The 130,678-nt window shown below is 35.2% G+C and overlaps 4 protein-coding genes across 4 annotated transcripts; 1 reads left to right on the top strand and 3 right to left on the bottom strand.

The window, feature by feature from the left end:
- Positions 1-9,331: 9,331 nt before the first annotated feature.
- On the bottom strand, positions 9,332-11,162 carry LOC133322417 (protein croquemort). Its single transcript, XM_061531413.1, has 5 exons — positions 11,034-11,162; positions 10,663-10,965; positions 9,793-10,592; positions 9,638-9,728; positions 9,332-9,492 (listed from the first exon to the last, which is right to left on the bottom strand). Exons 1-5 carry the CDS (start codon positions 11,160-11,162, stop codon positions 9,343-9,345), a joined length of 1,473 nt encoding a protein of 490 aa, XP_061387397.1. The 3' UTR covers positions 9,332-9,342.
- A 19,336-nt stretch (positions 11,163-30,498) lies between these two features.
- LOC133322414 (dnaJ homolog shv) lies at positions 30,499-33,332 on the bottom strand. The gene is made up of 3 exons (XM_061531411.1): positions 32,506-33,332; positions 30,680-30,890; positions 30,499-30,561 (listed from the first exon to the last, which is right to left on the bottom strand). Exons 1-3 carry the CDS (start codon positions 33,304-33,306, stop codon positions 30,506-30,508), a joined length of 1,068 nt encoding a protein of 355 aa, XP_061387395.1. The 5' UTR covers positions 33,307-33,332; the 3' UTR covers positions 30,499-30,505.
- A 2,687-nt stretch (positions 33,333-36,019) lies between these two features.
- LOC133322416 (uncharacterized) lies at positions 36,020-47,008 on the top strand. Its single transcript, XM_061531412.1, has 9 exons — positions 36,020-36,062; positions 42,020-42,157; positions 42,218-42,397; positions 42,459-42,652; positions 42,717-42,808; positions 42,882-43,514; positions 45,725-45,887; positions 45,995-46,163; positions 46,359-47,008. The coding sequence occupies exons 1-9, from the start codon at positions 36,036-36,038 to the stop codon at positions 46,989-46,991; spliced, it is 2,229 nt and encodes a 742-aa protein (XP_061387396.1). The 5' UTR covers positions 36,020-36,035; the 3' UTR covers positions 46,992-47,008.
- A 20,541-nt stretch (positions 47,009-67,549) lies between these two features.
- Positions 67,550-81,860, bottom strand: LOC133322420 (serine-rich adhesin for platelets). The gene is made up of 2 exons (XM_061531417.1): positions 74,570-81,860; positions 67,550-74,424 (listed from the first exon to the last, which is right to left on the bottom strand). Exons 1-2 carry the CDS (start codon positions 81,858-81,860, stop codon positions 67,550-67,552), a joined length of 14,166 nt encoding a protein of 4,721 aa, XP_061387401.1.
- Between the last annotated feature and the right edge of the window lie 48,818 nt (positions 81,861-130,678).

Raw genomic sequence — 130,678 nt, 5'->3', positions numbered from 1 at the left:
CATCGTGATAAGAACAAGAAATAGAACAGAACAGTATATGCAACAACGTGACAGTATTATTAGTTGCATACATATATATATATATATATATATGCTAGAATGTTCAATGAATTTTTATTAAAGCATACATTTAGGCATAAGACCCTAAAATAGGTATGGCAACCATAAAAAATACAGGGAAAAATATTATTATATTTTTGTTAATGTCATCTATACTAGGTGACAAACTTAAACCCGAACATCATCATTATATGATGGTAAATTAGATTTACACCTGAAAAAAATTCTATGAATATTTGTGTAAAAAAAATTAAAAATAATTTTAATTAATTGTAAAAAGCAACAACAATCATACATTCCTAAAGATAACTATATATAGTCATGGCGTCAAGCGTTCTACAACTTTATTAACTGACTTTTCTTTAAGCCATTTTATATAGACTTAGCTCTTAAAAAAAAGAAAAAACCCACTCTATACAAATCCGTGTAATATATATTAAAAAATACAAATTGTGACAGACAAGCAGAGTTATATATAAATTATATTTTTATATATAAATATTAATTTATATATATGAATAATTTACAACAAAAAATACAACAAGAAGTAAACTACACAATAACAACGTTTAACCTCAAATAAAAGCCGAATATAAATATACTACACATATATATTTTTTTAACAAACTGCAACCACAACAACAACAATAACTAACAAAACTAAATCTAGTCACTTTTAGGAAGAAACAAAACAAAACAAACAACAAAATGCCAACAACAACTACCAACATAAAGTAACAAAAACAAAAAATTTAAAAACTAAACTATATTCCATTGGGAAAAAAATTTAATCATGCAATAATACTCAAGTATAAAATACGGATTATTTCAAATAATTTAAAAAAAATACAATTTTTATTAATTTGTTTTTTCTTTATAAGGAAACCGGTAACACGAAAACTTGTGTCATACACACGACAAATTTTCTTTATAAAAGAAAGAAAAACACAAACATCTGTTTTTTAAATATTTTTTTATTCTTTTTTTCCAAATCGCAACGATTTTAAAACCAACCTTGTCATACACACACACAAACAACAACATTTGTTTTATATATATATATATATTAAATATATATACTCATACATACATACATTTTTTTTTAAATCTTTTTAATTCCGCCCAAAACAACTGTGATTGAAATTTATTTTTATAGATTTTTTATTATTTATCGAATATATAATTATGTATTTATATTTTTGTAAAACATCTACTTTTTTATATATTTTTCTTAAGCAGCAATTGCTTAAAAAGTCAACTTATTTTTTAATTCAAAAAACTACAACAATACTCTTTAGTTATTAGAAATATTTTTTATAAAGAATTATTTGTTTTAGAAATGTTTGAAAAGCCCATTAGAATTATTAAAACAGAAAGAAAGAAAATAATTGAGAGAAGAATATAAGCATACTTTTAGGCATCAAAAAAACTAACTAGAAACTGGAAGGATAACATTTCCAAAAAAAAAACATATTTATATATGATGCAATTAAAAAAACTTAAAGCATACTTTTAGGCGTTCAAAAATTAACGAGCCAATTTTTGAGAAGTATGAATTAAAATCCAAAGCAGACTTTTTGGCGTTCAAAAATAAAAATAATATTTTTCGTTTTTTTAGTTTCGATTTTTTTTTTATTAAAAAATTTGAAATCACAAAAATATTCAAAAAAATTTCAAACTTGAGAAGTATGAATTAAAATCCAAAGCAGACTTTTTGGCGTTCAGAAATAAAAATAATATTTTTCGTTTCTTTAGTTTCGATTTCTTTTATTAAAAAATTTAAAATCACAAAAAAAATTTTAAAAATCCAGAATTTCAAACTTGAAAATTAAATTTTATTTGGAAATTTAAACAAAAAGTTATCATAAAGTTAATGAATGAACATTTGAATGACAACATAATTTTAGGTGAATATCTGGATTTTTTCAAAAAAAATAATAATGAAAATTAAAAAATTGTATTTTTTGAAAAATATAACAAAATTAAAATTTTTCGAAAATGTAAAAAAAAAAAAATATTTTTTTTTTTTAAAAAAATAATGAAAATAAAATGTTTTTTTTTTAATTTTCAAAAAGAAATATTTTGTAATAAAAAAATGTTTTTTTATATTTTTCAAAAAATTCAAATTAAAAAAATAAAATTATTTTTTTTAATTAGAAAAAAATTATGAAAATGGCTGAAAAATAAAATATTTTTTTTTTTTTTTGAATTTTCCAAATAATTTTAATTTTGTTATATTTATTAATAATTTTTAATAAAAAAATAATTGTTTTTTTTATATTTTTCCAAAAAAAATTCTAATTAAAAATTCAATTTTTAAACAATTTCTGTTAAAGAAAAAATTTTATTTTTTAAAAAAATTTGTTTTTTCAAAAAATGTTATTTTTTTAAAAAATTTGCTTTTTCAAAAAATTTTATTTTTTTATTTTTTTTTATAAAAATATTTTACAAAATTCTAATTTAAAAAAATTAACTTTGTTATTTTTATTTATTTTTTTAATATATGCGCTTGTATTTCCTTTAAAATATATTTTAATTATTCATTTTTAAAATTTTTTTTCAAAATAATTCAAATTTTCATCACGTTTTTTAAAGTATGCTTCAAAAATAAAAAAAAAAATCCTACAAAATTTTTAAGAAAAAAATATATTAAAAAAATAATTAAATTAAAATATCGACCTTCTGAAAATTAAAAAAATCTATTTTTTATTTTGTTTTGATAAAATTAACAAATTCTGGAGGATTCTTTTAATTTCCTCAAAAATATATTTTAATTATTTTTTTATTATTTAAAAAAATCGAAATTTTTTGTTATTTTTTCTACCCATTTTATTTTCTAAAATCTTTAATTTTATAATTCTAAAGGGCTTTTTGATAAAAAACAAATATTATTTTTATAAAAAAAGTTTGAAACCTAGTTTCTCTTATTATACAAGAATTTTCTTTAAGGAAATCATTAAATATATATACATGACCTTTTTTACCCAACAAAAAAAATCTTTAAGAAATTTATATTGAAAACGAATATTCCATTTCAAAACAAATATGTTAATATAAATTATAAAAATAAATTATAAAATATATAAAAATAATAATAATACAAAAAAAACGATATGAAACTTGTAAAGGAAATAAACTTGCATACAAACTTGCCCCACCGTTAAAGAAAAAAAAAATACATTCAATGTATTGATACTGAATATTTAATCAGAAAAAATAAAAAAAAAACAACAACAAAAGCAAATATTATATTTTATCCTAGATATTAAGCAAACAACAAAAAATTATAGCAACATTTCAATTATATATATAAAAATTTAAATATTACTTTAAAAGTAGACAAAAAGTGTAATACGCACACACACACACAACACACATTTAATTTGCATAGATTTTATTTATGAAAATCTATGTCTAAATTACCATAAAAATGTGTTATCAATAAAAAAAATAATAAAAAGAAAATAAAATATAATACTAATTATTAAATAATAATAATAATAAAAAATTTGCCATATTTTTCTATTTATTATTTTCTTTTTTTTATTAATTTTTGTGTAAAACTAAACAAAAAATGTTGCATTTATATATTAAATTAAAAAATATTGAAAAAAAAACAAATATTATTATATAAATTACTAATTCAAAAAGAAAAATAAAAAAATATGAAATATATTTTGTATACGAGATAAGTTTATATATATTAAAAAAATTAAAGATAATTAAAAATTAAAATTTATTAAAGAAATACAGGGGCTGAAAAAAAGGATGAAGGTTACACAGAGAAAATAATGTTTTATTTCAGATTTTTTATTTAATTATTTTTTTTTTTATTTTTATATATTTTATAATTTTTATATTTTTTTTTATTTTTTTTTTAATTTTTTTCTTAAAAATTATGTAAAATATTCCGATTTTTTGTTAATTTTTTTATTAAATTTATTGTTAAAATTTGTATTACTTTCAATTTAATAATTATTTTCTTTTATTTTTTACTTTTTTTAATATTTCTGTAATTAACATTTTTAATTATTTTAAATTTTTTAATTTTTCTGTAATTTAATTTTTTATTATTTTTTTTTAATATATAATTTATTAATAAAAATTGAATTACTTTCCAATTTTAATTATTTTTTTTTTTTTAATTTTTACCTTTTTTAATTTTTTTTTTAATTTAAATTTTTTATTTTTTTTTAATTTTTTTGTTAAAAAAAAATGTATTACTTTCCAATTTTAATTATTATTTTTTTTTATTTTTTAATTTTTTCTGTAATTAAAATTTTTTATTTGTTTTTTTTTTTTTATGGTTTTTTTTTTTTTTTTTAATTTTTTCCCTCTTTTCTAATTTTTTCCTTTTTTTAATTCTGCTAAAAAAAATTAAGCCTAAAAATTTTTAACTTTTTTTAATTTTTCTGTAATTTATTTTTTTCTTTATTTTTAATCTTTTTTATTTTTTTTTAATTTATGGTTACCTTTTTATTTAATTTTTTCACTCTTTTCTATTATTTATTTTTTTAATTCTGTTAACAAATTAAACCTTAAAATATGTCTTGATTTAATTAATAATTTCATACGAAATTATTTTTTTAAATTTTAGGTTTTATATTTTTCAACACCACCCTAAATTTTTTTTTTTCAAGCAACCCTAAAAATAGGCATTAATTTTCTTTAACTTTTTACAATTTAAAGCAAATTAATTTTCAATTTTTTTCAATCCAAGATATTATTTTTCCTAATATATTAGGATATTAGTGCATCCTGCTTGTGGGTCTTACATAGCCACAATTTTTTCAGCCCCTGTGCTTTATGAAAATTAAGAAAAAATATTTTTTTTTATTTTAGAAAAAATAAAAAAACGAAACTTTAAACAACATTCCCATTGAAAACATTTTTATATAGAAAAAACTACTTTGCAAAATTATGTAACAAAAAATTAAAAATATTAAAAAAAAAACAAATTTATTTTTTAGCAATAAGTCACAAAAAACAATTATTTAGTTAAAAAAAAAACAAGTTACTATAAAAATGTTTTAGTTGTGAAAAAAGAAAATAAAAAAATCTATTCGTTAGATATTTTTTCTTCAGAAGGGTTATTTGTTAATTCATTTCAAATGGAAAAAGGTTCTATGCATTATCAAATTTACTTTGTAATAATAAAAAAAAAACAACAAACATAATATTCACAAAGAAAGTAAAATTAAAAAAATAAATTTGTAAACAAATTTATTATAAGTTTTTTTTCGATATTTAAAATAATGGAAACCCCAATTAAAATTAAAAAAACCAACTGTTTTAGGTCATAAAAACAATTTTTGATATAAGTTTTAAATAAAAACAAATTATATATATTTTATAAAAATTTAATATAAAAGTGTTTTATTTCATTATTGTATTTTTTTGATGAGACCCTTAAATTCGTCAAGAAATTATATATACAAAAATTTTACAAAAAATCACCCTATGAGAACCCGTAATACCAAATTATAGCCAATTCGAATGGAAAACATTCTCAAACTCCCCAAAATACAAAATAATGTGAGGTACCGTTATATGGGAGCTACCCTAAAATGTGGACCAATATTAATAATTTTTGGTAGGAAGATTTGTCATCCAATGAGAACCCAAAATACCAAATTACAACCAATTCGGTTGAAAAACATGCTCAAAATCCCCAATATAGCGAAATTCTGGAGGTACTCTTATATATGAGCTACCCTAAAAAGTGAACCAATATTAATAATTTTTAGTAGAAAGATTTGTCATCTTATGAGAACCCATAATACCAAATTACAGCCAATTCGGTTGAAAAACATGCTCAAAATCCCAAAAATACCGAAATTTTAGAGGTACCCTTATATAGGATCTACCCTAAAAATTTGACTAAATTTGATAATTTTTGGTAGGAATATTTGTCATCCCATGAGAACCCAAAATACCCAATTGCAGGCAATTCGGTTGAAAAACATGCTCAAAATCCCCAAAATACCGAAATTTTAGAGATACCCTTATATGGGATCTACCCTGAAAATTTGACCAAATTTGATAATTTTTGGTAGGAAGATTTGTCATCCCATGAGAACCCAAAATACCAAATTATAACCAATTCGATTGAAAAACATGCTCAAAATCCCCAATATAGCGAAATTCTGGAGGTACTCTTATATAGGAGCTACCCTAAAAATTTGGCCAAAATTGATAATTTTTGGTAGGAAGATTTTCCACCCAATGAGAACCCAAAATACCAAATTATAGCCAATTCGATTGAAAAACATGCTCAAAATCTCCAAGATAGCGAAATTTTTGAGGTGCCCTTATATAGGAGCTACCCTAAAAATTGGACCAAAATTCATAATTTTTGGTGAGAAGATTTTCCACACAAGGCGAACCCAAATTACAGCCAACTCGGTAGAAAAACCTGCTCAAACACCCTAAAAGTATCGACATTTAAGAAGAACCCTTATATGGAGGCTATCATAGAAAATGGTCCAATATTGCATCTTGGCTTATCATGCCACACCTTCCTCTATATTATGAACAAAAATCCGATAATTTATCTCAAAAATTGTTTAACAAATTCATTTTTCCCATTGAGGTCAAAATAAACCCGCTCAGATTTATCAATGGCCACCTAAATGCTATACATCAAAAAACTACACAATTTCCCCTAACCGGAAGTGAAAGTTTCATTCAAATACGTCCATTCATTACTCAGTTATACGCATTTGAAATTTACATTGTGTCAAAATATAGCAGCTACACGGTTCTGTTCCCCTAGTACCTCAAATAAAAAAAACTGATGAAATTGCATGTTGTTAAAAAACAGAAAAACTCAGACAGCTGCGTTGCCAACCCGTTTGTTTGGTGGCAATTGATGTGAATTATGGAAATTGTTGAGCATATTTTTAGGCGTTACATTAATCGCACCAATACGTTTGATTTTCCTACTTAAAAGATGTGCCTAAAACTATGCCACTATTTTTTGAAAACTTCCATAGAATGGTACAAAGTAAGTTGGCAACGCGGCTGACTGGATTTTTTCTGGTTTTGACAAATTGCAATTTCTTCAGTTTTCTAATTTGCGGTACTAGGCAAACAGAATCACGTAGCCGCTATATTTTGACACAAGGTAAATTTCAAATGGCTATAACTCCGTAATGAATGGACGTATTGAAATTAAACTTTCACTACGGGTTAGGGAAAATTGTGTAGTTTTTGGAGGTATCACATTTAGGTGGGAGTTAAAAATCGGAGCGGGTTAATTTTGGCATCAAAGGAGAACAACTATTTTGTAAACAAATTTAGAGATAAATGATCGGATTTTTTTGCATAATATAGAGGAAGGTGTGGCATGATAAGTGAAGTAGTAATATTGGACCTATTTTTAGAGTAGCCATGATAATGGGTTTCTTCATAAACTTCAGTACAAGTAGAGCGTTTGAGCATGTTTTTCAAGCGAATTGGCTGAAATTTTATATTTTGGGTTCTCAAAAGTGATTAAAATTGGATGACTTTTTAGGGTAGCTTCCATACAACGGTATCTCCCATTATTCGGTATTTTGGGGATTTTGAGTATGTTTTTCAACCGAATTGGGTATAATTTGGTATTATGGGTTCTCATTGGATGACAAATCTTCCTACCAAAAATTATAGTTATTGGTCCACTTTTAAGGGTAGCTCCTATATAAGGGTACCTCCAAAATTTCGCTATATTGGGGATTTTGAGCATGTTTTTCAACCGAATTGCCTGTAATTTGGTATTTTGGGTTCTCATGGAATGACAAATCTTTCTACAAAACATGAACAGTTTTGGTCAACTTTCTAGGGTAGGGTACCTCTCATTATTCCGTATTTTGGGGATTTTGAGCATATTTTTAAATCGAATTGTCTGTAATTTGGTATTTAAGGTTCTCATTTAATGGCAAATTATAATTATTGGTCCACTTTTCTGGATAGCTGCTATATAAGGGTACCTCCAAAATTTCGCTATATTGGGGATTTTGAGCGTGTTTTTCAACCGAATTGGCTATAATTTGGTATTATGGGTTCTCATGGGATGAAAAATCTTCCTACAAAAAATGATAAATTTTGGTCAACTTTTAAGGGTAGCTCCCATATTACTGTACCTCACATTATTCGGTATATTGGGGATTTTAAGCATGTTTTTCAAACGAATTGTCTGTAATTTGGTATTTAAGGTTCGCATTTGATGACAAAACTTCCTACCGAATATTATCAATATCGGTCCATATTTTCGAATAGCCCCCATATAACGCTACCACAAAATTTCGCTATATTGGGGATTTTGAGCATGTTTTTCAACCGAATTGGCTATAATTTAGTATTTTGGGTTCTCATTGGATAACAAATCTTCCCACCAAAAATTATTAATATCGGTTTACATATTGGTATAGCCTCCATATAACGCTACTCTTAATTTTCGGTATTTTGAGATACGTTTTTAACCGATTTGGCTGCAATTTAGTATTTTGGGTTCTCACTGGGTAGGAAATCTTGCTACTGAAAATTATCAATATCGGTCCACATTTTGATATAGTCCCCATATAACAATGCTCCCAAATGTTCGATATTTTGAGGAGTTCAGACATGTTCATCGACTGAATTGAATGTATTCTTGGTTCTGATTGGTATTCGTGGTTCTGATAGGGTAGAACATCTTTCTATCGAAAATTTTCTATATCGGTCCACATTTTGATATAGCACCTATATAACGCTACCCAAAATTTTCTTTATAAAATAAAATAATAAATTTAAAAATCTTCATATCCCCGAAAAAATATCCTTAATTTGTTATTTAATTTTTTTTTTTAATTTTTATTTATTTTTTGATCGTTTATCTTATTTATTGTTTTGTTATAACTAACTAAATATTTACAAATATTAATTAATAACGACTAAATACTATCACAAACAGTTTGAATGAATACAAAAATAATATGTATTTGTGAATGATTCTGTTTCAATAATAATAATTATAATAATTAAAAAAAGAAAACCTTTTACTTAATATAACTAAAAAATGATTATATGATGTGTAGTAGTATAAGGCATCGATTAAGTGATTCTTTTTTAATTTCACAATTCCATAATTGAGATATTGAACTTAGAAAGCTAAATATTTACAAAAAGGCAATGTTTTTGATATTGACTTATGAGATGCTAACGATGAGAATCTTAAAAATAGGGGGGATAAAAATACTATTATATCAACATTATCATCTTTAAAAATAACAAAAGATGTATTGATATTTAATTTTTTTGTTTTTAATTGGTTAACATATCCTCATCATCGTTGGCCGAACGTTTCCAACGTTTTGTCAATGTCAAAGTAATGCCGGTGATGAAGAAAATACCACCCAAACATGTTAGGGCAATGCCAAGGTAGCGACCATAGGATTCCAAATTGATTAGGAGCTGTAAAAATGGAAACATTTTTTCATTAGTTTTATTTATTTATTTGATTTACTTTAGAAAATCCGCTTTAAAAATATCCTCAAATGATCCTTGTAAAAATGCACACTAAGCTTAGGTGGCCATGATTTAAAATTAAATTCCTTACCTTAGCTTTTTTGGCAAATTCCTCTGTCAATGGAGCGGATTGTTCAAACCAAAATAGGGGCATCAGGAATTCATTGACATTGCGATAAATACTGTAAAATAAAAAAAATGAATTAAAAAACCACCTCACATTCGTTGCACCATGTCCCCACTTACTCATAATCTTTATCACGTGTTATCATTAAATTAATTTGAACACGACCATCAATTTGCAATGGAATACCAGTGGTTGGTTCGACGGCAACACGGAATCTGTGCTTCTCATAATCAGGATTCATACCGGTAATGGCATTTCTATACGATTCATCGGCCAAATAGAAGTGAGGGAATGAGGCATAGATGGGAGCATTTTCACGACATTTCTTACAATCTACCACACCCGTTTTGGGACACACCTCCATTTTGGGATCACAGAAACATTGTTGATTGGGGAAATTCTCTCCCGAATCTAGAGTCTCCTCGGTGCCAACCCATTCAGTGGCCGTTAGACCAAAACGTTCAATTGTACCATTCGGTTTTAGATTCATAAAACGACAAGTGTCCGTAACGAAGAGAGTTAACTCCTCCTTAACATCTAGATGGGGTGGGAAAGAATCTCCGGTCGTGCCATTCACAGTGCCACATGGTGCCGGATACCAGCCAGTTTCATTATTATTATTCCAATGTGTCAGTTCGCCCAATTTCGAAAGGTCTGTTTCACCCGTGTAAATGGTAAATGAACCATCATAATCCAAGGATTGATTACGATCAGCCAACCAGGCAAATTTCGTATAGGGGATATTAATTTTGGAGGTATTGAAAAGATTCAGGAAATCAATAAGTCTATCCTCATAGCCGTGGAATATCCAATCGCCAGCCTTTTTTGTTGTGTACAACATGCCACCCTCACGATTCAACATGAAATTGATGACTTTTTTAATTAATTTGTTAGAGTGGCGCATTTCATCGGCAACGGTCTGGGGGAAAAACGAAATAAAAAGAAAATTATTCGAATTTCTCAAAAATTATAAAAATAAATCATCTTACAGCTGTAATGGGATGCGCTGTGGTAATCAAATCATCCTCACGGCCATTTGACCTCTCCGCATCAAAATACCAGGTACGCCTTTCATAGTAGGTCACCGTGCCATTGTCGTGATGTGTTAAATTCTCCTTGTGATGCTTCTCTAAATAAACATAGGGACCCAATTCAACAAAATTTGGCTTTACATTGGGATTATTGACTTCTTCGGGATTGGTCCAATTGAACATATAGAAACTGAGATAAATGGGTATGGGAGCTTCGATCCAACTGTCATAGCTTTCACTGCCTGGGACCAAGATTAGATTCTAAGGGGGAGAGAGAACAAAAAATAAATAAATAAAAAATCAAATAAAAAAGAAATGCTACTACTTACATTATTGACGAGGGTTTCCGACCAGCTGGGCCACATAACAAGTAGTAAAATGCCCAGGGCAGCTGTTATGGTACCCGAACCATATACCCAGGCCTTGCGTTGGGTGACACTGCAACAATTGCAACACATGTTGATGAAGCAGTACTCAGTTGAAAGAAATACTTAAAAAGCTTTCAGTGAGTTTGAAATTGAATTGCTTGGAATATTGGCAAGGAACTCTTAATTTGACTCGTTCAAATAAAAATTTGATTCTTATTGGGGCATCTGAAAATAAGAAAAAATAAATTTTTGATTATTTAAAGGGAATAAAAAAATATAAATCGAGTTTAAAAAAAATATTTTCAGTTTTTTTTAAACATTTTTCATGGCCTATTTATAGGCGTGGATTTTTAAAAAATAGTATTTTCATGGCCTATTAGTAGGCGTGAATTTTTAAAAATAGATATTTTTCTTTTTAATTTATAGTAAGCCATCTAAAAATTTGCCTCTAACCTCTATCACCTGACCACAATTTAGCCTTGTCCTGTTTTATGGCAAAACACCATAACTACCAGAATTTTAATCTCTCTTCCCCCTCTATACGATACGGTAGGTAATATATAAAGTGAAATGCAACAACAGATTATGCACATAGAAAAACAATACCCAGTGTATGTAGTCTAATCAAAATCAAGATAATATTTTATTGAACCGAACCCCTTGGGATTATTTTTAAACATTGTAGTGTTATGTTCTGCTGCAGCTGCTACCACCCACTTTAAGTACTGATATGTAAATATATTCGGTTGATAACAAAATTCTCAATTGCTTTTATAATTTAAAAATTTCAATGGGGGATAAGATTATAGTTCTGATGTTGACCGATTAGGTTCATTTTCGGTACGCAAATAAAACATTGTCAAGTGTTTGACGTAGAAGATTAGGACAACAAAAATTAAAACGAAGTTATGCCAATAGAAAAAGTGTATAAATCCGAAATATTTTTATGGTTTTGAAAAGTAATAAAATGATAAAAAATTTTATAATTTTTATGAGGCTAATCAGGACAATAAGCGTGGATTTTTTAAATGATTATTTTTGACTACTATCAGAGCCATAGGCGTGGATTTTTTTAAATAATAATTTTCGAGGGATTGTCATGGTCTTAGGCGTGGATTTTTAAAGAATATTTTTCTAAAAATTATCAGGACCTTAGGCGTGGATTTCTAAAAATTATCAGGACCTTAGGCGTGGATTTCTAAAGAATATTTTTCTAAAAATTATCAGGACCTTAGGCGTGGATTTCTAAAGAGTATGTTTTTGAAGATTATCAGGGCCTTAGGCGGGGACTTTTTATGGAATAATTTTCGAAGGATTATCAGAGGCATGGGCGTGGATTTTTAAAGAGGATAATCAGGTCCTAGGGCTTGGATTTTTTTTTTTTTCAATAATAATTTACAATGATTATGAGGACCTTAGGCGAGGATTTCTTAAATATTTTTTAAGAATAATCAGGGCCATAGGCATGGATTTTTTTCAAATATATTTTAAAGGATTATCAGTGCCTTAGGCGTGGATTTTTTTAAATATTTTTCAAGGATTATCAGGGTTTTACGCTTGGATTTTTTCAAATATATTTTAAAGGATTATCAGGGCCTTAGTCGTGGATTTTTAAATAATATTTTTCAAGGATTATCAGGGCCTTAGGCGTGGATTTTTTAAATAATATTTTTCAAGGATTATCAGGGCCTTAGGCGTGGATTTTTTAAATAATATTTTTCAAGGATTATCAGGGCCTTAGGCGTGGATTTTTTAAATAATATTTTTCAAGGATTATCAGGGCCTTAGGCGTGGATTTTTTAAAGAATATTTTCGAGGGATTTTCAGGGCCTTAGGCGTGGATTTTTTAAAGAATATTTTCGAGGGATTTTCAGGGCCTTAGGCGTGGATTTTTTAAAGAATATTTTCGAGGGATTTTCAGGGCCTTAGGCGTGGATTTTTAAATAATATTTTTCAAGGATAATCAGGGCCTTAGGCATGGATTTTTTCAAATATATTTTAAAGGATTATCAGGGCCTTAGGCTTGGATTTTTTCAAATGTATTTTAAAGGGCCATAGGCGTGGATTTTTAAATAATATGTTTCAATGATAATCAGGGCCTTAGGCTTGGATTTTTTCAAATATATTTTAAAGGATTATCAGGGCCTTAGGCTTGGATTTTTTCAAATGTATTTTAAAGGGCCTTAGGCTTGGATTTTTTCAAATATATTTTAAAGGATTATCAGGGCCTTAGGCTTGCATTTTTTCATATATATTTTAAAGGATTATCAAGGCCTTCGGCGTGGATTTTATAAATATTTTTTAAGGATTATCAGGGCCTTAGGCGTGGATTTTTCAATAATATTTTTTTAGATACTCACAATGAATATTATTTATTTCAAATTATGCTCTGATTATATTTTTCTTAATCATTAAAAGAATTTATTTTTTCACATGTCACCATCATTGACCCAAAGACCAGCCTTCTTTTATATACAGAATTCGTTCTTATCTTGGTAACATGTTTACATTTGTTTTTGTTTTACAATAAAATGAATTGAAATTCTGATATGGGAAATATGAGTAACCCGCTTGTTTATCGCTAATAATTTTTTTTATCACATTTCTATTCTGGGGTATTTGTATTTGTTTTTAAAAAACTGCAACATGAATTTTTAGGTCGTACAGTGGTGTTCACGGGGTGGCGTGGGGAATGATAGATACCAAGCAACGGCTCTGATTGGCTTTAACATGGCGAAGTCCAGGCTTATCTTGGCCCCTCTTTCATCTCAATTGTGGACACTGACCTCACCGCGATGTCACCTGGGGTAGCTATTTCCATCACCCGTGAAAATAGTGAACTGATATGTGCCGCGAGTTCACCCATAAGAACTATAAAAAATAGGTTGAGGCGTCGGGTTAGTTGGCCACACTCGGAACACCCCTCCTACTATGAAAAAGCAACGAAAAAGAAAACCAACCTCCCCTTAATGCAGACAACCCGCGCAAACGTATAAAGGTCCACGATCTGCGAATTTGCACTTGGAATGTGCGCACCTTGTACAGAACAATCGCAGTTTTCGCTTTGGTGGATGTACTCACGAAGTACAAAGCCGATATTATTGCCTTGCAGGAAATGCGATGGAAAGTGACAGGCGTAAGTAAATCAGACGATTACACACTGTATTACAGCGTGCTGAGGATCTGGAAGGAGCAGAACCCAGAACCAGAATAATAGATGACGGTATAGAGTGTATACCACCTAGCCAAGATGAGGTCAGAATAGCAATCAATCGGCTGAAGAATAATAAAGCATCAGGTGCCGACGGTTTACCAGCCGAACTATTCAAGACTGGTCAGGAGCATGCACCAGGTGATTAGTACATGTCCAATGATTGGAACCTCAGCATCCTGTGTCCCGTGCACAAAAAAAAGAGGACAAGACGATATGTGCCAACTATAGAGGAATTAGCCTTCTTCCCATCGCATATAAAGTGATATCCAGTGTGCTGTGTGAACGATTGAAGCCAATGGTCAATGACATTATTGGACCACACCAATGCGACTTGAGACCTGGCAAATCCACCATTGACTAGATTTTTAACAAATCCTTGAAAAGACCCAAGAAAAACACACCGACACATACCACCTATTCGTCGACTATAAAGCCGCATTCGACAGCCCTACCCATTTAGAGGTGTATAAAGCTATGTCTGCATTTGGCATTCCTGCAAAATTAATACGGATATGCAGAATAATTTTTACTGGTACAAGATCAGCAGTTTAAGTCGGAAAGGACCTATCAGAGCCATTCAATACCGAACGAGGATTCAGACAAGGTGACAGTTTGTCATGTGATCTTTTTAACATCCTGCTGGAAAAGATCATACGAGAGGCAAAAGTGAACAGAAATGGCAATCTGTACACCAAACAACACATGTTACTCACCTACGCCGATGACATCGACATAATGGGTTGAACACTGAGAGCGGTAAAAGCCACCTTTGAACAAATTAAGAAGGAGTCTGCCAAAGTGGGTCTGGCTGATGGTATCAACGCGCAAGACGTCGGACCAACTGTGGAACTTGAAAACTACAGCTACTACCTCGAAGCTGTAGTTTTCAAGTTCCACAGTAAGTACCGCCATAAACCATACGAATGACATCTGTTTTGAAATTCGGAGAAGGAGTTTGATGGCCAACAGATGCTGCCATGCTCTAAGTAAGCAGTTTAGAAACAAGACCACCTCCCGCCAGACCAAACTCACACTCTACAAGACGCTGATACTACCCGTGCTATTATATGGATCTGCAGCATAGGTACTTGCGCAAGCAGATGAGACAGCTCTTTGGGTGTTTGAAAGAAAAATTCTCCGAAAGATCTACGGGCCGTTCTGCGTCGACGGTGAATATCGGCGTCGAATGAACCACGAGCTCTACAATTTATACGCGGACATCGACATAGTCAGTCGTATTGAGCTGCAGCGACTACGGTGGTTAGGCCATGTTGTGCGGATGAATGAAGATGCCCCAGCTCAAAAGGCATATAAAAATGAGCCTAGCTGATGGTTCACACGAATTAGATGGAAAGACCAAGTAGAAAACAACATCTTGGAACGTCTTTCCAAATTGGAAAACTTGCGCACAAGACCGACGCGCTTGGAAATCTTTTTTAAGCTCGGCTTATGGAACAACCGTTCTGTAACAAGCCAGATAAGTAAGTAAGTAGTTATGGAACGAAAGTTCTGTCACATGCCAGCTAAGTGAGTAATGATACGCCTAATAATAGTTCATCAAACAAGATTTTTTAAAAAACTACGCCTATTATGGGTCTCTCAAAAGATATTTTTAAAAATCTACGCCTATTATGGTCTCTCAAAAGATATTTTTAAAAATCTACGCCTTGTAATAGTCTTCAACAAAAATGATACTTTATAAAAAAAAAACATTTTTTTTAAATCTGCGCCTTGCAAAACACTTTAAAAAAAATATTAAAAAAAACCCTTCAAAAAAAAATATTGAAAAAAATCTACGTCTATTATAACACATTTAAAAAAGTATTCAAAAAAATATAACCATTTTTTTTCAATAACTATTTTTGAAGTTCATTAGCCTCTAAATTTTTAAATGTCTTTAAATATTTTCACTAATTTTATTTCGGCCGTCCGTTATTCAAATTTATTAAAAACAATATCAAGTTTCAATTCTTTAATTTAGTTTTTGTATTGTTTTTTTTTATTATTATTTGTTATTTTTTAATACATACACACTTCCAATATTTTATGCTTTATTGTACAAAATCCATATGATGGATTCAAAAAACGAAAACCCCGCAATGACAACACCACACACGACTCGACGTTATTTGTTGTCGCTTGTCGAAGAGAAAGTTCACCCGCCGTCGTAGCAAAACAAATTTCAACTAAATGTATGCGACAAATAAACGCAATATTTAAATGAAGAATGAAGTAGGGGTAAAAATATTAAAAGAAAAAAAAATAAAACATTGGAACTGATAACACCCTATATAGATTTGCGAATTGGTTCAAGTACCTCTCTACAACAACAACGACAACACCACCAACAACCGATTCGATCCATCGATAATAATCAATGGGTTTCAAAAAGTCGGCTAATCTTAATATCGATTGACGATTGACGATTGTTGTGGTGGTTTATGGGATAACAAACCCCAAGGGGGGATGATGGATTATATAGATTTAAATAAGCAATTGCAACATTAAGTCAAAAAAATATTATGTATATAGATTATTTTTTATAGCAGATGGCATAATTGCACACGAGTATTGAAAAATTCAATATGTGAAGATTTGAAGTCAATAATAGAAGAATATATTGATTAGAGTGAATCTTCAGAAGTACTAGACCCGTGGTCTACGGAATGCCTAATGTAGAAGATTAAACGGATAATAAAATAGACGAACTTGAGGTAATTTTTTATTTATTTTTTATTGATTTTTTTTAATGGACGTATATTTTAAAAGAATTTTGCTTGGTTATTTATGGGACTGTGGACTCTTAATTGGCATAAATCTATTAAAAAAATATTTGTTAAGTACTAAATATATCGGCCGCTTTTTTTGAAATAATATTTTGGAGATAGATAAAATATTTCCTGAAGGATTATTAGTAGGAGAAATTTTTTAAAAAAATTTTAAGAACTTTCAATAAGCGTAATGATTTCAAAAAAAATCTTCTACTCTCCCGTAGAACCTTACATAACCTTATTAGATTGCATTAATTTTAAACTTTAAGAGTACCATAAATGTTTTTATATTTTTAACCAATGACGTTAACAGGTACTGAAAATTAAACGGTGTCTAAAAACAAACAAAATTATGCTAATCTAGACGATAATTTTGCCGATATGCACCTTTTTATTGTCTTTAGATTTTCAAAAAAAATTAGAAATGTTTTCAATATTATCTTTATGGTTAGGTAGAGCTCAAAATACAAAAGGAAAATGTTAAATAACATTTTTGCCAATCTAGGGTTTGCGGAGGCCTACAAAATCACACACAGGTTTTATTATTTTTATTGGGAGATACCAAAGAGAGTGAGACGAGGTTTCCATCTTCGGGCTTGATCTAAGTTTAAAAAAAGTATTACGTATTTCATACTTAGCAGGCTTGTGACAGAAAATTTGTTCCCTAAGACCATTTGGCACAATGTTCTCTTCCACTTGAACTTTCCATTAAATTCGTGGCCGTCCCCTTCTGTGTGAGCCGTCACAACATGACCTAGCCAACGTAGTCGCTGCAGGTCGATACGTCTGACAATGCCGATGTCCGAATTTAGATGGTACAACTCATGGTTCATTCGACGGCGATATTCACCATCAACGCAGTTCGGCCCGTAGATCTTTCAGAGATATTTTCTCTCAAACAAGATGTAGTTCTCAAGTATATAAAATCTTTGGCTATTTCGAAACTGTAGTTCTCAAGTTCCAATTTGTTTAAAGATGACTGTTACCGTTCGCAATGTTCGACCCATTATATCGATGTCATCGGGATAGACGAGTAACATGTGTTGTTTGGTGTACATAGTGCCATTTCTGTTCAATTTTTGCCTCTCGTATGACCTTCTCCAGCAGGATGTTAAAAGGATCACACGACAAACTGTCACTTTGTTTGAATCCTCGTTCGGTATTAAATGGCTCCGAGAGGTTCTTTCTGACTTTAATTGTTGACCTTGTGTCAGTTAATGTTATTCAGCGTAACCGTAATAATTTTGCAGAACGCAGACAGGACTTTAAAAACCTCTTAACTGATAGGGCTGTCGAATACGGCTTTATATTGGACGAATAGGTGAAATGTGTCCATGTGCTCTTCGTGGTTCTTTTCGATGATCTGGGGCCGTTTTGGTGTGGTCTAATAATGCCACTGGCCATTGGCCTCAGTTGTTCACACATTAAAAAACCCCTTATCTTTCAATAGAGTGGATTTAAAAAAATAATCCAAGGCCAGGCGTAGATATTTTGTTCATAGCCTATATATAACCCAGTACCGGCGGCAATCGTTGGAGAGATCACAAGCCGCGAGTCGTCGAGATCTAGCGATTGTGATCCGGCTGCTCTAGATGTGGATGTCTTAGCAACTGCAGCAGTACCTGCTAAAAGCGCATCATGTTTACCCCCAAAAAAAAGATGACGACCCGGCAATTCAAATGGAAAACTAGCAAGTCAAGACTGATGCAAATCAATCTACGACTGAAAGGACTGTATATCTGGGAGGGGACAACATACATGGGACCCTTAGTGCTTTCCGCGATAGTCTAGAAGAACAGAGGAGGGAACTCTTCGACCAACTGGACAGGCTTGTACCGGAATGGCAAAATGTGTATACACTTCCGGAGGAACTGCTACTTAATATTTGCCCTGGCTGATGGTGAACTGGACACTACGGTGATTCCGGCCAAGTCTACACAAGAGGATTGCTGTAGCATCAAAAAAGGACACTGTTGACCGAACGAATTCAAGACTAACTCCAATAGGTCCTGTGTCGACAAATGCCGACAATAAGCTTCAAAGGCAGACTAAAGCGATGTCCGACGGGGAACCTATCGAGACCCCCCAGCATTCGATGCGAAACACTATAAACGTGCCGTATCTTATCTCCGCAAATTCGTAAGGCACGATGCGAAATTGCTTTCGGAGAGGGCAAACTGGATGGAGTGCAGTTTCATCTGTCGCCCGAAGCAAAATACCTTGACACAATCCTCGACTGTCAATTACGATGGAATCGGAACGCTGAGGAACGGGCGAAGAGAGGGAAGATTTCACTCTATGCATGTAAGAACTCCACTGGGAAATGTTGGGGGCTAAAACCATCGACTATACACTGGTTATATAACACATTTGTAGGGCCCATCCTTTCCTATGGTTCTCTTGTTTGGTGGCACTGCTTGCGCCACAATTCGACATCCAGCAATCTAGATATGGTACAAAGAGCCGCCTCGAATCTAATAACTGGAGCTGGGAAAAGCATTCCACAAGCAGCTCTGAACGCAATGCTGAACTTAAGGCTTTTGTGTCTCAGCATAAAGTGTCAGGCAGCGCGTAGTGCCCTAAGGCTGCATGAACAAAATCTATGACGAAATTGTTCCTACGGACATGGATGTATCCTTAACGAAATTGGACCAGCGCGTAAAACTAAGCGACTATATATCACCAGTCCTGAGATTTAGATGTCGTTATCCCTAATAGTGATGACTGAAACCGTAGCAACCCTCCTCTGGACGGTCTGCCTTTTTATACAGACGGTTCTATGATGGAAGAACGTACAGCAGCTGGCGTCTACTGTGAAAGGCTAGGCTGGACAGCAACTGTAGTGTTTTCCAAGCTGAAATTTTCGCTATTTGGAAGGCAGCGGAATTGATAAAAATCCTGAATGCAGAGATCGTTGAACCGGTGACTATATTTGTGGATAGTCAGGCGGCTCTTAGAGCCATCAAATCCTGTAATATCAAATCTGAGGTCGTCGAGTGTGTAAAGAAGTTTTGGAAACACTCACTCACAGCTATCGGCTGTCTTGGATACCAGGACCCCTTGACATTATGGGTAAAGAAAAAGCAGGCGAATAAGCTAGACGAGAATCTCAATCTACAGATCTAGAAATCGATTGTTTAATCAAACCACCCATCTGTCATATTTTTTCGGAACTTTGAGCAGGCGAATAAGCTAGACGAGAATCTCAATCTACAGATCTAGAAATCGATTGTTTAATCAAACCACCCATCTGTCATATTTTAATAGTGATGACTGAAACCGTAGCAACCCTCCTCTGGACGGTCTGCCTTTTTATACAGACGGTTCTAAGATGGAAGAACGTACAGTAGCTGGCGTCTACTGTGAAAGGCTAGGCCTTACCTACAAGCTGGACAGTAACTGTAGTGTTTTCCAAGCTGAAATTTTCGCTATTTGGAAGGCAGCGGAATTTATAAAAATCCTGAATGCAGAGATCGTTGAACCGGTGACTATATTTGTGGATAGTCAGGCGGCTCTTAGAGCCATCAAATCCTGTAATATCAAATCTGAGGTCGTCGAGTGTAAAAAAGTTTTGGAAACACTCACTCACAGCTATCGGCTGTCTTGGATACCAGGACCCCTTACATCATGGGTAAAGAAAAAGCAGGCGAATAAGCTAGACGAGAATCTCAATCTACAGATCTAGAAATCGATTGTTTAATCAAACCACCCATCTGTCATATTTTTCAGAACTTTGAGGAGTTCTTCGACGAACGAGCCAATGAACTGTGGCACAACGAACCTAGGTGCAATGTGTCAAGATCTATTTGACCGACTCTGTCAACCAAGAGAACGAACTCAATGTTGAACCTGGGCAAAGCTGAAATTATAGTTATGACAGGAGTCATTACTGGTCATTGCAATATCAGGGCTTTTACCAATAAATGGGACCATGATGTTACTGATTATTGCAGACTATATACTGACGAGAAGGAGACACAGACAGTTGAACACCTCCTGTGTCGCTGTCCAGTTCTGGCTTACACACGGCACATACTAGTGGGTGCTCACTTTCCACCGTCTCTAAGCTTCTTCAACAACTACGGAACTTGCATTAATCTACAGTATCATTAAAAGTCTATAGCCATGGAAACTATTCCCACCTTTCTCCTAATATTACTTGTTACCTTCTTATCCTGTCTATCTCCCTACAAAAATTTACTAAATTTTTTTTATGGTTTACTTTATATTTTATTTTTAATATAATTTAGAATAATTTTTCCAAAAATAAAAATATTTAAATCGAATCATAAAATCAAGTAGTTGTTGTATCAATTGCAATATTATGTACTATCAATAATAACAACACCCAAAAAAATGTATTAATAATTTTATTTTCTAGCCATAACTACTTTAATTCACAACGCGATTAGATTTCAATACCTGTGCGCGACATGCACTCACTTACCGCTCTTCGACATTCTTTACCAGGTGATTAGATTAAGTGATTATTAATAAACCGGGCAATAAAAACGAATATCAGTAAACTACTAACGTGTGGTCGATGGTGGTGACCACAAGCGTTTACCACCACCACCGACCACACCATACCTCCAGCAAAGATGAGGTACATGAAGATAAGAATTTTGATTATACCAAAACGAATATTTTGTTTGTTTTATTTTATTTTTGTATTTATTTGTTGTTGATACGGATTGTGGAGTGTATTGACGAAAAACAACAACAAATTGCATAAAAGAGTTGTTGTGTTTTGTAGAGTGGCATTGACAAAAAGTGTTATGGCTTTGCCGATGAAAAAATGCCATTGTTTTTGTTTATTTTTCTTTTTTATTCTTTGTGTAATAAAAAACAAAGATTAGCCTGTTTTATGGCATTTTATTTACTTTTGTTTTATTTCTGAGAAAATTCTCAGAGTTCTATTTAGATTGTATTCAGAATTTGTTGATCTTGCTTTCAAGTCCCAACGCGTCAGTTCTCACACATGGGGAACTGAAACGGATTTGAAGAACTGAAACTGATTTGAAATGGTTGGTTTATCATTCTTCAAAAAGCGGTGATTGAAAAATTATTTTATTGCAACAGCCAAAATTGGCTTTTTTGTACCCACCACCAAGAGGTTCACATTAAAAATAACTGAAATTGTTCCAGACCTTAGAGGTATGGCGGACTATGTCATGGTAAAATGTTCGTAGGAAGATTTGAAACACAATGAGATTAATTTAAACATTATGTTGAAAAAATGCTCCCAAAATACCGAATAATGGGAAGTAACGTGATATAGAGCTATTCACAAAATACCAAATATTTAGAGGGGGTACCGTTATACGGGGGCTGTCGTAAGAAGTTGACCAATGTTGATAATTTTTGGTAGGAAGATGTGTCACCTGAAGAAAACTCAACGTACCAAATTACAGGCATTTCGGTTTGAAAACGTGTCGAAAATTCCCAAAATATCAACAAATGAGGGGTACTGGTATATCGGGGCTATCATAAAAAGTTAACCCATGTTGATAATTTTTGGTAAGAACCCGAAGAAAACTCAACATACGAAAGTACAACCAAATATTTCCAAAATACTGAATAGTTGGGGGTACCGTTATAAAAAGTTAATGAAAATTGATGATTCTTGGTAGGAACATGTGTCACCCAATGAATACTCCACATACCAAATTACAGCCAATTCGATTGAAAAACGTGCCCAAACTCCCCAATATATCAAATAATGGGGGTACCGTTATATGGGGGCTATCGTAAGAAGTTAATCAATATTGATGATTCTTGATAGGAAGATATGCCCTTATTTACTATTAATTAGCTGGCTTGTGATAGAGCGGTTGTTCCATAAGCCGAGCAAATAAAAAAAAAAATTCAAGGCGCGTTGATCTTTTGCGCTGTTTTTCCAATTTGAACGATCATGTTCAGCAATTTTTTCTTCCACTTTATCATTCCATCTAATTCGAAGCCTTCCCCTTCTGCCTGAACCATCAGCTGGTAATCCTTTTGAGCTGGGACATCTTCATCCATTCTCACAACATGGCCTAGCCAACGTAATCGAAGCAGCTCGATATGTCTAACTACATCGACGTTGGAGAATATATGGTACAGCTCATGGTTCATTCGACGGCGATAGTCACCTCAACGCAGATAAATCTTCCCGAGAATTTTTCTCTCAAACACTCCATGAGCTGCCTGATCTGTTTGCGTAAGTAACCATGCTTCCGATCCATATAACAGCACGGGCAGTATCAGCGTCTTGTAGAGTGTGAGTTTGGTCTGGAGAGTGGTAGCCTTGCTTTTGAGTTGCTTACTCAGACCATAGTAGCATCTGTTGGCCAACACTATTCTCCACTGAATTTCAAAACGGATGTCATTAATTTTATTAATGGCTAACTCAAATCTGTAGTTCTCAAGTTCCACAGTTGATCTACTGAACGTCTTGCGCGTTGATACCATCAGCTTGGTCTTCTCGCCATTATGTCGATGTCATCGGGGTAGGCGAGTAACATGTATTGTTTGGTGGCATTTGGTGTCAGAGTGCCATTTCTATTCACCTTTACCTCTCGTATGACCTTTCCAGCAGGATGTTAAAAGGTTACGAACGACAAACTGTCACCTTGTCTGAAATCTAGTTCAGTATTAAAGGACTCCGAGAGGTCCTTTCCGACATTAACTGCTGACCAGTGTGCCAGTTAAAGTTTCACATAGCACGATGGGTAGCACTTTATATGCGATGGGTAGGAGACTTATTCCCCTATAGTTGACACATATCGTATTGTTTCCTTTTTTGTGCACGGGACCCACGATGCTGAGATTCCAATCTATCGGCACCTGCTGCTTTATTGTTCTTCAGCCGATTGATTGCTCATCTTGCCTAGGTTGTATATACTCTATACCGTCATCTCTTATTGGTTCTGGGATATCTTCTTCACCGTCACAATTTTTTGATACCAGAAGCTTTACAAAAAGCTCCTTCCAGATCCTCAACACTCTATCTGTATCTATCACCAGGTTTCCTTCTTCATGTCTACAGAAGGATGTTCCTGCACCAAAGCCATCGGTTTGGTGTTTTATACGTAGGTAAAAATTTCCTACGTTCTGACTCCTGTACATCTCGATTTTCTCCCGCTCACGTTTTTTCTTGTTATTTTTCTGAAAATACGTTAATTCTCCTCAATCTTTTCCTAATACCGAATATTTTGGGATACCGTTTTAGGGGGTCTATCCTAAAAACTAGAATCATATCGATCATTTTTGTTATGGAATTTTATTCTGATCAAGAATATATGTATATACTTAATGGGGTCTCAGGTGAATATCTATGATGAAGAGTATAAAAATATATTTTAAAATTCCCTGCTTTCATTGGTCATCGAAAAAAATGCCACAAAATATTGATCCTAGACCCACCTTTATATATATCGATCGTCATATCTCGATTAGCTGCGTCGATCTAGACATGTGTGTCCGTCCGTCTGTCCATTATAATTTGTAAACACGATGCAGGCCACAATTATGGACCAATCTTCACGAATATTTGACAAAGATCGATGTATATTTAGGGGATGAAATGGACCAAATACTTAATATTTGTCCAGCTTCGTGGTGGTTGTGTAGGCAATCCTATGGTCGGCCCAGTCCCCTCACTGCTTGTTTTTAATTTGCAATATGTTTTTCTTTATAATTTTCCAACATTTTTTATTGTTTTGAAAAAAGTGTGTAATTTTACACCATTATAAATAAGTTGAGTCACAATTTGTTATCACCGAATTATGTGTGTGTACATTTATAGGATTTCTTCGGAATACTGCATTGCATGTCGTAAATTTTAACGAGGCACATATAAACGAGGAGAAAATTAAGATATTGTATTAATAGAATAAAGTAGAAACTTTTTTTTTGAACTTTGTTCTTAACGATAAAGCTCTGATTTAAGTTATTTTGAAACATATTTCAAATGAGTCATTAAATGAAATCATTTTTCCAAGCTGAGTATGGGACTATTAACTATTTGTTATGGAAAAGTATTGAAATTATTTGTAATTGAATACTGAGAAAATTACAACACAATATATAATGACATCATCTTAAATTTCAATAATAATAAATATTTTGATTGTGGACGTAAATTCGGATTTAAATTTTTTAAAATAATCTACAAATTATATCTCAATAAAAATATCTGGAATTGAAATGCCAGTAATTAATTGAAATTGACACAATAACCCCTGCATATTATAATGAAATTCTTTAGAATTGGATTTTGAATGAAGATCATCTCCATAATCTATTATATTGTAGCATATTTCTTGCCTTTTCTAAATCCAAGCTTTAAAAATATGTAGATGTCTGTAATTTCATATTTCGATTTCTCAAGGGATAAAATACATTTTCCTACAAGATTCAATACTTACAAAAAAAGGTCGGGGATTGATGAATAATCCCCGGCCTTTATAGTTGTTTCTTATCACTTTCTTTTATTTAATACTTCGAAAACCGTTTAGAAATATTCATTATGAATGATTAATTATATCTGTCTAGTGTGTCTGCTCAAACATCCAAATTATATTTCCGCATAGTTATGAAGTAAAAAACGTGTCAAGCACAGTTCGATGGTTTACTAAAAACTAGAATTATCAAGGCATATATTTTAATTCAATTCTATTTACTTCATAAACGAGAACCAGCCCAAAGGGCCATAAGCGATTCCAAAAACTTATTTACATGGACTACTCCAAAAGCTTAAAATTAACAATATATCACTTAATCATATCATAAACAACAATACATGAATAACTCCAAAAAAAGTAGAAAGAGAGAGTACACTCCCACTTGATGGGTTGATTTTTTATGTTGATATAAATTCGATTTACAGTAACGGATTATGGCGATGATTTTGTGGTACTGACAAGGGGTAAACAATACACAGTATTATTCCAAGAATTATGGTACTTCTTTCTGTCTGTGTTCGGTCACAAATCAATACCAGTTAGCACTTTTCACCAAAAAGCATACAATTTCCTCTACTTCACCTTTATGAAGTGACTCTAAAGTTCTACTAGAAAGCCAATTAGCTTGGTACTTAATTCTCGTATCTCTTGAGACTCGATTTTTTTCGACCGTGGCAGTCTGTGACGACAGAATTGTACCTAAATCTGCTTCACTAATGGCCATTGGATTATTTCGTTCTATTTTATGCCCAAAGACTTAAAGAAACACATGAATTTGGTCGTGTGTAATTCTATGCAGGAACCAGATTAGAGCGTAAACTTCATGTAATCATTTTCAACAAATAATCCTGGAATCAAATCGAATGCCGAACGAAGACTTTAATGACATTAAACACCTCTGAACGGAAGTCCGGATATTTTACCAACGAAAAAAATACCAAACCGAAGGCTTTGGCACAGCACATCCTCCTGTAGAGATGAAGATGGAAACCTTTTGACAAATGCAGATAGCGCGTTAAGGATTTGGAAGGAGCATATTGATAAGTTGCTGGTATCAAAAAATAGTGGCGGTGAAGAAGATACTCCCCCAGTGTATACAACCTAGGCAAGATGAGCAATCAATCGTCTGAAGAACAATAAAGCAGCAGATGCCGATAGATTACCAGAAGAACTATTCAAGACCGGTGCTCAGATTCTGGTCAGGAGCATTCACCAGCTAATTAGTACAATTTTGCTAGAGAAATACATGCCCAATGATTGGAAATCAGCATCCAGTGTCTCGTGCACAAAAAAGGAAAGAAGACGATATGTGACAGCTATAGAGGAATAAGTCTCATTTTTATCGGATATAAAGTGCTATCCAGCGTGCTGCGTCGACGGTGAATATCGTCGTCGTATGAACCATGAGCTGTACCATTTATTCTCGGACATCGACATCGTAGTTAGGCGTATCGAGCTGCAGCGACTACGTTGGCTAGGACTCTTGTTGTGAGAATTGATGAGGATTCCCCCAGCTCAAAATGCATATATAATAGATCCGCAGAAAGTTAGATTTCAGTGATAGTTGAGTAGGGCATTATATTATCGACCCGGTTTAACTATACTGCTCCGCTCACTGGTATATAAAAAATTAAAATATCATAGATGGCCAGCCTTTTTAGCCAAAATCGGTTCCAAAATCAAAACATATTCCTCCTATGTAATGACAAACGGCTGACATTTGACCGGCCAGCATTTTGTTCGGTATTTAAAACTTTATCCTATGGAGAGATGAATTTCCTTTTAACTGAAAATGTATCGAACTTTAGTTGTGCATCACTTGGAAAGGATATGATTCTTCCTAATTATGAGTAGAAACGCGTCAAAAAGTTAGGTAAAAATTATTAAAAAATTCACGCTTAATATAGAGGCTTGAAAAAAATATTAAAAAAAAAAATTATGCCTCATATAGAGGCCTGAAAAATTATTTAAAAAATCCACGCCTCATATAGGGGCTTGAAGACAATTTAAAAAAATAATAATAAAAATTCAAAACGATCTGTAACCGGGCCTTAAGCTAGACCTATGTTGCCATGTGTTTAAGATCTCTTTGTGGTTATAGGGTTTGAAACAAATATTGAAATTTTTAGCAAATCATTTTATAACTTTCTCTTCATTATATAAATGATAAAATTTCCTCTTCTAATGGCTTTGCCCTATAGGTTTCCCTTGTCATTAAACACTTTGCAAATGTGAAAACCATTTGTCATGGCCCTTTCCTACTGCCCAATTTACCATATTTTACACAAAATACTAAGTAAACTGCAAACAAAGATGATAATTTGTTAATAATAAAATAACAATAACAAAACAATTGAAACAACAACTCACACACATACGTATGCACAAAAAAGCGTATACTAAATAACTGGCATGTGTATGAATTTATTAAGGTGATGTTATTGTTGTTGTTCTTTTTTTAATTTTTTAAAGTCAAGTTCATTGTTTGTGACTTACCTTCTTTTTATGTCTCCGTAGTTGTTGTTGTTTTCTGGATATATGGCGAAATTTCACCTCTTCTTAATGGCAAGAAGACCTTGAAGGCGTCAATGCAAACATAGTTAAAATGCGTCACAAGTTCCAGAGCGTCTAACCACTGGTAAATTAATTGTTGTATTGTGTTTTTTTTTTTTTTTTTTTTTTTTTTTTGGAATACACTTTACTCACATCATTAACAAAAACAAAAATTATTTTAATAATTCTAATACTTTAATAAACAAAAAGCAAAAGGCAAAATCATTCAGGCACTTATTGGTTTTTTGTTTTGATTTATTGTGATGTGATTTGTTGTTGTTTTTTTTTTTCTTTTTTGCAATCAAGATTTTTCTAATCTTATCTGGGGCAGTGAGTGGTGCATTTTTCTTGTAGGCTTTGGGGGTTTTTTACATTTATTTTGTTTTTGGTTATTGTAACACCTTTCAATTAAATAAATTTGCAGCAATAGATAGTGGTGACCGCCGCACCAACTTCGAATGAACTGACTGTGATTTGTGGTTGAATGAGTCAAAGTCAACGGTTAACCAAATACACCAATCTCATTTAAAAACGTTCCATATGCTACGAATTTTGTGGGGGGGATGGAGAAAAAGATTGATAAAAATAAAAAAACAAACAATGAAATAAAAGAAATAAAATAAAATAATGTGTGGGACGTTTACGAATGAAAATGTAAAGCATAATGGCTAAATTATCAATATGAAAGAATGTCAATCAGCTGTTGTATTGAATGAATTATAGGGATTCACAAGTCGACTTTTGTCTAATCGAGCGAGCAATAACTTTCGATAACAAGTGTTTATCATTATTATAGGGTGACACACAGCAGATAAATTGAACGTAATGGCAAAGAAAAAGTGATAAAAACCAAACAATAAAATAAAAGAAATAAAATGAACGAATGTGTTGGGATATTTAGGAATGAAAATGTAAAGCATAATGGCTAAATGCTCTATATGGAAGCATGTTAAAACAGCTGTTGTATTGTCAGTGAATGATAGGGATTTATAAGTCGACTTTTGACTGATCGAGTAAGCAATAACTTTCGATAACAGCTGTTTATCATATTATAGGGTGACACACAACAGATAAGTTGAACGTTATTGCATTTGCTGATATAGAGAATAAATAAATTAAATAAATAAATTAAAAGACAGGCAATTAAGGCCTTTTAATATTTAAAAATTAAATTTTCGGTACTATAAGCGTGGATTTTTAAAGCATATTTGTTCGAGTTACAAGCGTGGATTTTAAAGGATATGTTTTCGAGTTATAAGCGTAGATTTTTAAAGCATATTTTTTGAGTTATAAGCGTGGATTTTAAAGCATATTTTTTCGAGTTATAAGCGTGGATTTTAAAGCATATTTTTTGGAGTTATAAGCTTGGATTTTTACAGCCTGTTTTTATAAAATTCCAAACGAACGAATTCGAGTGACTTACGACCAAACATTTATTTATGTTTATAGAGGTTTTCTGATTCAAAACAAAAATAAATGACATATTTTTCAAAACCAAGGAGTTTGGTCGTAAGTCACTCGAATTCGTTCGTTTGGAATTTTACAAAAACAGGCTGTTAAAGTATGTCCTGATTTATATTAGGCGAGTTTACTTGCGGCAATTTTTATCGTTCTCTTTTGAACTTGCTCCATGCGTCTATACAAGGCAATTCGGTTTCCAAAATATTTTTTTATTTGTTGTTTTTTCACATTCAAATATATATAAAATGTCAACAAATACGAAATACACAAAACGAATTGCCAGAAAATTGTCGGTACGAGCAATTTTTTTCATTTCTATACCCCTTGCCCCTCTCTCCTACAAACAAATACTTGCCGCAAGTAAACTCGCCTAATCTAAATCAAGACTATATTTTTCGAGTTATATACGTGGATTTTTAAAGCACATTTTTTTCGAGTTGTCAGCATGGATTTTTAAATCATATTTTTACGAGTTACAAGTGTTGATTTTTAAAGCATATTTTTTCGAGTTATAAGTGTGGATTTTTAAAGCATATTTTTTCGAGTTGTAAGCATGGACTTTTAAAGCATTTTTTTACGAGTTATAAGTGTTAATTTTTCTAGTTATAAATGTGGGTTATAAAATCAAAATTTTGAAGCGAAACATAATAAAAATCGAAAATCGTAATAAATTATTTTTTTAGTTAAAAATTTGTATAGTTTTGTTCTTTTCGTTTATTTTTCAATTTAAATTGTTTTTGTTGTTGTTTTTTGCGGACAATTACTATTTTACAAAATAATTTTCAATTTATATGTATATGTATTTATTTATATTTAAATTAAAATCCAACTAATTTATAAAACTAAATTGTGTTCATTTGTTACTATTTTATTATTATGTTTAAGTCTTTGTTGCTTTCACACGAGTGTTTGAAAAAAGAGAGGACGACGTAGTAAACATGAATGAAATTGATAAAAATAATGTATTCCAACTTAGTCTATTAGTTTTCACAGTCCATTGTAAACGCGATTTATTGATGCTTGTTCCAGTATCTTTTTGAGTTCTGTAAGAAAAATAAACAAAAAAATCAAATTAATTATCAGCAAATTTAAAGAAATCTAATCAGTATTTTTATGTGCATGTATGCATGTGTTTTTTGTGTATGATTTCAAAATACATACCCTCTTTTTCACTATCGTCTAAATCTTTCTTTGGGAATTCAACATCGAAGGTTATATACAAATTGCCATGTAGATTATTGTTCTCATAGTTGGGCATACCCTCACCCTTCTTGCGTATGCGTGCACCAGGCCAAGTGATTTTGTCACGTGTCACGGAGACTTTGTGACCATCCAAATGCAAAATGTCCATGGTGAAGCCAACCAAAGCATCCTGAAATGAGGAAAAAAAATAAAAAGTGAAAATAAAAAAATATATATGTAGAATGTTATAAACAAGATAGACCCATAATTCCTTTTGAAAATATGCATAGAATCACTTTCTGAGTCGAATTTTGCACAGCTCGGTTCAGATGTTAAATTATAGCTCAAAGTACATATTTTAATCCGAATAGTGCATAAAATCCCTTGCACATCTTTATTTCCCAAGGACGAAATTTGGCAAAAATAACGTATAGCTAATATATGAGCCACCAAAGTCCCTATATATCTTTCGATTTGCAAGAAATTTGGCATAACGTACTGAATTGAGCCTAGAATGATGTCTGTCAAGTTTCGTGAAAATCGGTTCAGATCTAGATATAGCTCCCGTAGATATTTTCGTAAAAGGTGCACCAAAGTCCCTATATATTTTTCGATTTGCACAAAATTTGACATAGCGTACTGAATTGAGTCTTGAATGATGTGTACTGAGTTTCGCGAAAATCGGTCGAGACTTAGGTATAGTTCCCTTATATATTATCGATTGATTTTAAGTAATTGACGCACCAAGAAACCAATATAGGAACAAAACTTCTGAAATTAGTATAACATAACCTGTGACAAGTTTCGTTGGAATCGGTTTATATTTGGATATAGCTTCCATATTTATTTTCGTCCGACTTTAAGTAAATGGTGCACCAAACTACCCAGATTTTGCTTTCTTTTTTAATAATTCCAGAAGTCTCCAATTCTTAAAATGAACACCACAATTTTTTTAAAAAATTTTTTTTCTTCCACAAATTTCCCTTTTATGAAATAATTGTTTTCAGGACCACACGCATCCGATTTTAAAAAAATGTTTTCAAGCCGCTATTATTAAATATTTTTGTTAAAGATATACAGCCTCAGATTTAAAAAAAAAATGTTTTGCGGAGGTCCACAAGCCTTTGATTTAAAAAAAATGTTCAGGTCATCAGCAATCCTCCTATTTTAAAAATAGCTTTTTGTGCTGAAGCCTCCTTTTTGAAGACGTCAATAACCATTCAATTTTTTTAAAACGCCTTTTGGTACAAAAGACCTCTAAGAACTCCTCAATACGCAATTTATCTATGTATAGATCTCCAGCAGGCCTTCAATTTATAGATTTCTAGGAGACCTTCAAGTTTTAGAAGGCCTCTAGATGTCTCTCAGGCCTTCAACTTATAGCTTTATAGAAATCCTCTACGAGATATTTTATCTAATCGAGTCATTTTGTGTCAATATAAGACAACTGGATGCTTTCCTTTATAAAAACTTAGCAAGTCAGGTGTAGGGCACGGGCGCAGATCGCTTTGAAATTTTTATCACAAAAAGTTTTAATGGTCTATAGGACACACATCCAGAGATATTAACATACAAATTCAAGGATCACAGCGGTAATTTGGATGTCCATATGTCAGGAAATAAAGCCAGGGCCCATAGAAATATTTATATTAATAATTTCAAAATTATACGCATCCGGACCTTAAGACTTGTGTAGTACTTCTGTAAAAATATTAATTGAATTAAATATTTCATGTGTCCTCCCCTTTTTCAAAATACGCCCCCTTTTTACAAACAAATAAATAAAAACTAAATACTTCACTCACCTGTAAACTAATCGTTACATTGGTATACAAATCATCACCCTTGCGATGGAAACGTTCATGTGGCGCTTGTTTCACCTTAATAATCAAATCACCTGGATCGCCATCCATATGGGGTTCACCCTCGGCCACAAAGCGTGTCTCTTGACCATCAACCATGCCCGGCTCAACTTCAATCTCCAAAGTTCTCTCTTCATTGACCAGTTTAACATTTGGACATTCATCACAAACCAATTGTTGCATCATTTGAAAACGACCAGGTCCCAAATTACGTGTCACCATCTCCTGCCGGCAATTACATTTACGTGTACCGGCTGCTGGTTTCAGCACCGGTTTATTGCGTACAATTTCAACAAAATTTCCTGAATATAATTCCTCGAGGGTTACATACATATCCATGACAATGTTTGCACCCTTAGGGGTATCATGATGATGATGATCGTTACCACCAAAATTGAAACCGAAATCACCAAAGAAACTGGCAAATGGATCACCACCATGATCCATCATACCATCTTTCTTCAGGCACTCTTCGCCACATCGATCATATTTCTTACGTTTATCCGGATCGGAGAGCACTTCATAGGCCGCTCCCAAATCTTGGAATTTTGTCGATGCTTCCGGATCGTCTTTGTTCTTATCCGGATGCAGTTCTTTGGCAAGTTTTCGATAGGCTTTCTTTATTTCATTTGTTGTCGCCGATTTGCGTACATTCAGGATTTTATAGAAATCTCGCCCGGCCAGCACTGAACTGAGCAAGCAGAATGTGATTTGTACAAATAAAACTAAAGCTAGGACTTTCATTATGTTCTACTGTTTTGTATTTTTAATAACTACACGTTTCTATAATTTCTTTACAATAATTTGCACTCTTAATTTCGGTGATTTTCTTTTAATAATTCATATTTTTAATTTAACGCTGTTGTTTGTCTGGCAAAGTTGATGTATTAACAAAAAAACTATTATAAAATTGCGTGCTTGCTCTTGATTGGTTGATTGTAGAAAACAAAGGGGGTAGTTTTGTGTTGTACGCCGTCGTTTGTATTATGATAAACGCCGTTGTGGGGTGATATCAGCTGTTGTCACTTTCATTTTGGGAAACGTCATCACTTTTCTCAGTTAAGGAGGTTCACACGTTATGATTTGTGTATTCACTGCAATAATACAACTCTTTTTTTAGATTTGCCAATGTTTGGGAAATTCTAACAAAAACACGAAAAATGAATGGAATGTCAGGGTTTATTTTGAAAATTGGTTTTGAAATTTGATTGATTTCAAAATTGTGTAATTTGAAGGTTTAGAAGTCCTGGCCACCATCGTCCTAGATATGCTCGGGTAAATCTTACGTCTTCCTGGTCTATCAAGGTAAGTCGTCCCTGAGTTGATTTGGGATGCTCTCGTGACTAAGCCGGTTTCCTCGATAGGTTTGAGGAGGAGGTCCGTCTGCCTGTCCAGGCTTACGTTTACGTCATCGTGAGTAATGAGGTTTGGGGCAAAATAACGGTACGGTGGAATAGGATGGGGTCATTATCATGTGTGTTGGTTAAGTGAATTCCGATCTTGTATTAAAATTCGGCTGCATAGACTAAGGATTTTGTGAGGATTTGAGGTCGGTGTCGAACCATTTCAAGGACTCGGCAACTAAGTCTGAAGAACTTGTTGAGGCGCCCAAGTATCAACAAGGCTCCATTCTAATACAGTCGGTACCCTGAGTGCATACCGTAGAACACTGATGGTAGAACATGGGATCATAGGCACTCGGTTATTTGAGATCTTATTCGAAGGAAGATCTTCCAATTTTTATATCCGTCGATCTTTGAGTATTGCCTTTACAAAAAGATCCAGACTCAATAGGTATTTTGAAGGCCGTAGGCGCATTTTCCAAGAGAAATGACTAAACTTTAGGATTACGAAGTGGATGTACTTTTGAATTTCCGTACCTTGGTGAATAAACTTTATATTGTCTATAAAGACTCCATACAGAGCTCGTCCATAAAGTTTACCTCCAGAGCCCGTCTACATAATTTACCTCCACAGTTCGTCTATAAAGACTGTCTTCTGTGCTAACCTATAAATACTCCTTTTAGAGATCGTCTGTAAAGACTCCCTCCAGAGTTAGTCTATAAATACTTCCTCCCGATCTTTGTATAGCCTTTACATACTTCCCCAGAGCTCGGTATTTTTAAAGTCCTACGCATTTTCCAACAGAAGTGCCCATTAGGACAGCACCATGGATGTAATCTCTCCAATTTCCGCCATAAGGGTGAATATACTTTATGATCTGTAAAGACTCCAGTGCTCATCGTAGGCCTTTTTATTTTGAACGTCGAATTCAAGTAGAAACTATGCACTTTGACAGTTAATCGAATAGTCAGCTGCGCTAAATGGAGTATCTACTTATTGTGTTATAAGCTCGTCTATAAAGAGTCTCCATGTAACTAGTATATATGACATTAAAATATAGAGAATATTTTAATGACTCCCTATTATTTTAATTTTTTGGACTTCTTTTTTTATAGAAATACACTTCTAACTCCTAACAATTAATATAAATTTATATTTATTAAAAGAAAACAGAGCAATTTAATTAAAATAATTCATTTTTTATATTTCTCCCATCATTTTGTAAGAACATTGAGTTATAATTCACAATAATAACATTCCCCTTCATAACAATCACAATAACACACACCAAACACAGTGGTAACCCTTCAGACTATTGTGGCAAATAACACTAATGACATGCAGAAGAGAGCGCTAACGGTCATATGTAAATAAACAGCAAGTTTATTTGTTTTAATAGAAAATATATAATAATGATTAATTTATAATAAAAAATAATTCAATTAATAGAAATAAATGGAAAAATTAACTAATAATTAAATCAAATATTAGTTATTTAAAAATATTTCAATAAAATAGTAATAGTAGTGTTATGTTTGTGTGGAGAGCAAGAGAGTGCGTGAAATAATTCTGTTATCACAAATATGCATGCTTGCTCTCTCTCACCCTATTATTCTCCATTATTACTGTCAACTTAATGTGAAAGGACGACTCTGTCATAGACAAAAAAAAAAAAGAAAACCAGTAGCAGCAGGAATAGAAAGCACAACCGAACAAGAAATTTTCTTAGACAGTTAAGACATTTTCACAGGTGTAGACGTACATGTACATATATATATTAATTATATTTCATAAGTGTTCAACAATTCATCTTTAGTTACTTTTTTATTATTATTACAACAAAATAAAATATAGTTTAAAACAAAAGCAATACAAGGAAAAAAAATAATAAAGTGATGTGAAAATTAAACGAAATAAATAAAAAAGAAAATTTAGAAAAATTCTTATAGTGAAATAACGAATGAAAAACACAAAACGAAATCCTTTCCTATTTTTTCCGGAAGAAAATTCAAGTCAAGTGGTGAAACGAAAACGGGAATACATTTAAATATTTAATCGACAACAAATACCAAAGAAAAAAAATTCTTCTAGGATACATTTTTGTGCGTGCAAAGATCAACGTATTATGTATGGGTTCCAAAATTGTTAATTTAGAGGTGAGTTAATGGCCAAAAAACGTGGATTATATAAATGTTGATGACAGGCCAGCTATCAAAAAAACAAAAAAAAAAAAGGAAACGAAACGAAACGAATTTGTGAACATTTTCATTTCATTTTTTTTCAGTTTTCATAAATCTATATATAAATGTTACTGCTTTTTCTCTTCTTCTTTATCATCATCATCATCGCTGTTCGTCCGTCCACCCGTTCTTTCGGGTTTTCCTCCTCAAAAAAAAGTCCTGTCAAACTATGTTATCGATTTTTTGGAATGAGAAATATGCGTGCGTGTGTGTATGTCTGCTCTCATTTTGTTGTACTCCTTTTTTGTCTTCATTTTCGCCTTGCCACCACTGACTGACTGACTGCTGAATGTCTACTTTTTGTGTTCGCCTCTAACAGGATTCTCTTCTTTCGCCAAAAGGGGAAAAAAGTTTGTTTTGAGTGGAGCTTTGTTTGTGTGTGCGTGTGTGTGAGTGGCTGTGTGGAGAGTGAGTGTAGTACATAAATAACTGTTCATGCGGCATTGTGTGCCTGTTGGGGTCTGTTTGTTTTCTCACCGAAATGACCTAAAAATAACAGTGCATGTGCTAATGGCCGTCGACGTCGTTCGTTATACGTCAACGTTGCCGTTTTATTATGATTATTATTGTGGTGTATGTGTGTGTTTGTGTCTCTATGTGGTATGTAGCGGTATTTGATGGTTATACTAAACGGAAATTGCCTTTTGCGCGTTTTAAGGCCAACCAACCGACCGAACGACCATCCATATGTGTTGGCCACATGCATGTCGGTTATCCGCTATTGCAGAAGCAATCGGCCAACCACCATCACCACCAAAAAGGACAACGATAGCCATTGTGGCCACAACTGAAATTGGCCTATTGCAATCATCAACATCAAACAAACAGTGGTTACAAAGGATAATTTCCCAAAAACATTTTTTAAATACCAAAAGAGCTAAGGATTTTTTTTAAACAATTTTTTCTAGGGTCCACCAGAGGCGTGAATTTTTTAAAGTATATTTTTTTCAAGGATCCACAAGTGGCGTGGATTTTTAAAGAATATTTTTTTCAAAGGGTCCACAAGAGGCGTGGATTTGTTAAAGAATATTTTTTTCAAAGGGTCCACGAGAGGCGTGGATTTGTTAAAGAATATTTTTTTCAATGGGTCCACAAGAGGCGTGGATTTGTTAAAGAATATTTTTTTCAATGGGTCCACAAGAGGCGTGGATTTGTTAAAGAATATTTTTTTCAATGGGTCCACAAGAGGCGTGGATTTGTTAAAGAATATTTTTTTCAAAAAGGCGTGGGTCCACAAGAGGCGTGGATTTGTTAAAGAATATTTTTTTCAATGGGTCCACAAGAGGCGTGGATTTGTTAAAGAATATTTTTTTCAATGGGTCCACAAGAGGCGTGGATTTGTTAAAGAATAATTTTTCAGGGCGTGGATTTTTTAAAGAATATTTTTTCAGGGTTCTCTAAAAGGCGTGGATTTTTTAAAGAATATTTTTCAGGGTTCTATAAAAGGCGTGGATTTTTTAAAGAATATTTTTTCAGGGTTCTCTAAAAGGCGTGGATTTTTTAAAGAATATTTTTTCAAGGGTCTACCACAAGGCGACCCTTCCAAGAGTCTAGGACTTTTTTTTTATTTTTTATCCTTTGAATCCACAGTCCATTTTGTAATCATTTCTCCTTATTATTATGAATGTTCATGTCCTTACTGAAAAAAGGACATATATGAAAACAAAACCTCTACAAATAAAAAGTGAGTTTGTATGGCACAATCCTTTCACATATATTTTGTGTGTTTGGCTTGGCAGCCAGTTGGCGTGTCTTCTAATTGGTATTTGACACACATTTCTATAGACCTGTCCTGCCGTGTGTGCCTGTGTGTTGTAATACCTCTTTTTCCTTGTCTTTACTTTGGTATATAATTTTTGGCATTTCTTAACATTTTGTTTTGTGTTTTTTGTTTTCTGTGCTTCCGCAGGACACAGCCATCCATCTATCCTTTTACATATTAACGAAATTTGCATAAATGTGTCACAGCCCCATCTAATGTCGTCTGGCAAAGGTTCGTTCATTGGTGCATTTAACGTTTAGCACCAGAAGCAAAAAATACCTAACAAGTTCGGCTAAAAAACGGAAGGACTGGAAATAGGGCGTAAAAGAAATGCCAATTGTAGTGAAAGTGTTGTAGATGTGGTTGTCGTTTTTGTTTCGTGTCAATTAAGTAAAGGTTGCGATTAGTTTAGTTTTGTTGACATTTCCGGCATTTTTCACTTTCCATTCTGTGGCGAAAACGGTTCGTTTAAATGGTGCCCAGCCACCATTTTGTTGGCAAACATTTCCGTTTGCCGTTTTTTTATCAATTAAATGGTAATGGCGTTAAAGTGTTTCGTTGGTCCTGCTATGATATTAGTATTGTTGTTGTATGAATTGTTTCAAGGAGTGGTGGATATTAGAGCCTGATAAGACTTGTTTTTTAAAACAAATGTCAACATTTTGATATTAACAGATGGACAAGCATGTGACAACTTTGACCTTTTTTAAAGGTAAAATAAAGAATGATTTAATCTTTAAAGGTTAAATCAAACCCCAATTTTTGGATTTTTAAAACAATATTTTTCAACAATAGCAACGAGTAAATAAACGCCTTTGATAACACTTCAAATATTCAGGCCCTTGAACAAATATTCTTTAAAACTTCCAGGCCTCTGATAATCCTTAAAAATATTCTTTTAAAAAATCCACGCCACTTGTAGACCCCTGAAAATTTTTTCTTTAAAAAAACCACGCCTCTTGTAGACCCCTGAAAAAATATTCTTAAAAAAATCCACGCCTCCTGTAGACACCTGAAAAAATGTTCTTAAAAAAATCCAGGCATCAGTAGACCCCTGAAAAAATATTATTTAAAAAATTCACGCCTACGATACTTACTTACTTAGCTGACGGTTGTTCTATAAGCCGAGCATAAAAAGATTTCCAAGCGCGTCGATCTTGTGCGCATCTCCTCCAATTCCCCTTCTGCGTGAACCATCAGTAGGCTCTCAAACATTCGCTCAACATGGCCTAGCCATTGTAGTCGCTGCAGCTCAATACGTCTGACTATGTCCATGTCCGCGCATAAATAGTAAAGCTTGTGGTTTATTCGACGCTGATATTCACCGTCGATGCAGACCGACCCGTAGATCTTTCGCAGCATTTTTCTTGCAAACACTCCAAGAGCTGTCTCATCTGCTTGCGCAAGTACCCATGCTTCAGATCCATATAACAGCACGGGTAGAATCAGCGTCTGGTAAATTGTGAGTTTGGTCGGGCTGGAGGGGGACTGTTGACTGTTGTCCAACACTATCCTTTTCAGAATTTCAAAACTGATGTCATTCGTTTTATTTATGGCGGTATCAAGATATATAAAATCCTTAACTACCTCTAAGCTGTAGTTCTCAAGTTCCACAGTTGGTCCGAGTCTGCTGGACGTCTTGCGCGTTGATATCATCAGCTTGGTCTTCTCGCCGTTTACTGCCAGACCTACTTTGGCAGACTGCTTCTCAACTTGTTCAAAGGTGGCTGTTAACGCTCTCAGTGTTCGACCCATTATGTCGATGTCATCGGCGTAGGTGAGTAACATCTGTTGTTTGGTGTACAGAGTGCCATTTCTGTTCACCTTTGCGTAAAAAGATCACGCGACAAACTGTGTTACCTTGTCTGAATCCTCGTTCGGTATTGAAGGGCTCTGATAGGCCCTTTCCGACTTTAACTGCTGACCTGCTGACCTTTTGCAGGAATGCCGAACGTAGACATGGAACGGATAGAGCTGTCGAATGCGGCTTTATAGTCGACGAATCGGTGGAATGTGTTTTCCGTAGGTCTTTTCCAGGATTTGGCGCAGAGTGAAAATCTGGTCAATGGTGGTTTTGCCAGGTCTGCAGCCGCATTGGAATGGTCCAATAATGTCATTGACCATTGCCTTCAATCGTTCACACAGCACACTGGATAGCACTTTATATGCGATGGGGAGAAGAAGAAGTTGGCACATATCGGCTTGTCTCCTTTTTTGTGCACGGGACACAGGAAGCTGATGCCAATTATTCGGCAAATTGTTCTTATCAGCTGGTACATGATCCTGACCAGCATCTGACCACCAGTCTTGAATAGTTCGGCTTGTAGCCCATTGGTACCTGATGCTTTATTATTCTTCAGCCGATTGATTGCTATTCTGAATTCATCTTGGCTAGGTGGTATACACTCTATACCGTCATCTATTATTGGTACTGGGGTATCCTCGTCACCGCTACTATTTGATACCAGAAGTTTTTCAAAATGCTCCTTCCAGATCCTCTGTCACTAGGTTTCTTTCCTCACCTCTACAGGAGAATGTGCCTGCACCAAAGCCTTCGGTTTGGTGTTTTACCCGTTGGTAGAATTTTCGGACTTCATTCTGACTCCTATACATCTCTATTTGCTCACGCTTACGTTTTTCTTGTTCTTTCTTCTTTTTTTCTGAAAATACGTTTCTCTCCCTCCTATTATCGGGACAAGAAGTACTTTCGTCAAACAGGTGCGTAAGACGTCGAGTTTCTGTGTTGTGTTAGATCGCACCTTTGCTGCTACATTAACACGGGTGCGTACCTTGGCTGCCACAAGGTAATGGTCCGAATCGATATTCGCTCCTCGGATCGATCGGACGTCTAAAACACTGGATGAATGCCTTCCATCTATCTCAACATGATCGATTTGATTTTTCGTTGCTTGATCAGGAGAAATCCAGGTGCCCTTGTGTAAATCGTGATGCTTGAATCTGGTGCTGCTATCTACCATGTTTTTTTGCTGCAGCGAAGTCAATCAACCTCATGTGGTTGTCTGATGTATCTTCATGAAGGCTGAATTTTCCGACGGTGGGGCCAAAGATATTTTCCGTTCCGATTTTTTCATTAAAATCTTCTAGCAGAATTTTAATGTCATGGCCAGGGCAGCGATCATATGCTGTTTCTAGGCGCTCGTAAAAATGTATTTTGTCTGTTGATCTCCATCTTCTATCGGAGCATGGGCGCAAATAAGACTGTACTATAGCAATTCGCTCATCTACTGGAGTGAATCTGGAGACGTGGTCGTTTATTCTCCTGTTGGCCATAAATCCGCAGCCAAATTTATGTCTCGTTTCATGGCGTAATCGTCTGATTTACTTACGCCTGTCCCTTTCCATCGCATTTCCTGTAAAGCAATAATATCGGCTTTGTACTTCTTGTTCATCCGCCAAGGCGAACACTGCGCCTGTTCTGTACAACGTGCGCACATTCCAAGTACATATTCGCAGATCGTGGCCCTTTATACGTTTGCGGCGGTCGTCAACATTAGGTAGGTTTGGTTCTCTTTTTCTTTCCTTTTTCATAGTAGGTTCGGTTTCCCGAATGTGGGCAACTAACCCGACGCCTTAACCCATTTTTTATAGCTCTTATGGGTGAACTCGCGGCACATATTAGCTCACTATTTCATCGGGTGATGAAAATAGCTACCCTAGGTGGCACCACGGGGAGATCAGTGTCCCTTGAAAAAATATTCTTTAAAAAATCCACGCCTCTTGTGGACCCTTGAAAAAACATTCTTTAAAAATCCACGCCTCTTGTAGACCCTTGAAAAAATATTCTTTAAAAAATCCACGCCTCTTGTAGACCCTTGAAAAAATATTCTTTAAAAAATCCACGCCTCTTGTAGACCCTTGAAAAAATATTCTTTAAAAAATCCACGCCTCTTGTAGACCCTTGAAAAAATATTCTTTAAAAAATCCACGCCTCTTGTAGACCCTTGAAATTTTTTCTTTAAAAATCCGCCTCCTGAAAACCCTTGGAAAATGTTCATTAAAAATTCGTATATTATTTGGACTTTGAAAAAATATTCTTTAAAAATATTTTTTTTTAATTTCCTAATATTTTTTTTCTTATATCTATTTTCAGATTTTTCTAATTTACTTTTTCCTCCTAATACCATGGCCCCACACACATGTCATCAAACGTTTGTGTTCGAAAGATAACAGTCGTCTGGTACGAAAAATCGTGCGTTCAAAATGGACACCGATATTAGATAAATATCAGGTGAGAGTAAATTTTCAATTTTTCCATTAAATTCTAATGATGTACTTTTCCTCCTGGCAGGTGAGACTTCCTCTCGAATGTCCGCTGCATCCATTTCGTGACATTTTTGCACCCCGACAAGATGCCAAAAAACGTGATCGGCCCACACAGTGGACATGCCGGCTGTGTGGCAAAAGTTTCTATCAGGAGAAATTTTTGGATTTACATTTTGAGACAAGACATAAAGCAATTATAAATGAGGTAGGTGGGAGGGTGGTTAGTCGGAAATCGGATTTTTAAATTGTTTTCATTTTTTACCCAGGCTGAAGACGCTGTATGCTTAGCAGACTATTGCGATATCATGCGTTGTGAAGTATTTCAAACGGAGGAATCATCATCGCTGAAAATTGGCGATCAGAATATTGTGACAGAAATTGAGGTTTGGGGCGATTCATTTGGTCAAAATTCCGCACTGGCTAAGGCGAATGTAGCATATTTAAGTTTATTACCCATCAGGTAAATATATACAAGAAGCTGTTCGCACGGTCATGAAAATAATAAAATTTATATCGATTTTCAGAACTTCCTCTATTGGTGCATCTCGAACAGCCAAAGTACAAAATCGTCAATTATGTCAGGATAAAATTGGCCAAACTAAATGTCAACAGACTGGTAGGCATATCGATAATTAAATATTTAAAAAAAAAACAAAAATTCCGAACCTCTCCTCCCTCTTTTATTTTAGAAACCTCTAATGAGAACTATATATATAGTAGCAACAACCACAACAATAACAACAACAATGGTGCCTCACGTACAAAATATATGCCACACACACAAACACCCACAGCAGAGAGCTTAACATCATCATCGGCCGCACCTCACCTCTATGGCAGCAGTAGTGGTGGTGGTGGCAGTACAACATCATCAGCATCGGGATCGACCAGATCACAAAAATCCTATTCATCAGGTGGTGGAGGTAATAGTGGTAGTATACCTGCCTCAAGCAGTGCTAGCACAACGACGTCAAGTAGTACTGCATCGTCAGCCTCATCGGGTTCCGCCTCAGCCACCTCCTCATCGTCATCTTCCTCAACGACATCGAATGGAGCCAAAGCGAATGCAGATTCTTCTTCATATGCGGCTAATCCCTCCAAGGAGAATGACAGTGTGAAGTTGAACTCCTCCGATGAGGAGGGTGACAGCAGTCGGGCCACAACAACGGCGAATGGCCAATTGACGAATATGCAAAAAATACGGGCCAATTGTAAACCGGAAGAACTGAATCAACTGCAGGCGAAATGTGAATATTTAGTACGAAGCTGCATCGGCGGCCTTATTCTATCCATGACCGATCAGCAATTTAAGGATATGGAAGGTAAGTTGAGGGAGAAGAAAAGGAGGAGATACAAGAAACTCTATAAAGGATGAACTGGAGTGGATCTTTTAAATAATTTTTTTAAAGGGTCTCCAAGAGGCGTGGATTTTTTTAAAAAAAATTTTAAAGGGTCTTCAAGAGGCGTGGATTTTTTAAAGAATATTTTAAAGGGTCTCCAAAAGGCGTGGATTTCTTAAAGAAAAATTTTAAAGGGTCTCCAAGAGGCGTGGATTTTTTAAAGAATATTTTTTCAAAGGTCTCCAAGAGGTGTGGCTTTTTTAAAGAATATTTTTCAGGGCCTACCAGAGGTGTGGCTTTTTTAAAGAATATTTTTTCAAGGGTCTCCAAGAGGCGTGGATTTTTTAAAGAATATTTTTTCAAAGGTCTCCAAGAGGTGTGGCTTTTTAAAGAATATTTTTTAAAGGGTCTCCAAGAGGCGTGGATTTTTTAAAGAATATTTCTTCAAGGCCCAAATAATCTACGGATTTTTTAAAGAATATTTTTTCAAGGCCCAAATAATCTACGGATTTTTTAAAGAACATTTTTCAAGGGTCTCCAAGAGGCGTGGATTTTTTAAAGAATATTTGTCAAGGGTCTCTAAGAAGCGTGGATTTTTAAAAGAATATTTTTCAAGGGTCTCCAAGACGCGTGGATTTTTTAAAGAATATTTTTTCAAGGGCCTGCAAGAGGCTTGGGTTTTTTACAGAATATTTTTTCAAGGCTTATCAGGGGCGTGGTTTTTTAAAGAATATTTTTTCAAGGCTTATCAGAGGCGTGAATTTTTTAAAGAATATTTTTTCAAGGCTTATCAGAGGCGTGGATTTTTTAAAGAATATTTTTTCAAGGGTCTCCAAGAGGCGTGGATTTTTTAAAGGATATTTTTTAAGGGTCTATATGAGGCGTAGATTTTTCAAAGAATATTTTTTAAAGGGTCTATATGAGGCGTAGATTTTTCAAAGAATATTTTTTCAAGGGTCTCCAAGAGGCGTGGATTTTTTAAAGAATATTTTTTCAAGGGTCTCCAAGAGGCGTGGATTTTTTAAAGAATATTTTTTCAAAGGTCTCCAAGAGGTGTGGCTTTTTTAAAGAATATTTTTTAAAGGGTCTCAAAGAGGTGTGGCTTTTTTAAAGAATATTTTTTAAAGGGTCTCCAAGAGGCGTGGATTTTTTAAAGAATATTTCTTCAAGGCCCAAATAATCTACGGATTTTTTAAAGAACATTTTTCAAGGGTCTCCAAAAGGCGTGGATTTTTTAAAGAATATTTCTTCAAGGCCCAAATAATCTACGGATTTTTTAAAGAACATTTTTCAAGGGTCTCCAAGAGGCGTGGATTTTTTAAAGAATATTTTTTCAAGGGTCTCCAAGAGGCGTGGATTTTTTAAAGAATATTTTTTCAAGGGTCTCCAAGAGGCGTGGATTTTTTAAAGAATATTTTTTCAAGGGTCTCCAAGAGGCGTGGATTTTTTAAAGAATATTTTTTCAAGGGTCTCCAAGAGGCGTGGATTTTTTAAAGAATATTTTTTCAAGGGTCTCCAAGAGGCGTGGATTTTTTAAAGAATATTTTTTCAAGGGTCTACAAGAGGCGTGGATTTTTTAAAGAATATTTTTTCAAGGGTCTCCAAGAGGCGTGGATTTTTTAAAGAATATTTTTTCAAGGGTCTCCAAGAGGCGTGGATTTTTTAAAGAATATTTTTTCAAGGGTCTCCAAGAGGCGTGGATTTTTTAAAGAATATTTTTTCAAGGGTCTCCAAGAGGCGTGGATTTTTTAAAGAATATTTTTTCAAGGGTCTCCAAGAGGCGTGGATTTTTTAAAGAATATTTTTTCAAGGGTCTCCAAGAGGCGTGGATTTTTTAAAGAATATTTTTTCAAGGGTCTCCAAGAGGCGTGGATTTTTTAAAGAATATTTTTTCAAGGGTCTCCAAGAGGCGTGGATTTTTTAAAGAATATTTTTTCAAGGGTCTCCAAGAGGCGTGGATTTTTTAAAGAATATTTTTTCAAGGGTCTCCAAGAGGCGTGGATTTTTTAAAGAATATTTTTTCAAGGGTCTCCAAGAGGCGTGGGCGAGGCCCAAATAATCTGCTGATTTTTTAAGGAATATTTTGTCGAGGGTCCCCAAAGGGGTTGGATTTTTTCGAGACTATATGTTACAAGGCATATAAGGGGGCTTGTATTATTAGGTGTTTTAATTTCTTCTCTTTCTCCTTCCAGAGGAAATGAACAAAGCCGTCTGCTGGTATCTAACCTGCGATCGCTATTGGGAGGATGGTCCGCTGGAGCCACGTGCCTTTCCTTGGGGTTTAATTGTAATCCTCATTTTCGTTTTATCCTCCGGCATTTGTTTTTGTTACTACATCATTTGGATACTATTTGAGTAAGTTGATTTAGAGCCTGCGTTGGCAGAACCAATTGAAATTCTCACAAGTCTTAAGTCTTACGATTAAAGAAATTTTTGGATAAAACCCAAGTTTTTTGTTACAGCTCCGAAGAGACGACAATCAATGCCAATACAACAGCCGCCAATCATCTCTACCACCATACGCAGCAGGAGCATCTGCTGCATCCTCATCAGCAGCAGCATCTGCCGCCAGGGATGGCATCATCGGCTCATCTGTTGCATCCACAGCATCGCCAGCATATGTATATACCCGCCAGCCACCCCCACCAACAGCCGCAGCATCAGCAGCCGCACCAGCATCCATCGGCATCCCAAATGCCCGATCATTATCATTTTCAAGAGTACCCTACTACCGGGATCCATCACCAGCATGGTATGAGCGCCAGCAGCGTCGAGCATCAGACCACCACCAACAGCAGCAGCAGCCACCACCACCACCCCAATCAGTACTACTACCACCAGGCCCAGGCCGAGGTCGGACATCACGATTTATACCCCGAACCAGTGCAATACGACTATCGTCACAGCCCCAGACGCTACATCGGCGATCAGCGTCGGCCGGGTACACCTACGATTACGATGGCTACCGGACAGCCAGCGGGGATCGGCGTAGCGGGCGTTGGCGCACAGACACCGTTGCGTCATGCGCCGAGCCAGAATCTGGCCTACCAACAGGACATTTTAGACCGACGCGACTATATAAGTAGCCGACCCATAGCCACAACAGTGGTCAGCAGCCATAACACCCTGGCATCAACACGTGGACCAAACACGGGCTCATCGGGAGCCCTCTCAAGTCTCAGTCATCATTCGCAGGCGCAGTTAGACTGTGATAATACATTACCAGCAACACATTTAGGTAGTAGCTCCGGAGGAGGGGGTGGAGGTGTCAAGCACTACAACACCATACCGCGGCCCCTGGAACCGCGTCAGCGCTATGTCAGCGGTTCACAGCAATCGTTAAGGGGTTCCTCGTCGACACACGAAATAATCCAAAATGAAGTTGGGCACAATGAACATTATATTTATGTAACCTATCCGCCGGATTTAAAGAAACGCTTTTTTGAAAAATACGAATGAACACGAAGGTGAAGACGAAGGTGGTCGTGTCACTCGTAAAATAGTCATATGTAGTTGGAAGAGAAGCACACACCAAATGTCAAATGCACTCAATGTGGAGAGAAATTATGGGAATTATTGAGAGAGTAAAGAAGAAGCACGATAGAGAGAGAGTGGGAGAGTGATAGTGATTGAGAGAGGAAAAACAGAGAGCAAACATAATAATCATTTTATTCGTCATTTTCTTATGAACAAACAAAAAAATACTCGCAAAATTATAGCCACAAAATGGAAAAAATCTTTTTTTTGGGAAATCATATTTTAGAAAAATAATTATACATAATTTTCATTTATTCTTGCGCCTCGCCTTTGTCATAAAATTACCAATGAGAGTGCACAGTGGTTTCATAAAACAAGTTCCTTAAAGTAGTACTTTTTTAATTTTCCTTTGGCCTGATGGAGATTTTAAAGAATATTTTCAAGGGTCTACAAGAGGAGTGGATTTTTTTAAAGAATATTTTTCAAGGGTCTAAAATAGGCGTGTATTTTTTAAATAATAATTTTCAAGGGTCTACAATAAGCGTGGATTTTTTAAAGAATATTTTTTCAAGGGTCTACAATAGGCATTAATTAATTCCAACATATGCCATTCTGCAACCTATTCTAAATTTTATAAATATATTTAAAGCAAAGTTTACACACGTTCGGACGAAAGTATATATAGGAGCTATATGTAAATCTGAACTAATTTCAAGAAAACTTGATAAATGAAAGGCTACAGTAACATCAGTACATTGTACAAAATTATGTGCCGGTCGGCCAAACTTTAGTGCACAATTCACATTAAATCGGACGAAAATATATATGGGAGGTATATCTAAATTTTAACCGATTTCCACGAAACTTAGCACACGTCATTCTGGACCTAATTCAGTACGTTATGCCACATTTCGTGCAAATCAAAAGATATATAGGGACTTTGGAGCCCCATTTACCTTAAATCGGAGGAAAATATATGGGAGCTATATATAAATATAAACCGATTTCCACGAAACTTAGCACACGTCATTCTGAAACTAATTCAGTACCCTATGCCAAATTTTGTGCAAATCGAAAGATATACAGGGACTTAGGAGCCCCATTTACCTTAAGTCAGAGGAAAATATATATGGGAGCTATATCTAAATCTGAACCGATTTTCACGAAAATTGAAAAACGTCATTGTAGACTCTATTCATTACACTATGCAAAATTTCGTGCAAATCGATCGCATCGCATATACATATACATCGCATATACATAAAATCGGACAAAACTATATATAGGATGTATATCTAAATCTGAACCGATTTTCTCGAAACTTAACACACTAATTCAGTACCCTATGCCAAATTTCGTGCATATCGAAAGATATATAGGGACTTTAGTGCAGCATATATATAAAATCGGACAAAACCATATATGGGAGCTATATCTAAATTTGAACCGATTTCCACGAAACTTAGCACACGTCATTCTGGACCTAATTCAGTACGTTATGCCAAATTTCGTGCAAATCGAAAGATATATAAGGACTTTGGAGCCCTATTTACTCTTAGTTGGAGGAAAATATATATGGGAGCTATATCTAAATCTTGACCGATTTTCACGAAACTTGGCACACATCATTCTGGACCTAATTCAGTTCGTTATGCCAAATTTCGTGCAAATTAATAGATATATAGCTTAATTTAGTATATATGGGAGCGCTATACCAAATTTAACACACGTCTTTCTAGCATATCGCTATACCAAATTTCGTGCATATCGAAAGATATATGGGAACTATGGTGCCCCATTTGCGTTAAATCGGAAAAAAACTATATATGGGAGCTATATCTAAATCTGAACCGATTTTCACGAAACTTGGCATACATCATCCCGGACCTAATTTAGTACGTTATACCAAATTTCGTGCAAATCGATAGATATATAGGGATTTTGGTGTCCCATTTACCTTAAATCGGACGAAACTATATATGGGAGCTATATATAAATCTGAACCGATTTTCTTCAATTTCAATAGGGTTTGTCCTTGGGCCAAATAAGTGACTTGTGCCAAATTTCATCCCAATCGGATCATAAATGCGACCTGTACTTTGTTTACAATTTAACATCTACAGTCGGACGGACGAAACTATATATAGGAACTATATCTAAATCTGAACCGATTTTCACGAAACTTGGAACACATAAATCGTTATGCAAAATTACCCCCACAGATTTTCTTCAATTTCAATATATATGGGTTATATCTAAATCTGAACCCATTTTCTTCAATTTCAATAGGGCCAAAATAAGTGACTTGTGCCAAATTTCATCCCAATCGGATCATAAATGCGACCTGTACTTTGTTTACAATTTAACATCTACAGACGGACGGACATACATAAATCGACTCAGAAAGTGATTATATGCATATTCTCAAAAGGAACCATGTGTCTATGTCTTTTCCTTTTGACAGTTGCCTCTAAAATATTCTTTAAAAAATTCACGCCTTTTGTAGACCATCTAAAATATTCTTTAAAAAATCCACGTCTTTTGTAGACCCTCTAAAATATTCTTTAAAAAATCCACGCCTTTTGTAGACCCTCTAAAATATTCCTTAAAAAAATCCACGCCTTTTGTAGACCCTCTAAAATATTCCTTAAAAAAATCCACGCCTTTTGTAGACCCTCGAAAATATTCCTTAAAAAATTCACGCCTTTTGAAGACTCTTTTGCCTACACAATGACATAATACCCTGTGGTGAAGGGTATAAAAATCATTCATTGAGGTAGTGCTTAGAAAATAATATTTTTAAAACCGATGTTCGGAGAAATTTTTAAGAAGTAATTTTTAAAAATTGAAAAAAGTTCCCCCACGCCAAAAAGTAAAAACTATTTGTAGGGTGTAATCCTTTAAAAAATAACTTTACCTCTATTAAAAAGTCTTTAAAAATAATTTTTGAATAAAAATTCTTCTTTGAAGAAGTCCTTTAAACATATTATTTTTCCTTTAAAATATCCTTCTGTGGGCTGGTCCTTCTTTAATAATTTAAAAAAAAAAATCGTCCATCAAGATAGTATTTGAAGAGTATAAATTTTTTAACGTCCTCCTTCATAAATCCTTATGTTTGTCTATATATAATTACTTTTCCTCATGATCAAAGAGACCTCTTACATTTCCCCTATAGAATACCCCTTCCATTCCTTTAGCAAAATTGCTCGTCTACAGAGAACCCCTTCAGCTTGTCTCGTATCAAAAAAACCCCCATTCACATTCCTTTAACCACTGTGCATTAACCAGGGAATGAAACTACAAAAATAAAAAAAATCGCACACTCGCATTTTCATAAGACAACAACAAAAACAAAAACCAGAACAACAACAACAACAAAAAATACCAAAGATGATCATTAATATTATACATTAAATAATTATTATTATTATCATTATTAATTATTATTGCATTGTATGTAACAAAAAACAACGGCAACAACAAAACAAACCCCAAAAACCATGACCACTGTAACACACACACATACAAACTCAAACTCTTACACCACAACAACAACCTACAACAATAATTCTCATTCGATTTAAGAAAAAAATATTTTTAAGTACATATGTATATTTACATATATACAATAATTTAAAAAAATGAAAAAAACTAAAATAACTAACGAAAGCAACAACAACACTAATAGTTATTATGTATATGGTTTTCTAGTCAATTATTTAGCGAAATTATTACAAATTGATTTTCAATTATTTATTGCTTTATCGAGTATTTAATTTATTGTTAGCATATTTATAGGTTAGAATGAATTCTTTAGTTTTGAAAACTACGCTTAATTTCCCATGAACCTAAAATAAAAAAAAAATAAACAAAACTAACCAAACAACAAAGCAACCAAAGAAACAACAACTGCAACAAGAACAACAACAACATCATAACAACAATTAATTTAATTTTTATTGTAATTAATTTACTTAAGATGATGATGAGGAAGAAATTTGTAATTACAAAAAATAACAGAAAAAAAAATAAATAAGAAAATAAAATATTTGAATTTCTTACCATTTCAAAAAAAAGGTGAATTATTTCTTTATGGATGGGTGGGGACCTAGGGTGAAATGTACCTTAAAACATTTTTTTTAAAAAAAATATTATTTAAAAAATCCATGCCTCCTGGAAACCCTTAAAAATGTTTTCTTTGAAAAATCCGTTTAATATGTGGTTATTTGTCCCTTGAAAAATATGCTTAAAAAATCCCCAGACTCTTGGAGACCCTTGAAAAAAATATTCCCTTAAAAATCCACTCCGCTTGGACATTCTTTAAAAATATATTCTTTAAAAAATCAATAGATAATTGGCTCTTGAAATAAATATTCTTTAAAAAATCCATAGATTATTTGGTCCTTGAAAATATATTTAAAAAAAATCGCTCGAAAATATATATGGTAGCTATATCCAAATATGAAGCGATTTCAACGAAACTTGTCACAGGTTAGGTTATACTAATTTCAGTACGTTTTGTTCCTATCAGCCGATTGGTTCCTTGGTGCGTCAATTACTTAAAATCAATCTATAATAAAAGGGAGCTATATCTAAATCTGGACCGATTTTCTCGAAACTTGGCAATTAAGTACGTTATGGCAAATTTCGTGCAAATCGGAGGATGTATAGGGACATTGTTGCTCCATTTCCATTAAATCGGACGAAACTATATATGGGAGCTATATCTAAATCTGAACCGATTTTCTCGAAACTTGGCAGACATCACTCTAGGCTCAATTCAGTACGTTATGGCAAATTTCTTGCAAATCGGAGGATATATAGGGACATTGTTGCACCATTTACATGAAATCGGACGAAACTATATATGGGAGCTATATCAAAACCTGGACCGATTTTCTCGAAACTTGCCAGACATCACTCTAGGCTCAATTCAGTACGTTATACCAAATTTGACGCAAATCGAAAGATATGTAGGGACTTTGATGCACCATTTATATGGGATCGGACGAAATCGTGCAAATCGAAAGATATATAGGGACTTTGGTGCACCATTTACATTAAATCGGACGAAAATATATATATGGGAGCTATATCAAAATCTGAACCGTTTTTTCTCAATTTCAATAGGGCTCGTCCTTGGGCCAAACAAATGAGCTGTGTCAAATTTCATCCAAATCGGATTATAAATGAGACCTGTACAATTTAACACCAACAGACGGACAGACTCACGGACGGACATTCATAAGTCGACTCAGAAAGTGATTCTATGCATATTCTCAAACGGAACTATGGGTCTATCTCGTTTCCTTTTGCCTGTTACAAACATATGCACAAAGACATAATACCCTGTACCACAGTGTGGTGAAGGGTATAAAAATCGGTAGATTATTTGACACGTAAAAAAATATTCTTATAAAAATGCTCATAGAGCATAGATCCCTGAAAAATATCTTTAAAAAATCCACGCCTCCTATAGAGCCCTGAAAAATATCTTTAAAAAATCCACGCCTCCTATAGAGCCCTGAAAAATTTGTTTAAAAAATCCACGCCTCCTATAGAGCCCTGAAAAATATCTTTATAAAAATCCACGCCTCCTATAGAGCCCTGAAAAATATCTTTAAAAAATCCACGCCTCCTATAGAGCCCTGAAAAATATCTTTAAAAAATCCACGCCTCCTATAGAGCCCTGAAAAATATTTTTAAAAAATCCACGCCTCCTATAGAGCCCTGAAAAATATCTATAAACAAATCCACGCCTCCTATAGAGCCCTGAAAAATATCTATAAACAAATCCACGCCTCCTATAGAGCCCTGAAAAATATCTTTAAAAAATCCACGCCTCCTATAGAGCCCTGAAAAATATCTTTAAAAAATCCACGCCTCCTATAGAGCCCTGAAAAATATCTTTAAAAAATCCACGCCTCCTATAGAGCCCTGAAAAATATCTTTAAAAAATCCACGCCTCCTATAGAGCCCTGAAAAATATCTTTAAAAAATCCACGCCTCCTATAAAGCCCTGAAAAATATCTTTAAAAAATCCACTCAAGTTTGCTGTCAAAATGCATTATTGTGAATTGGTTCCATTAAACAAATTCGACATTTTTGACATTAGACTTGAGAATAAACAGACTTATTAACAGAGCCTTTACATAAAATTCTTACCTTCAAAGAAAGCTCATGTTCCCTTTCCTTACTCTCGGGAGAGTTTAAACGAAGAGATCAAACGAAGAAGATGGCGGCGACTGCGACGATAACGATTGAACAGGCGACCGATCAAGGATGACACGAAAAATGTAAACAAACGAAATCACAAAATGACAGACCACTAACCAAAACAAAGAACACAAACGGACAAAACAGAAAAACACATGCCCCAATTTTATTTAACACAACTTTTTTTATTGGCAAATAATTATATTTTCAATGATGATTGGAAAAATTAAGTAAAAACACTTGGAATTAAACACTTTTTGCTTCACTACGAGGTGGTGGACACGACTCGCGAAACTCCCGACAAAAACTAATCGCGTCCGACTTCAATAAAAACACACAAAACAACTGAAGAACTAAAGAGAAAATAATTGTAGAGTTGCCATAGTCAATGTAATTCGATGAAAAATGGGATGGTGGATGGACTTCATTAATTTAGGTTTGGGGATTAAAGGAGTAGAGTAAATAATCAGCCTTATTTTGGACATCAATTCACCGTCAATTTTGTTCGCTCTTCCCTTTAAAGTTATTCTGAACCAGAACTCGTAGCGAATTTTCTTTGCCTTTTTCGGAATAAAGATCGAAACCGAAAAAAAATCGCTTTGGGGAAAAATTAGTTACTCTGGGTTACAGGGAGTGGGAGAATGTGATGATATTTGTGCGAAATTTTTCGCTAATAAATGTAGAGGGAGTTGATCCACGATTCTTGTAGGCTTTAAAAATTTGATAAATTTGAAAAAAAGTGTTCTTTAATAAATCCACGCCTTTAATATCCTTAAGAATTAGTAGATTTTTTGACCCCTGAAAACATATTCTTTAAAAAAAATCTATAAATTATTTGGGCCTGGGAAAACTAATCTTTATACAAATCCATAGATTATTTGGGTCTGGAAAAACTATTCATGAAAGATACACGGCTCATGGAAATAGCTGAAAAATAATCTTCTCAAAAAAAAAAAAACATTTTTTTAAACCACGCCTCCAGGAAACACCTGAAAAATTATCTTTAAAAAATCCACACTATTGATAAAACTTGAAAAAATATTCTTCAAAAAATACACACTTTATATTGGCTCTTAAAAATGTTTTAAATCCAGGCCATTTGTACTTACTTACTTAGCTGGCTTGTGACAGAACTTTCGTTCCATAAGCCGAGCTTAAAAAATATTTCAAGGCGCGTCGGTCTTTTGCGCAGTTTTTCCAATTTCATAGACCATATTCGGCAAGGTTGTCTTCAAGTTGATCTTTCCATCGTATTCTTGGCCTTGAGGGTCCACCAAAGGCGCGGCCATCAACAGTCCCCAAAAATATTTTTAAAAAAAATCCACGCCTGTGTATGGAGTGACGTTAGATGCCAAGCAACGGCTCTGATTGGTTTTAACATGACGAAGCCCAGGCTTATCATGGTCCCTCTTTCATCTTAATTGTGCACAGTGACCTCCCCGAGGAGGTCCTTGGAAAAAACTATTCTTAAGAATATCCGTAGATTATTTGACAACAACTTAATGCTCTTTAAAACATCCACGCCCCTTGAAAATTTTTCTTTAGAAACTTTCACCTATAGCAGGTTTCTGAAAATATATATTCTCTAACAAGACCTAATGGAGACCCCTGAAGAAAACTGTTTTTTAAAATATCTGTGTATTTTTTGGCCCTGCAAAAAATATTCTTTAAAAAATCCACGCGACCTGGAGATCCCTGAAAATATGCCTTAAAAAATGCCGTTTAAAAAGTCCACGCAACCTGGAGATCCCTGAAAAATAAGCATTAAAAATATTTTTTTAAAAATCCACGCAACCTGGAGATCCCTGAAAATCAGCCTTAAAAAATATTGTTTAAAAAAATCCACGCAACCTGGAGATCCCCGAAAATTAAGCATTAAAAAAAATCTACGCCTTTTGTGGATCCTTAAAAAATATTTTTTTAAAAAATCTACGCCCTTTGTGAATCCTTAAGAAAATATTCTTTAAAAAATCCACGCCTCTTGTGGATCCTTAAAAAATATTTTTCAAAAAAATCTACGCCTTTTGTGGATCCTTTAAAATAATTTTTAAAAAATCTACGCCTTTTGTGGATCCTTAAAAAAATCTACGCCTTTTGTGGATCCTTAAAAAAATCTACGCCTTTTTTGGATCCTTAAAAAAAATGTACGGATCCTTAAAAAAAATGTACGGATCCTTAAAAAAATTTAAAAACAAATCTACGCCTTTTGTGGATCCTTAAAAAATATTTTTTAAAAAAATCTACGCCTTTTGTGGATCCTTAAGAAAATATTCTTTAAAAAATCCACGCCTCTTGTGGATCCTTAAAAAATATTTTTTAAAAAAATCTACGCTTCTTGTGGATCCTTAAAAAATATTTTTTAAAAAAATCTACGCCTTTTGTGGATCCTTAAAAAATATTTTTTAAAAAAATCTACGCCTTTTGTGGATCCTTAAGAAAATATTCTTTAAAAAATCCACGCCTCTTGTGGATCCTTAAAAAATATTTTTTAAAAAAATCTACGCCTTTTGTGGATCCTTAAAAAATATTTTTTAAAAAAATCTACGCCTTTTGTGGATCCTTAAAAAATATTTTTTAAAAAAATCTACGCCTTTTGTGGATCCTTGAGAAAATATTCTTTAAAAAATCCACGCCTCTTGTGGATCCTTGAGAAAATATTCTTTAAAAAATCCACGCCTCTTGTAGATCCTTAAAAAATATTCTTTAAAAAATCCACGCCTTTTGTGGATCCTTAAAAAATATTCTTTAAAAAATCCACGCCTCTTGTGGATCCTTGAGAAAATATTCTTTAAAAAATCCACGCCTCTTGTAGATCCTTGAGAAAATATTCTTTAAAAAAATCCACGCCTCTTGTGGATCCCTAAAAAATATTTTTCAAAAAAAATCTACGCCTTTTGTGGATCCTTAAAAAATATTCTTTAAAAAATCCACGCCTCTTGTAGACCCTTGAAAAAATATTCTTTAAAAAATCCACGCCTCTTGTGGATCCTTGAGAAAATATTGTTTAAAAAATCCACGCCTCTTGTGGTTGCTTGAGAAAATATTCTTTAAAAAATCCACGCCTCCTATAGAGCCCTGAAAAATATCTTTAAAAAATCCACGCCTCTTGTGGATCCTTGAGAAAATATTCTTTAAAAAATCCACGCCTCTTGTGGTTGCTTGAGAAAATATTCTTTAAAAAATCCACGCCCCTTGTGGATCCTTGAGAAAATATTCTTTAAAAAATCCACGCCTCTTGTGGTTGCTTGAGAAAATATTCTTTAAAAAATCCACGCCCCTTGTGGATCCTTGAGAAAATATTCTTTAAAAAAAAATTCACGCATCTTGTGGATCCTTGAGAAAATATTCGTTAAAAAATCCACGCCTCTTGTGGATCCTTGAGAAAATATTCTTTAAAAAATCCACGCCTCTTGTGGATCCATCAGAAAATATTCTTTAAAAAATCCACGCTTCTTGTGGATCCCTAAAAAATATTTTTTAAAAAAATCCACGCCTCTTGTGGATCCTTGAGAAAATATTCTTTAAAAAATCCACGCCTCTTGTGGATCCTTGAGAAAATATTCTTTAAAAAATCCACGCCTCTTGTGGTTGCTTGAGAAAATATTCTTTAAAAAATCCACGCCTCTTGTGGATCCTTGAGAAAATATATTTTTTTTTAAATCCACGCCTCTTGTAGACCCTTGAAAAAATATTCTTTAAAAAATCCACGCCTCTTGTAGACCCTTGAGAAAATATTGTTTAAAAAATCCACGCCTCTTGTGGATCCTTGAGAAAATATTGTTTAAAAAATCCACGCCTCTTGTGGTTGCTTGAGAAAATATTCTTTAAAAAATCCACGCCCCTTGTGGATCCTTGAGAAAATATTCTTTAAAAAAAAATTCACGCATCTTGTGGATCCTTGAGAAAATATTCGTTAAAAAATCCACGCCTCTTGTGGATCCTTGAGAAAATATTCTTTAAAAAATCCACGCCTCTTGTGGATCCTTGAGAAAATATTCTTTAAAAAATCCACGCCTTCTATAGGCCCTTGACAAAATATTCTTTAAAAAATCCACGCCTTCTATAGGCCCTTGACAAAATATTCTTTAAAAAATCCACGCCTTCTATAGGCCCTTGACAAAATATTCTTTAAAAAATCCACGCCTTCTATAGGCCCTTGACAAAATATTCTTTAAAAAATCCACGCCTCTTGTGGTTGCTTGAGAAAATATTCTTTAAAAAATCCACGCCTCTTGTGGTTGCTTGAGAAAATATTCTTTAAAAAATCCACGCCTCTTGTGGTTGCTTGAGAAAATATTCTTTAAAAAATCCACGCCTCTTGTGGATCCTTGAGAAAATATTCGTTTAAAAATCCACGCCTCTTATGGATCCTTGAGAAAATATTCTTTAAAAAATCCACGCCTCTTCATTAAAGAATCCAGGCATCTTGTGGATCCTTGAAAAAATATTTTTTTAAAAAATATCCCATTTAATCCCAATGAAAAACATTTTTGTTTCAATTTTCTAAAACATTGACACATTTATTTCTTGTTTTCTGTCTCAAAACATTTTTTTTTTTCATTTTCTTATAATAAAAACAAATTTTCTTATATGTGTATTAATAATAATATTATTTTCTTATATAAAAAAAAAAAACAAATATTGTTTGACACAAAAATGCACTTTTACACACATCTAAAAAAAAGGTGTTAAAAAATTATGGTATACATATACTTATATAAATATTGTGTTTTCTAATTAAGCTTTTATTTTGTTTTTTTTTTTTAATATTTTTTGATTGATTTGCCTAAATTAAAAATTATGTCTACACTAATATGTATATGATGGTATATATATATATATATATATATATCTATATATATATGTAAAAATGCACTAAAATTTAATAACAATGTTTTGTATAAATTTTGCATATAAGATAAAGGCAATGATTTTTTGTTTGGAATTAAAAAAATAAAATATTTTATTTCTTTAAATTAAAAATATAAATTTATTTATAACAAAAAAAGTTATTTTTTTGTCTTAAATGTATTTTTGATTTTTTGTTTGTTTGTTTTGTCTTTAGTTTGATGTTGCTTTTATTTGTACAATGATATAATGAGAGAAAAACAAATTAAAACGAAATACTTAAACTTGTATTGATAAATTTAAAAAAAAAAAAAAACAAAATTTATTTTATTTAATATTAACAACTAGAATATTATTTTTTTAAATGTTTTTTTTTTAATAACTAAAAAATATTTTATTTATTTTTGTTAACAACTTAAATATAATATTAATAATTTTAAAATTAATTATTTTTATTAATATTGATTTATTTTTGGAATATCAGTCAATTAATTCGAAAAATAGTTAATAGTTAGGTTTCTTTTCTATGACAACCGAAAGTGTGTTTAAATAAAAAAATTTGCTAATATTACACATTTCTTAATTAAAAAAAAAATGGAAAAAATTCATAAGACCCATTTTTTAATTATGAATATTTTTTTATGTATATTTTAATTATGTATATTTTAACAAAATATTTTTAAAACGCCCACCAATTCCCTTTACATATATATTTTATTTTTTTTTCTAATATAATATAATTTTATTTATTAAAAAAATAACTTTTATTGATTATGCTTGTATTGGTCCTTTGGAATGTTTTACAAAATATTTTTTTTATTCTTTTGATATTTCTTTTGTTTAGCTTTATTTTTTTATTTAATTCTAATATACTAACGACAAGAAAAAGCTGTATGTTGTTGTACTTGTAAATATATATATTTTAGATTTTTTTTAATACAATATAAATTGAGCTAAAAAAATATTTAATTATTTTTTTTATCATCTAGCAATTATCATTTTTTTGTATGCATTTTTATATTTTATTATTTATTTTTATGTCAGGGCTAATACGAGGGCAGTTCGGAAAGTTCTTAGCCCAGCACAAAAAGCGCCTTATAAACAGAAACATGTTAAGTGTTTTGGAAACTTCCATCTCTGTTATGCACACATGTTTAATTTTGTTTCGATCTGGCAACTCCTTCATATAGAAACAAGTGTTCAAAAAAAAAACACATCTGCATTTTCCGCAATTTTTTAAAATGAAAGCACGCATTTCTAATTTTCCATTGTAAACAAATTGCGGAATCCTCTTTTTTGAGCACCTGTTTCTATATGAAGGAGTTGCCAGATCGAAACAAAATTTAACATGTTTTCATAACAGAGATGGAAAACACTTAACTTTTTCTGTTTATACAGCGCTTTTGAGCTAGGCTAAGACCCTCGTACATTTAAATACTCCAAACAAATCGGTGACTGAGGAATATTTGTCTATAGAAAAAACTCTGGACAGAATAATTTTCTTCTATAAAAAATCGGTTCTCAGAATATACGAAGCTATTTTCCCATAATAAAAACCATTTATATGTTTTCTTTGACAAAAAAAAAATAAATCCTTAGGGTCTGAGAATTCTCTTGCAAATTCTCTTCTCAGTATTGGCGATTTTTTATGGAACGGCCATTAAAAAAAACTTCTCAAGTCTATTGAGGAATCATTAACATTTTTTCTTTAGAAGCAGAGTCCCAATATACTCAGATTTTTTCGCTGTGAAAAAATATCAATCTCAAAAGGCCTCGGGATGTTGGTTCTATGGAAAAGGTGAGTTCCAAAGGATTCAGTATATTTCTACAGTCCTATGTGAGTCCCGAGGCGCCAATAGGAAAATCATATATGTATCTTAGATTCATTCCGTAGAAAAAATTCCGAGGCCCTCAGGACTCATGTTTTTATAAGGACCAATATAATATTTTTCTATAGAAAAAATCCTGAGATATTCTAGACCAATGATTTTTTCTATATAAAAAATCTGAGGACCATAAGATTTACATATTTTTTGCAAAAAAAAAAAAAATGCAGGGGCATAGAGCTTATACAGAAATCTATTGCTACTCAAATATAGGTATATTTTTTACCCTCGCAGATCACATTACTCACATCTACTCAAAATCTGTAGCTTTCTGGACCAATTTTTCCATAGAAACAATTCTAAGGCCCTTGGAAATCCTGTTTTTCGTCGAAAATTTTTTGAGATTTCTGATTTTACGTACAGAAAAAATCTGATTGGTAATAGGTCATTTATAAATTTAAGAGGATTAGTTTTTCGCCAGCATTGCATATTATAAAATATTCGTCAACCACATATTTAATTCGTAACCACATATTTGCCATCAGTCGTACTGCTGAAAGATCCAATTCCTGAATTTTTCCTGAAGGATGCGTCTTCAACCATTTCAACCATAATTTCCTAATCAAATCTGGTGTGATGCCAAATGTCCGAACTTGACACGATTGAATTTAATTCATACATGTAATTTTAGTGATATCATTTTGAGGGGAGCTACTTTAGATTTATTTAATCTTAAACGGATCATTACATTTGTGACCTTCGGTATTCATGTTTTTTCTGAGGCCCTCGAGGAAAACTTCTAAGACCGTCGGGAGTCATGTTTTTATAGAAAAATATTTGAGAACTTCGAAACTTACGTATCGGAAGGATTTTGTTTAGTTAAACATGCGGCGAATACACTTTTATGAATATTCTTGAATTTCTGTGACTCTATTAGAGACAAATATGGTTGCACGTAGAAGGATGGGTTTGTTAATTTCCGAATCTATTCAAAAATATATATTCCCAACCTCAAAATTCACCATATGTCTGGGTTTATACATACAACATTTGTAAGCAACTCTGCTGAGTTCTTAGAAGTGAGAGGTATAAGAAGTGACAAGGGGGAAGAAATTCAAAAGAGAATCATAGAGAAACCCAGACTTTGTAAACTTCGTCATGACATTTGCAGCTCTAAAAAGTTCCTTGGGAATTATAGTTTTTTATGCATCGTTTGGATTTTGTTTAGTTGACACCTGTTTTTTTCCGATTCGGACGCAAAGAATATATTCTCAACTTCAAAGTTCACCATTTGATTTAATTCATAATCACATATTTGTCATGAGACTTTCTGCTTCAAAAACTGCAGCCTTGAAAGAAACATTGTTTTGTAGAGAGCTACTTTCGATTTAGCTGTTAAAAAACTGCAAAATTTTTCATTAGGGAAAAAATCTATGGCTCCTGAGACTCATCATGACTAACGTTTTTATAGCAAAAATGCTCAAAAGTTCCTCGGACTTATAGTTTTTATACCCTACACAACAATATTGTCAGGGTATTACAGCTTTGTGCAGCCCCAAGAGTTTGTAACGCCGCGAAATATTGGTAATAGGCCCACCATTAATTATACCGATCATATCCCGACTAGCTGAGTCGATCTAGACATAAATGTCCGTCCTTTCGTCTGTCCATTATAATTTGTAAACACGATACAGGCCACAGTTATGGACCAATCATCAGGTTCTGGCCAATTAAGACCCCTATTGTTTTTGGTAAAGATCGGTTTATATTTACGAGATGAAATGGACCAAAAACTTGATTTTTGCCTGATTTTCTGGTCACTCCAGCAGCCGAAATTATGGCTCGAACATCGCGAAATTTTACATGGAGAACGGGATCGGTCTTATGATTAGGAGTGCCTGGTTTGATAAAGATCGGTCCATATTTAGCGGGTCAAATGGACCCTGACTTTTGTGTAAAAAATTACAAAATTTGTATTCTATAGCGTATATATTTACTCTATAAGGACACAGACTGGAGAAGTTGATAGTCTATCCAAGAGGTGTGGTTAACCTTTTAATTGATAATAATTATATTGTCGTATGGACTCAGATGTGGGAGTTGCACTTAAATATTTACAGGCGCTTACGTACTGAGATATTATTTAGTAACCCACCTCTAATCGGGTAATAGGGTGAAAATATCACGAAATATAGCCCAGGCTCTAAAAAATCACACATACAAAGTTAGAGTTCCGTGGTAGTTGTGTATGGTATTGTATGCTATTCTTGCTACAATGTGGAAGGGTAAATTTTCAACCAGTACAGTATGAATTCTGAATCTGAAAATCAGAGTCCTAATGGACTCATGTTTTTTTTTCAACAGAAAACATTCTGAAAGTTATAAAGTAAAAGTTATATGCCACTAAACAAAATCCATACGATAGATTTTGTTTAGTGACATATACCTTTTTCCGGCGATTCGTGAATTTCTGCGAATTAATTTGAGATTAATTAGACCAAAGTAGAGGGATGAATTTTTAAATATTATAGTATAAATATCCGAATAGAACAAACGAATATATTCTCAACTTCAAGGTTTAACATTTGTTTAATTCGTAACCACATATTTGCCATGCGATGTGCTGCTCAAAACTAGAAAGAGGCCTTGTTTTGAGGAGAGAAAACATTTAACTCATAAAAGCCTGCAGGATACCCCCATATATAAAACCACATCCATTGTCGCGAATCGATACATCTTGGAATCTATGTATTTGATACCCGAATGAAATTTGTATCGCATGTAACTTCGAAAGATTGAATTTGAAATCATCCCAAGTAGAACTTATAGGCATATGACTCGATTCATCCCAGTCTATTATATCAAATTTTGAGATTTTTTCTTACCACCTACACTTTGGAGTCTTCAATCTTATTAGATTCAATTTTTTTTAATTATAATTTACTGATTCGGGCCAACCTTGCCTTAAATAAAGGCGATTATTATATTTTGATTGCACTATTTCTTTTTAATTTTTTGTTTTCTTAAAAGATGGTATAATATATGTTCTGTTCAAAATGATTTTTTGACATTTATATTTTCAATTTTTTTTTATATTATGCACATAAAAAAAGTTCTCTAAAAATTGTTTGCTTATAAAATAAAAAACAAAAATATTCTATATTTATTTGTGTGTATATTTAAATTGTTTTTAATGCACTTTGGGTGTTTGATTTTTATTCATTTTTTTATTACACTACAATTACTTAGACAATAATAAATACGATTTAGACTATTAAAAAAATAAATTTTTGTTAATGAGATTTTTGCATTCAATTTTTTTTTCTTATAAAAAACAATATATAATCTTTTTTTAAATTATTTCCTTTACTTAAATTACATTTATCAACCGTGTATATAAATATTAAATTTATTAGAAAAAAGTAATGAAATAAAACAATTTTAATAACTATGACTAAGAACAACAATTATTTACTTATAATAAAAAAAAATCTAAAGAAAGTGTAGTTATATATATATATTAAATAAAAATATATTATTAATTATTTATTTTCTTACATTTATTGTACATACATTATTAATAATAAATATATTCTAAAGACTTTATTAATTTTAAATATTTTCTAAAGACTAATGACCAAATAGCCGGGGCTAGCAGAGAAAAAAAGCTTGTATGGGAGGAGGGAAATCGTAGAGGTTGGGGGGTGAGGTAAAAATAAAATTTGCAAAACAAATTACCACACATATTCCAAAAAAACTGTGAGTAAATTATTATCTGTCTCGTGTATAAAAATCATTTAGAAAAAATTACAACAAAGTTCTGTTTTTTGTATTTTAACAATAACAACAAAAATTAACTACATTTAGTAAATCGACAAAGAGAAACTAAAACACAATTTAACATTAAATGTCATGTTTTACAAAATATAATTAATATTAAATGCCAGCAGCGGCAACAACAACAACGACGACAGCGTCAATTCGCCAAAAACATGCAACAACATTGCCCCTGAAATTTTATTGTTAATTCTCTCAATGCCTTTAAAATTAACAACTACAATTAGTATTCGAAAAAATAATATTTTAAATCGTTTAGTTCCGGACAGAGAAAACCAATCGATATCATTAGGTTGGAGAAAAATAAAATCTCAGGTAATCAAAGCCATTTCTAACTATTCTTGAATTTTATGCGACTCTATTTGAGACGAGTATGGCCGAAGTAGAAGGATCAGTTTTTATCAGTATAGTATAATTTTGGAGTCCGACCAAAGGAATACATTCTCAACCTCAAAATTTATCTTTTTTTTTATTAATTTCTCTTATGAGATGAGCTACATGATCGGAATTGCAATGAAAAGGAAAGCCAGAGAGATACTACATTCACACCACAATGCGACGCGTTTCGCCGTTGGTTAAGCGGCTCATCAGGCATATTGGGCAATGTGGCTTACAAATGTCTTTACTTGATAAGTTGTATTTATGTCGACTATTGTTGCGAAATTGCATCTACGAATTAAATTCAACCGTGTCAAGGTTCGGACATTTGGCATCACACCAGAACATTCCTTTTCAGAGCAGATTTTTCTTGTAGTGACGGACTTTTTTTCCATACAGACTACAATATTTGTCTTCAATGGTATGCAACTGCATATTGTGCAACCTTAGGTGGCTTTGAACGCTAAGGCGCCGGACATCAACAGATGCCATGGGAACCAGGGTTCAAATCCCAGCCGTGCTCAAGCTGAATTTTTGAGTTTTTTTAATTTTTAACCACATTCGTTTAATTCGTAACCACATGTTTGTCATTAGATGTGCTTTAGCAATTCAAAGCCTGCAAGATACTCCATTCTCACTGGACTCACTTTGTTTCTATATCTTAAACATGCTTGACTTTTTTTCCATCGATGGAATTGAGGTGCCCTCGAGACGCTTGTATCGACATTTTAGTTGGGACATGACGCCAAATACACTTTTCTGACTATTCTTAATGTTTTGAGACAAATATGGCTAGGGTAGAAGGATGAGTTTTTAATCAGTATAGTATAATTTCCAAATCGTACAGAACGATAATATGTTCTTAACATCAAAGTGCAGCATTGATTTAATTCGTGACCACATATTTGTCATGAGATGTGCTGCTGTACAACCTTGGCAAAGACTTTGATTGGATGGGAGCTACTTTTCTTTTAGCTATTAAAAGACTGTAAGATATTTGATTGTGGAAAAAACTGAAACTTCTGAGACACATGTCTATTTTATAGAAGAAATCAGATTCCCACAGGATTTACATTTCTTCTATAGAAAAAAATCGATGGATTTTATTTACTTGACAGACTGTACCAAATATTCTTTTCAAAGTAGAAGGATGAGTTTTTAACCAGTATAGTATAATTTCCAACTTCAAAGTTCAGCATTGCTTTAATTCGTAAATACATATTTGCCATGCGATGTGCTGCTTCAAAAGCTCAAACCTCACAGGGGTTCTGCTTTTGGTTTAGCTCTTAAAAGCGATCAATATACTTTGTTCGGGAACAAAATCAGACTGATCTTTTATCTATACGAAGAAGTTCCAGAGACTCATAATTTTTTTTACACGATCAATTCTGAGGACTCATGACTTTTTGTAAAGGAAAAATTCTGAGGCCCTCGAGACGTGTATCGGCGTGACACAAATACCCTTTTCTGATTATTCCTGAATTTCCGAACCAAAAGAATATAATCTCAACATCAAGGAAAGCTATTGGTTTAATTCGTAAGCACATATTTGCCATGAGATGAGCTGCTCCAACCAGAAATGATGCATTTCAAGGGTACTTAGATTTAGCCTTGAAAATACTCAATTGGGGTACAATCTGAGGCTTTTGGGGTTCATGTTTATTCTATAGAAATAATCTGATTCCCACAGGACTAACAGACAAAAGCTGAATTCTGATGCTCTCGACACACATGTATCTGCTTGCTTAGTTGGGACATGACGCCAAATAACTTCTGAATATTCTTAAATTTTTGGGACTATTTGAGGCGAATATGGTCAGATTAGAAGGACGAGTTGGCCAAAGTAGAAGGACGCGTTTTTAACGAGTTTGTGGTAATTTCCGAATCGGACCAAATTCTCAACTTTAAAGTTAGCCATCGGTTTAATTCATAATCGCATATTTGCCATGAGATTTTCAGCTTCAAAAGATCCAGGTATTGTCTTGATTAGATTTGGGTGTTAAAAGACTGCCAAAAAATTGATTCTCACAAGACTCACATTTGTTTGTAGTGGTTTATGTATGGTCTGTATTGTGTATAGTTAGAACATGAAGCTCAATACCTTTTCTTCTGACAATTCTAGAATTTTGCAATTCTATTTGATACGAATATGGCCAATGTAGAAGCGGAATTTTTCAACCAGAACAGTACAAATTCTGAATCGGATCAAACATTTTTTCCAGTTCAGTTTGGTATAATTCGACACATTTTTGTCATGTGATTTTCTCCATCAAAAGCTCCAACCTCGAAGAGACATTGTTTGCAGGGAGCTACTTTAGATTTAGCTTAGAATGCAATTTATTTCATTAGGGATTCATCTGTGGCTCCTGGGACCTATCTGAGAAAAACTCTGATTCTCACTTTTAGTTTTTTATTTATCGTCTGAATTTTATTTCGTTGGGACATGAAGTTCAATTTGTATTTGTGAATCCATGGAACATTTCTCATTAAAATCTGGATGATTGGGAAACCATTTAGTCAGTTTAAATTCCGGTCAATAGTAGTATCTGATCTGCCAGAGGCACAATTTAATAATTCATTCAAGTAAAGCTCACGACGTATAACTTTGGCGCCCAATATGCAGAGTTTTTTTAGACAAATCGCTCAAATGTCTGCAACAAACAAGTGCCAGAGGATGGAGCGGAAGATGTTGGATGAGTGATCATATTCAATCTGAAATTTTTGGCTTCGGTATTCATAATTTTTGTGAGGAACGTGGGACTCAGATTTTTCCTCATGTCGCTTTGCGAGTTCATTTTTTATAGCAAATAATTATGAGATCCTCTGGATTCATGTTTTTCTAAAGGAAAAATTCAAGGATCCTAAGGGCGTATCTTGTTTTATAGACAGAAAATGCGAGACCTCCAGGAATAGCATTTTTGCTATAGAAAAAAATTAATTTTTTCCTATAAAATGCTGAGACTATCGAGACTCATATTTTTCTATAAGAAAAATTCTGAGACACTCAGAACTCATATGTCTTCTTAGGAAAAATTCTGATAACCTAAGGAATCATAGTTTTTTGTATAGGAAACATGACGAGCTCGGAGCCCATAGTTTTTTGCATAAGAAAAAATTGTGATGACAACAGGGCTCGTCGTTTTTTTTTGTGTAGGAAAAATTCTGATGTCTTCGGTACCCATAGAATTTTGCATTGGAAAAATTGTGATATTTATTTACTCGTTTTGTTTTAATAGGTAGGACTGATGGTTATTTTCTGTAAAAAACTATCTGCGTCCTGAAATCGTGCGTTTTCTATAGAAAAAATTGCTTATCACCACGGGACACAACGTTTTTATTAGAACATTCCTGAAGCCATTGTCGCCTTCTCAATTCTACATTCGATGTATTTAAAAGTCCTTGAGATACCTATTTTTCCACCTACCTGTCTATAGCCTACTTTTTATTCAATAATCTAGTCTTTTTATACTTGCGCAACACTCGATTGGCATGATAGAATTTAGAGATTTTCTTTTGAGCATATTTTTCATGGAGATATTTGAAAAATTCTTCTTGTAAAAACTTCTTCAAATTATCAGGTACAATTTCTTCATGATGTATGGTCGATAGATCGGACATACTATCGCTCGATTGATCTTCATAATCCGTGATGAAGGGTATATAGTCACGATGAGGTGGTCTAGGTGAAAAACATTTCGGTGGAGGAGGTTGAAATTCAACATCGGTATCACAATCACTTAATATGATGACCTCACTTTCAGAATCCGAACTGATAATATGAATTTCAGAACTTTCATTATCACGATTGACAATGCCTATCAACTGGAGGGTATTAAATCTTTCTGTGGGTAATACAATTTCTCGAGACTCAGGGGCGGAATTATTTTCAGTACAGGAGGTGGTAGTAGGGTTTTCATTGGCTGGATTCTCGTTGTTGCTGTTGGCAGTTAAATCGCATTGCAAAACATAGACATCGTTATCACTACTATTTAAGATTTCTTGTAAATTGATTAGAAGCAAATCTTGATTGGGCGCCACTGAGGCCTTATCACTTTCATTGTCCTCAGGATCGGATAACATAACACCAGCTTGGCGATACATTTCCGCCAAGGTTTCCTCAACACTTAGCTCACGTTCCACAATTAATTGGGGAGATGGTTCATTGTTTGTCAAGGCTGGCGTTTCCGCTTCCCCTTGGACTACTACTTCTACTACGGCTTCGGTGTTTTCTTTTTGTACAATTCTAAGATTTTCTATATTCAAGGAACTATTTAAGGCAGCCCTACAAAGGTCACTTAACTTTGGTATTACACATAAATTAGTTGAGCTATTGGTTTTCTTATTTTCTACAGGGGAGGCATTTTTCTGCGGGGTGACATCTTGGTCTTCATCATTGGCTGGTTCATCATCACTTTCTAACATCTTTTTGATATGTTCTATATCATTTGTTGATATGCTAACATTCTGCGTTATGCTTACCCGTTGAGGTTCAGTCTCTTCTAGGTCTTCGACACTTTCGTCTGCTTCTGCCAATCCTTCTCCTTCTAATAATTTTTCCAAGGGATCAGCATTCGTTTCGATGTCACCATGTTTTTGGGCCAAATTGTGTTGGGATAGTTCTTTTTCCAAGGCTTCCAGTTCATTGAATTCTGAAGATTTACTGGGCGATTTATCGGCAATGATATTGTTGTTGTGGATTCCATATTGGAAGCCATCATTGGCTGTGGAATCCTCATTGAGATTTTCCACTTCTCGCCGCAGCAATTCTTCTTCATGAGGATCTTCAAAGCCATTGAAGTCGGAACCTTCATCAAAGCTGGTTTGGTATTTGAAAGCCAAAAAGTCATTAGATTCATCAGGGGTATTCTCACGGTGTGATTCAGCAGCTAATGGATTAAGGGGTTCGGTTGGTGATGAAACCCTGCTCATCTCTTTGCCGGCTTCGGTTGTATAATCTATTGATACATTGGAATCCTTAATTTCTTTGGTTGCATCAGTTGTTTCACTTTCATTAAGGTGGTTCTCATGGTGTGATATATCTCCCGACGTTCGATTAAGGGATTCCTTGGGAGATCTTGTCTGCACAATTTCCCCATCATCCGTGTTACCATGGTCTGGGGAAGCATTGAAATACCTTACACTTTCCGATTCATCAACTGATGTATTTTCTTTAAGAGTGTTCGCATGTTGTTGCACGTCTTCAGGCGATGAACTAAGTGATTCCTTCGGGCATGCAGCATCAAGAATTTCTTTATCACTTTCATTATTCGTTTCTGGGAAAACCTTGTCATTATTTACTCTGTTCACTTCTACAGCTGATGTATTTTTTTTAGGGGCATCCACATGGTATGATATATCTTCAGATGTCAGATTATGTAAACCTTTCGATGATACAACTTCAAAGATTTCTGCATCATCTTCAGAGCCTTCGTCTTCAGCAACCTGGGAATTCTCAGCTGGTTTGCCTTTATCAGCTGCTGTTGTTTCATTAGGGATGTTCTCAGTAGTAAATATATCTGCAGATGGTGTTCTAGGGAGTTCGCTTGCTGATGAAGTCCGGATTTCGATTTCCTCACTCTCTTTTCGCGCCTCACCAATTGAAATGAACTTCTTTTCACATTCAGTTGCCGTTTCAACTGAAACATTGGAACGCGGAGCGTCATGAGATTCACCAGTTGTGACAGTTTCATTAGGGTCATCCTCACTGCTCAATATATCTTCCGATGATGTTTTGGAACACGGCTCAGGAGATAAAGATCTGACAATATTTTCGTCATCTGTGGCAGACCTGTAGCGCTCAACATCATTGTTAGAAGCAGCTGGTGTAGTTTCAATAGGGAGATTCTCACTATTCGATATATCGTCTGAAGTCGTTTTGGAACATTCTTTGGGAAATGAAACCCTGGAAATGTCTCCAACAATATCCACTTTGGGACAATCATTGGAGGATGAAGCCCTGACAATTTTTCTAGCACCTCCAGCTACCGGATCTTCGGAAACATTGAAGTGTTCGGCATTATCACGGCTACATACATTTGCAGGTGGTGTATCAGGAGATTCATTGGGAGATGAATCCCAAATGGTCTTATTTTGATCTTCGACTTCAATTGCAATATTTTCCTTCCTTACGGATACATCGGACGATGGTGTTTTCGGCAATATATTTGGAGTAAATGTCTTCGTTATCTCGTTACGATCTTCACTTGCCGTATCTACTGTAACGCTTAGTGATTCCGCTGTCGAACATGTTAACTCCCTACTCTCAATATCAGCAACCTTTTCATCAGATCTTTCTGGTGGCAGGGGAATATCTTTCAGCAATTCTGGATCGGTAATGGTAAACATTTCACCAAATGGGTATATAAACAGTGATGAAGATCCAATATTCTCGTTTTGATCTTTGAGTGACAAAATTTCCTCCGCAACTTTTGGCAAGTCTTCTGTAGCACTTGGTAACTGGATACTCTCAACCTCAGCAGATTCAGCAGCTACGTCATCTTGACATTCAATGTTGCATTTGTTTTCCACCTCAGATTCTTCAGAGGTATTTCCTCTAATATCCGATTTATGGGATTCTTCCGCAACCACAGATACTCTAGTTTCGATTGTGCCTTCAGCGATATCACATCCTTTCCTTTTAAAGGAACGACACTTTCCCTTAGTGTTCCAAAAGTTCATTTCTGGGCTAGCTTCACGGCTGTACAGGGGGATAGATGATTTTGTAAGGATTTCCTGTGTAGTCTGCGGACATGAGTGAGGAGAAGCAAGGTCAGCGGAATATTTTTCACGTTCTAAGGTCAATTCTTTGTCGCACACAGCTTCAAGTTCTGGTTGGGATTCGACAACCGACAGTTTTGTAGGAAGTTCTTCATCAAATGACGTGGAATATGTAGCTTTGCGTGGAGACTTCGGCGGATCTTCCAGTGTAGGATTAGATATATTTTTGGAGCCATTTGAAACATCGCAAACCACCGATTCGTTTTTGGCAGTAGAAAATTCTTCGGTTTCTCCAACGATTTCTGGGGATTCTTCACTGTTATTATCTGCTAACAATCTTCGGATTTCTTCGCTTTCTGACACTTCTGTCCTAGAATTCGCTGATTCTTTTGCAAATTCCCGAACTTCTGTATCCACAGATTTTCCAACAAATTCCAGACACACTTTAACTTCTGAATCTGCGTTTTCTGGAAATTCTCGAACTTCTGATTCTTTAGATTCTTTAACAAATTCTGGACAGACTTTCGCTTCTGACTCTTTTGTTTCTTCAGGGAACTCTGAAAGCTCAAGACTTGTATTAGCTTCTGGCTCTCCAGATTTTTCAGCATGCTCTGCGGGTTCAGAAATGTTATTGACTTCAGTCGCAATGGGTTCCTCGGCAAACTTAGGGAGCTCAGCACTTTCGATAACATCTGATTGAAGAAATTCATGATGTTCACTCACTACTGAGTCAATTGGTCCTTCGACAGAGACTTGTGATTCTGCACAGATTTGTATGTTACAATCTGTGTCACTTGGGTCGGTAATCGAGTACGCAATGTTTTTATTTTCAAGTGTGATATCTGTAGGACCTTTAGCGGTTTCCAGGCTTTCTTCTTCTAGGATGGGAAGAATTTCTTCTGATACTGCTTCAGCTTCTTGAACGGGAAGTGCTTCCTTCGATATCTCTTCTTGAATGGGAGATGTTTCTATAGACTCCACAATCGAATTATTAGTCACATCCGTAGCATTCTCTTCATCCATTTCCTTAGGGATTATTTCTGTTTCAGCGGTTGCAGAACATGGGGAGGGTTTTTGTTCCATTAGTTCTTTATCAGATACAGGAATTTCTTCGGAATCTTCGCGCTCAAATTCCGTACAACACTCTTCGTTTGTCATATCCACGAGAGGTGAGTCTTGCAAAGACGGGGACTGAAGAATGTTCTCCGTAAGGTATTCGTTTTGCAACTGTGCTTCATCGATAATCGACTTGCATTCCGCAATATTTGAACTAGGTGAGCCATGGTTTAGAGATTTTTCTGAAACTTCCGTCCATATACATTCGTCTTGATTTGATGAGACTTCTTTCACGGAATCTTCAATTTGAGTTTCATCTTTCTTAGAAAAATGTCCGTCTGGGATTTGTACTTCGCTTTCCTCGGACACATTTGGTTCTTCGACCTCCTGAGGAATATCGTCTGAATTTGTCTCCATATTCATGAGTTCATTTGGTTCCTGGGAGAGTTTGGAGAATGTAATTTCTAGGTCCAGATCTTTGGAATTTGATATTTCAATGTCTCTCCTTTCACTGGCTACCTGATTTTCTATAGCGGACTGACGTTCTCTAACGAGAACTTCGGAATTTGTTGACGACGCCATGGAAGGTTCCTCTGTAATGAATGATTCACAAGTTTTATTTTCTATTTCAGGTTCCACGGTATCAGACGGAGATCCGGAGGCTGTATAATCCGCAGGATTTTCATCTTGAACTGAGAATGGTGTATCGGGGTTATGGGTCTCAGTTTCGGCTTCCACATTACACTTTGGTACAACTTCATTTGTTTGGTTTTCGACTTTGGAATCATTTGTATCATTTTGCGCGTCGTTTGGCGAACAGTCGATATTCTCCGGTGCACCTTTTGACAAATCGAGAACCTCACTTTCGGGCAGAATATTAAATTCTTCGGTGGTTTTGAGATCTGAAGACGTCATCGCAGATTGTTTTTGGGGTTCAACCACTTTCTCCAAGTCAATATTTTCTGCTATCTCGCCTCTGGGTGACGAAATATCCTCACGAATTGGTGATGAGTCGGAACACTGAGACGAAGTGTCACTTTCATTATCCACGATAACCTTTTCTTGTGGCTTTTGGACTGTTGAAGAGATGTCTTCTTCATCTGAAGATGAATCGGAGCTTTGAGATGAAGTGTCACTTTCGTGATCTGATTCAAGATTTTCGTCTTGCATTTGTTTTGGTGGTAAGATAGCTTTTAGATCGCTGGAATTTTGGACTGGATGTTCAATTTGAAAGAGAATATTTTCTTCCGGCTGAGGTTTGCTTGAGGAAGGTACAAATGATTCCACTGTTTTAAACGCTTCTGATTCATGGTGTTTCTCCCCCATACTATGGTCTTCATTTTCGATTTTCTTATTCTCCTCCGCTGATTCTAAATCTTTTGCGTCGGGACGATGATCTGAATGAACACTGCTGGACGTTGAGTCGTCACAAATATCTACATGTTCCTCCATTTGCGACATGGGACTCTGAGCTTTCTCCGATGTTTCTGGTTGCCCTTCATATTCCACCATTTGTGGCTTAGGGCTCTGAGTTTGGTCTGATGTTCCTGATGGTACTTCAGAGGTGTGATTGTCAGGGATCCGACTTTCTTCAGTAGGTATTATTTCTGCGGAAAAGTTCTGCGAAGATTCCTCATGTAACTCTTCGGTTGCAGTGAAAGGCTCTGGCTCTTGAATTGTTCCTCCGGAGTTCGTTGCATAATCCAAATTTTGACAGTCGGTAGCTTCTTCATTCTGTGACGTCGATGTCTCCGTTATAATAGGTATAAATGTTTTATTAGGAGGACTACATTCTTCATTGCTAGAAGCTTTAGCACAGTTCAGCATCGAATTGTCAGCTTCACTTTGATATTTGGGAGAAGTATTTCCATAGATTTCTTCAGAATTGGATTTATGTTGGTGATCAATGCAATTTGATTCGGAATTATTGGGACTTCCGGAATCAGTTTCAACATTTTTGATTACCATGGAGTGCTGCAAGGATTTAGAGAGTGTGTCTATGTTGCCACAAGAATTTCGACGAGATGGTAGATCATTTTCGGCACTCGTTACGTTTTCGTTGACCACGGTGTCGATATTGTCTAAAGCAGGACCTGAATTTCGAAGACTTTCATCTTTCTCGACATCAGCTGGAAGCAAACCCAATGATGCCTTCAGTGATTCCTCCATAGCTTCCGTTGGTATTTCTGGTGTCTTGGCGATTAAATTGAATTGCGAATCATCATCAGATGCACATCCAAACATGGGCTCGTTCGGTTCGTTGTTGTCTTGTGCGACTGGAGATCTCAAATCATTATCTGAAAAATCATTCAATTTAGCCGGAGTAGCTGGTTTGGAAATTATTTCTCCGAATTCTTCGGCAGAATCGGATTCCGCTTCCGATGTACAGTCACCGGTGATATCTACAATATTTGCAGGGTTCTCTAGTATATCAGGTGTGGTATGTTGAGATTGTTCAGGATTATCCATCTTGTTTTGGGTTTCTTCATCTTCGGATTCTTCAGAAGACGATGATGATGAGGAGGAGGTGTCGGAGTCTTCGGTGAGTTCAATTACCCCGGAATTACTAGTATTTTCAGGGGTAGATTTCAGGCATTGCATTCGGCTTGGGAATAGTATTAGATGTGCGGGTCTCATCGATCTTCGGAAGGTCTTCTTTGGAATTTTTGTTGTTGTTCAAGCCTGAAGGTGCCGCGGATTCAGTAGATTTTTGAGGTGTAAGATCTCCAGTGTTATTGGAGGCTTCGCTGAAGTTCATAGGACTGCAGGATTCTTTTGGCGAAGTTTTTTCATTACAACTCCGATATTTGTCTCTCTGTTCGATGCTCTGATTCATTGACTCGCAGTCACTTGACGTGTCATGTTCTAGTCCTGTAATAAGTGTAGAAATTGCACGCAGGACAACCTCATTTTTGCGTGTGGTTTTCGACTTGGAATATTTCCGATTGGATGCCTTCGAACACAAATGGCCGTAGATTTCGTAAGGTGCATTATTTATAATCGCTTCTTCGTTAGGACTTTGGTAAGATTTGCTCTCTAAACTTGGTACTGGAGACGGGAGCCCCGATGTAACTGCAGAGGTTTCAGATACTTCTAAATTATCATTTGTGGAAGGAACTTCTTGTTCAGGACGTTGCTCCAATGGCGATTTTGATTTTCCTGCCGATTCTTTATCCACACCTGAGCGAGAGCTCGTCGGGGAGAAAATCGCTGGTGTTTCCGTTGAGGGAGAACTTGGGTTTCCTTGGGCAACTTCAGGATTTTCTGAAGTGAAATTTTGACTAGCATCGGCGTCTTTTTCCACACTTGAACTTGGACTTATTGGAGGGAAAATCTTTGGTGTTTCCGGTGAGGGAGAAATCACTTCCTTTTGGTTTACTTCAGGAATTTCTAAAACAAGTTTCTCTCCAGGTACTTCTGAAATGGAACGTTCGTCAACGTTCGCCTCTTTTTCCTGACTATCACGTGAAGTAGTAGGGAATAAAGTAGGACTACTTATGTTTTGAGGTTCTTCCGTGTGTTCCAGCACATAACTTTCCCCCACTTCTGCGCCCTCGTTTTCTTCACTATCCCTTGAGCTTTCATTGAGATCTATTGGTGTAAAATCGAACTCCTTCAACATACCCTTGGTTTTACATTCACCTCGCCTCACAGCGGCCACCGCATTGCTGGTCTCCCGAATTTGTGAACGTTTTTCACATTTCTCCACGACTTTTCTAAGGGTCTTCAGGGTTTTATTTTCATGTTCGGCATCTCTACTAGAATCCGAATCACTTGAACTACAACTTTCACCATGTTCTCCTTCATCATCATCGGAACTATCCGATGAACTAGAAGATGATGAGGAACCTGAAGATGATTCTGAATCGGAATCACTTGATGATGATGATTCATTATCCGATCTCTTTGGTGACACCTTGGAAACGGTAAAAGTTTTATTGATATAGGAGCTTGCCGATTCCGTATTATCGGAACCCTTGGGATTGGTAACATGTTTTCGAATGACCGTTGTGGTTTGGGCTTTAATCCTTAAAATTATGGGAGGATTTTTGGATGTGGACTTGTCTTTTGCCTTAGGAGATCGAACATCCGATGGAGAGGTGGAGTTCCCCATTTCCTGGAGAGAGTTTTCTAGGCTTGCTGGTTTCGGAGAACTGGAGTTCTCTCCGCGTTGTTGTGCTTTACTTTTGGCTTTACGTATAACAGTTGTCTGCAAAGCCTGAGGACTTCCGACGGCCTCATAACATTTTTTCTTCACCTCAAAATCATGATCGGAGGGTGTAGTTTCAATTTTCCGAATGACGCTGGTGGCTCGAGGTGAATCGATTTGTTTGGGTGATTTTTGTAGATCCATATCTTCACGGTGTTCTGAATTTTGATTTGTGATGTTGACTTCTAAGGGAGTTACTCCTGCAGATGAGCCAGTGTTGATAATTTTTATAACGGGATTTCGATATTCGGGCAAAACTTCTTTGGTAGCGTTCAGCATATCTTCTGCAACGGAATCTTTGTCTGATAGAAGTTCCTTCGCTGTTGAACTGCTTAGGGAAAGTTGAGCATCGTCCAGAGCTGCAATTTCCCTTAGGGGTTCATTAGGAGCCTTAGTAGATTCGATTACGGGTTCCTTGAGGTGCAACGAAGCATTTGATTCAAAGATATCGCTAAACGTTCCCTCTGGAGCTTTCGTAGATTCTATTAGGGGTTTGTGTAGATCCAACACCTCATTTGAGTGATGGATATCGTTAGGGGTTACCTCAGGAGCCTTGGTAGATTCTATTTGGGGATTCAACATCTCATTCAATCTACCAAATTCGTCAAAGGATTCATTGGAAGGCTCTGGCGTTTCTGTTGGAGGTTCCGTAAGTTCAAAGACCTCATTTGACTGAGAAAATTCCTTGAAGGTTTCCTCTGTCGCCTTGATAGGTTCTGTTAGGTGTCCCGTCTGATGCAACAACTCATTTGATTGAGAGAATTTACCAAAGGATTCCCCTGTGGCCTTTGTAGATTCGCTTAGGGTCTCCTTCGATGTTTCATAATGTAAGTTCTGGACTGCTTCCTCCTGAATGGAGGTATGTGGTTGATTTGCCCCACATTCCGACAGATTCAACACCTCATTTCCTGTAAAATTTGCACTCCAAGCCTCACCTTGAATTGTAGGTTCTTTTGTGGTACTGCAGCTTTCGAAAAAATCCACAGCTACTTCTGCTTTGCGTATTACTCCACCGGATAAAGAACTGAGATTCTCCCGCACTTCCTTTTGAGCCAACTCATTTGCCAACAATTCTGCTGCCAAGTTATCCTCAGAAATCATGGGTTCTTCAATGGAATTTTGCTCTGTAATATCATCGGCAACTTTTTGCGGAATCTCAGGAATTAAGAGAACCTTGCCCTCTGCCAAATCCTCCACCTCCTTGGCGACAATTATTTTTTCCGATTTGGCCAATTCATTTATTTCCTCATCGGATAAATGGACAATATCGTTGGGAAAACTGGGTGAGGTCTCTGCCCTCTTTTCACCCTCATCAGCTTCAGCCACCTCCGATTCCATGAGGCTACGTATGACCTCACACGTTTCACAGGTGGGATCTGTACAGATATGTTTCTCCTCCGCTGCAGATTCCTCCTCTACATCCTCGCTATTGATGACAAACCGTTCTCGGAAATCTTCCGAATTGATGACACCCAGCACCAAAGTCTTCAATGGCAGTGGACCCACTTCCGCACAATGTTCTGGACTTGCCTGCATAGAGTAATTTTTTATCGACTGCCTTTTAATGAGAGGTAAATGTTTCTCCTTCAAATCGGCCATATAATCCTTGACCATTTGACTGCGATGTTGAGGATAACGGCGGATATTTTGCATGGCTTTGTAATAAAACGAGGAAGGTTTCCTGCGACGCTTCGTCGCGGACTTATTCGTTGAGGAATGACTAAGGGTTCTATTGCGTGACTTTTTCGTGTAGGCCTGTGGAAAATTTGACTCCTTGCCTGAACTATCCTCTTCATTGCTGCAACGGGATTTTTTGTTCTCCTTTGCGGGTAGTTCTTCATTATTTTTGTTGACCGAAGTTTCATCACGCAGTTTTCGTTTACGTTTATAGAATTTCGAAAAATCTTGTACCTTCTGTTCAATATCCTTATCGGCCTTGGTTTGAGTTTCACTGCTGGAGATTTTATTGATAAAGGTCTGGTATTCCTTTTCGAACAGCGAAGATTCGTTGGAGTGCCGACTGCAGCTACTGTCATAACCTTCGGCATCATTTTGCGCTGAGGCAGTGGGACGTGTTGGTGGCGGGATGGTCGAGTTTGTTTTCGAAGTTTCGAAATTTAAATCTTCAAAGGACAAGGGTGGATTTTCCGTCTCTACCGAGTCTTTTTTGCTGGGTTCTGCAGCCGGGGTGGTGCAGTTATTTGCGGGGAGTGGTGGCTTCACAATCACCGTATCCAATTCGCCAGGTTTACGCTGCAATTGTTGTAGCTGATCCAATTCCTTTTCCACATCGAAATTATCCAAAGTTAAGGAAGTGGCGGCGGAAGTTTCATTTACGTTGGGCGCCACTGTGCTACTGCCAAAACTACCTGACTTTTCAATATCCACTATGATATCTGGTAAATTGGTATAATTTTGGGCATCTATATCCTCACCTAAACTAGTGCTTCCCGCTTGAGGTTCCTGCGGCACTTTCTGAGATTTTTGCTCCTCGGCAGGGAAATTGGTGGTATTTTCAACCTGGACATTTTGCAGAACTTCATTGATCACTCCCGCCCCAGTTTGCTGCTGCTGATCAAATGCCATTAATTCGTCATTGCCGGTCGTATAATCCTCCTCATCATCATTCCAATTGGCAATGAAATCGCGTAGACTTAAATTTTTGGTCGAATCATCTGCTGAGGATTTTCCAGCGTTCTCTGAGGTACTCAACATATTCCCCGATTCATTGGAGTTGATAGCATAATGGGTATTATTTTCATAATTCGTAAAGTGATTGTGGCTGGTTGTGTCATGCGAACTCAGAAGTAAATCTCCTCCCGAATGTTGCGATGATTCCGCATAACCTGTGCCCAGAATTTCACTTCTCCCTGATGACGCCGTTTGATGGTAGTAATTCTGTGTCTGAGGTTTACGATAATCCAATAAGGCACGCTTGGCCGCCGATACAGCATAATTTGTGGCTGCCATTTCGGCAGCGGGTCCACCGCTACCCACGTTGCTTGCAGGGTTGGCATTTAGATTGGACGTCGTCGAGATCGTTTCATGCAGGTAACTATCGTATGTGAGATCATTGGTATAACCTGATCCGGTGGGATCATGAGCAATTAACGGACCTGCCGGTTGTTGGCCATGACTTGCAGGATGCGGCGGAGCAGGCGGATGATGAGCAGTGGCGGTCGGGTGGTGAGCCATTTGATTTGAGGCCGTGTACAAGGCTTGATTACCAGACAAGGCGGAGCCAGCACCTGCGGCAGCATACTGATAACTAGCGGGATGCCGGTGATGATGACTCAGGTGACTCGGAGGCACATTGGCAGTTGTGGCATCATAGTGGGCGCCCAAATAGAGATCATTGGCGGGAGGTTTCAGTTTATTTACAGCGGGATAATCCATGGCATTTGTCGAATATTTAGAGAGAGCGGGTTGATTGACCAGATGTCCGCCTTGTTGGCTTGCAAGGCCTTGTGGAGAACCATGATAAGCTGAGGCGGCTTGACCCATTGCTGCCATGGGCGGTTGACCATGAGTTATACGTCCTGAGGCTGCAGCACCGGGGGGATAATAACAATTTTGTGCCGCATAAGGAGGCTGAGGACAACATGGCTGGCGTGCCGACATGCCAGTCGGGGTAGTCGAGGCGGCATAGTAGGGATTTACGCCGGCATGCATGGTGGCATGAGGAATGTGATTTGGAGCTCCGCTTAGTCGATCATTTAACGAACTATGACTGCCAGCAGAAGGCCACAAATGATGAGGATGATGCCTGGCGGATGGCGGACTCACATAGGCATTTTGTTGATAAGGTGGTGGGGGTGCTGCGGCAGGATATTTCATTGCATATTTATCAGCGGGCAAGTAGTAGGGGTCTCGATGGTGACTCGAATAACTTGCATGGGTGGGTGCCACAGTGGCGGTGGGTAAATGTCCCGCAGCGGAGGATGCTCCTCCTCCTGCAGCTCCACTACCAGCAACTGGTCTACTGCTTCCTCCCGCCGCTGCATAATCCATAGCCCAAGGCCAAGCTGATGAGTTGAGCTGTCCTGTTGCACCGCTGCTATTCTTGCGATAAACTGCCTCCAGTGATGAGGATTCATAACCCAAGGGCGCCGTTGGATAGGCTGTTGAGGGATACATATAGCCGGGATTTGGTGGTAGTATGGATGATGCCGCAGCATGTTGCCCTGGGTAGTAGCTACCACTTGCATAAAGAGATTTAGCCGCAGTGGGTCCGTAACTGGATGCCTCCTTTAGTTGCGACTTTGCGGCGGCATAATATTTCTGTTGCTGATGATAGACCGAGGCATTGGAAAAGCCCCCGGCGGCCCCGGCACCGAACTGATCATGATGATGATATTCCAAAGGCATTTTGTGTTTTTGTAGATCAGCATAATAGCTGGCGGCAGGTTGTGACTGTGCCAGCGGTTGGGCATAGAAGGGTGTGGCAGCAGCTTGAGGCTTTGTGGTGGCCACCGATGATGTGGCATTGCTTGTGGAGGTGGACATTGAGGCCAAAAGAGAGCTAGATGAACGGGACTTTGAGGCAGCAGCGCCGGAGGAGGAGGATGAGGGTGATGCCGAAGAACCACCTGATGCCGGCGAGGATGACGAGGAGGAACAGGGAATTGTGGCAGCAGTAGATAGGGAACCAGAGGATGCTGATGCTGCCGAAGCTTGGCCAAATTGCTGATTGTGTTTTGCCGCGGATTCATTTTGATAGGCTTGATGACCGCTTAGAGAACGCTGACGTTCATAGGAGATGGCTGAGGATCCACTAGACTTATAACTATGACCCATAGACTGTTGATAGGGTGTGAGATTATTTACCTGGAGATTGGAATGCGATGAATTGGTATCGAAATTACCCGCCGAACCTAGACCATAAGCCGATGAGGCAGGACCATGAGAGAGCTGTTGCTGATGCGGCAAAGGAGTGGCTTCCTGTTGATTGTATTGCTGCTGACTATAATCATACGAAGAATACGAAGAGGAGGCGAAGGACGACAAATATGGCTGGGATCTTTGGGTATGTTGTGGCAACTGAGGATGAAGCGACTGCTGTTGCGGCACCGGGTGTTGTTGTTGCTGCGATAAATTCAAATTCGTTTGGGAATGTTGTTGCTGCAGATGTTGAGAGGCCGTCGAATGCAGGGGATATTGCGATTGCAGGTGTTGTTGGGTGGAATAATTTTGCGTTTCATGAGCCTGATTGGTTATAGCTTCACTGTAGAATGGTGAGACTGTGGCCACTGTTGTTGCAACGGGTATTATGGGTTCGGCAATGGCCACCGGTGTTGTCGAAGTGCTATGTGTTTCATAACTGTTGGTGGGTGTTGCCGAGGTACTACCATAACCACTGCTATTGCTGCTGGTGCTACTGTTACTGCTACCGCCGCTACTGTTGGTGCTGCTGCTGCCGGCTCCTCCATTAGCTCCACCACTGCCATGACCAATAATTAGGCTGCTGCTACTACTTAGGCTACTGTTGCTACTATTGCTTGCCGAGCTAATGATATTGCTGTGTATTAAACTACTGTGGTGCTGCGGGTAATGTTGTTGTTGTTGCTGATGCGGCTGTTGCTGCGGATGATGATGGTCATGGTGGTGACCCGCCGCACCATTGTTGCTGTGGCTCAGATTACCATTGATGATAACTGGATTTGAGGCTGGTGATGATGCGGATGATGGCGACGCTGATGTGGCTGTTCGGTTGGCTGCAACAATTGATGATACTGCTGCTACCGCACCACCAGCTGTCTCCATTATTTAAACTCTGATCCAGATTTTTTGTTGTTGTTGTTGTTGTTGTTTTTGTAGGTTGTTGTTGTGATTGTTTTACCGTTTCCTAAGGCCATACATTGGAGCTGAATTTTGATTTGTTGATCTGCAAAATGGAGATAAGAAAATGGGGGAAATTAAAAAAAAATTCGAACAAAAACAATTGTAAAAAAATAGGTATTGAGTTTTGAAAATCGAAATCATGCGTTGCAAATTAAGTAGAACATGGACATTAAAAAATAATAATATTTTTTTAAATAATTTTTGTCGTTCGTTTCGTTAGATAAAAATCGGAAAAAATATGTTTAATTGATTTTTTTTTAAAAAAATATTTGTTTTAAAAAATAACAAAATAAGTACTCGTATTTTACGGCAAGAAGCGCGGGTGCTGGAAAAATATTCATTAATGTATTTTCGATACGTGGGTTTTTCAGGAATCATACCAAGGTGAGGATTTCTTAAAAACTATTTTTTCAGGGTCCATAAGACGCGTGGATTTAACAAAATCCAGGGCGTTGGATTATTAATGAATATTGTTTCAAGGCCAAATAATTAACGGAAATGTTAAAGAATGTTTGTAAGGGTCTCTAATTGGATTTGTTAAATAAATTTCAACGGTCTGGAATATTTCAAAGGCCAAAATAATCTACAGATTTTTTAAGAATAATTTTCCAGATCCTATTACAATCGAGGATTTATTAAAGAATATTTTTTTAAGGTATGTTAGGGATCTGGATTTCACGGACCAAATAATTTAATTTTTAATTTTTTTTTTAATTTTTGTTCATGCTTTAATAGAGGCCTTGATTTTCTAAAGAAGAATTCCAGTCTCTATTAGAGACATGGATTTTTGTTTTAAGAATATTTTTTCATCTACGGATTTTAAGGAATTTTTTCAAGGACAAAATAATTTCGTAAGAATATTTTTGAGGGTCTACAGGAGGCGTGGATTTATTAAAGAATATTTTTTAAGGGCCCTTTTCGAAGACGCAGATTTAAAAAAAAATTCGAGGAACCAAGAAAGGCGTAGATTTTTTTTAAAATATATTTTGAGGACCAAAAAATGGTTCGAATTTTTAAAAATATTTTTTCGAGGACCAAAGAATGGAGCATATTTTTTTCGAGGACCAATAAAAGACGTAGTTTAAAAAAAAAATGAAATGTTCATTCCTATTTTTTCAAGATTTATTAAAAAATATTTTTCAAGGCTCTCAAAGGGGCGTATATATTTTAAAGACTATTTGTCCTGGTCCAAATAATTTACGAATTGTTAAAAAAAAAATTCATGAATATATTTTTAAGGCCCCAATAAGCGACGGATTTTTAAAGAATATGTTTTCAGGGGTCTACTATAGTGTATTTATACCCTTCACCACACTGTGTTACAGGGTATTATGTCTTTGTACATATGTTTGTAACAGGCAAAAGGAATCGAGATAGACCCAGGTTCCTTTTGAAAATATGCATAGAATCACTTTCTGAGTCGATTTACGCATGTCCGTCCGTCCGTCTGTCCATGTTGAATTGTAAACAAAGTACAGGTCGCATTTATGATCTGAATTGGATGAAATTTGGCATAGACCACTTATTTGGCTCAAGGACGAACCCTATTGAAATTGGGAAAAATCGGTTCATTTTCAGATATAGCTCCCATAAATATTTTCGTCCGATTTTATGTGAATGGTGTACCAAAGTTCCTATATATCTATCGATTTGCACGAAATTTGGCACAGCGTAATGAATTAGGTCTAGAATTATGTGTGTTAAGTTTCGTGAAAATCGGTTCAGATTTAGATATAGCTCTTCCCATATATATTTTCGTCCGATTTTATGTTAATGGTACATTAAAGTCCCAATATATCTTCCGATTCGCATGAAATTTTGCATAGCGTAATGAATTAGGTCTAGAATTATGTGTGTTAAGTTTCCTGAAAATCGGCCCAGATTGAGATATAGTTGCCATATATATTTTCGTGCGATTTAATGTAAATGGTGTACCAAAGTACCTATATATCATTTGATATGCACGAAATTTGGCATAGCGTAATGAATTAGGTCTAGAATGATGTGTGTTAAGTTTCATGAAAATCGGTCCAGATTTAGATATAGTTGCCATATATATTAACGCCTGGCCCCATGTGATGGAGCAAGTTTGAAGCCCGCAAAAAGATTTTAAATTGAACAAACCAGTTTTGCCAAGTCATTTTGAGGTTAAGTGCTTTAAAATCCATGTGGATATGGCATCTACATATATATTTCGTTCGATTTTACACAAAATTGACACAATTTTTGCACAACGTACTGAATTTTGTATAACCTAGATGTTGTATATAAATGTTTCACCAAAGTGGGGGTCCAATCGGCACAAGATTTAGCACTACGTACTGAAGTTACTATAACATAACGTGTGGCAAGTTTAATCGATTTTGATTTAGATGTAGCTCCTATATATAGTATCGTACGATTTTAGGTCCGGCCCCGTCCGACTTTACTACTTTCCTGGTTACTGGTTAAAGAATATTTTTCAAGGACCAAATGATATACGAAGTTTTTTAAGAATATTTTTTCAAGGTCCCCATAATCTCCTAGATAATCTCCTAGATAAATAATCTACGGATTTTCTTATATTTTTTTTTCACAAACAAATAATCTATGGATTTTTAAAAGATTGTTTTTTTTTAATCTACGGCTGTTCTGAAATCTGATTTTTTTTTTTTTTTTGAAAAATCTACGTGTGTTCTGAAATTTGAAAATATATTTTTATAAAATCCAAAAACCTGGTATTGGTCTTTGGAAAAAATATTTTTTAAAAATCAGCGCCTTAGATGAACCTTGAAAAAATATTTTTAAAAATACCCTCTTGTTAGATGTTGACTTTTATAGACTTTTTGTTACTTTATATATATAGTTGTTTTTAATAAAATTTATTTATATACACTTCATCACTCCAAATATTTTATGCACCTTTATTTTAATTTTTTATGGTATTCGGATTTTAATATTTTATTAAGAGCACAGACGATTTGTATTTTTTTAACAATATCCCAGCGATTTAATTGCGCGTTTTTTGTTCCACACCAAACAGGTCGTCCTTTCAAAGCGTTTTAAACAAATAACTGTGACTGGCGGCTATTCCGAACAATAAAAAAGGAGCAACAACCACATTTGTGCTCCATGTACAGGAGGAAGAAACCCTGAAAAAACACACGGAAAACATGGAAAACTTTCACTCAGAGAAAAAAAAATAAAAGTGAACGGGGAAAAAACCAACCAACAACTATGAAAAACCCCTGAATCCTCATAGAGATAGAGAGACACACTAACACAAAGACAACAACAACAACAATAGCAAAAGGTGTCATTAGGGCCATGGTGTAGTAAAGAGGGGAAGAGGAGGGTTCGGTGGAAGTAATACAAATAAAAACAACCATACAAAAATAAATGGTTTCCCTGGTCTTCCCCCCTTTTCCACTGAAAGCGAATGCAAATGCATTTGTATTGACAGGCAGAATGACTATCTGTCTGTCCGAATGGTATTCAACTACCATTGATGGTAGTTTTTATTTAGTTTTGTATTTTTTTCTATATGGAATATGGTCATATCCTTGTGTAGGTGTGTGTGTTGTTGTTGTTTTTGTTTCAGGGAAACCTAAAACAAATCCTCATTAAATATTAATAATTAAATGTCATTTTGAGTTTTTATGTTCCTCCTCATCATGGTTTTGGTGGTAATGGTGGTTGTGGTGGTGACGGTAGTTCTACTTTTTTACCGAACAGAAGCTTTGCCATTGCATACCATCTGATTTCAGTTCCATGCTTATCAGGTCACTCAGTCATATCCTCATTCATTTATTCATAGACGGTGGTAGACTAACCCAATCGTCTGTTTACATGGCAGTCATACAGTCTGATGGGAACGTACACACCACCCACCCCCGCCAACAACAATTTGATGGCATGCAGGTGGAATAGGGATGACATTTAAGGAAAAAAATTCTTCGAAAATGGGAACCTAATTTTCAAGGGCCTCAATGAGACGTGGATTTTTTACAGAACATTTTTTCAAGGCTCTACAAGAGGCGTGGATGTTTTAAAGAATATTTTTTCAAAGGCCTATAGAAGGCGTGGATTTTTTAAAGAATATTTTTTCAAGGCTCTACAAGAAGCGTGGATTTTTTAAAGAAGACTTTTTTCAAGGGTCGACCACAAGAGGCGTGGATTTTTTAAAGAAGACTTTTTTCAAGGGTCGACCACAAGAGGCGTGGATTTTTTAAAGAAGACTTTTTTCAAGGGTCGACCACAAGAGGCGTGGATTTTTTAAAGAAGACTTTTTTCAAGGGTCGACCACAAGAGGCGTGGATTTTTTAAAGAAGACTTTTTTCAAGGGTCGACCACAAGAGGCGTGGATTTTTTAAAGAAGACTTTTTTCAAGGGACGACCACAAGAGGCGTGGATTTTTTAAAGAAGACTTTTTTCAAGGGTCGACCACAAGAGGCGTGGATTTTTTAAAGAAGACTTTTTTCAAGGGTCGACCACAAGAGGCGTGGATTTTTTAAAGAATATTTTTCAAGCGTCTACCTACAAGAGGCGTGGATTTTTTAAAGAATATTTTTCAAGCGTCTACCTACAAGAGGCGTGGATTTTTTAAATAATATTTTTCAAGGCTCTACAAGAGGAGTGGATTTTTTAAAGAATATTTTTTCAAGGCTCTACAAGAGGCGTGGATTTTTTAAAGAATATTTTTTAAGCACCTACAAGAGGCGTGGATTTTTTAAAGAATATTTTTTAAGCACCTACAAGAGGCGTGGATTTTTTAAAGAATATTTTTTAAGCACCTACAAGAGGCGTGGATTTTTTAAAGAATATTTTTAAGCACCTACAAGAGGCGTGGATTTTTTAAAGAATATTTTTTAAGCACCTACAAGAGGCGTGGATTTTTTAAAGAATATTTTTTAAGCACCTACAAGAGGCGTGGATTTTTTAAAGAATATTTTTTAAGCACCTACAAGAGGCGTGGATTTTTTAAAGAATATTTTTTAAGCACCTACAAGAGGCGTGGATTTTTTAAAGAATTTTTTTTAAGCACCTACAAGAGGCGTGGATTTTTTAAAGAATATTTTTTAAGCACCTACAAGAGGCGTGGATTTTTTAAAGAATATTTTTTAAGCACCTACAAGAGGCGTGGATTTTTTAAAGAATATTTTTTAAGCACCTACAAGAGGCGTGGATTTTTTAAAGAATATTTTTTAAGCACCTACAAGAGGCGTGGATTTTTTAAAGAATATTTTTTAAGCACCTACAAGAGGCGTGGATTTTTTAAAGAATATTTTTTAAGCACCTACAAGAGGCGTGGTTTTTTTAAAAAATATTTTTTCAAGGCCCTACAAGAGGCGTGGATTTTTTAAAGAATATTTTTTCAAGGGCCTACAAGAGGCGTGGATTTTTTAAAGAATATTTTTTCAAGGCTCTACAAGAGGCGTGGATTTTTTAAAGAATATTTTTTAAGCATCTACAAGAGGTGTGGATTTTTTAAAGAATATTTTTTAAGCACCTACAAGAGGCGTGGTTTTTTTAAAGAATATTTTTTCAAGGCTCTACAAGAGGCGTGGATTTTTTAAAGAATATTTTTTCAAGGCTCTACTAGAGGCGAAGATTTTTAAAAATATTTTTTCAAGGCTCTACTAGAGGCGAACAGTGCGAAAGGTGTGGTATTGTTTGTAAATGCCTTGTTAACCTCGAAGTGAGGCTCCAACGAAATTCTCATGCAGTTTATGTCGTTGGTCAGCTAAGTACTTCGCTTTGTTACAAGAAACATTTGGGTATGAAAGGTTTTTTTGTATAGAAGCAATAGCTTCTGGGGAGAATATCCCAACAAAAAACTAAGGGAACTGATGAGGATCAGTGGCGTGATCCGAAACTATAGTCTTCCCTGCCTTACCCCTCGGCAAACAATGCCATACATTCCCCACTAATAAATAGTTGTTTTTTATAAAAACAACAAACTGGGATTCAGCCTGACTATTTTGCAAAAACAAAAAAAGAGGCGAAGATTTTTAAAAATATTTTTTCAGAGGTCTACAAGAGGCGTGGATTCTTAAAAATATTTTTTCAGAGGTCTACAAGAGGCGTGGATTCTTAAAAATATTTTTTCCTTGGGGTACATAGGAGAAACAATTCTGTGAAACAGAAAATCCCCTAAATGTCTGTATCGCCATTCCTACACATTTGCCTGTGTGTATGGGTACATTGCATTAAATTTATAAACCCTCATACACACACAAACATATTTAATATACCCAAAGTTTAACTACAAAGAATTTTTAAACACTTGTTCTCACTACTGTCATAGTTGTCAGACAATAATCGTGTCATTCGAAAACGATGGTCTAGTTTAAGTGAACCCCCCAAACCTAAACCCTCACCCCAGCCAATTTTCTTGCACCCCCTTGTTTTTAAATCACCCATCCACCCACCGTCGAACACACACACACGCTTATACATCAATCAATACCATTGACATTATTGAGTGGTTTGTTGATATGTTGTTGTTGGTGGTGTTGTTGTAATTGTATTTTATGGTGGATGAATAATACACACCCCCATTATCACAACTACATACATACACATATCTGTGTAAGTAGACCAATATTGTCTGTTTGTCCTTTAAGGCCTAGTTTTTTTCAAAAAAAAAAAAAAACATATCGGAAGAATGTGACCAGACCAGACCACGCTGTGGACAATCGCAAAGGATCGTATGAAGTAGTTTTTAATGACATTGATATAGATATACGATGTGTGTATGTATGTAGATAGATGTATTTTTTAACATGTCCTGAACAACTGTTTGTCTGTCTGGTGGTTTGTTGTTGTTAGTTTTGTTGCTGTTGTATTAAATGTGTTCAACGGAAAATGTAATTACTTTCGCTTAATATGTATGCACATGTAGATATGTAGGTATGTATCGGATATAATTCTTTTTTGCTGCACATTTATGAAGCACAGTCGTGACCCGCAGAATTTTTTCGATAGAAAAAAATGAGTCTGGAGTGGCCTATTCTTTAAAAAATCCACGCCTCTTGTGGTGGACCCTTGAAAAAATATTCTTTAAAAAATCCACGCCTCTTGTGGTGGACCCTTGAAAAAATATTCTTTAAAAAATCCACGCCTCTTGTGGTGGACCCTTGAAAAAATATTCTTTAAAAAATCCACGCCTCTTGTGGTTGGTCCTTGAAAAAATATTCTTTAAAAAATCCACGCCTCTTGTGGTTGGTCCTTGAAAAAATATTCTTTAAAAAATCCACGCCTCTTGTGGTTGGTCCTTGAAAAAATATTCTTTAAAAAATCCACGCCTCTTGTGGTGGACCCTTGAAAAAATATTCTTTAAAAAATCCACGCCTCTTGTGGTGGACCCTTGAAAAAATATTCTTTAAAAAATCCACGCCTCTTGTGGTGGACCCTTGAAAAAATATTCTTTAAAAAATCCACGCCTCTTGTGGTGGACCCTTGAAAAAATATTCTTTAAAAAATCCACGCCTCTTGTGGTGGACCCTTGAAAAAATATTCTTTAAAAAATCCACGCCTCTTGTGGTGGACCCTTGAAAAAATATTCTTTAAAAAATCCACGCCTCTTGTGGTGGACCCTTTAAAAAATATTCTTTAAAAAATCCACGCCTCTTGTGGTGGACCCTTGAAAAAATATTCTTTAAAAAATCCACGCCTCTTGTGGTGGACCCTTGAAAAAATATTCTTTAAAAAATCCACGCCTCTTGTGGTGGACCCTTGAAAAAATATTCTTTAAAAAATCCACGCCTCTTGTGGTGGACCCTTGAAAAAATATTCTTTAAAAAATCCACGCCTCTTGTGGTGGACCCTTGAAAAAATATTCTTTAAAAAATCCACGCCTCTTGTGGTGGACCCTTGAAAAAATATTCTTTAAAAAATCCACGCCTCTTGTGGTGGACCCTTGAAAAAATATTCTTTAAAAAATCCACGCCTCTTGTGGTGGACCCTTGAAAAAATATTCTTTAAAAAATCCACGCCTCTTGTGGTGGACCCTTGATAAAATATTCTTTAAAAAATCCACGCCTTGGATGAGCCTTGAAAAAATATTCTTTAAATAATGCGCAGATTATTTGGGCCTTGAAAAAATATTATTTAAAAAATCCGTAGATTATATGGGCCTTGAAAAAATATTCTTTAAAACATCCACGCCTCTTGTGGAGCCCTGAAAAAATATTCTTTAAAAAATCCACGCCTCTTGCAGACCCTTGACCACTGTCCATAATTAAAGTAAATGTGTACTACAAAAAACATTGTATATATGTATCATAGTGTGTAATGTGCATTTAACTTGCACTTTCTGTAATTACTGCCAATGGCAGTGGAATAAAAAGTAAAAACAACAACAAGAACAAGCAACAACAACAACAATAATAATAATTTTCTCACTGTCATTACGAATGATGACGATTAACAGGCGAAAGGAGGTCTATTACTGCACGCCATTTACAATGGTGTGAGTGAGTGTGTGTGTGTGTGTGTGTGCGTGCATGTGGGTGAGCGGGCTGTCCTGGATTGTTTCATAATAACTGTCACTGATGAATGAATGCTAAGCCCTTAGGTCGGTCCTTCATAAACTTTGCGGGAGAAATTATGAAAGTCAGATATTTATATACACACATATGATACAATATAATGTATGTATATGCATACATACATATATAACACATATGTATGGTGCGTATAATTTTCTAAGTGGAGGAGAGGTGGAAGACAAACAAACAGCAATCAAATGAATTCAAAATGTGCAGCGTGTCAATTGCTAAATAATATCCGCATTCCGAAGTGGTTTTAATCAAATTGAAATTGTTCGAGTAGTTGAGGCCTCTCTATAGGCCTCTTTAGAGGACGTCCACTTCATTATACTTTCCCAGCCGTAGCACTTTTAATTATTTAAATTTATTAACCCAATTTTGTTAAGTGTTTCAAACACACACACAGACACACTCACAAGGGTTTGTTTTTTATTTCAGCTGTCAATGAATGATAAGCTAAGCTCCTCAAAAAAAATTCTAAATGCATTCTAATTTATTTAAATACATACGTATGTGTGTGTAAGTATGTAGGTGTATTGACTGCGAGATGATAAAAATAAAATTACTTAGCAACCACATTATTTTAAGCAATGTGTTTTATTTTTTGTTGTTGTTATTGTTGCGGTGGTGTTTACTTCAAGATAATTTTTGTAAGATATTACCAGAAATTAATTCATGGCAACAGGCGGCAGATAAGCGGAAAAAACGAGCATCTACATGTTGGTAAACAACCAACATGAAAGGATAATTTATTAAAGGCATCGAAAGTCCTTGAAAATAAAATAATAATCTTTAAAGGGACTGCTTAAAAAAATATTCATTAAAAAAACTACGGATTTTAAAAAAGAATATTTTTCAAGGCTCATCCAAGAGGCGTGGATTTTTTAAAGAATATTTTTTCAAGGCTCATCCAAGAGGTGTGGATTTTTTAAAGAATAACTTTTCAAGGGTCCACAAGAGGCGTGGATTTTTTAAAGAATATTTTTAAGCACCTACAAGAGGCGTGGATTTTTTAAAGAATATTTTTTCAAGGCTCATCCAAGAGGCGTGGATTTTTTAAAGAATATTTTTAAGCACCTACAAGAGGCGTGGATTTTTTAAAGAATATTTTTAAGCACCTACAAGAGGCGTGAATTTTTTAAAGAATATTTTTAAGCACCTACAAGAGGCGTGGATTTTTTAAAGAATATTTTTAAGCACCTACAAGAGGCGTGGATTTTTTAAAGAATATTTTTAAGCACCTACAAGAGGCGTGGATTTTTTAAAGAATATTTTTAAGCACCTACAAGAGGCGTGGATTTTTTAAAGAATATTTTTAAGCACCTACAAGAGGCGTGGATTTTTTAAAGAATATTTTTAAGCACCTACAAGAGGCGTGGATTTTTTAAAGAATATTTTTAAGCACCTACAAGAGGCGTGGATTTTTTAAAGAATATTTTTAAGCACCTACAAGAGGCGTGGATTTTTTAAAGAATATTTTTAAGCACCTACAAGAGGCGTGGATTTTTTAAAGAATATTTTTAAGCACCTACAAGAGGCGTGGATTTTTTAAAGAATATTTTTAAGCACCTACAAGAGGCGTGGATTTTTTAAAGAATATTTTTAAGCACCTACAAGAGGCGTGGATTTTTTAAAGAATATTTTTAAGCACCTACAAGAGGCGTGGATTTTTTAAAGAATATTTTTAAGCACCTACAAGAGGCGTGGATTTTTTAAAGAATATTTTTAAGCACCTACAAGAGGCGTGGATTTTTTAAAGAATATTTTTAAGCACCTACAAGAGGCGTGGATTTTTTTAAAGAATATATTTAAGCACCTAAAGCCAAAGCCTATTGAAATTGGGAAAATCGGTTCAGATTTAGATATAGATATATATTTTCGTCCGATTTATGGTAAATGGTGCACAAAAGTCCCCAAATATCGTTCGATTTGTACGAAATTTGGCATAGCGTACTGAATTACAATTAATTCAGACGTGTGTTGAATTTTGTGAAAATCGGTTCAGATTTAGATATAGCTCCCATATATATTTTCGTCCGATTTAAGATAAATGGTGCACTAAAGTCCCCAAATATCTTTCGATTTGCACGAAATTTGCCATAGCGGAATGAATTGGTTCTAGAATGATAACTGCTAAATTTCGGGAAAATCGGTTCACATTTAGCTATAGCTCCCATATATATTTTCGTCCGATTTTATGTAAATGGTGCACCATAGTCCCTATATATCCTTGGATTTGCACGAAATTTGGCACAGCGTACTGAATTAAGTCTATAACGATGTGTGTTAAATTTCGTAAAAATCGGTTCAGATTTAGATATAGCTCCCATACGCAGTTTCGTCCGATTTAAGGTAAATGGGGCGCCAAAGTTGCTATATATCTTTCAATTTGCACGAAATTTGGCATAGAGTATTCAATTAGGTCCAGAATGACGTGTGTCAAGTTTCGAGAAAATCGGGTCAGATTTAGATATAGCTCCCATATACTGTTTCGTCCGATTTAAGGTAATTGGGTCTCCATAGTTTCTATATATCTTTCGATTTTCACGAAATTTGGCATAGGTTACTGAATTGGGTCCAGAATCGTGTGTGTTAAATTTCGTGAAAATCGGTTCAGATTTAGATATAGCTCCCATATATATTTTCGTCCGATTTTAGGTAAATGGTGTACCAATGACCTATATATCCTTAGATTGCAGGAAATGGATTTTATAAAAAAAATATTTTTTCTAGGGATACTAGGCACGGATTAAAAAAAAATTATTTTTTTTTAATTATCCTTGAAAAAAAAAATGTTATCCTTTTTCCCATATATTTATTGGCTTTGTTTACAAAAGGAGTGCCTCCTTTCATGTGTATCATGTGATGATGATGATGTTGTTGTTAATGATGGTGGTGGTGTTGGTGGACTTATACATTTCTCACAATTTATTTCGTTTCCACTGCCCGTCTGTCCGTGAATCTACAAGTGGATGCTTTTATTGTTTACACAAGAATACAACAGAAACAACAACAAAACCAATACAAACATCATTCTGACCATATGGTAAACTCCACTTAAGGGTGGAGTATTTCGATAGAGAAATATTATTTGTATTTATTTTAAATAAAAATAGGAAAACATTTTGAAAATATATTTCAAATAAAAATATAATTTTGAAAAAAAAATTCAATACTCACATCATATACTCAAACCTTTAGGGGAGTTCCTTTTCAAATTTTGTGTTTATCGAATTTTCAAAATGTGTTGATTTTTATTATTATTATGTATGGCATAAACACCTTGTAAATCATTTTTATTTCAACACTCCAGGAACTGTGCGGATTTTATGGCAACAAAAATCATAAAAATCATTGATAATCTATAATAACTATTTTTATTTTATGGCACTAATAATAAACTTATTTCGCTGGGTGTCGATGTTGATTTTTTAATGGCCATATGTTAGCATGTAATAACGGTAATTTTTATTGTATTTTGTTGTTGTTGGTATCGAACTCAATTCACGGCACTATTTTGAGATATGGCAGATTTTTTTTCGTGTTTTAAAGAGATTTCCGAGGGCCTTAAAAAATTTCATTAAATTTAGACACTTAGTTGAGACCGAGGGTGGAGTGAAAACGGTGTAAAATTAAAGGTGGCAAATTAAATTTTTTCTACTTTAACTTGTCACACTTGTGAACACAATTTTGATTTGAAAAAAATAGATAACACTTTCACTTTTCATTCGAGCGATGCAGACCAGCAAACCACAAGAAGCTGAAGGGAAAGAAAAACCCGCGCGCACTAGGCAGACAATTAGAATGCACTCCAGCGTAAAGGAAAAAACGTTTTTAATTTGTTACTTTTTTTGTTGTAATTTAATAAAGTTGTTTAATTTTGTTATTAAATTTTTTTGGTATTATTTCTTGTGGTTTCAATTTTGACGAAATTTTCTCAGGTCTGTTTTTTCTTCAATTCGACTCTGCCCGCAATGCGTTATGGCCAACGTCTAAAGTTACTGTGTTTAAAGAAATGTCACAGTTTTGCCTCGTCTCGGCAGCTATGCTATGCGCTGTCAACAACAAACACAAAGAATGCACACACACAATTACAAACGGACACACACACACTCGCACACATATAAAGACTGGCAAAGGAAAGTCATGTACACAGAGGGAATAACATTTTCATGTTCAGTCAAACACACACTTACACACACATCATCATCATCAACATTTACAAAAATATGCTAGTGAATTTAAGGACTTACAAACACACACACATATCAATACATACAAACACAGAAAAAGCTTAAGACACAGTGGGGTCTATAAGAGGGAGAAATAATTTCTTTAAAAAATCCACGCCTCTTGTGTAGCCTTGAAAAAATATTCTTTAAAAAATCCACGCCTCTTGTGGGCGTTTAAAAAAATATTCTTTAAAAAATCCACGCCTCTTGTGAGCGTTTAAAAAAAAATACTTTAAAAAATCCACGCCTCTTGGATGAGCCTTGAAAAAATATTCTTTAAAAAATCCACGCCTCTCGGATGACCCTTGAAAAAATATTCTTTAAAAAATCCACGCCTCTTGGATGAGCCTTGAAAAAATATTCTTTAAAAAATCCACGCCTCTTGGATGAGCCTTGAAAAAATATTCTTTAAAAAATCCACGCCTCTTGGATGAGCCTTGAAAAAATATTCTGTAAAAAATCCACGCCTCTTGTGTAGCCTTGAAAAAATATTCTTTAAAAAATCCACGCCTCTTGTGTAGCCTTGAAAAAATATTCTTTAAAAAATCCACGCCTCTTGTAGGTAGACCCTTGAAAAAATATTCTTTAAAAAATCCACGCCTCTTGTAGGTAGACCCTTGAAAAAATATTCTTTAAAAAATCCACGCCTCTTGTGTAGCCTTGAAAAAATATTCTTTAAAAAATCCACGCCTCTTGTAGACCCCTTAAAAAATATTCTTTAAAAAATCCACGCCTCTTCTAGACCCCTTAAAAAATATTCTTTAAAAAATCCACGCCTCTTGTAGACCCCTGAAAAAATATTCTTTAAAAAATCCACGCCTTGTGTAGACCCCTGAAAAAATATTCTTTAAAAAATCCACGCCTCTTGTAGACCCCTGAAAAAATATTCTTTAAAAAATCCACGCCTCTTGTAGACCCCTGAAAAAATATTCTTTAAAAAATCCACGCCTCGTGTGGACCCTTGAAAAAATATTCTTTAAAAAATCCACGCCTCTTGGATGAGCCTTGAAAAAATATTCTTTAAAAAATCCACGCCTCTTGGATGAGCCTTGAAAAAATATTCCTTAAAAAATGCACGCCTCTTGTGGTGGACCCTTGAAAAAATATTCTATAAAAAATCCACGCCTCTTGTGGTGGACCCTTGAAAAAATATTCTTTAAAAAATCCACGCCTCTTGTGGTGGACCCTTGAAAAAATATTCTATAAAAAATCCACGCCTCTTGTGGTCGACCCTTGAAAAAATATTCTTTAAAAAATCCACGCCTCTTGTGGTGGACCCTTGAAAAAATATTCTTTAAAAAATCCACGCCTCTTGTGGTGGACCCTTGAAAAAATATTCTTTAAAAAATCCACGCCTCTTGTGGTGGACCCTTGAAAAAATATTCTTTAAAAAATCCAAGCCTCTTGTGGGCCTTTGAAAAAATATTCTTTAAAAAATCCACGCCTTTTGTGGTGGACCCTTGAAAAAATATTCTTTAAAAAAATCCACGCCTTTTGTGGTGGACCCTTGAAAAAATATTCTTTAAAAAATCCACGCCTCTTGGATGAGCCTTGAAAAAATATTCTTTAAAAAATCCACGCCTCTTGGATGAGCCTTGAAAAAATATTCTTTAAAAAATCCACGCCTCTTGGATGAGCCTTGAAAAAATATTCTTTAAAAAATCCACGCCTCTTGGATGAGCCTTGAAAAAATATTCTTTAAAAAATCCACGCCTCTTGGATGAGCCTTGAAAAAATATTCTTTAAAAAATCCACGCCTCTTGTGTAGCCTTGAAAAAATATTCTTTAAAAAATCCACGCCTCTTGTAGACCCCTGAAAAAATATTCTTTAAAAAATCCACGCCTCTTGTGGGCCTTTCAAAAAATATTCTTTAAAAAATCCACGCCTCTTGTGGGCCTTTGAAAAAATATTCTTTAAAAAATCCACGCCTCTTGTGGGCCTTTGAAAAAATATTCTTTAAAAAATCCACGCCTCTTGTGGGCCTTTGAAAAAATATTCTTTAAAAAATCCACGCCTCTTGTGGGCCTTTGAAAAAATATTCTTTAAAAAATCCACGCCTCTTGTGGGCCTTTGAAAAAATATTTTTTAAAAAATCCACGCCTTTTGTGGGCCTTTGAAAAAATATTCTTTAAAAAATCCACGCCTCTTGGATGAGCCTTGAAAAAATATTCTTTAAAAAATCCACGCCTCTTGGATGAGCCTTGAAAAAATATTCTTTAAAAAATCCACGCCTCTTGTGTAGCCTTGAAAAAATATTCTTTAAAAAATCCACGCCTCTTGTAGACCCCTGAAAAAATATTCTTTAAAAAATCCACGCCTCTTGTGGGCCTTTCAAAAAATATTCTTTAAAAAATCCACGCCTCTTGTGGGCCTTTGAAAAAATATTCTTTAAAAAATCCACGCCTCTTGTGGGCCTTTGAAAAAATATTCTTTAAAAAATCCACGCCTCTTGTGGACCCTTGAAAAATATTCTTTAAAAAATCCACGCCTTGTATTGACCCTTGAAAAAATATTCTTTAAATCCACGCCTTGTATTGACCTTGAAAAAATATTCTTTAAAAAATCCACGCCTCTTGGATGAGCCTTGAAAAAATATTCTTTAAAAAATCCATGCCTCTTGATAGCCCACCCCTTAAAAAATATTCTTTAAAAAATCCACGCCTCTTGTGGACCCTTGAAAAATATTCTTTAAAAAATCCACGCCTTGTATTGACCCTTGAAAAAATATTCTTTAAATCCACGCCTTGTATTGACCTTGAAAAAATATTCTTTAAAAAATCCACGCCTATGGTGGACCTTTGAAAAAATATTCTTTAAAAAAATCACGCCTCTGGTGGACCTTTGAAAAATATTCTTTAAAAAATCCACGCCTCTTGGAGACCCCGGAAAAAATATTCTTTAAATAATAATTTTCCCCCCACTGTCCTAATGACAGAATCCACTGCCATACACATACACACATAAATATATGTACACCCATACTAAACAAAGCAGCAACAATGTTTATATAGACGAAAAACAAGTTGAAAGAATGAGAAAAAAACTAACAAAACGTCAACGCTGTTTGACACCGAAAAAACAACATATCCCCAACTATCCTTTTTAAATACACTTACACACTCACACAGCCATTCACACTCAATAATATTTAAATGAACACTCACACACACACAGAGAGGCATTAAAAACAACCATCCAGCCAGCCATCCAGCCATACATCATTGACAGACATTCATTCACTGGCATATGCTTAAGCTTGCTTGCATTCATAATAGACCATGGTTGTTATTGTAGTAGTAGTTTTTGTTGTTTCTGTTGTTTCTTTACTTTTTTGTTCACAAAAAATAGGGTGAAAAAGGACTTAAAAAAGTGTACAACGATGAAATAACAACACACACACACACAGATTCATACAATCATACACACACACACTTACATAGTTTGGTATACAAAAAAAAACCTAGAAGGACGACAACAACAACAACATTGATACTCAACTGTTAAACATTCAAAACAAAAAAGCAACAACAAAACTAAAAGCAAATCCAAAACAGAAAAAAACATGCTTTGGCCATGTTGTTTGTTTTAGGAAAACAAGTGGTTGCCGGGGCAATGCCAGTGGGTGGCCATTCGGCGGTATTCGAAAGGGAAATAAATGTTGTGAAAGCGTTTATATGGCAGAGCAAAACCCCCCATCACCCCCCAATCAAAAGGGGTATTCACATCCCATGGGGCAAAACAAAAAAATATATTAAAGGGTGTAATATTCCATTCCGTTACAGACTGGTTCTCTTTCTCTCAGTGAGGTCTCTCTTGGTTAAAGAACTTTTAATGGCTTTATAAATTCTGATGAGAGAGACAGAGTAGGAATAAAAGAGAAGGGGAGTAACAGACTAAATAACCATGAGAACGTATACGTTATGAGTTGATGATTTTCGAATATTTATTACGTATACGCCAGGGCCAAATAATCTATGGATTTTTTAAGAATGTTTTTTCAAGAGTTTTCTAAGGCTTGGATTGTTTAAAGAATATTTTTTCAAGGGTCCACAAGAGGCGTGGATTTTTAAAGAATATTTTTTCAAGGCTCATCCAAGAGGCGTGGATTTTTTAAAGAATATTTTTCAAGAGTCTATACATGGCTTGGATTTTTTAAAGAATATTTTTTCAAGGGTCTATACAAGGCGTGGATTTTTTAAAGAATATTTTTTCAAGGCTCCACAAGAGGCGTGGATTTTTTAAAGAATATTTTTTCAAGGCTCCACAAGAGGCGTGGATTTTCTAAAGAATATTTTTTCAAGGGTACACAAGAGGCGTGGATTTTTTAAAGAATATTTTTTCAAGGCTCCACAAGAGGCGTGGATTTTTTAAAGAATATTTTTTCAAGGCTCCACAAGAGGCGTGGATTTTTTAAAGAATATTTTTTCAAGGCTACACAAGAGGCGTGGATTTTTTAAAGAATATTTTTTAAGGCTCCACAAGAGGCGTGGATTTTTTAAAGAATATTTTTGAAGTAGAAAAAAAACGGAGAAAGTATTTAACCCATGAGTACGTATACGTAATCCATTGATATTGGTTATTTATTACGTATACCTTCCCCTCAACTTCGGAGGATTTATAAAGAATAAGTTTTCAGGGTGTAAAAAGAGCTACAGATTTTTAAAAATTACATTTGGGAATTTGATTTTGTAACACTACTTTTTGTTTTTAAGAGGCAAAAACGGTATTTGAAAACAAAATATTTTTCTAAGGCCGAAAAGTCTACGGAATAGTTAAACCAGTAAGGAAAGTAGTAAAGTCGGGCTGGGCCGACTATATGATACCCTTGACCATCCATTTACACCCATTACACAAAAAACAAACCGCAATCGTTCTAGCCTCAATTGGATACGTTTCGAAATTTCGTGTCAATCGGAGGAGTTTCGTGCACCATTTATCTAAAATCGCACGAAAATATATATGGGAGCTATATCTAAATTTGACCGTTTTTCCGCAAAACTTAGCACACATCATCATTCTAGACTAAATTCAGTGCGCTATGTCAAATTTCATGCAAATCGAAAGATATTTAGGGACTTTGGCTCATCATTTACCTTAAATCGGACGAAAATATATATGGGAGCTATATATAAATCTGAACCGATTTTCACGAAACTTACCACACAACATTTAAGACGTAATTCAGTACGCTATACCAAATTTCGTGCAAATCGAACAAAATGTAGAGGCTTTGTTACACCATTTACATAAAATCGGACGAAAATATATATGGGAGCTATATCTAAATCTGAACCGATTTCCACGAAACTTGGCAGACATGACTTCAGACCCATCTATGTACGCTGTGCCAAATTTCGTGCAAATCGAAAGATATATAGGGACCTTGGTGCACCATTTACCATAAATCGGACGAAAATTTATATGGAAGCTGTATCTAAATCTGAACCGATTTTCACGAAACTTAGCACACATCATTCCAGACGTAATTCAATACGCTGTGCCAAATTTCGTGCTTATCGAAAGGTATATAGGAACTTTGGTATACCATTTACATAAAATCGGACAAAAATATATATGGGAGCTATATCTACATCTGAACCGATTTTCACGAAACTTGACAGACATAACTTCAGACCCATCTTAGTACGCTATGCCAAATTTTATGTAAATCGAAAGACATATAGAACCTTTGGTACACCATTTACATTAAATCGGGAAAAAATATATATGGGAGCTATATCTAAATCTAAAATCTAGATTTTTCCCAATATTAATGGGATTCGTCCTTGGGTCACATAAATAAGCTGTGTCAAATTTCATCCAAATCGGATTATAAATGCGACCTGTACTTTGTTTACAATTTAACATGGACACACAGACGGACGGACGGACATGCATAAATCGTCTTAGAAAATGATTCTATGCATATTCTCAAAAGGAACCATGTGTCTATCTCGTTTCCTTTTGCCTGTTACAATCATATGCACAAAGACATAATACCCTGTATCACAGTGTTCTGAAGGATATAAAAATGGATTATGTTTTCAAAAGTCCAATTAGCGAAATGTAAGGGCTAAATAATCTAAGGAAATTTTTTAGGAACGAAAAGTCTACGAAGTTTTTGATGAACATTTTTCAAGGGTCTCTAAGAGGTGTAGATCTTTTTAAGAATATTTTTTTTCGGGGTCTTCATAGAAGTGGAGTTAAACAAATATTTTTTAAGCACTAAAATTGTGGTAGATTTTTCAAAAAAAAAAAAAAAATTTTTTTTGGAGAGGGTCATTTTATAGAATATTATGTTTTCTACCTAGCATAAGACTTTAAAAAAAAATCAAGCACCCTAATTGACTTCGGTTAAAATATATACATTTTTTTAATCAATATCATAAACGCGAACATTTTTATTTTATTTTTCTTATTAATTTCTTTTTTTTAATAAAAATTACAAACTTTAAATTTTTTCCATAAGGAAAAATTATGTCGGAATTCAACCAATCCATGTGTAACACAAACATATGTTAGTTATCACATCAATTGTATTGTAAAGAGTAATTCCAAAATCTCCTTAAGAGAAAACGTAATAGAATGAGTACCTCATTTTAAAACAAGTAATTTTCTACTCTTTATCATTGCAAGACAATTTCCCAAAAGAGAATGTATGCTCTTGCAATCTAAGAGGCACTCATTTTATTTCCCCATTAAAAACAAAGCTCTCTTTGAATTACAAAGAGTCGCTGTAGTTGCAGCAAAGTAAAAGTTTTTCGTTATTATTGAGTTTTTTAATTTTCCCGAAAATAACGTCGTTTGAAAATTAAACGAATAAAAACACAACAAAACAGAAAAAATGTAAACTGATTTAGTTAGTTAATAGTCCATAACGAAAAAGTAATTATCTGCCATCCCCGCCAAAAAAAAAAATGAATGTTCGAATGATGGTATGTGTGTGTGTTTGTAGTTGGGTAGTTAGGTAGCTAGGTAAGTTAGTAGTAAACGACATGATGACACGACGACGTTGTTTTTTGACGACGACGATGATGATGATGATAATGACATGATGATGTTGGCAACTACAAACGTATGTAAATGTAATAAAACAGACTACAAAATAGAATACAAATAAACAAATTTCGGGTATGGGGAAGGGAGAAAGGTGTAAATTATTTAAATGAAAAAATACTAAATTTAAAGAATAATAATAAAGAAAATAAAAATTTGACGAAATTCCATATTATTAAACCAGTGAGCGAAGCAGTATAGTCGGACAGGGCCGTCCATACGATACCCTACACAACTACCACGGAACTCAAATTTTCTGCGGATGTTTATTCCGAGCCTGGGCAATACTTCGTGATATTTGCACCCTCTATTCCGATTATAGGTAAACAGCACCTCTTCCTCACACTGACATATTTTCCGAATATTACCAGTATTCAGTACAGCTATTGTCTAGATTCCTTTCACCGTGGGTTGTGTTGTGAGGTTCGGCTTTCATTTGTGGTCTATAGATCGACTCGAAAAAAACACAAAAAATTAAATTTCGGTCCACTTCATTCCAAACTTATTATCTGATCATCACCGAAAATTATAGGCGTTGTTCTTGACCATAACTGGAACCTCATGGAACATTTCAAAGCGATCAGCGCTATAGTTCCGCTCTCTAGAGTGATAATGGTTTACTAAATAATAAACGAATACGGAGATACCTGTAAATATTTAGGTGTAACTCCCACATCCGAGCACATACAACTATATAATTGGCATTATTTAAAGGTCAAGCACTCCTCTTGGATATAATATATAAACTTTTCGGGTCTATGTCCTTCAGGGGTAAATATATACGCTATAGAATACAAAATTTGTAATTTTTCACACAAAAGTCAGGGTTCATTTGACCCGCTAAATATTGACCGATCATTATGAAAGCAAGCATGCTTATTCTTTGGCCCGATCCCCTTCTCCATGGAAAATTTCACGATGTTTGGGCCATTATTGTGGCCTCTGGAGCGACCAGAAAAACCGACAAACATTTAGTATTTGGTACATTTCATGCCCTAAATATTAACCGATCTTTCCCAAAAACAATAGGGGTCTTCATTGGCCATTGATATTTCATTTGATATTTTATAATTTTTATATCCTACACACGTTTATGTATACCGATCGTCATATCTCGACTAGCTGAATCGATCTAGACATGTGTGTCCGTCCGTCCGTCTGTCCATTTGCATATAGGATGGGTTCTGCCCAATGAAGACCCCTATTGTTTTTGATAAAGATCGGTTAATATTTAGGGCATGAAATGTACCAAATACTAAATGTTTGTCGGTTTTTCTGGTCGCTCCAGAGGCCACAATAATGGCCCAAACATCGTGAAATTTTCCATATTTAGGGGATGAAATGGACCAAAAACTCTATTTTTGTCGGTTTTTCTGGTCGCTCCAGAGGCCGCAATTATGGCCTCTGGAGCAGGATATTGGGCCAAAGAATAAGCATGCATGTTTTGATAAAGATCGATCAATATTTAGCGGATCAAATGGACCCTGACTTTTGTGTGAAAATTACAAAATTTGTATTCTATGGCATATATATCTACTCCAGAAAGATATAGACCCGAGATGTTGAAAGTGTATCCAAGAGGAGTGGTTGGCCTTTACATTGATACCAATTATATTGTCCTATGTACTCGGATGTGGGATTTACACTTAAATATTTACAGGTGCTTATTTATTCAGATATTATTTAGTAACCCCTTACCACCCAGAGGGCGAAATTATAGCCCTGATCGCTTTAAAATATTCCACGAGTTTACAGTTATGATCAAGGACAACGCCTACAATTTTCGGTGATGATCAGATAATAATATTGGGATGAAGTAGAGCGAAAACTTATTTTTTTGTGTTTCTTCGAATCAATCTAAAGGCCACAATTAAGAGCCGAACATCACAACACAACCCTCGATGAAAGGAATCTGGACAAGTAATTATAAGGGATGTACTCAATATTAGTAATATTTGTTGTCCTCTAACCGGTCAAGAGGATGCACATATCGTGAAATATTGCCCAAGCTCAGAATATAGAACCAGAGAAAGTTAGATATTCGTGGAAGTTGTGTAGAGATTCATATGGTCGGCCCCGTCCGACTATATTGCTCCGCTCACTGGTTTTTTATACCCTTCACCACACTGTGGTACAGGATATTATGTCTTTGTGCATATGTTTGTAACAGGCAAAAGGAAACGAGATAGACTCGTGGTTCCTTTAGAGAATATGCACAGAATCACTTTTTGGATCGATTTATGCATGTCCGACCGTCCGTCCGTCTGTTGGTGTTAAATTGTAAACAAAGTACAGGTCGCATTTATAATCCGATTTGGATGAAATTTGGCACAGCTCATTTGTTTGGCCCAAGGACGATTTTATAAAAATGGTATACCAAATTCCCTAAATATCTTTCGATTTGCACCAAATTTGGCATAGCGTACTGAATTGAGTCTAGAATGATGTGTGTTAAGTTTCCCGAAAATCGGTTAAGATTCAGATATAGCTCCCATACATATTTTCGTCCGATGTAAGGTAAATGGTGCACCAAAGTACCTATATATCATCCGAATTGCACGAAATTCGGCATAGGGTACTGAATTGAGTCTAGAATGATGTGTGCAAGGTTTCGTGAAAATCGGTTCAGATTTAGATATAGCTCCTATATATATTTTCGTCCGATTTAAAGTAAATGGTGCACCAAAGTCCCTATATGTCCTTCGATTTGCACGAAATTTGGCATAGCGTACTAAATTAAGTCTATAGTGATGTGTGTTAAGTTTCGTGAAAATCGGTTCAGATTTCGATATAGCTCCTATATATATTTCCGTCCGATTTAAAGTAAATGGTGTACCAAAGTCCCTATATATCTTTCGATTTGCACGAAATTTGGCATAGCGTACTGAATTAAGTCTATAGTGATGTGTGTTAAGTTTCGTGAAAATCGGTTCAGATTTAGATATAGCTCCCGTATATATTTTCGTCCGATGTAAGGTAAATGGTGCACCAAAGTACCTATATATCATTCGAGTTGCACGAAATTCGGCATAGCGAACTAAATTAAGTCTATAGTGATGTGTGTAAAGTTTCGTGAAAATCGGTTCAGATTTCGATATAGCTCTCATACATAGTTTCGTCCGATATGAGGTAAATAGTGCACCAAAGTCCCTATATATCCTTCGATTTGCACGAAATTTGGCATAGCGTACTAAATTAAGTGTATAGTGATGTGTGTTAAGTTTCGTGAAAATCGGTTCAGATTTAGATATAGCTCTCATACATATTTTCGTCCGATGTAAGGTAAATGGTGCACCAAAGTACCTATACATCATTCGAATTGCACGAAATTTGGCATAGCGTACTGAATTGAGTATAGAATTATGTGTTCTATGTTTCGTGAAAATCGATTCAGATTTAGATATAGCTCCTATATATATTTCCGTCCGATTTAAAGTAAATGGTGCACCAAAGTACCTATATATCATTTGAATTGCACGAAATTCGGCATAGCGTACTAAATTAAGTCTATAGTGATGTGTGTCAAGTTTCGTGAAAATCGGTTCAGATTTCGATATAGCTCTCATACATAGTTTCGTCCGATATGAGGTAAATAGTGCACCAAAGTACCTATATATCCTTTGATTTGCACGAAATTTGGCATAGCGTACTGAATTGAGTATAAAATGATGAGTTTCGGCAAAATCGGTCCAGATTTAAATATAGCTCCCGTATATATTTTCGTCCGATTTAAGGTAAATGGTGCACCAAAGTACCTATGTATCATTCGATTTCCACGAAATTGGGCATAGTGTGCTGTATTGAGTCTGGAATACCGTGTGTCAAGTTTCGAGAAAATCGGTTCAGGTTTCGATATAGCTCTCATACATAGTTTCGTCCGATTTAAGGTAAATAGTGCACCAAAGTCCCTATATATCCTTTGATTTGCACGAAATTTGGCACAGCGCACTGAATTAAGCCTAGAATGAGGTGTGCTAAGTTTCGTGAAAATCGGTTCAGATTTAGATATAGCTCCTATATATATTTTCGTCCGATTTTAGGTAAATGCTGTACCAAAGTCCCTATATATCCTTCGATATGCACGAAATTTGGCATAGCGTACTGAATTGAGTCTAGAATGATGTGTGCTAAGTTTCGTGAAAATCGGTCCAGATTTAGATATAGCTCTCATGTATAGTTTCCTCAGATTTTACATAAATGATGTACTAATTGTTGTCCGATTAACCCGAAATTTTGCACAACGTATCAAATTGACGCTTGATTGACGTTAATGCGTTTGGTTGAAATTGGTGCAGATGCAGCCATAGCATCCATATGTATTTCGAAATTAAATTTTTAATAGTGCGGCGTACCGAATAGCTTGTATCAATTTTGCTATAAATCGTTTTCCATAAATTTGCCACATGGTACGCGGACGACTCAAAATCTGTCCGAATGTAACTAAACTTAGCATAGATTGCAGAAAGACATGAGTATATCACTTCGAGGGAACACTGACATACAATTGTAAGGATACATATGTAGAATATACCCAAAGTGGTGAAGGGTATCATATAGTTGGCCCAGTCCGACTTTACTACCTTCCTTACTGGTTCTATATGGAACAATTTCGTCGAATTTTCACACATTTTCCATAAGAATAAGTTCTCAAAAAAAAAAAATATTTCTAGTATAAACATTTGTAGAAATTTCCTATTTTTTTCTATATTGACAAATTTCGTCGAAATTCCAATACTTTTATATACACAAAAATTTCGTCGAATTTCCATAATTTTTCTGTATAAAAAAAATCGACAATAGCCATATCGACAAATAACATTGAAAATTCCTCCAAACAAAATTGCATCGATTTTTTTTAAATTTTTCTTAGAAAAAGTTGTCGAAATTTCATAAATGTTTTACAAAGAAAATATTTGTTGAAATTTCGTCGAAATTACTTACATTTTTATTCGAATATTTATTTGAATAAATATCGTCGAAACCTCAATATTATTCTATGTAGAAATATTTCGACGAAATTTCACAATTTTTTTATAATAAAAAACCTTTTCCAAATTTTATATTTTTTAATATAAAATTTTCGTCCCATTTTTTTTTTTTTTTTTTTTTGAATTAATTCGACAATAATTTTTTTATTATTTTCTAAAATAAAAAAATAGACGAAATTTCATAATTTTTTATGTAAGAAAAATTTCATTGGAAATTTATATTTTTTTCTTGAGTGTATTATTGCATGTGCATGCAAATGTATGTAAGTAATTTTATTAAGAAAATCTGGTTCAATATACCAAATAACCTAATCAATAATAACAACAATTATTTTTTTTCAAATATTTGCATATTTGAAACGTGTACTGCCTATACGTGTATGTATGTGTGTGTCGGTGTGTTTGCGTGTATGTCTGTTTTGTTTTTCAATTCTTCTTCGTTTTTTATTATTATTTTGTTTCACATCTTTTCTCTCGCTTATCTCGTCAATGTGCTGCTGACTCTGTTACTGATTTGCGTGTTTTGTTTGGTTTTGTTTTGCTGCTGACATTTGACAAATGTCCATTCAAAGCCTTGTTGTTATTGCTATTGTCTAAGCTTTGGGTTTTTTCTCTTTTTTTTGAAGAGGGTTTATGTTTTATTTATTTACTTCTTTTGTCGATTGAATTCTGTTTTTGATTTATTTCGACCTTTGGCCCCATTGGTGGGTCCGGTCCAATCCCGACATTTTCTTATTGTTGTAATGATTGTTTTTTTTTCTCGTCCAATCTCTTCATATCTTGACGAAATTTGCATACATACGTATCTACATACATTTATGTATGTATGTAAGCTTACTTGGCTGTCAATCAGTCTTAGAGAGAAATAGTTGTGTCTGTAAGTATGTCTATGTGTGTGCTAATATGCCTCGTCATATGTCAGATTTGTTTCTCAAGTCTTTTCGTTTTTTTTTTTTTTTTTGTTTTTAGATTTCTTAATAGATTTTCTTTTTGTTGGGGTTCCACCACCGATCACGACCACCACCATTAACTTCGTCATCGTCATCATCATCATCGTCGTAATGATTGGCGGTCAGCTTTTCCCATTTCGTCCACTTATTGTTTAGTGGAGCAGCGGCTGGCGGCTTCGATACATTCGTTCGATCCATTAATGATTTGATTATAGATTTTGGTCGTGGTCGTTCATCATCATCGTCATCGACGTGTTCCGTTCGTCATAGTTGTTGTTGTTGTTGTAGTGGCCGGTCGCTTTTACGGTTTCTTTTATTGCATTTCACCTCCAGCTCAATACAAAGTTGTTGTTTTCGTTATGATTTAAATTTATAATAGAAATTTCGACGAAATCTAATATTTTGGTTGGAAATCTTCAATTCAGCCATAGGAAATCTTCAATTCAGGCTGGCGGAATTAACGATTCCATAGGGAATCTTCAATTCAGCAAGGCTGAATTAACGATTCCATATAAAATCTTCAATTCAGCCCTGATTGAATTAAGGTTTCCATAGGAATGCTTCAATTCATCCGAAAAATTCGACGAAATATTTGATAAATTTTTTCTTTATGTAAGTTCAAGTTCGTCGAATTTTTTTCTAAATAGAATAATCATGAAATTTCGTCGAAATTTTCATATATGATAAAATTCTAAAATTTCTTCGAACATTTTCATATAGAAAAAATTATGAAATTTCGACCAAATTTTAGACGGAGTTTTTCAACACTTTTCATTATAATTTTTTTTTTTTTTTTAAACTTAGACGACGATTTTTCTCCTCGAAATTTCGTCGGAATTTTTCTAAATGGAAAGAATTATAAAATTTTGTCAACATTTTTACATATTAAAAAATTATAAAATTACGTCGAAAATTCGAAATTTCGACCATTTTTTTATCATTATAGACAAATTTAAAAAAAAAAATTCGACGAAATTTTTTTGTTATAAATGTATAACATTAAAAAATTTGTAAAATTCCGTCGAAATTTTCGTCAGAAGTTTTCTATAGTAAAAATTATTAAAAAAATGTCGAAAATTTTCTCTTCAGTAAAATTATAAAAATTCGTCGAAATGTTTCTATATAAAAATATTATTAAAATTCGTCGAGATTTTTCAATATATAAAACTCAAAAAAAAATCTATATAAAAAATTATAATATTTCGTCGAAAATTGTATGTATAGAAAAAAATCAAAAAATTCCATCAACATCTTTCTGTATTGAAAATTTAGAAATTTCGTCGAAATATTTCTATAATAAAATTGTTCTTTATAAAAAAATATTAAATTACGCTAAAATTCTTCTTTATAAAAAAGTAAGAAATTTCATCAAAATCACCCAAATTTTTCTTTGGATGTATTTATCCAAGCCAATGCATGCATGCATGTTACACGATGCTATGCAACCAATCAAGCGTCACAACATTAACGAAAGTAACAATATATCAACTACCAAACAACAACAACAATAAGAAATCAACAAAATAATAAACAACATACTCTGACTGCATATAACACAAATAACAATTTACAAACATACATATATACAAAAAAATGTAAGTATGTACATAACGTTTATTTTCTCAAAAGACGAGAAAAAAACCAGGCCCCAAAATAAAAAACGCACAGCCCAAACAATAATAACATAAACACAACAGCTATTGCTGCAACAACTACAATACTAGCAACAACAACAACATCATCATAACATTTGGTAATGTCATCGTATACAATAATAACGACAACTACAGCAGTAATAACAACAACAACAGTCGTCACTGCCAACAACTACTCTTCAAGTTAACAACCAACGTATAAATACAAACAAAAATACAAAAAAGCTTTAATGAAAATACAACAACAACTGCAACAAAAATAAGCACGCGCTAACGCGATTCCACCGACTAACTGACTGACAGACATACTGTTGTTTTTGACTGACATGCCTGACTCCACTCGTGGCAGATAGCCTCGTAACACACATAAGACGAACCATTGGCAGGGGGCAGCATCGGGCAAACAATCACACGAGTGCTCTAATGGAGAGTAATTCTGTGTGACAACAAAAACACAAAAGAGTGGCTCTCTGCCTTTTCCTGCATTGGGGTGTACGGTACGTATGGGTGTTTGCATTGTTGTACACATTGACACACTATTGTTTTTGTTTTTCGTTATTGTTATTATTTATTTTGTTTGTTCGTTCGTTCGTTTGTTGGTATTGTATGCGTGCATGTACGAGTGTACATAGCGGTCTGATCTTTCACACTCGCGAGTGTGTATATACAGCCGAGTGCAAGTAAATCAACTGTTTTGTATTTTTGTTGTTGTTTTGTTTTTGGTAAATAAAACCAAAATTATAAGAGGGTTTGGGTGATAAGTTTGGTATTAGAAGAGCGGGGGCTTTACTTACTTTTTTGTGGGGAAAATTTTAGAATTGTTTTCCAGAAATATTAGAGGGACCTGTAAAGAAGAAAAAATATTGAAATAAAAAATTAATAATTTTAAAAATATAACGAAAAGTAAATATTTTAATACAAGAAAAAAATAAAAAAATTAAAGAAATATGAAATAAATATTTTAATACAAGAAATATAAATATAATAAAAATTGAATTTCGTCGAACATTTTCTATATAGACTTTCAAAAAAAAAAAGTTAAAAAAAAAAATATGAAATGTCAAAAAACTATGTTTTTCGGCAAGTTTATGAAATTTTGACTTTTTTTGTTTTTTTTTTTTCTTTTTTTTGAAGGGGAATATTATCACACTTTATCGAAATTATTCACAACAGAAAAAATTGAAGGATTTCGTTGCAGTTTATATTCAAAATTGAATTTCGTCGAACATTTTCTATATAGAAAAAATTTTGAAATTTCGACGAAATTGAAAAAAAAATATGAAATGTCGAAAAATATGTTTTTCGGCAAATTTATGAAATTTTGACATTTTTTTTTTTTTTTTTTTTTTTTTGAACGGGAATATTATCACACTTTGTCGAAATTATTCAATACAGAAAAAATTAAACGATTTCATTGAAGTTTATTTATATTCAAAATTGAATTTCATCGAAAATTTTCAATGTAGAAAAAATTTTGAAATTTCGACGAAATTGTTTCTATATAGCAAAAATATGAAATTTCATCAACATATTTTTTCCATATAGAAACAATGACCACTTTTTCAATATTAAAAATTATATTTCGTCGAAATATTTTATATGAAATATCGTACATATTTTTCAATATTGAAAATATGAAATTTCACTAAAAATTGTCTGCATAAAATTTATGAAATTTCGACGATTTTTTTCTATAACTTCTAACTTATGAAATTTCGCCTAAAAATTTCTATATGAAAAATTATTAAATTTCGTCGAATTTTTTTAACAAGAAATACGAAATTATAAAATGTTGACCAATTCTTCCCATATATAAAGAAAAATATGAAATTTCGACTAAAGGTTTACAATAAAAATCATGAAATGTCGAAGATTTTTTTTTCTATAGAAAATTAAAAAATTCTATATAAAGAAGTTATGAAATTTCGTCTAAAAATGTCTATAAGAAAAATAATGAAATTTCAATGAAATTTGTTTTTTATTAAAGAATCTTGTTGAATTTTTCGTCGAAATCTGTTCTATATAGAAAAAAATTATGAAATTTCGTCGAAATCCTTTTATGTAGATTTCGAATAAAATTTTTATACAGACAAATTATCAAATGTTGACATTCTAATTTCGTCGAATTTTTGTTAGAAAAATGATTACATTTCATCGAAATTTTTCCATATACAAAATTATGGAATTTTGACGAAATTTTTTTTAAAGAAATTTGGCATGAAATTTTGACAAAAAAAAATTAAAAAAAAAATTTCCCCTAATAAAAATTGTCATATTTCGCCGAAAATATCAAAAACTAAAAAATGAAAAAAAAAGAAAAATCTAACGGAAAAAATTATAATATTTTGTCGATATTTTTATAAAAAGAAAAATCGTAGGAAATTTTTTTTATTAAAAATATATAAATTATATAATTTTTAACATAATAAAAAAATTAAAAAAATTAAAAATACCGATTTTTTTTATCAAAAAAAAAATTCCGAAATGCTTCAAACATTTTTTCTATAAAAAATTTGGTCAAAATTCAATCTTAAAAAATTTTCAAAAATTTCGATTTTTTTAATAAAAATTATATTTTTTGGATTTCTTCTTTAAAAAAATTATTCAAAATTCTATATTCACAAAACTTAGCACACATCATTCTAGACTCAATTAAGTACGCTGTCCCAAATTTCCTGCAAATCGAAAGATATATAGGGACTTTGGTACACGATTTACTTTAAATCGGAAGCAAATATATATGGGAGCTATATTTAAATCTGGACCGATTTTCACGAAACTTAACACACATCATTCTAGTCTTAATTCAGTACGCTATGCCAAATTTCGTGCAAATCGAAAGATATATAGGGACATTGGTACGCCATTTACATTAAATCGGACGAAAATATATATGGGAGCTATATCTAAATCTGGACCGATTTTCTCGAAACTTGGCAGACATCACTCTAGGCTTAATTCAGTACGTTATGCCAAATTTCGTGCAAATCGAAAGATATATAGCGACTTTGGTGCATCATTTACATGAAATCGGACGAAACTATATATGGGAGCTATATAGAAATCTGGACCGATTTTCTTGAAACTTGGCAGACATCTTTCTAGGCTCAATTCAGTACGTTATGCCAAATTTCGTGCAAATCGAAAGATATATAGCGACTTTGGTGTACCATTTACATGAAATCGGACGAAACTATATATGGGAGCTATATCTAAATCTGGACCGATTTTCACGAAACTTGGCACACATCATTCTAGACCTAAATGATTAGGCTGTACCAAATTTCGTGCAAATCGAAAGATATATAGGGACCGTTTACATTAAATCGGTTAAATATATATATGGGAGCTATATCTAAATCTGAACCGATTTTTCCCAATTTCAATAGTTAAATTTTTGTCAAAGATTTATTATACATAAAAATTCGTCAAAATTTTTGAAATATTATTTTTGTCTAGTTTCCAATTAAAAATTATTAAATTTTCGTTGGGCCAAATAAGTGACCTGTGCCAAATTTCATTTAAATCGGATCATAAATGCGACCTGTACTTTGTTTACAATTTAACATCTACAGACGGACGGACAGACGGACAGACGGACGGACGGACATGCATAAATCGACTCAGAAAGTGATTCTATGCATATTCTCAAAAGGAACCATGTGTCTATCTCGTTTCCTTTTGCCTGTTACAAACATATGCACAAAGACATAATACCCTGTACCACAGAGTGGTGAAGGGTATAATTAACTTCGTCAAAATTTTTTTTTTCAAAATAATTTTTATAAAATTTCGTCGATTTATTTCTGGTTTAGAAAATTTGCCCTCAGTCTTTGGCAACTGAGGTCTCGACGAATTATTTCTATAGAAAAAATTACTCTCGATTTTCCTTCTATATAAAAATTGTCGAAATTGACAATTTTTTCCAATAGAAAAAAATGTCTTAAGCTAATCTGAGGTCTATGAAAATAAAAAATAGGGAACCTCGACGATTTTTTCTCACCTGCTTAAACCCCACCCCTGGTGTAAATAGGTGTCTCAAAAAAAAGAAAAACATCGTAGAAAAATGGCATAGAAAACAAATGCACCAAGGAAGCCTAACAAAATCTCAAAACTAAATAATGATGACAGCAAAAAACAACAACAGCAACAACAACTACAACAAAAAATAATTACAAAAAAAAACAACTACGCCAAACATGATTTAGTTTGTGGCGATGATGATGATGTTGATGAGGACGTTGACGGTGACGACGACGATGATGACGACAACGGCAATGATAATAAATGGCGTTTGGAAAAATTGCAACAACAGCAACAACAACAAAAATTAAGTGGATCAAAAATAAAAAAAACATCATCAATGAAAATAGAGTGGAAAATCCACTATTTTTTTTTTTGCAATTTTCCAATAACGAAAAAAACATACAGAAAAACATGTAATTAAATAAGAGAGACAGGAGAGGAGATAAGTCTGAAGGCTAGCAAAGAAGATGATGGGTCACTCTTTAAAAATTTGGATCCAGGGACATATTTAGGATCTCCAACCCCAGAGAAAAAATTTCCCCCTCATTACGAACCATTTTTCCAGCAAATGAATTGCAAAAAAATAATAGTTCGCCCTTGCCTTCGGAACTTATTGTTTACTTCAAATATTTACCGTGGCAAAACAAATGGGAATTTTGTAAAAACTAGGTACCGAACATGACCTAGGTCACCGCCTTTATTAGTAATCTCAGCCGCTGGTGCTGGTTACCACCTAACATCCATTTCTTTCTGAAGGGGCGGAAAAAAATAAAATTTCATTTGGACTCTTATCTGGGTTAAATGTGTTTCTTTGTTCAGTATTTTGTTTTTTGTCCATACGTAATCTGATCATCGGCCTCATAATTTTTTTTTATTACGGCAATAAAAAAATGACATTAAAATTCTGCTAGTAGATTTTAATACATAAATCGGAAGGGAAAATATATATTTGGCCTCAGCATCGGAAAATTTAGCCTCCATGAAGAAACATCAGACAACGGCATGAGGTTGATTGACTTCGTGGCAGCAAAAAACTTCGTAGTTAGCAGCACCAGATTCAAGCATCTCGATATACCGCAAGGCCACTTGCATTTCTCCCGATCGAACAACGAGAAATCAAATCGGTCATGTTGTGATGGACGGAAGACATTCATCCAGTGTTTTAGACGTTCGATCGATCCGAGGAGCGAATATCGATTCGGACCATTACCTTGTGGGGCAGCAAAGGTACGCACCCGTCTTAATATTGCAGCAAAGATGCGATCTAATGTAACACGGACATTTGATGTCGACAAGCTGGAAACACAACAGCTAGCAGAGGCCTACTCCGCTCAACTTACCCACCTGCTTGACGAAAGCACCCCTTGTCCCGATAATAATATAGGAGCACAATGGCAGAGAATTGTCCACTCCCTACAAACTGTAGCAAAAGCAACACTTGGGTACCAAAGACCACCATCAAGCAACCCATAGTACGATCAGCAGTGTGGTAATGCCACTGATGTGAAAAACGCCAGCGTATAGGGCAACCCTGCAGACAGCAGCAACACATAATGCGATGGAGAACTATCAGGAGAAAAGGAGAGAGGAGAAGCGTATTTTCAGAAAAAAAGAAGAAAGAACAAGAAAATCGTGAGCGTGAGCAAATCGAGATGTACAGGAGTCAGAATGAAGTCCGAAAGTCTACCAGAAGTCTACCAACGGGTAAAACAGGCTTTGGTGCAGGCACATCCTCCTGTAGAGATGAAGAAGGAAACCTGGTAACAGATACAGGCAGCGTGTTGAGGATTTGGAAGGAGCATTTTGAAAAAAAAAAACTCTGGTATCAAAGAATAGTGGCGGTGAAGAGGATACCCCAGAACCAATAATAAATGACGGTATAGAGTGTATACCACCTAGCCAAGATGAAATCAGAATAGCAATCAATCGGCTGAAGGATAATAAAAAAGCAGCAGTTGCCGATGGGTTACAAGCCGAACTATTCAAGACTGGTGGTCAGATGCTGGTAAGGAGCATGTACCAGCTGATTAGTACAATTTCGCTAGAATAATGCATGCCCAATGATTGGAACCTCAGCATCCTGTGTCCCGTGCACAAAAAAGGAGACAAGACGATATGCGCCAACTATAGAGGATTAAGTCTCCTTCCCATCGCATATAAAGTGCTATCCAGCGAACTGTGTGAACGACTGAAGCTAATGGTCAATGTCATTATTGGACCATTCCAATGCAGCTTCAGACCACGCAAATTCACCATTGACCTGATTTTCACTGTGCGCCAAATCCTGGAAAAAACCCACGAAAAACACATCGAAACATTCCACCTATTCGTCGACTATAAAGCCGCATTCGACAGCCCTATCCGTTCAGAGGTTTATAGAGTCATGTCTGCGTTTGGCATTCCTGCAAAATTAATACGGCTATGCAGGATAACTTTAACTGGCACACGATCAGCAGTTAATGTCGGAAAGGACCTTTCAAGAATTCAGACAAGCTGACAGTTTGTCGTGTGACCTTTTTAACAAAGTGGCTTCAGACCTGGCAAATCAACCATTGACCAGATTTTCACTGTGCGCCAAATCCGGGGAAAAAAACTCACGAAAAACACATCGACACATTCCATCTATTCGTCGACTATAACGCATTCGGATCAAAGGCGTATAAAGCCATGTCTGCGTTTGGCATTCCTGCAAAATTATTTCGGCTATACAGGCACAAGATAAGCAGTTAAAGTCGGAGCCCTTTAATACCGAGTGAAGATTCAGACAAGGTGACGGTTTGTCGTATGACCTTTTTAACAAAGTGGCTGCAGACCTGGCAAATCAACCATTGACCAGATTTTCACGGTGCGCCAAATCATGGAAAAAACCTACGAAAAACACATCGACCCATTCCACCTATTCGTCGACTATAAAACCGCATTCGACAGCCCTATCCGTTCAGAGGTGTATAAAGTCATGTCTGCATTTGGCATTCCTGCAAAATTAATACGGCAATGCAGGATAACTTTAACTGGCACAAGATCAGCAGTTAAAGTCGGAAAGGACCTTTCGGAGCCCTTTAATACCGAACGAGGATTCAGACAAGGTGACAGTTTGTCGTGTGACCTTTTTGGCCTGGAAAAGGTCATACGACGAGAGGAAAGGTGAAGAGAAATGGCACTCTGTACACCAAACAACACATGTTACTCGCCTACGCCAATGACATCGATATAATGAGTCGAACATTGCGAGCGGTAACAGCCACCTTTGAACAATTTGAGAAGGAGTCTGCCAAAGTGGGTCTGGCAGTAAACGGCGAAAAGACCAAGCTGATGGTATCAACGCGCAAGACGTCCAGTAGACTCGGACCAACTGTGGAACTTGAGAAATACAGCTTCGAGGTAGCCAAAGATTTTATATACCTTGGTACCGCCATAAACAAAACGAATGACATGAGTTTTGAAATTCGGCGAAGGATAGTGATGGCCAACAGATGCTACTATGGTCTGAGTAAGCAACTCAAAAGCAAGGTCACCTCCCGCCAGACAAAACTCACACTCTACAAGACACTGATACTACCCGAGCTGTTATATGGATCTGAAGCATGCGTACTTGCGCAAGCGGATGAGGCAGTTCTTGGAGTGTTAGAGAGAAAAATTCTCCAAAAGATCTATGGGCAGATCTGCGTTGATGGTGACTATCGCCGTCGAATGAACCATGAGTTGTACCAGCTATTCTCGGACATCGACATTGTTGGACGTATTGAGTTGCAGCGACTACGTTGGCTAGGTCATGTTGTGAGAATGAATGAAAATGCCCCAGCCCAGAAGGCATATAAAAGCGATCCAGCTGATGGTTCATGCAGAAGAGGAAGGCCACGAATAAGATGGAAAGATCAAGTGGAAGATAACATTGCCGAAAATAGTTTTTTGGAAAAACTTTTGGAAAAAATTGGAAAAGCTGCGGAAAAGACCGACGCGCCTGGAAATCTTTTCGAAGCTCGGCTTATGGAACGAAAGTTCTGTCACAAGCCAGCTAAGTAAGTAAGTAAGGCGTGGATATTTTAAAAAATATTTTTTAAAAAACTATAAGGCGTGGATTTTTATAAAATATTTTTTGAAGCTACTGCAAGGCTTGGATTTTTATACCCTACACAACTATGTTGTCAGGGTATTATAGCATTGTGCAGCCCTAAAAGTTTGTATCGCCGCAAAATATTGGTCCTTGACCCACCTTTAAGTATACCGATTGTCATATCTCCACTAGCTGAGTCGATCTAGACATGTGTGTCCGTCCGTCCGTCCGTTCGTCTGCCCATTATAATTTGTAAACACGATACAGGCCACAGTTATGGATCGATCTTCACGAAATTTTGCATGTAGGATGGGTTCTGGCCAATGAAGACCCCTATTGTTTTTGGTAAAGATCGGATAATATTTGGCGGGATGAAATGGACCAAATACTAAATTTTTGTTGGTTTTTCTGGTCGCTCCAGAGGCCGCAGTTATGGTGCGAACATCGTGAAATTTTACATGGAGAAGGGGATCGGAAGAAAGAATAAGCATGCCTCATTTGATAAAGATCGGTCATTATTTAGCGGGTCAAACGGACCCTGACTTTTGTGTGAAAAATGACAAAATTTGTATTCCATGGCGTATATATTTGCTCCAGAAAGACATAGACCCAGGAAATTGGTATTAAAGGGTGATTTTTTTGAGGTTAGGATTTACATGCGTTAGTATTTGACAGATCACGTGGGATTTCAGACATGGTGTCAAAGAGAGAGATGGTCAGTATGCTTTGACATTTCATCATGAATAGACTTACTAACGAGCAACGCTTGCAAATCATTGAATTTTATTACCAAAATCAGTGTTCGCTTCCAAATGTGTTTCGCGCTTTACGTCCGATTTATGGTCTACATAATCGACCAAGTGAGCAAACAATTAATGCGATTGTGACCAAGTTTCGCACTCAGTTTACTTTATTGGACATTAAACCAACCACACGAATGCGTACAGTGCGTACAGAAGAGAATATTGCGTCTGTTTCTGAGAGTGTTGCTGAAGACCGTGAAATGTCGATTCGTCGCCGTTCGCAGCAATAGGGTTTGTGTTATTCGACCACATGGAAGATTTTACGCAAAGATCTTGGTGTAAAACCGTATAAAATACAGCTCGTGCAAGAACTGAAGCCGAACCCTAGAAAAGTTGGCAGAAAATCCGCTTTTTTATCGACAAATTTTGTTCAGCGATGAGGCTCATTTCTGGTTGAATGGCTACGTAAATAAGCAAAATTGCCGCATTTGGAGTGAAGAGCAACCAGAAGCCGTTCAAGAACTGCCCATGCATCCCGAAAATGCACTGTTTGGTGTGGTTTGTACGCTGGTGGAATCATTGGACCGTATTTGACGATCGCTATCGTTCGATGCTAACAAACTTTTTGTTGCCAAAAATGGAAGAACTGAACTTGGTTGACATGTGGTTTCAACAAGATGGCGCTACATGCCACACAGCTCGCGATTCTATGGCCATTTTGAGGGAAAACTTCGGAGAACAATTCATCTCAAGAAATGGACCGGTAAGTTGGCCACCAAGTTCATGAGATTTGACGCCTTTAGACTATTTTTTGTGGGGCTACGTCAAGTCTAAAGTCTACACAAAATAAGCCAGCAACTATTCCAGCTTTGGAAGACAACATTTCCGAAGAAATTCGGGCTATTCCGGCCGAAATGCTCGAAAAAGTTGCCCAAAATTGGACTTTCCGAATGGACCACCTAAGACTCAGCCGCGGTCAACATTTAAATGAAATTATCTTCAAAAAGTAAATGTCATGGACCAATCTAACGTTTCAAATAAAGAACCGATGAGACTTTGCAAATTTTATGCGTTTTTTTTTAAGGTATCAAGCTCTTAACAAATCACTCTTTATATCCAAGAGCAGTTGTTGACCTTCAAATTGATACCAATGTACTCTGATGTGGGAGTTACACTTAAATATTTACGGGTGCTTACATATTCAGATATTATTTAGTAACCTATTACCCCACTAGAGGTCGGAAATATAGCGCTGATCGCTTTAAAATGTTCCATGAGGTTCTAGTTATGGTCAAGAACAATGCCTATAATTTTCGATGATGATCAGATAATAATATTGGAATGAAGTGGTGTTCTTTTTTTCAAGTCGATCTACAGGCCACAATTGAAAGCTCAACATCACTCAACACCCACGGTAAAGAGAATCTGGACACGTAGAGCCCTTGTCTACTGAATATTAGAAATATTTGTTGACATCTAGTCGGTCTAGAGGGTGCAAATATTGCGAAATATTGTCCAAGCTCTGAATATAGAACCATAGGAAGTTAGATTTTCGTCGAAGTTGTGTAGGGTATCATATGGTCGGCCCCGTTCGTTTATACTGCTCCGCTCACTGTTTTTTTTTTTTTTTTTGTCTCTAAACAATGCTATTCCCCTCTAACTAAGCCCATCTATTACCTTTCGAACGAAAATAACAAAACACCTGAAGTTGTTTACTTTCCGCCGAGATAACGGAATATAGGTTATAAAACATAAAAATTGGCCTTGTTTAACATCGTGGTTATCTGTCGCCGGAGATAAGGGAGAATTTCCTAAAAAATACAATTTTTTTTTATTTCTATATTTATTTTGTTTTGTTTTGCAATGACATTCGGGTAGCTGTGAAAGGGAAGGCGTGTGTGTGTGCGTCAATGTTATTTTAACACAGTTTTTCACCTTACCCAGGAAGTGTTGAATGGAGGTGTTTTTTCGGAGCGTAGCGTCATGTTTACTTAAGGTTTAATTTTTCTTTTCATATTTTTTTACTGGCAGACAGATAGTGTGGTTATCGGGACGCCCATTACGTTTAATCGATAATAAATCACTTAATAATTGGTAAATGACTTGAAATTTATTTTCAAAATTTAATAAAAATTGTTGTGATTTGAAAAAAAAAATATTTTAAAATATCCACGCCTTACTTACTTAGCTGACTTGTGACAGAACTTTCATTCCGTAAGCCGAGCTTCAAAAATTTTTTCAGACGCATTGGTCTTTTGTGCAGTTTTTCCAATTTGAAAGACCATATTCGGCAATGTTGTCTTCCACTTGGTCTTTCCATCTTATTCGTGACCATCCCCTTCTGCGTGAGCCTGATTAGCTTTTATATGCCTTCTGGGCTGGGACATCTTCATCCATTCTGACAACATGACCTAGCTAACGTAGTCGCTGCTGCAGCTCAATATGTCTAACAATGTCGATGTCCGGGAATTGCTGGTACAACTCATGGTTCATTCGACGACGATATTCACCGTCAACGCAGATCGGCCCATAGATCTTTCGGAGAATTTTTATCTCAAACACTCTAAGAGCTGCCTCATCTGCTTGCGCTCAGCGTCTTGTAGAGTGTGTGAGTTTGGTCTGCCGCTAGGTGGCCTTGCTTTTGAGTTGTTTGCTCAGACCATAGTAGCATCTGTTGGCCATCACTATCCTTTTCCGAATTTCAAAACTGATGTCATTAGTTTTATTTATGGCGGTACCAGGGCATATAAAATCTTTGACTACCTCGAAGCTGTAGTTCTCAAGTTCCACAGTTGGTCCGAGTCTACTGCAGGTCTTGCGCGTTGATAACATCAGCATAGTCTTCTCGCCGTTTACTGCCAGACCCACTTTAAAAGAAACATTCACAATTTGTTCAAAGGTGGCTGTTACCGCTTTCAGTGTTCGACCCATTATGTCGATGTTATCGGCGCCGAGACGAGTAACATGTGTTGTTTGGTGTAAAGAGTGTCATTTCTGTTCACTTTTGCCTCTCGTCGTATGACCTTTTCCAGCAGGATGTCAAAAAGGTCACACGAATCCTCCTGTCCTGTCACCTGTCACTTTGTCTAAATCCTCGTTCGTTATTAATGGACTCCGAGAGGTCCTTTCCGACTTTAACTGCTGATCTTGTACCTGTTAAAGTTATCCTGCATAGCCGAATTAATTTGGCAGGAATGCTAAACGCAGACATGGCTTTATACACCTCTGAACGGATAGTGCTGTCGAATGCGGCTTTATAGTCGACGAATAGGTAGAATGTGGCAATGAGTTTTTCGTCGGTTTTTGTTTAGGATTTGGCGCAGAGTGAAAATCTGGTCTGCCCTATACGTTGCATTTCTCACATCACCATGGGTTTCTTGGTGGTGGTTTTTGGTACCCAAGTGGTTGCTTTTGCTGCGATTTGTAGGGATGTGTAGGGCAATTCTTTGCCATTGTGCAGGTGGGTAACTTGAGCGGCCTGTAGGCCTCTGCTACATGTTGTGTTTGCAGCTTTTCGACGTCGAGTTTCCGTGTAGTGCTAGATTGCATTTTTGCTGCTACATTACAAGACGATTGCGAGCCTTATCTGCCTAAAGGTAATAGTCCGAATCGATATTCGCTCATCGGATCGATCGGACGTCTAAAACACTGGATGAACGTCTTCCGCCTATCACAACATGATCAATTTGATTTCTCATTGCTTGATAAGGAGAAATCCAGGTGGCCTTGTGTATATCGATATGCTTGAATGTGGTGCTGCTAATTACCATGTTTTTTTCGGCCGCGAAGTCAATCAACCTCATGCCGTTGTCGGATGTTTCTTCATGGAGGCTGAATGGGCCAAAAATATGTTGCATTCCGATTTTTTCATTAAAATCTCCAAGCAGAATTTTAATGTCATGAGCAGGGCAGCGGTCATATTCTGTTTCTAGGCGCTCGTAAAATATGTCTTTGTTCTGTTCATCTTCGACTTCCGTCGGAGCATGGACACAAATGAGTCTGATGGAGAAGAACTTCGCTTTTATACAGATTATAGCAATTCGCTCATCTACTGGAGTGAATCTGGAGACGAGGTCTTTTATTCTCCTATTAACCATAAATCCGCAGCCAAGTTCACGTCTCGTTTCGTGGCAGCTATAATACAGGGGGTAATCATCTGATTTACTTACGCCTGTCCCTTTCCATCGCATTTACTGTAAGCCAATAATATCGGCTTTGTATTTCTTGAGTACATCCGCCAAAGCGAACATTGCGCCTGTTCTGTACAACCTGCGCACACTGCAAGTGCAGATTCGCAGATCGTGGTTCTTTTTAGGTTTGCGGGGGTCGTCAACATTAGGTGGCCTTATGGTTTCCCCAAAAAAAATATATATTTTTTTAATCCACGCCTCATGGTTACCTCAAAAAAATATTTTTAAATATTTTTAAAAAATCCACGCCTTATGTTAGCATGAACAAATTTTGAATATAAAATAAAGTTTTTTAAATTATGACTCAATACAGTGTGAAGTTTAAAATAACCATTATTTTCATTAATACCGGTTACCGGTATTCATTAATATAAATATGTAAATTACAAGAGCCATAAAAAATTCAAAATGGCTTTAATGTTTTGATTTTCTTTTTTTTTTTTAATTTCGGGTTATTAACCCCCAGATCATTGGCCAGCAAAAACAAAAATCCAGTTTTGTGTAAAATAAAAATTATGTCAAGATTTATAATATTATTTAAATTCAAAATTTAATTAGTAAAACTTGTAACAATAATTACCAAATGTCGACAAAAAAATTCCATTTAAATTCAAGACCCCTTTTAAAATGGGGTTATCTATACTAATAAAAGAGTAAAGTGATTGACTGACTGACTGATTGACTGACTGACTGACTGATTTAACGATTCATCAACGCCCAGACGAAACGGCTGAAGCTAGAATCTTGAAATTTTGTGTGAGGGTCACTCTTGGCCCAAATGTGACAGATAAGGCTGGGTTTTTGGAAATTCGTACTAGAAGGGTACGAAAAGTACTAAAAAGTACTAAATATGATATCATTTGTATTTGGCGAACCAATAGAGCTAGAACTCTGAAATTTGGATTGAGGGTCACTGATGGAGTGTAGGATAGATGTACCAAAGGGTTTTTGGAAATTCGAACTACAACTATCCGAAATGTACGAAAATGTACTAAATTTGGTACAATTCTTTAGCATGGGAACGGAAAGAGCTAAAAACTTGAAATTTGGAATGCGAATTAGAGTTGGGAAGTAGGGTCGATATAAGGAGATGGTTTTGAAACCGTGTACTCATGTGTACGAAAAGTACTATATGGTACTATATTTGGTACAAATTTGATTTGGAGGTACAAATGGAGCTAGAATCCTGAAAATTGAAAGTAACATTACCGTCGGAGTATAGGATTGTGATATGTACGTAGTTTTGGAAATTTGTTACTTATGTGTACGAAAAGTACTAAATCGTACTATAATTGGTACAATTTGGATTTGGGTGAACCGATAGAGCGGGAACAATAAAATTTGGAGTCAGGATCACTGTAGGGCTGTAGGATTGGGGTCAGGACTCTGTTTAAGACATTATTACTTATGGGTACTAAATGGTACTAAATTTGGTACAATTTGAATTGTGGGTGAACCGATAGAGTTGGAATCCTGAAATTTAGATTTTGGAGCACTGTGGGGGTGTTGGTTTGGGTTAAGTTGGAAGTTTTTGAAATTCGTACTAAATGGTACTAAATTTGGTACAATTTGAATTTTAGGTGAACCAATTGAGCTAGAATCATGAAATTTGGAGTCAGGATCATAGTTGAGGTTTAAGATTGAGACATGTAGGGAGTTTTAAAAATTTGTACTAATGTGTACTAAATTTGGTAAAATTTTAATTGTGGGTGAACCGATGGAATTGGAATCCTGAAACTTGGATTTAGGATCAGTGTGGGGGGTAGGATTGGGGTATGCAAGAAGTTTGGGAATTAGTACTACTGTGTACTAAATTTGGTACAATTTGAATTGTGAGTGAACTGATAGAGTTTGAATCCTAAAATATGGATTTAGCATCACTGTGGGGGTGTAGGACCGGGGTATGTAGGAAATGTTGAAATTTTGTATTACTTTGTACTAAATTTTGTACAGTTTGAATTGTGGGCGAACCGATAGAATTGGTATCTTGAAACTTGGATTTAGGATCATTGTGGGGGTGTAGGATTGGGGTATGTAGGAAGTTTTAAAAATTCGTACAAATGTGTACTAAATTTTGTACAATTTAAATTTTTGGTGCACCAATACAGCTGGAATCCTGAAATTTGGAGTTAGGGTTACAGTTTCAAAATAGTACCAAATGTGGATTTGAGTAAACCGATAGAGCTAGAATCTTGAAATTTGAAGTTAGGATCACTGTCGGGGTGTAGTATTGGGCTATGTAGAAAGTTTTGGACATTCGTAATAATGTTTACTAAATGGTACCAAATGGTGGTTAAGATCACTGTTGGGGGGTTCGAATGGGGTATGTAGGAAGTTTTGGAAATGTCTACTAATGTGTACTAAATGACACTAGATTTGGCACAGTTTGGATTAAAAGTTAACCGATAGAGCTGAAATCTTGAAATTGAGTAATAAGATTTTCATTGGATTGCATGATGTAGGTAGTAATGCAAATTTGTACCTATGTGTATTAAATGACACTAAATTTGAAACAAATTGGATTTAGGTGAACCGATAGAATCCTGAAATTTGAAATTAAGATTGGGGTATGTGGGAAGTGTTGGAAATTCGTATGTTAATGTAGGAAGTTATGACAATTTATATATTTATGTTTACTAACTGGTACTTAATTTGGATTTGGGTGAAGCTATATTTGAAATTTGGAAATTTAACTAAATGACACCAAATTTTGTATAGTGCTTGATTTATTTTGCGGTCAGAATTTGTGTGTAGGGTTGAGTACTATAAGAGAACATTGGTACTAAACGGTTTTAAAAGTGTTAATATTGGTTGGTATTGGGTTTTAAATACTTCCCACATTCGCTGACGAAGTAGCGGGTATATGCTAGTAATTCAATAATTTCATTATTTTTACAAAAAAAAATATTTAATTTTTATTAATCCCCTTTCAAAAAAATATTTGCCAACATTTCAAAATACCCAGAAAAATCCCCCTTATTGGCATCCGAATGGAGCTATATCTAAATTTGAACGGATTTTTTTCCAATTTCAATAGGGTTCGTCCTTGGGCCAAATAAATGAGCTGTGCCAAATTTCACAGCTCTGACAGACGGACATGCATAAATCGACTCAGGAAGTGATTCTATGCATATTCTCAAAAGGAACCATGGGTCTATCTTGTTTCCTTTTGCCTGTTACAAACATACGAACAATGACATAACACCCTGTCCCACAGTGTGGTAAAGGGTATAAAAATCCACGCCTTATAGTTTCCTCAAAAAATATTTTTTTATACCCTACACAACTATGTTGTCAGGGTATTATAGCTTTGTGCAGCCCCAAAAGTTTGTAACGCCGCGAAATATTGGTCCTAGACCCACCTTTAAGTATATCGATCGTCATATCTCGACTAGCTGTGTCGATCTAGACATGTGTGTCCGTACGTCCGTCTGTTTATTATAATTTGTAAACACGATACAGGCCACAGTTATGGACCAATCTTCACGAAATTTTGCATGTAGGATGGGTTCTGACCAATGAAGTCCCCTATTGTTTTTGGCAAAGATCGGTTAATATTAAGGGGATGGAATTGACCAAATACTAAATTTTTGTCTGATTTTGTGGTCGCTCCAGAGGCCGCAATTATGGCCCGAACATTGCGAACTTTTACATGGAGAATATGATCGGGTCTAAGAATAATGACACCTGTTTTGATAAAGATCGGTCAATATTTAGCGGGTCAAATGGACCCTGACTTTTGTGTGAAAAATGGCAAACATTTGTATTCTATAGCGTATATATTTACCCCTGGAGGACATAGACCCGAGAAGTTGATATTATATCCAAGAGGAGTGGTTGACCTTTAAATTAAGACCAATTATATTGTTGTATGTGCTCGGATGTGGGAGTTACACCTACATATTCCGTATTCGTATATTATTTAGTAACCCATTACCCCACTAGAGGCCGGTAATATAGCGCTGATCGCTTTGAAATGTTCCATGGCGTTCCAGTTATGGTCAAGGACAACGCCTATAATTTGTGGTGATGATCAGATAATAATTTTGGACTGATGTGGACCGAAAACGTAATTGTTTGTGTTATTTTCGAGTCGATATATAGACCACAAATGAAAGCCGAACATCACAACACAAACCACGGTGAAGGAAATCTGGACAATAGCTGTACTGAATACTCGTAATATTCGGAAAATATGTCAGTGTGAGGAAGAGGTGCTGTTTACCTCTAATCGGGCAAGAGGGTGCAAATATCACGAAATATTGCCCAGGCTCGGAATAAACATCTGCAGAAAATTTGAGTTCCGTGGTAGTTGTGTAGGGTATCGTATGGTCGGCCCCGTCCGACTATACTGCTCCGCTCACTGGTTTTTTTCTCTAACATCTGTTTGGAATTTTTGCTGACTAAGCAAATGTCTCAAATATTTCTTAGAGAAAATTTTCAAATATTTATGTTATTGTTATTTTCGTTCAAATCGCATGATTTTGAGTTTTTCATAAACAGCAACAACAACAACAACAAGAACGAAGACCTGTTAATATCGAAGTAAACATTTGAGATGTTTTATGCTGCTGATTTGCTAATAAGGAAGGTTCAAGTTTGTGTTTAGCTAACATATTAACATGGAAATGAGTATTAGGGTGGATATTTGAAAAAAATATATTTTTTTTGAATTACCTCTATGTCCTGGATTTAAAAAAAAAAATATTTTTCAATTTACCACAAGGCTAGTTTTTAAAACCAGTGAGCGGAGCAGTATAGTCGGACGGGGCCGACCATATGATACCCTACACAACTACCACGGCACTCTAACTTTCTGTGCTTATATATTCTGAGCATGGAAAATATTTCGCTATATTTGCACCCTCTTGACCGACTAGAGGTCAACAAATATTACTAATATTCAGTAAATCCTTTCTAATTACTTGTCCAGATTCCCTTCACCGTGGGTTGTCTTGCCATGTTAGGGTTTCAATTGTGGCCTATAGATCGACTCGAAATAATACAAAAAATTAAGTTCTCGGTCCAGTTCATCCCAAAATTATTATCTGATCATCAGCGAAAATTACAGGCGTTGTCCTTGACCATACATGCATTCTCATGGAAAATTTCAAAGCGATCAGAGCTATATTTCCGCCCTCTAGTGTGATAATGGGTTACTAAATAATATCTGAATACCTAGGAACCTGTAAATATGTAAGTATAACTCCCACATCCAAGTACTTGCGACAATATAATTGGTATCAATTTAAAGGTCAACCAGTCCTCTTGGATATAATATTAACTTATCGGGTCTATGTCCTTCGGGAGTTAATATATACGCCATAGAATACAAATTTTGTAATTTTTCACACAAAAGTCAGGGTCCATTTGACCCGCTAAATATTGGCCGGCAGGCATGCTCATTCTTTGGCCCGATCCCCTACTCCATGTAAAATTTCACGATGTTCGGGCCATAATTTCGGGTTCTGGAGCGACCAGAAAATCAGACAAAAATTTAGTTTTTGGTCCATTTCATCTCCTAAATATTAACCGATCTTTACAATAGGGGTCTTCATTGGCCAAAACCCATCCTACATGCAAAATTTCATGAAGATTGGTCCATAACTGTGGCCTGTATCGTGTTTACAAATTATAATGGACAGACGGACGGACGGACACACATGTCTAGATCGACTCAGCTAGTCGAGATATGACAATCGGTATACTTAAAGGTGGGTCTAGGACCAATATTTCGCGGCCTTACAAACTCTTGAGGCTGCACAAAGCTATAATACCCTGCCAACATAGTTGTGTAGGGTATAAAAAATATTTTTTGAGGAAAATATAAGGCGTGAATTTGTTATACCCTTCACCACACTGTAGTACAGGGTATTATGTCATTGTGCATAAGTTTGTAACAGGCAAAAGGAAACGAGATAGACCCATGGTTCCTATTGAGAATATGCATAGAATAATTTCCTGAGTCGATTTATGCATGTCCGTCCGTCTGTCAATGTTAAATTATAAACAAAGTACAGGTCACAGTTATTATCCGAATTGGATGAAATTTGGCACAGAGATGCTTAGAGTACGTGGGTACCTACCTTGCGGTCTTACCCCACGGTGCTGTAAACACCAGTTAATACAAGCGTCAACCAACGCCCCCACACCGAAATGCAGTTACCAATCGATCACACGTATTTGGACGCGATCACCTCCTTGGATGAGGAGCGGAACCCATCTAAAACTCCTGCCTTTCTATGGGTCAGGCACCCGGTTGTAATGCAACTCCACACCGAGCCAAAGCTCTCCCCGCGATTTGGGTATAAACCACATCCAGCACGATGCTCCCCGAAGGGCCAACACCAACTGCCAGGCTAGATCCGCAGACCTAGGGGCCCTGACACCCGTGCTACCGAAACCTTCGGTCAGGTTCATAGCCAAAGCTATTACCAGTAGAACCCCAAACAGTTCGAGACTGGTCACTCACAGACGATAGCCTCTGCCCAGCTACATAGCCAAAGCTACTACCATTAGGACTAAACATGCAGGCTCTCTACAATGAAACAATTGCTGAAAGAGGATACAATGCAAGAGTGGCCACCAACATCACACGATATTGGTAGCCACCATGCATCTCACCCCTCCCAACAATTATTCCACAAGCCTGCTAGTCCGGGAATGGTCCCCCACAGACTAAACTCTGCACGTTTTCGTAGCCGAAGCTACTACCATTTGAACTTGTAACTGCAGGCTCTCCACAATGGAATGACCATAAAGAGAGGATGAAAACAGATGCAGAAACCAACACCTCTCGATGCTAATTCCCATACCGTCTCCATCCTGACCCAATGATCATTCCACAAGCCTACAAAGTTCGGGCCAATAAATGACACAGCTCATTTATTTGGCCCAAGGACGAACCCTATTGAAATTGGAAAAAATCCGTTCAGATTTAGATATAGCTCCCATTTATAGTTTCGCCCGATTTTAGGCAAATGGTGCACCAAAGTCCCTATATATTTGTCGATTTGGATGAAATTTGGCATAGGGTAATGATTTGAGTCTAGAGTGATATGTGCTAAGTTTCGTGAAAATCGGTTCAGATTTAGATATAGCTCCCATATAGAGTTTCTCCCGATTTTAGGTAAATGGTGCACCAAAGTCTCTGAAAATCATTAGATTTGCACGAAATTTGGTACAGCGTACTGAAATAGGTCTAGAATGACGTGTGCTCAGTTTCGTGAAAATCGGTTCAGATTTAGATATATCTCCCATATATAGTTTCCGCCGATTTTAGGTAAATAGTGCACCAAAGTGCTTATATATTCTTCGATTTGTACTAAATTTTGCACAGCGTACTGAAATAGGTCTAGAATGATGTGTGTTAAGTTTCGTGAAAATCGGTTCAGATTTAGATATAGCTCTCATTTATAGTTTCGCCCGATTTTAGGTAAATGGTGCACCAAAGTCCCTATATATCTTTCGATTTGCACGAAATTCGGCATAGCGTACTGAATTAAGTTTAGAATGATGTGTGTTAAATTTTGTGAAAATCGGTTCAGATTTAGATATAGCTCCCGTATATATTTTCGTCCGATTTTAGGTAAATGGACTTTGGTGCAAGTCCTGAAAATCATTCGATTTACACGAAATTCAGCGTACTGAATTGGGTCTAGAATGATGTGTGCTCAGTTTCATGAAAATCGGTTAAGGTTTAGATATAGGTCTTATATATATTTTTGTCCGATTTAAGTTAAATGGTGCACTAAAGACCCTATATATCTTTTGATTTGGATGAAATTTGTCATAGCGTACTAAATTAAGTCTAGAATGATGTGTACTAAGTTTCGTGAAAATCGGTTCAGATTTAAATATAGCTCTCATAGATATTTTCGTCCGATTTTATGTAAGTAGTGCATCAAAGTGCACCGATTTGCACGAAATTTGGCATAGCATAGAATGATGTGCGATAAGCTTCGTGAAAATCGTTACAGATTTACATATAGCCCTCATATATATTTCGTCCGTGAAAATCGGTTCAATGAAATGAAATTTAGCTTAGATTCCAGAAAGGCATAATGATCTTTTATTCATGTTCGCTCAATTTGATGCCAATGTTCTTTCGAAAAGGCGGAGTCTGTTAGAAGACATATGTAGAATATAGCCAAAGTGGTGAAGTGTATTATATAGTCGGCCCAGTCCGACTTTACTACTTTCCTTACTGATTTAAAAAAAAATATTTTTTGAAGCTACTATAAGGCTTGGATTTTTTTAAAAAAATATCTTTCCAAATCCACCCTAATGTGCAACATACTGTGTTGTTGTTTTC

This window comes from Musca vetustissima, unplaced genomic scaffold (assembly GCF_032173495.1).
Source record: "Musca vetustissima isolate MV318-11 ecotype Yass unplaced genomic scaffold, APGP_CSIRO_Mvet_v1 utg7876, whole genome shotgun sequence".
Lineage (NCBI taxonomy): Eukaryota > Metazoa > Arthropoda > Insecta > Diptera > Muscidae > Musca > Musca vetustissima.
This window is presented reverse-complemented; position numbering and strand designations above follow the sequence as displayed.

Bases quoted from the DNA above. Each gene is read 5' to 3' on its own strand.
- LOC133322417 (XM_061531413.1), bottom strand. From the start codon at position 11,162: ATGTGTTGCAATTGTTGCAGTGTCACCCAACGCAAGGCCTGGGTATAT. The intron at 10,593-10,662 runs GTAAGATGATTT...TTTTTCCCCCAG, and splicing joins CAGCGCATCCCATTACAGCT to ACCGTTGCCGATGAAATGCG. The intron at 9,493-9,637 runs GTAAGGAATTTA...CCATTTTTACAG, and splicing joins AATTTGCCAAAAAAGCTAAG to CTCCTAATCAATTTGGAATC.
- LOC133322414 (XM_061531411.1), bottom strand. From the start codon at position 33,306: ATGAAAGTCCTAGCTTTAGTTTTATTTGTACAAATCACATTCTGCTTG. The intron at 30,891-32,505 runs GTGAGTGAAGTA...TCCTCATTTCAG, and splicing joins ATGTAACGATTAGTTTACAG to GATGCTTTGGTTGGCTTCAC. The intron at 30,562-30,679 runs GTATGTATTTTG...TTTTTCTTACAG, and splicing joins AGACGATAGTGAAAAAGAGG to AACTCAAAAAGATACTGGAA.
- LOC133322416 (XM_061531412.1), top strand. From the start codon at position 36,036: ATGGGTTCCAAAATTGTTAATTTAGAG. The intron at 42,158-42,217 runs GTGAGAGTAAAT...TCCTCCTGGCAG, and splicing joins CGATATTAGATAAATATCAG to GTGAGACTTCCTCTCGAATG. The intron at 43,515-45,724 runs GTAAGTTGAGGG...TTCTCCTTCCAG, and splicing joins GCAATTTAAGGATATGGAAG to AGGAAATGAACAAAGCCGTC.
- LOC133322420 (XM_061531417.1), bottom strand. From the start codon at position 81,860: ATGGAGACAGCTGGTGGTGCGGTAGCAGCAGTATCATCAATTGTTGCA. The intron at 74,425-74,569 runs GCTTGAACAACA...AACTCACCGAAG, and splicing joins TGAATCCGCGGCACCTTCAG to ACTCCGACACCTCCTCCTCA.